The sequence below is a fragment of the Hetaerina americana genome, unplaced genomic scaffold (assembly GCF_022747635.1).
Source record: "Hetaerina americana unplaced genomic scaffold, ioHetAmer1.1.p SCAF_12, whole genome shotgun sequence".
Classification (NCBI taxonomy): domain Eukaryota; kingdom Metazoa; phylum Arthropoda; class Insecta; order Odonata; family Calopterygidae; genus Hetaerina; species Hetaerina americana.
The window spans coordinates 16,249,486-16,393,664 of record NW_027286292.1 but is presented as its reverse complement, the minus strand read 5'-3'; the positions used below and the strand labels follow the sequence as shown (position 1 = coordinate 16,393,664).

At 39.2% G+C, this 144,179-nt stretch overlaps 2 protein-coding genes across 2 annotated transcripts; both read right to left on the bottom strand.

Moving 5' to 3' along the window:
• Positions 1-28,625: 28,625 nt before the first annotated feature.
• peng (Pumilio and CPL domain-containing protein penguin) lies at positions 28,626-52,854 on the bottom strand. The gene is made up of 12 exons (XM_071583001.1): positions 52,711-52,854; positions 51,863-52,092; positions 49,533-49,738; positions 46,517-46,747; positions 41,425-41,633; positions 39,642-39,816; positions 38,112-38,234; positions 37,701-37,855; positions 35,851-35,996; positions 35,594-35,764; positions 32,181-32,271; positions 28,626-29,199 (listed from the first exon to the last, which is right to left on the bottom strand). The coding sequence occupies exons 2-12, from the start codon at positions 52,083-52,085 to the stop codon at positions 29,067-29,069; spliced, it is 1,863 nt and encodes a 620-aa protein (XP_071439102.1). The 5' UTR covers positions 52,086-52,092; positions 52,711-52,854; the 3' UTR covers positions 28,626-29,066.
• Positions 52,855-62,570: 9,716 nt separating this feature from the next.
• Positions 62,571-124,245, bottom strand: LOC139685818 (ETS domain-containing protein Elk-3-like). Its single transcript, XM_071582936.1, has 4 exons — positions 124,115-124,245; positions 78,362-78,617; positions 77,787-77,959; positions 62,571-63,199 (listed from the first exon to the last, which is right to left on the bottom strand). Exons 1-4 carry the CDS (start codon positions 124,164-124,166, stop codon positions 62,571-62,573), a joined length of 1,110 nt encoding a protein of 369 aa, XP_071439037.1. The 5' UTR covers positions 124,167-124,245.
• Positions 124,246-144,179: the final 19,934 nt, after the last annotated feature.

The following is a 144,179-nucleotide window of genomic DNA, read 5'->3' as shown; positions in this document are numbered from 1 at the left end:
TTTTGTCTAAAAACAAATCTCGATTTCTCATTTTACTTTTGTCCTTCTGCCCTTATTTTGATTGGATCATACTTAACGGAACATGAGGTCTCTTTTTTCTTTATTGGTATTGTTTTCATTTCCTGTGCAATAGCGTAATAAGTGAATCACGCCCAACAGCTACGTTCACAGCTTTCGAACATCTTTAAATTATTTTTGGTAAAATATTATAATTATGCTCCGTCTTCATTCTGCTATTTTCCTCATCCATATCTTAAATAAAATGTAAAGAAATATTTATTTTAGACCTGCGTCCAGTGGTGGTCATCCTCTAAAGTATCAAATATGTAAAATATATTTATTAATCCTCCTTATGCATCATGTCCTGATTATTATTACACAAAAATCACTGCTAAACATGTTTATTCTTTGATCTCATCACTTGGTCCCTTGGCTAAAAAAAAACTTAAGAATATGCAGTCAAAGAACAAAGAGGAAGAAATAATAACTAAGACAAGCTAGTACTTATTATCGACATACTCCCTTATTGTGGTTTAATAAATATTTTGGCTTGTATTTTTTGGATTGACCTTCGTTACAACTTTTAACATTTCGATTATTTTCCCGTTCCGGTAAAATGAAGCGATTGTGAACATCTAAGACATAATAGGTGCATATATTATATTGATTACACGGCTGAGGTTACTACCTTCGCTACCATCGCAGCCTGTTCAGTCGCCCAGAATTATTTGTAGGCACTCACTATTAGGAGGTGACGTACAAACAAACAAAGAGCGCAAACGCGCGTTCAGCAAATCACATGCAAGAGAACCGCACAAGTGTCACTGGCTCAAGTGTCAATCGCTCCGCCTTTCATGTCCAGGGAAGTAATCAATAGAGCGACTATCGTAATGCAATGGACGCGTAATGCAATATATTTGAGGTAGCGAAAGAACGGACTATTCAAGTGTCTGAGGTAGGAAGACTAATTCCCAGTACCTGTCCGAGTAACGGTAACTTTTTCCAAGAGAAGAATTTGAGAAAAGAAGTAACAAAAGAGCCAATATTCCAAACTACTACAGACCCCACCCAGATGCACTAGACAAATGTGTAAAAGGTGTGGCCGGCGCAGGTGGCAGTCACCTTAGCCTCCTCTAATATAAGAAAGAAAAGAAAATAATAAGAAAAAAATCGATAAAATTTCCAAAGTCAAATAAACTGAAACAGGAAAACCACATTTCCCCTGAAGAAAGGGCAAATGAGACCTAAACCAGTTTACTTTAGGAGAAAGGCACGATCAAAAATTTTATAAATGAAGAGAAGGAGGCTAGAGAGATAGAAAGTAATTTTTATTTTGGAGCCGAATTGAGACAGAGCAAGCAAAGTTTCACAGCAACAAAGCAGATTTTCGCGCCGTTTCATAACCGTGGATGAAACTCGGGTCCATTACTTCAGACCCGAGACAAAAGAACAATCAAAAAAATGGATTATAAAGGGAGAACCAGATCCAAAGAAGGCGAAGACCGTTTCATCTACTGGCAACTGATCATAGCGTCTGTTTTTTGGGATGCGCATGGGATGATTTTCATTGACTATTTTGAAAAAGGAAAAACTCTCAACCGTGAGTGTAATGCGGACCTATTGCAACGTTTGGGCGAAGAAATCAAGCAAAAGCGGCCGCATTTGCCTAAGAAGAAAGTGTTGTTTGATCAAGACAATGCATCAGCTCACAAATCCGTTATTGCAATGGCCAACATTCGTGAATTAAAGTTTGAAAGGTTGCCTCATGCACCCTGTTTGCCAGATTTAGTCTCCTCGGATTATTTTCTGTGCGCTAACTTGAAAAACTGACTCGGTGGTAAAAGATTTTCCAACTACGAAGAAGTGATGTCGGCGGTTAATGGCTATTTTGAGGAGCAACACAGTTATTATTATAAAAAGAGTATGGAACATCGCAGGGAAAAGTGGATAGAACTGATAGGGGTTTTTGATGAAAAATAAATAGATTTTTTCCAAACTTTAGGTGTTTTCTTAGTTGGGTTGGGTACTTCTGGGATTACCGTCGTAGGTAATAATACTAGTGGTTTTTTTAACCTTTAATATCTTTTAGAGGATATTTATTTGCTTTCCTATCTTAATTACTTATTATTTGAAGACGATATCATGGAAAGTCTCTACTAAATAACCAAGTTAGGTTTTGCTTGCTTATTATATTTATATGGTCTGCACAGTTTACCGTGTATTTTAGACCTTTTACGGAGTTATTTCATAGTAAATTAGCTTAGGTTTTGGCAAAACCTCGCACACAGATGAAAGTGAAGCGTCCATCATTTAAGGTTTTTACTTAAGACATAAAGCAACAGATAGATACTATTACTCATTCTTTCCCTGAACAATCTGAAATCATAATAAAAAGAAACCAAAGTAATTTTAGGAATATTTAAAACATATAATTTAGAAGTCGGAACAACATTAAGCATTGCAAAGATATCAGATAACCATGCTTTGTTTGTGTACTGTATACATTTGTGGCTTTTGCATGCGGGTATCGTTTTATTATATTCGGTTGGTGCTCTAACATCCCCCGCCACACGCCCTTGCGACGGTTTCAAAGGTATTTAGATGATGTAGATGTGAAATAAAATTAGTATCAATAAGGACTACTAGTAAGAGGTCTTTGGAGTGTTACACTGGGTCGTGTTTTTCATCACATTAAAGTACGTGCGGCTCAAAGCGCGCCCAGGCTTTCTTTTTACTCAAATCCTCAAAACTCTGTACAAAATAGTGTTATTTTATTGAGATGTTAGTGATTCCTGACATGTCTTCTATTAGTAAAAAACACATCAATCTGATTCAATTATTTCGGAAATATATTGCTCATATTTGTGGGTGCGATATCAGGGATGATTACAAAAACTTTTGTCGACTCAGAAAAATGGATTACTTTTGCATGAAAAACAATGAAAGGTAAACAGACATGACGATAAATAATGTTAGAAAGAGCATGGAAGTAACAATGTAACAAAGCCACGGAAATGCTTGATTTATCGAATGGAAGGGTATACACTCGAAAAAATAAGCCATTATGCCGAATTAGGTATTAAATGTTAAAGGTTTTTTTGCTTCAGAATTATAGTTGGCATGCAAAAATTATCCTTTCTAAATATAGTTCCATTTTGATCTCAACATATTAAAATATTTACATGCTCGTTTTTTAAATTAATATAAATTACAAGAGTTTAAATTATTTTTTGATTACATTCAGCTTGAATCATCATTCCCTTCTCTAGAAAGATACTAGTTTTCCACATGGTTTTCATTTCTTATCGCTCCTCTCCATCAGAAAATACCTTCAGAACTTTACAGCTCACTCTCTTTCCTATATGCCTGGCCTATTCCCTTACTACCCATTTTCAAATTAAATGAAATGGAAGCCGTTCTATCTTTCATTTTTCTCTATTCCATATATCCGAATTTTCCTGTCCAGTCTACCCAGACGGGGCGGAACCCTCACGGAGATTCACAATGGCCTCCAACCTAAAAACTCGTTAGACAATATCTAGGCTTTCTACGCTCCCCTACATCCTGGCGCAACCTTTGTACCCCTGTTTTGGCACGACGTTGGTCCTGCCCGCGTTCTTCGTAGAGTTCTACCGTGGGTGTTCCATTTGGTCCCGTTGGTTTTCCGCCCAATCCTAAGCTGCTTTGCTGGCCATTCTACCCTCCCGACTTGCTGCCATAGTCTGCCGCTCTTTCAGTTTCCAAAACGCTGCCTCCCACTCCCTTGGTGCCTCGGTTCGACTTCCCTTGCCACCAGTGGACACCGCTCTGAATCTCTGGTGACTCTGACGTCCGCTGGAATATTTTGATTCCCTCATCCTTTGTACAGGTAGCCATTCGCGCTCCATGGATGCCATTTTTCAGTTTCCATTCTTCAGTTTCATTTATTTGTTCACTTTCTTTCTTTCTACTCATGTTTCAAGCACAACCAATTCCATTATAAATTCATTTTCCCCAACTACTCTGCTTTTCTTTCCTACATTTCTATGATATTTACACCCTATTTATACACGCTTTTTCTATTGACGCCTTCACGGCTAGAGAGGAGGCTAAGGTGACTGCCACCTGCGCCGGCCACACCTTTTACACATTTGTCTAGTGCATCTGGGTGGGGTCTGTAGTAGTTTGGAATATTGGCTCTTTTGTTACTTCTTTTCTCAAATTCTTCTCTTGGAAAAAGTTACCGTTACTCGGACAGGTACTGGGAATTAGTCTTCCTACCTCAGACACTTGAATAGTCCGTTCTTTTGCTACCTCAAATATATTGCATTACGCGTCCATTGCATTACGATAGTCGCTCTATTGATTACTTCCCTGGACATGAAAGGCGGAGCGATTGACACTTGAGCCAGTGACACTTGTGCGGTTCTCTTGCATGTGATTTGCTGAACGCGCGTTTGCGCTCTTTGTTTGTTTGTACGTCACCTCCTAATAGTGAGTGCCTACAAATAATTCTGGGCGACTGAACAGGCTGCGATGGTAGCGAAGGTAGTAACCTCAGCCGTGTAATCAATATAATATATGCACCTATTATGTCTTAGATGTTCACAATCGCTTCATTTTACCGGAACGGGAAAATAATCGAAATGTTAAAAGTTGTAACGAAGGTCAATCCAAAAAATACAAGCCAAAATATTTATTAAACCACAATAAGGGAGTATGTCGATAATAAGTACTAGCTTGTCTTAGTTATTATTTCTTCCTCTTTGTTCTTTGACTGCATATTCTTAAGTTTTTTTTTAGCCAAGGGACCAAGTGATGAGATCAAAGAATAAACATGTTTAGCAGTGATTTTTGTGTAATAATAATCAGGACATGATGCATAAGGAGGATTAATAAATATATTTTACATATTTGATACTTTAGAGGATGACCACCACTGGACGCAGGTCTAAAATAAATATTTCTTTACATTTTATTTAAGATATGGATGAGGAAAATAGCAGAATGAAGACGGAGCATAATTATAATATTTTACCAAAAATAATTTAAAGATGTTCGAAAGCTGTGAACGTAGCTGTTGGGCGTGATTCACTTATTACGCTATTGCACAGGAAATGAAAACAATACCAATAAAGAAAAAAGAGACCTCATGTTCCGTTAAGTATGATCCAATCAAAATAAGGGCAGAAGGACAAAAGTAAAATGAGAAATCGAGATTTGTTTTTAGACAAAATGAACGCATGGGTTAGACGAAAAAAGAGTGGAACTGAAATTCTATTTACAAAATATGAGTTAATCATTGATATAATACTGACTGCTCGTCAGGGAAAGAGGAAGGATAAAGTCAAAGATAAATAAAAATTAAATATGAAAGATAATGCACCTCTTTCTTGAAGAAATATCTAATCATAAGAATGGTTGGACGGATCAATCCCGATTAGGAAATTGGGTGAAGTACTGTTTCTGTTTCATAGTGTCAATGGAATTAATTATCATAGGTAGAATTCGATTCCGTTCCGCAGGAGAGAGACTTTCAACACATTTACCTTTGATTTACACGCACGATGCATTTGTTTTGAAAACCACCATAACAAGTACACACCCGACTTTATATTTTTTTTAGATTTATATTTACTCATACCATATGCGTGCGTAAAATTGATTTCAGAAATATATCCGTTTAACCATTTTAGTTTCAGTAGGGGCAGAAACAGTGTAGTTTCTACTTAAAACACCATTCTTTCTCTTCAAATTTAAGAATATTTTAGATGAGTGTAGTAAACATTTATGTAATGATTTGTAAAGTTTTCATAAACAAAAGGAGCTTAAAATTCTATCCGAAAGAAAAATTTGAAAATTCAGCTCTTTTCTTTATCTCAAGCCAGTTCTAATAGTATACAACCAAGAAAAAAATGATCAAAGTGATAATTTTTATTAAAATAACCGTGTATGTTTAACATCAAAAACATTGGAGTGAAAAATATTTGTAATATTAAGGGCGCGATGTGGTGGAATTGGAACCTAATAAAAAAAGATAGTAAGAATTTGCCACTAGGTAACAAAATGAACTCAAGTGCCTTCTTTAATACATTTTGCATCCGGGGAAGGGGGGGGATTGATGTGGAAGGAAAACGTGGCATTAACAGGAAGTTTTGCCAAACAACCAATTGGATGCGAAATACAACGCTTGAAATATGTTGAAGAAAAGGCACACACCGTAATGAAACCGAGAGGACGGGAGGTTTTCAATCTTCCGCTCTTTCGATTTCCCAGCCGCTGCCTCCCACTCCATCAGTGTCTCGGTTCCAGTACCCCTATCCGCCGCTTCTCTGCCTCCACTGCACACCTCTCCGTTTCCATTGTAACCCTCGTCCGCATACCCCGCCTTTCTACAGGTAGCTGTTCCCATTCCATGGACGCACTTCTGCTCTCACGATTTCAATTTCTTGTTTTTTCCCGTCTTTCTCTTCTTTTTCTCCCTAAAGACGCGGTTCAAGTTCAATTTCACATTCGCCTTCCTCTCATACCATTTGATCCTCTTTTCTACTTGCCTCTGAATTTTTCTAACTCCCTATACACGCGTTTCCTTATTGTTTCCTTCGCGGGGAGAGAAGAGGCGGAGTGATTGCTGCCTACAGTAGCCACACGTTTCAAGTGTACTTGGATGAATGCCTTCTGGATCATTGAGGAGTCTGTATATTTGCAGAACGCTATCCCTTTTCCTATATCCTCCCTCAATTTGCTTACTGTAAAATGTGACCATTATTTAGAAAGAGTCTAAAGAATGGCATTCGTACCTCAACCTCTTGCATTTTTCGTTCTTCCGTTCCCTACAACATACTCTGCTGGCGTCCATTGCAATACCATAGGCTCTCTATCGATTTGTTCCCGGTGCATTAGAGGCGGAGCGATTGACGCCTATGATGGCTTCACGTACGCGCTTCTCCAACGTGTGATTCGTTACACTCGCGTTTGCGCATTTCGTTCGTTCGCAGTTCACCTCCTAATAATGAGTGCCTACTAGTAATTCTGGGCGTCTTAACGGGCTGTGATAATAGCGAAGGTAGAAATCTCAGCGTTTAAATTAATAATATATTCAAAGACGTCATACACTCTATCCTGTTACTTGTCATCTGATTCCCTCAGTCATTTCAGCTCCATCTAACAGAAAAACTCCGCATACCACACTTATGAATATCGCATTATTTTTAAATTTTTTCATATATGGTGTAGTAATTTGAAAATATATCTCCTATACTATTATAGTGCCTATGCGGAAAGGTTTGGAGTGTATGGCAACAATTTGAATAAATATATTGCTCAATTTTTGCGCTGATTGCAGATGATAAGCACGTGTTTCGCGGACGGCACACGTGGCGCGCTTTCCGCCGCATACAAACAACTCAATGAACGAATTGTTGCCCCGAAGATGTTCGACGCCTTTCCAAAAAAAGAAACAATCAAAATTAACGACAACGACAGTATATCTGTGAGTTCTAAGGCCGGTACCCTTCCTGGTACAATCCAGCCCGGACGCCACTTAACTGCGGTGATCGAACGAAAATTTATATTTTTAACGTGATATTTTTATCATTAATTTATTCCTAAATTGAAATATTTTTACAACAACCTTCTCTTCTTAAATAGGGATTCATAATAATTAGTTCATACTCGGCTGACTGTAAAATGCACAATTACTTAGCTATTTACCTCGTTTCATTCTATTCATAATTATATTCGGCACTCATGCAACCACACTCAAAGAAGGAAACAAAAATTCATAAGAAGGGCATCGATCACCCACCCCTTTCCCTTCAGGAGGTACACAAAGCAGGATAATATTTAGAATTTGTAAAATTTCACGACATCACGCTTTGTAATCACCAACACTGTACTCATGACATACGCCATGACCTCCTCATCAAAGCCCGCAACAACATCGCTTCAAAAACACCAGAGTGAAATTTTTTCATACAGAGTGAAAGCCTTTCATACGGGGTGGAACTGATATCGTATATACCATTAAACGGACTCTAAATTCCCTTTTCTAATGAGTACTAACTCATCAGTAACGCTCAACACATTTTTAGCTTGCCCGAGATACAAACAAATATACGAGTGTGGCTTCGGCATCGCGTTCCGTGACGTGGGTCGAGCGTGGAGGTTCGCGTTAACAGAGCTCCTCACTACACCACAGCTCAGAGCCGACTGCCTTTTTCAGCGTCGCTTGCCAACATACCCCCCTCCAATCGCAGCCCGTCAGAGCGGTGCTGGGCGCGCTTGGAGCGGCGGGAAACAATCGGTACACTTATTTTCCGGCTGTAAAACCCCCGCCACACGCCCCTGCGGTGGCCCGGATAGCTCTTTCATAAAACATTCTTTCCTCACCTTTTCCTCTTTGTACATCTTCCAAGTACCTGGCAACAAGCCAGGCCATGGCGTCCATCTCTGTACTGGGGAAGAATTTAAAAACGAGCGCCATTTGCCTATTTTCGCAATCTGTTCTGAACCAAATATATAGGGTACCTATATTTCAGATGTAAAACCCAAGTTCTCTCAACTGTGAATGCATTTAATGAACCTGTGATTTCGCAAATAGTCCTAAACGCAGTCCGTAGCTCCATTTTCAATCCTATAGCTTGTGTCTTTTGACATTTTTATGTAGATTGCGTAGAATACCCATTGCTCGCCCAGTGTACATGTCCTTTTCTACGGCGTCAACAAGCCCAATTCATTCTTCTTAGGCATGGAAGTATAGAGTTTCCAATGAATTAAAAAGGTATTGCTATGACTCTTAGACTTTGAACATAGAGTTTATATTAATTTTTTAAAGGTTAATAGGCAAATTCATTCACACATCTAGGATGTCTCGTGCGGACTTTCTTTCAGCTTACAGATATCTGTATCGTCAAAGTTTCTATTCCGTTCTGTTTTATGTAGCTTCATAATTGGAATGGGGGTTTCTTAGCTCTTTCCGATACCTTTCGAAATATCAATGTTCCACTTTTTTTATTTTCTGAGTCCCTGAACTTATTTGAAATTGTGTCAAAATATAGGCAAGGAATTTCCATTATAATATATTATACGTCCGAAACCATAACCGATTATGTTCAAGGATAGGACAAAAACCGGTGTAATTAGTATGATGAACGAAGACACAACATTGTAAATCCTAATGTAGTACCGCGGTTTTCATCGCTTCTCCTCCGTCTGCTACGGTCGCAAAGCGATCGTTAATACGTCGCATTTCTCTACACTTCTTCAACCGCTTATACGGACGTCGATATTCTATCGGGCCTCCCTCCCTTTCCGAGAGGCAAATAATAACATGTTTTCAATCGATAGAGGATCAAATTTACTTGTCGAACGTGCCAAACTCCACCGTCGCGTCTCCTTGGTCACGCGAAAAATTAAATTTCACGCGCAACTGTCATAATTTGTTCGCCTTTTTTTTCTAAGTTAAAACATTCTTTTGTTTTCGATGCGTCACCGCGAAAAAAACCCAAAGCGTTGATTTCATGGAAAAACAAACATTCCCGCATCGGATGCATTCAAAGCCGTCTAAAGAACGCCCGAGAAAGCAGAAATGCTAGTTGGTTGAATTCTCGCGCTGGTCATTAAGATATGGGCTCGACTCCATTTAACATCGGGAATCGGAGGAGGACCGGAGTGTTCAGCGTAGAATTTTTTAATTAAAATTTGTTTTTGTAACGTTGAAACCAGTTTTTGTTACCAACTTTTGTGAACAAGCCTGGTTTATTTTAAAATTCTTTTTTATATAATTTTTTTAGTACATTCAAGGTTTAAAATATTTTGCATAAGGGAAGTAATGTTTCACCAGTTTTCTACAGTTATCATCCTCAATAAATGGTGTTGCATAGAATTCGACAAAGAATTACGTTGAATGTAGTCGCCATAATATTGATTCCCTGATGGGTGAATTATTTTTTTACATAATTGTTTAGCACATTCGAGGTTTAAAATATGTTGCATAAGGAAAGTAATAAATACATTTACTTATTCATATTTCGTTATTCATATGAGGTCACATAGATATAAACTCACATGATTTTTTTTACTTGTTTATTCCGTAAATATTTATTTTCATTTTTTAGCCTTCAACTCCCATTATATTGCATATCCTCAAATGTCTCGTAGAGGAGACAGGACCACCCTAAAATTGGAATTTCCCTTCTTTCGTGTTTTTGGCTTCCTTATGGTACCAAACATATTCCACCGATGTGCAGCGGTTTAGTTAGTTCTTACGATATTATAGTGGCAATAATTTACGTTAGTTATTTTCGGTTAAAAATTACTTTGTTTCCCTTCTCCTCCTCTTCTTTCATAAAAACCTATGTCGGTCCGATGTTCTTAAACTCAATCCCTCGAAATTCTCTTGGGAATAGAATGTCTGTTTTTAGTTCCGCAAATGAAGTCATAAAGGCATTTATACTCTAAATGAGGAAACCTTTGCACGATAGTTTGCTCTCATGTGTCCTTTCTTCTTTAAAATTTTGCATTTTCTGTCTCAATTTATTTGGCAATGCAACCGTTCTTTCACTCCTCTTCCTTTTCCCCTGTTTCATATTCTAGAATTTTCCTGTTCCCGGACCGGAGCGCCATCCTCGTAGACTCTCAAGTACGTATACGCTGTCATCTGCTCCGGCGATTCCAGATGGCCTCTAACCCAGAAACGCCCATAGGCCACAACAAGGCCTTATACGCTCCCCTTCCTCATGGCGCCGCCTTTGACCCCGTGTTTTGGCGGTCGTTAGTCCAGCTCCCCCGTCCTTCGGGGAGCATCTACCCTTGATGTTGCATTCGCCACTGCCGACTATCCGTCCACTCCCAGGCTGCTTCGCTGGCCATTCAACTATCCAAACTTGCTACCACAGTTTTCCACTCTTTCGGATTCCCAGCCGCTGCCTGCCACTCTCTCGGTGACTCAGTTAAGACACCACTTGCCGCCGCTACCCTGCCTCCACTTCGCACCGCTCCGATTGCCTGGCAACTCTGAAACCCGATGGAATCCTCTGATTTCCCCCTTTTTTTACATGTAGCCACTTTTTAGTTTCCATTCTTCATTTTTTCTTTTTTACTCATTTTCTTTCCTTCTCTTATTTTTTCAGGCTCATCGAGTTTCAGTTCAAATTACTTTTCCTCCCAAACGTTCTCTTTCTCTTTTCTACTCGTCCCTGACATTTTCAAACTTTCTACATGTACCGTTTCTATCGATTCCCTCGCGGCCAAAGAGGAGGTGGAGCGACTACCGCCTGCGCCGTCCACACATTTTACGCATATGTCTAGTGTATCTGGGTGGGGTCTGCAGTTTTGTGGGATTATGTTTCTGCTGTTGCTTCTTTTCTCTAATTTTACTTTTGAAAAACCTACCTTTACTCGGACAGGGTATGGAAAATAGTCTTCCTACCTCAGACCCTTGAATTTTTCTGTCTTTCGCTCCCTGCAGCATACAAAGCTGGCGTCCATTACGATGCGATAGTCTCTCTATTGATTACTTCCCTGGGCATGAAAGGCGGAGCGATTGACACTTGAGCCAGTATCTCGTGTGCGTGTGATTCGTAGATCACGCGTTTGCGCACTTTGTTTGTTTGTACATCACCTCCTAATAGTGAGTGCCTACAAATATTTCTGGGCGACTGAACAGGCTGCGATAGTAGCGAAGGTAGTAACCTCAGCCGTGAAATCAATATAAAATATGCACTTATTATGTCTTAAAAGTTCCCAATCGCTTTTTTATCCGTGACAGGGGAGTATTGAAAGTATTAAAGGAAGTAACGAAGGTTAATCCAAAAAAACATAGCCAAAAATTTCTCTACATCACCTCTAGGAAGCATCTCGAAAGAATTACCTCACGGCCTCATAGCGGCGGGTACTTACTTGTTTTAGTAAATATTTGTTCCTCCTATATTGACTGTAACTTATTAATTCTTTTTTGAAAGCAAAGGAACTAAGTGATGAGATTCAAGATTTACAATCTTTATAGAGGGTTAAATGTAAGAAATGCCAGCACATGATGCATGGGGAGGTTTAGTAAATATTTTTAACATTGCTGATACGTGAGAGGATGAAGAACAGCTGGCGTAGATGTTTTAAAATTTATTTCTCCAAGTTTTCATACAGAGATGGTCGAAGGAAACAATTGAAAGAAAATGCGGCTGGATTAAAATATTTTTCTTTAATAGTTAGAAGGTTGTTGAAAGCAGAGAACGATGATGTGATAATGGGGCGTAACTCGTTTAATACCCTAACTTAGAAGAAACTGAAAGGAAACCATTAAAGAGAAATAAAATGGCCTCGTGTTCTAGTAAGTTTATCTTAACTAAAAGAAGAGCAAAATGCCAAAAAATTATGGAAATGAGGAATCAAGAACTTCGTTTATTTACAATATACGTAAGTATAAGGAAACGATAATCATTGATATAGTATGTGTAGGTATGTGTATGCATATAGGTATGTATGTGTGTGTATGTGTATGTATGTGTATGTGTGTGTATATATTTATATATATATATATATATATATATATATATATACTTTTTTCTTTTCGATGTGCAAATCTGTGTTAAATGAATTGATGTCTGTCTATATGTATTTATGTGTACATATGAATATGTATACGACGATGGGTTAAATGGAAGAAGGGGCCATTTGGTCTCAATTTCGCCCAAATAAAGACCACTATCTATCTATCTATCTTTGACCTTAACACTTATCCCTGCTCCCAACCAACGCCCCCCCCCCCCCGATCCCTGCCGATAAGAGATCAAAGACGGCTGCCGTCATTGCAGTGGTCTTCGGAAGCATTGTGAGAACTGTATAAAATTTCAAACATCGTATTTCGTTATCCTGAGTCAAGCTGTCTCTACTCCCATCCATCTTATTCACCATCTCCCCCCAGTAGCTTCTAAAGGTCATTACCGGTGCCTATATGTGATTGGTGATTCATCCATCTGGATCTCTAAAACTGTGTGTGCCTTTTCTTCAACATATTTCAAGCGTTGTATTTCGCATCCAATTGGTTGTTTGGCAAAACTTCTTGATCAAGGTAGTATATCACTGACTGATCTTCAAGGAAAGAGGAGGGATATATGAAAAGATGAATAAAGATTTCCTGATATAGTAGAAAGCGAATAGTTATTAAATAATAAAATAACTACACCTCTCTGTTGGAGAAATTTTTAATCATAAGGATGGATTAAAGGATCATATTACGCAGAGAAATAGATCAAATACTGTTAGAGTCTAATAGTATCAAAGGATTTAATGATCGTAGTTAGAATTCAATTCCATTCGGTAGGAGGAGGGCTTTGATCACATTTACCTTTAATGGACACACTCGATGCAATTGTTTCAAAAAACATCAAAAATGGTATCCACATGATAAATTTATTTTTATGCATTTAAATTTTCAAATACCATATGCATGCGTAAAACAGGTTTCAGATATACGAATATCCGTTAAACCATTTGAGTTTCAACAGGGGCAGGTAGTGTAGTTATTGCTGAAAATCACCATTCCTTCCTTATGCCCAAAGTTTAAGAATATTTAACAAAGGTTTTCCCGGATATTTATGAAATTATATGTATAGTTTGAATAGACAAATGGGTTTTTAAATTCTATCAGAAAAGAGTATTATGGTAAACAAATTATTTGAATTTATTAAAGTTATAATTATATAGTTCTTCTATTTACCTAAAACCAAATATTATAATCTACAACAACGTAATAATGATCTTGGTGATGATTTTTTTAAATAAACGTGTATGTGTAACATCGAAAAGATTTGAGCAAAAAAGATAGGTTATATTTTAGTTATTCTAACCTAATTATTCGATTACCCTAATTTACATTCCTATAATGTATATTAAAATGAAATTTTTGAACGAATGTGTAAGAGTTTGGATAGGGTGCGTAATAAATCGATCAACGTTTAACAGGACAACTTATTGCATTCCATTCTTTACCCTCATTTACACAAATTTCTTTAACATAGTTTAGCTAACGTCGCATAATTGGCTAATTTTTGCAGTGTATATATTCCCTCTGAAGTCATCAAGCATTTTAGTATAGCTTTGATACCTAGTTATATTTATACACCTTCTACCATTCTTTTTCATCCTCTCTGTTGATACATCATTTTATTTCATGCCAAACTTTCATTATTTTCCCATTGCCGACAAATGTTTTTGTAATGCCTGCATATCATTCTGGAAAGAACTGAATATGGTAAAGCACGAAAATATGCAAAAAATTGCCTAAATCATTGAAACAGATAGATGTGTTTCTGCAACACTAATCGACGAGATCTCACAAATACCTAATAACATTTTGCACAGAGTTTACAGTATTTCAGAAAATGAAGGCCTCTGCGCGTTTTGTGCCGCACGAAATTTAAGGCGATGGAAAACATGGCGGATTCGAACACTTATATACCTGTTAAAGGCAGCCCATAAAATACTAATTTCCCTTAATAGATGGCACTGGCAAAGAGACAGTGTTTTCTGTCTGAGTCAGTAACAAAGCGGCAGAGCAAAGCGAGGCTGAGACAAGAGATTCGGAAATTAAAGAAAGTGCGAATGCAGGATGGTCGTTAATATTTTCCTTCGATTCAAAAGGAATCATTCACAAAAGCTATGATATGCTAGAGGAGTTAACTATTAGTTGCAAATATTATATCGGCTTACCCTATCGTTTGTGGACAAGAAATCGTCAAATTTGACTTGAATAGCGAGAGGCAGGTACCTGGTTGCTCCTCCATGACAACGGTCAAACCAACAAAGCGAAGTTCTTGTGCGAATTTTTGGACAGAAACGGAATCACAGCCCTGAATCACCCGTTTTAATAAGCCTACCATTTTAATGGTAGGCTTAACCTATCTCTTTCTGGAAAAGCGCATCACCTTTGTTTTATTTATATTAATTCTCATCCCATATCGATCGCACTGTATTTCCAATTCATTCAGCAAAACTTCTTCATCTACATCTATATCAATACCCTGCGAGCCACCAAAAAGATGTGTGGCAGGGGGTGCAGTACCAAGAGGAAAGGGTAAGGGATGAGGGGGTTAGGGTTTTCCAAATGGATGGGGAAAGGTGGGGGGAACCTGCAAAAAATATATATAAATATACTCGTATAACCATGCGCAGTCCCTACCTTGTAGGTTAATACTTATTGTGTCGAGTTGACTCCAGGGGGATTTTGATTACAAGCATTCTGGTCTCTTATTGTCCAAGGAAAAAATGACCATTTAAACCTGTCACCCTTGCAGTCTATCTCTCTAATCTTATATTCGTGATCCCTCCGCCCGTAATACGTTGGGGTTCGCATTATGTTCTTGATGTCATCGGAAAAGGACCCATCTTCAAATGTTTTTAATAAGTTTAATCTATATTGTAAACGCCGCTGTTTAAGGGGATCCCAGCCTAAATTTTCTAGCAAAGTAGTTACGCTACTGCGTTGGTCATAACAATTTTTGACAATTCTAGCCCCCCTCCGCTGAACTTGATCTAATTTCGAAATCAAATTTATCTCTTGAGGATCCCATATACTGGTAGCATACTCCAGGTGGGGCCTGACTAGGACAAGAAAACATCGTTCCTTCACTTTTTCGTCGCATTTACCTAGCACTCTTTTTACAAATCCCAATTTTTTATTAGCACGACCGCATATTTCTCGTGTGTGCTTTCCCCAGGATAGATCGTGAGTAATTGTTACACCCAAGTATTTAAAGGAATCTACCCTCGCGATTTCTGTTTGTTTCACTTTGTAACTATATGAGAGGGAATTACTCTTTTCCCAAAAATGTATCGCTACGCATTTCTTCAAATTTAATTCCAATTGCCATGTATCGCACCAAGTCTGGATTGCATTTAGGTCATTAGCTACCGCGATTCAGTCTTCGCGACCTCAAATGTCCCCATAAATCACTGCATCGTCAGCAAAAAGACGGAGCCTGCTATTATCCACGGTACTGAGGTCATTTATCTAAATAAGAGAAAGGATGGGGCCTATGACACTTCCCTGTGGTACACCCGACGTGACCTTGATGTGACGTGATCACAGTATGGGATGATACACCGTCCAGGACGACTGTTTGGACGCGATTTTTTTTAAATTGTATAATCCAGCATACAATACTCCCGTGTATTCCATAAGTTTCCAACTTCGCGAGTAACTTTCAATGAGGGACTTTGTCAAAAGCTTTTTTAAAATCTAGGAATATCGCATCAACTGGAATATTACTTTCACCGGAATGCATTATATCATGAACAAAGAGTGCGAGTTGAGTTTCGCAGGATCTACCTTTACGGAACCCGTGTTGGTTATTAATCAATAAATCTTGGCCATCGAGGTACCTCATTATGGAACTAACAAAATGTGTTCAAGAATCTTGCAGGAGATGGAGTTGAGCGATATTGGCCTATAATTACTGGGGTTCTCCGTTTTTAAAAATGGGCGTCACAGAAGCTATCTTCCAGCCGCTTGGCACGCTTTCTTCTGCTAATGAGCTTTCAACCCCTTGGCTGACTGACAAAGCAGAGCTTGGTCATCAGCAAACCTAACTGATTTTACGTATTCCCCGCCGGCTTTCATTCCTACCTCCAGTTCTTTCCATGCCTCTTTAATAATTTCCTCTACAAACAGGTTGAACAGCAACAGTGATAATGGGCAACCCTGCCTTACACCTCTTCCTAACACTGCCCATCCGGATTCCCCGCCCCCCACTCACACCTGAGCAGTCTGAGACATGTACAGGTTGCGGATTAGCCTCCTGTTCCACTAATATATTCCTAGTTTCTGCAATATACTCAATAGTTTTTCCCAATTCACTCTATCAAACACCTTTTCGAAATCTAAGAAACAGGATAATACGTCCTGTTTGTATTACATATTCCTATTGATTAATGATCTCATTACTGCAATGGCATCGCGCGTGCCTCTTCTCTTCCTAAACCCAAACAGATCATTAAACCCTAAGTAATCATTTGCCCTGCTCTCCGTTGATTCAAAATATAGCCCCTGGCAGCCAAAACTTTTACAACGCTCCGAAAGGCTGTTTTGTTTTTTTCCCACATTTGTGTTCTCTTCCGTAACATGGCGTGCCTTACCTTCTCATTACCTCTATATTGTGCAGCCAATGCACTTTTTACTCTTTGGTCACATATTCATAATGAATAATCCCAATAATCCTTTCCCAATCGAAGAAAACTATCAACACTACCCTCACGTTCGATCGCGACATCCGTCCTCTTTTGGGTCGTTGGAAAGACCCATTCCACTGTAAAGACTGAGTTTTGGTTTCTCTATCATTACCATACATCCCGTTTCCTTGCCTGAAACATTTTTTTTTAAAGTTTTGGTCGTTGTTTAACGATCGAGCAGTTCCTGGCTGATATAAAGACATTTTTGCCTCTGTTCATCCGTTGTCACTAGCGGCACAATTTTGGACATAACGCACTGCATGTCCAAAATTTCTCACAAAATGGTGAAAGACGATCCAACACCAATGTCAAATTCATTGGCAATCCCCCTGATAGTTAGTCTATGGTGTGTACGCACTAAATTATTCACATTGATGCGTGGGCATTGTTTGTTGACGTCGATGGTCGTCCAGTTTTCTGTTCTACTTCGGTCGTGGTTTTTCTTAAATGGAATTGGTTTGGCCAAGGAAAACACAGTGCCCGACTCATTGATTCATTCCCGAATCTCACATGAATCATTGTATAATATTCAGTTGCACTCTTCTCAAAATTCAATGCACACGCGCTGAATATAGGGCAACGAGCAATGCGGAAGTTTTCTCTCATAGAACCCGCTAGAAGGGGAAACCTTATTGATTATCATCCATCAGGCATTTCGCGCTTTGATAGACCAATCTCATCTTAATTTTTCAGACCTTGTATATATAGATAAACGAATAAAAATAAACATAAAATCAAACGAAAATGGTGTGAACTATTGGTTGTGAATATATAAGGTTTCAATCCTTTAGCCAGAATAAAAATCCCTGCTAAACAAAGGATTAATACATTCTTTACCATGGTCACGCCCCAATAGAAGATCTAGTCATATAGATTGAAACCAACATTAGACACAACAGTGAAAAAAAAACAATTTGTAAGACACATTTGCTTAACCCAATTAAAACACAACATCATGAATATAACATGCAGACCACATTATCACGCCACACACACACACAAACGAAGTTGAACACGATCACGCACTTGCATTTTTAGACGTATTCGTCACATGAAACGGCGACACAGTCGAATGTGACTTTTTGGGAAACAAATGCACACCGAAAACAACATAAAGGCTGGCTCACAAAAACCTTATCAGCAAAAGATAGCAGCCTTCAATTGTTTAATAAGCCGCATGTTCACTCTCCCTCTCACAAAACCACGATACGAAGGAGAATTAGTTAAATTAATTAACACATAGCCGTAGTAAATGGATACGGTCCTAATTTGATAGATGAACTGATCGCCAGCCGTAAGAAAAATCTCGCAATATCAGTTTCCCAATATACGCCAATATCAGTTTCAGGAACCCAAACATCCTACGTACACTTACACAGAGACGAAATCATGAACAACGAACCAGGAATCATCGGCAATCCCTTAATTAAACCTGGTTCCTGCGTTTAAAAGTACGCAGGTTACCCAATACAATAGAAAACACATCTCCCCCACCTCCTCTTCCCTCCCCACATCTAGTCTTGTCTCCCGCCCCGCCAAAGGAAACCGGTCCCCCAGTACCTCCGTCATATCCTCCCACTTGACCAGCGGCAGTACTTCGCTGATGTTGTCTCCCCCGTTGTCAAATTTTCCACAGTATTTGACGGACTTCTAGTTGACCGAAATATCGGTATTGAGTTTTTCCGAAAAATCCAATATTGGCTGTAGGATTGGCAATTTATATAAACTGAAAATCAGTTTATAAATAGCTGGTATGAAAACCACTAGTTGCATAGCGTATTAAACAATCGCCTAGACAGAACTATTTGGGCCGCTACCCGATTGCTTCCATGATTCTATGTCTAACATGTAACCTATTTTCTATCAATCGGGCGCCAACATTAAAACATCATTCCAAACAGGCCTTCATCCAATCCATGTCCGTGTTTGCAAAACGATGTCATCAGAAATAGCTCCTTATTTGTAAATAATATTTAACTAATACAAAAATGATCGAACAGTTACCAAGGACCGGTAAGCCAATATCACGCCCCTAAATAAAAGACAAGAGAGAATATCTTAGTCTACACTGGCCATTTTCCCTATATCTAATTTTCGAGATGGGATCAAGACATTGAAATATCGCTGGGCTAAGTGAGTTAGCGTGCAGGGAGACTACATTGAATAAAGGTTTCACTGAGTTAGTCGTTTATTTCTATTCCATTCCGAGAACTTTTCAAATTACTCTCGTATTTTGTCGATAGCCTGTGAAAGGATTGAATGAAGAGTATCGGGAAAATTTGCAGAAAAATAGATTTATTTCGGACAATGTTACGCTAAATGTTCAATGCCTCAAAATTCATCAAAGTACATCCCTTGAGCGGCGACACACCTTTGCCAGCGGCTTTTCTGCAGCTCGAGGGCTCCCTGGTAGGCGGATTCCGGAAGGTCCTTGAGGATACGCGTGCAAGCCTCTTCGTCATTATCGGTAATGAGATGGAGTGGGCTTTTTTCTTAGTAATTCCTTTATTTTTACTCCAACTTTCCTAGTTCCTAATTGAATGGGAGTCTAATGGTCTATTTATACTATGTGCATATTTCTTATATCCCTCTAAGTCGCTCCTACTTATTTAAGAATAAGTTGTGTTTGGTTCTATTTGGCACTGTAGAAACTTTTTCCGATCAAAAGCAGTAATGAATGTTTTATAGATAAAATACACAAAAAATAACAAATTCTTCAGAAAAGAATCGATTTACAAAGCTAGGGTTATGTTATAGTATCACTGAAGATGATTTTGATTTTTTCTACCCTCATAATCGCACACGTTCACCGGAGTATTTGTTTCGGTGCATTTTTACTTTTTTTTAACTGATCCCAACAGTACTACACTAAGTAGAATGAAAATGAAGTGATTATATTGAATATTTTCTTCTCGCCTCTTCCGTGATAATATTTATAAAAGGAATACTGAATTTCTGACATAGCTTACCTTTCACATTTTTTCTCCTCTGTTATTATTCCTCTACTAATGCCCTCATCCAGATACCGCTATAGCGTATTACATGATGCGTGTATACACACCGCGAATCTTTGTCCATGGGATTGGTAGCCACTAGTTTTGGTTTGTTTGGCCATTGTTCCCATTGAGATAATCATGACGTCGCCACCAGCAACAAGCGCTACCGGGCGGTCACCCAATCAGGTACTATCCTGGCCTGACGACGCTTCACCTCGGTGATCGGACGGGAACCGGTGTTTTCAGAGTGGTATTTTTTAATTAAAATTTCTTTTTGCAAAGTTGTCATACAACAAATTGAGTAGCTTCAGGTGTGATGTGGTGGAAGTCGAACATAATGAATAACTGATCGAAGCACTTTTCCGCTTGATATCAAGTGGAAAAGTGCTTCGATCAGTTATTCATTCCGTTTTCATACAAGTCTTTCTTTCCTATACAATTCTTTCAGTTAAAAAAATGAAATTTTTTAGAGCACTAAATATTTAGTACTTTTTGCATGGAGAAACTAATGCACACACTCGCATATTTATATTTATTATAGTTACATAGATATAAAACCACATGAAATGTTTTTTCATTTTATTTTTGCGCTAACATCTTAATTCATTGATTTCCACATTTTTCGGGCTGCGTCCGCGTATGTCGTTTAAATGTACAACAGTTTCGCCAGCTATCCTGCTGGCGTCCTCAGGTCAAGGATGAAAAGAAGCTTGTTGTCCCGTCTTATATAGGAAAAATCCGGCGCCAAAACCGGGAAATTTCTTGGCCAATCAGGGAACGTCCTCATATTTGCGCGGAATAATTCTTTTCCACGCACTGTGGAGTGGATATCCATCCTCTCTGTTAAAATTTTCTGGCCTTTTAACGATTTCAATGGCCTCTCTGATTATTCTCTGGAAGTATTTTCCTTCTTTCGCTATTATTTTAGCGTCGTCGAACAGAATAGAGTGTCCAGGTTCACTCCAGGCGTGCTCAGCGATGGCCGATGCTCTAAACTGTTTGGCCTTGGTTGCCCTCTGGTGTTCACTCATGCGTGTTTTCAGCGCTCTGCATGTTTCACCGATGTACCATTTGCCACAGGAGCATGGCACTTGGTACACGCCTTCTGATATTAACGGTGAAATTCCATCCTTGGGTCCGGGTAGGGTGTCAGCTATCTTGGTGACGCAGTTGAATCTGGTCACCACATCATGCTTCCTTAAAGCCCTCGCGATTCTTTCCGAAGTCCCTGTGATGAAGGGGATGGTGACGTAAGCCTTCGGTCGTGGTCTGGAGTCTTCCTCCCTGTCAGGAACAGCGGTGGTTTGTCTCTTCTTTTCTTCCTTCTCGGCAGAGAAGAGACAAACCACCGCTGTTCCTGACAGGGAGGAAGACTCCAGACCACGACCGAAGGCTTACGTCACCATCCCCTTCATCACAGGGACTTCGGAAAGAATCGCGAGGGCTTTAAGGAAGCATGATGTGGTGACCAGATTCAACTGCGTCACCAAGATAGCTGACACCCTACCCGGACCCAAGGATGGAATTTCACCGTTAATATCAGAAGGCGTGTACCAAGTGCCATGCTCCTGTGGCAAATGGTACATCGGTGAAACATGCAGAGCGCTGAAAACACGCATGAGTGAACACCAGAGGGCAACCAAGGCCAAACAGTTTAGAGCATCGGCCATCGCTGAGCACGCCTGGAGTGAACCTGGACACTCTATTCTGTTCGACGACGCTAAAATAATAGCGAAAGAAGGAAAATACTTCCAGAGAATAATCAGAGAGGCCATTGAAATCGTTAAAAGGCCAGAAAATTTTAACAGAGAGGATGGATATCCACTCCACAGTGCGTGGAAAAGAATTATTCCGCGCAAATATGAGGACGTTCCCTGATTGGCCAAGAAATTTCCCGGTTTTGGCGCCGGATTTTTCCTATATAAGACGGGACAACAAGCTTCTTTTCATCCTTGACCTGAGGACGCCAGCAGGATAGCTGGCGAAACTGTTGTACATTTAAACGACATACGCGGACGCAGCCCGAAAAATGTGGAAATCACCTACTCATCGCCGCGGAAACCTTCGAACGATCTTAATTCATTTTTTAACAGTCTTCCTCTTCCATCATATCACTTGTCCTCTGATGTCATGTAACAAGGACAGGACCTCCATATCATAGCAACTTTGCTTTCTTAGCGTTTTAAGCTTCCTTCTGGGACTTAGACTGAATATATATTCCTCCAAGGCGCATTTGTATGGTTCTGCCTGATGTCATATTACTGATTTTAATTGCTGGTATCTCTTTCCGAATAAAAATGTTCTTGATTCTCTCCTCCTTCCCTTCGTTTAAGAAACTTTTCCCGCCCCCTTCTCCGAAAATCAATCCCTCGAACTTCTTCTGGGAATTGAACCCCTAAGTTTAATTCTACAGTCACGAAGTAAATTTAAACTAATTTAAAAACATTTTGCGTTCCTCATTAGTTTCTCGTCCCTACATTTAAACTCATTTTTACGCTCCCATCTGTAATTATATTCTTTGAAAATTTGGATTTCCTGTTTCATTTTATACCTAAAACTTTTCTTATCAGCTTTTTTTCTTTCCCATCTTTCATATACCCAAATGTTTCTGCTCACTCCTCCGAGCAATCTTCGCGGTCCTATCACGTTCCTACGCGCTTTCAACTGCTCCGTCGAACCAAGTTGACCCCCCAGCCAAGAAACGCCCTGGGGCCACAACTCTACCTTCTACACTCCCCTCCGTCCTGGCGCCTTTGACCCCGCGTGCTAGCTCCTCCTCATTCCCGGCCCACGTCGATTCGTCCTTTGGGGCGCTCTTCCCTCGGTGTTCCATTCGCCCCCTCTGACTATCCGTGTCCTCCCGGTCTGCTTTGCTGGTCTTTACCCTCGTTACACTGGCTTCCTCGGTAACCGTGCCTCCCGCTCTCTCGGTTTCCCAGCCGCCGCCTCCCAATCCATCGGTGGCACAGTTCAAACACCCCTTGCCGCCATTCCCCTGCATCCACTGCACACCGCTCCGTTTCCATAGCAACTCTCACCCCGCTGGCCTCCGCCGCTTCCCCCCTCCTTTCTGCAGGTAGCTGTTCCCATTCCACGGACGCAATTTTTCCTCTCGATATCAAAATAATGTCTTTTTCCGTCTTTCTATTCTACTCCTTTATCAGGCACATCCAGTTCTAAGTAAAATTAGTTTTCCTCCGATTCTTTCTCTTTTCTGCTCGCATCTGGCATTTTCTCCCTCTCCATATGCGCGTTTCTTATTTGATTCCTTCGCGGGGACAGAAGCGGCGGAGCGACTGCCGCTTGTGTAGTCCATACGTTTTACGCAATTGTCTAGCGGATCAGGGAGGGGTCTGCATGCTTATGGAATGCTGTTCCTTTAGATATTATTTCCTTCCTCAAGTTTGTCCTTCGAAAAAGTTACCTTAGTCTTCTTATCTAAGACCCTTGAATTTTCCGTTCTTCCGCTCCCTGTAACATACTCTGCTGGAGTCCATTGCATACCATAGGCTCTCTATCGATTTGTTCCCGGTGCATTAGAGGCGGAGCGATTGACGCCTATGATGGCTTCACGTACGCGCTTCTCCAACGTGTGATTCGTTACACTCGCGTTTGCGCATTTCGTTCGTTCGCAGTTCACCTCCTTATAATGAGTGCCTACTAGTAATTCTGGGCGTCTGAACGGGCTGTGATAATATCGATGGTAGTAGTCCCAGTAGTAAAATCAATATAATACAAGCCTCTATTATGACCCGAGAGTTTCACTTCTCTCCAAGTTAATTGAAAGACAGATATTAAAAATATCATAGATTGAATCGAAAGGTATCCCCAAAAATACTAGTAAAACAATTTCGCGGCATCTGGATTTGGACGTATCTCGATAGACGTTTCTTAGTTATGTCAACAGATATGTGTTCCTTCTTTTAATTAGACGGTATATCCCTGGTTACGGACCTAAGGCTAGATGAAACCTGCACCAATAACATTTATGAACAACCAAGGCAAAGCTCAGATGTCACCTTTAGAAATATACGGTAATATTATGAACCTATAAAGTCAATAATCATTTTAACAAACTTGAACCTTTATTAGGTTTGACTGATAACGAGTTGTAGGCTGGAGTTTTACGTCGACTGGGGAAATCAAATGATATGCGGGTGTCAAAAACTGCATGGAATTTTAAAGTTAAATGAAGGATGTGAAAAGTGGAGATAGTAGGGCGCGCTAATTCGGAAAGAATATAGGTGAGCGAGTCATTAAAGGAGTGTTCAGGTAGACATTCCTCAGGGATCGATTACAATTGAATTTCACCCTATGGTCTGGAATCGGAATTAGGCGGACACAAAACAAGATTTCGACTTTGTTCAATCTTTTTTAATATTCGAGGCAGCTAGTAAACACTTCTTTTTGAAAAATTAAAAGTCGTATTATTTCGTATGAAACTGTTTTTTAAAACATTTACCAAAAATAATTATTTTGTAAGAAGAGTGAACTGAAACTTAGCAAAATGACTACACAAGACAGAAGTATGGATATGGTCAGTAATATGAATACAGATGTTTTAGTTTGTATAAAATATAGTTAATATTTTTCAGCTGGTACATATGTTTCGTACACGCCACAGACATGGACACAGGAATTAACTGAAATTCCATACGTTCGTTGAAATGAAAAGAAAATTATTTGAAGTTGAGTAAACCGTATCAGGAGGATAGAAATGAAGTATCCATTAATACACAACTAACTAATGCTGTACAGAATGGTAAGTATGTCATTTCTCCACGAGTGGTGATGGGTTGGGGTGAAAGTAATCAAGGAAATCTCTTTGGTAAAGAACAATTTACATGATTTTGCATGAAAGTTTTGAAAAATTACAGAATTTACATTGGTAATTATAAAGTGAACATTTACGTAAATTAAACGCGATCTCTTTACTTCCAACGCGAAGAGAGTATCTTGCTGCGCGCACGTGATAAAACTCCGGCGAGGAAGATTCAGTGAGAAGATAGCATTGGAGGTAGTTTTCTTTACTGTCTTTAAAGATTAGCCACTAAGATGGTTTCTGCGTTGCCTATTCCTTGTTTTTATAACCACTTGCACCGACAGAGTACCATTTCCAACGGTGGCATTGTATTGTTTAACGGAATCCATGCTATTTTTCATTGAAACATTTCCGCTAAAATACAATATTACAAAAAACTGATGCAATCCGTATCGCGTGTCGGGAATAACTGAATATCTTAGCGGTTCCCCATCAAAAATATGCCCGTGACGCCCACCGCATTTTCAAAACCTTTTTTTACTGGCATCATAATTTCAGTACATAAATGTATTGCACCCATGTCCCAAATATTGTGACATATTTTAAACCAATTTTTTCCGTCACAGCTCAAAAAGAGAAATAAAATTTGGCCAATGTTTCTGCTCCTCATCAACTAATTATTTCCTCAAAACATCCATATTTTCAGGTTCATCAAATTCCACAACTTATCAGCTCGCCAATAATATTCTCTGGTATTTTTAAATCATAAAAAGTTTATCTTTGGTGCTTACTCGGTGGAAATTTAATGAAAATATGCAGGTAAGAACATGCCACCATCAGAAAAAATCTTCTGAAACAGCCTCGACGAAATTTTAAGAGAAGAGAGAAAATAAAATTCTCCGGTAGTTCTTTTCACTGCAATTTATTTCTAAAACATAAGTCCAGACCGCGTTCTTGCACACACTTAATTTTCTCAAAAAAGAGTTTAAATGGGCTTAAATAAGGTTTGAGTTACGCTGACATTGTTAACCGTCCATGCCGTAAGTCTGCAAGACAGAATGCGTTTCATTTAAGGAACTTCAGGTCCTGCGAGCTGTCAGCTTCGGACGAGGGATAAAAAGTCTCGTTAGTCAAGATGATAGTTCCTTTTAGTTCAACTTCTTAGACTTTGTAGATAACTTACATGAATGACAAGGGTTAGAAATTAATGGAAAGTCATCATATTAAATTTCTCGTCGGCAGGTCAGGTAAGTAACTTCAGGCACGGAATTTTTAATTTGTTTCCAAGAGGTATTATATGTCTAACGAATCCCCTAACAACATCCGAGAAGATGTGAACGACGAAGAGCGTGCCGGACGCCCGAGCACGTCAACATCAAGCGAAATCATTGATGAAGTGAAGGAAAGAGTATTGGCCAATCGTCGAATCACCGTTAGAGAAGTTGCCGACGACCTAAACATATTGACAGGCTCATGCCATTCGATTTTTACCAATGATTTGGACATGACACTGGTCACCGTGCCAAAATTGCTCAATTTCGACCAAAAACAGCAACGCAATTACATTGCTAATGAGGTGTCCGCGACGACCCAAATTTGCTCCAGAGGGTCATAACTGGGTTTACGGTTATGACCCTCTGGAGCAAATTTGAGGGTCATGGGTTTACGGTTATGACGTGGAAGCTAAAGCTCAATCATCCCAATGGAAGCTAGAGCACGAGTCAAGGCGGAAAAAAGCGCGAGAAGTTCGGTCGAATATGAAAGTTTCGCTTAGTTTTCTTCGATTGCAGGGGCGTGGTGCAGCAGGAGTTCTTACCACAAGGTAGAACGATAAATAACGAATATTACCTGCAAGTTATGCTCAATTCGCGCGAAGCAACCCGCCACAAACGCCCGGATTTGTGGAAGAACAAAAATTGGCTTTTGCACCATGACAACGCTCCTGCTCACACGTCGTTACTTTTTGAATTTTCGGCCAAATACAACACACAAATGATGCCGCGGCCACCGCAATCCCCAGATCTGGCCCCGCGCCTTTTTACTGTCCCCGAAACTGAAGAGGCCCATAAAAGGACGACGCTACACTACAATGACGAGGTAAGGACTGCATCGAAGGAGCTGAACAAGATCATAAAAAATGGTTTTTTGAAGTGCTTCGAGGATCGGAAAAACGTGGGCACAAGTGTATAATATCAAATGGGGATTACTTTAAGGCGGACAAAATAGATATTCATGAAAAAGTAAATAATTTGTGAAATAACACACAAGTCACGATACTCTTTGAACAGACCTCATGTATATATATATATAATATTTATATATACGTATATATTACTTACCTATGTATATAATATATATATATATATATATTTCCTCAACTTGGAAAAAAGGACCGATGATAAATCAATGGCTCAGCCATTGATTTATCATCTCATGCCTCGTCGAGGCGAGGTAAAACATTTCCAATTATCCAAAGATGATTACCTAGCCACGATTACCATTATTGCAACATATGGGATTAAATTTTATAGATGTGCGAGTAGTGATTCTTCCTTTTTCCCTCTACATACAACAGATTCACTCCCTTATTTATTTGGAGGAGTAAAGGTACAAACACCTGCTTCTAACCTTGGTGTAGCTAGAAAGAGAGAACACCCATAAAACTGCTTCATTCACCTTTTTCTTCCCGCTCACTCTTGTATTATCGATAGGAATAACCTTAATCACTCTAGTTTGCAGGTTTCTCTCCCAGTCTCCATTCCCAATAGAAACTTGAAGGGCTACAAGTGGAATACGGTGACGCCGGAGGTGGTAGGCTGGTGTAACGATCTTTTACTAAATTATTGGGAAAAGGGCTGTCCACTGCTTTCAGGAGTGGTTCTCCTATCCTTTAATTCTGACATGATTCTTAAGTCATCTCTTCAACCACATTACGTTATTTTTCTGAATTTACCCGTACATTTACGTAGTGTACATGTATTTTATGGATAATTTAAGTCTCTAAATACATCTGCAGGGACAACACCCTGCAACCTACCAGGCAGATCATGACAGAGTCATGCACAATGCACGAGCCTCACTGCAAAAACATTTAATATGCTATGTGGTAGTCAATACTTATCAAAAACAAGTAAATGTGGAACGCCATCGTGAAGTATCTATGACTGGAAGTCACCATATTTCCTTTTCTATTACTTTTATACCAATTGATGAGTAACATCAATGAAAATTGTTTTTGTCAGGTCTGTTGATGTTTGCTTGTTCAATGCTTTGATGTCTGCTAATTTAAGGGTTATATCGTCTAAAATTATGGCATTCTCTATAAATTGATTAATTTATCTATCGGGGAGGTTATGTAAAATTTAAAAATACTAAAGGCAGATTGGAGCTTACCGAAAGGCAAAATAGTAGAACTCATTCCCACAAAATTGATGACATATGAATTAAGAAGACACACTGAAACATCTTTTTTCACAGCTTATTCATAGACCCAATGCCCCTGACAAAGAATTAATTCTCCGTAACAAATTCCTCAAAAATCAGTGCTTTAATATTACAAAATATTATTTGCTTTTGGAGCTCAATTTCTAATAAATTTATCTGTATTATATTTATACCTAATATGAAATTAGTTACTGGATAGTTTTACAATTTTTATTAAAACCTAAAAAATACAAGGTAGTCGTACTTAAAAGGGAGGCAAACGACAGCTGAGGTTATTTGTGCCATTAGGGATGTGCTCTGAGGAAAGAGCCATTACGTCAGCCACCGAACCATCACGCTTCCCCATCACTTAACAGGGAGACGACCAACAGCTGAGGTTATTTGCACCATTAGAGATGTATCGAAAAGGATGAAGGGCGGAGAGAATCTTGGCATCGGCATTAGTCTACTCTTGATGAAAGGTGCCAAGGGGTCCTCAGTTTCACGTCCCATCCGACGGAGGGCATACTCCAAAGTATCCTCCACAAAGCACCTCAAGTAGAGATCTGGATACAAATAAAAAAAATATCTGCTGCCTCTGGGATTTGAACCCGGGCCCTCTGAGGAGAGAGCCATTACGTTAGCCACCGAACCATCAGGCTTCCCCTAAAAAATAGTTTTCACTCCTTCAGTTTTTTCTTCAACACTTCACTTCCAGCAGATTTCAGCTTTGCTATTTTCATTGAAATGATCTTCTCATTCAACCTTTCTTGCAGCATATTTTTAATCTTTGGAATCATTATTTCAAACAGTCTGAAAGGTAAGGTGAATAAAATTAGAAATATAATTCAAACACATAATTCAATGAGCGAGTTCACTGAACATGTCTACAGGAAAAATATAGAAATATATAAATTTTGAAATGAAATTTCACCACGGTAAGAGGGATTGCTCCAATTTATAAATGGAATATGAATATTTTAACTTGCCAAAATAATATGTAAAAACAGCTTTTTGAAATAGTCTCAGAATTGAATTTTCATTTTTTAGCTATATATGGACAATTTAAAATTGGCCCTGAGTTGCTGCCAAACCCACTCGGAGAAACAATTCCATCTGCAAGCACCTTTGTGACACAGGAAGTACTGATCTTTTGATTTAGGGTTATAGCCATAGACCCACTACTCATCTCCAATTATCACCTTTTTAGAAAATCTGGGTCACAGTTTGCAGCTTGGAGCAAGTCCCATGCATCTGCAGCACAAAATTGTTGATGTTGAGGATATAAAAGAGAATGCGACAAGGCACTGATGAACACTCCCAAAAAGGACTTCGCTGATTGCTTTGAAAAGTGGAAGAGACCCTGGGATATATGTGTCAGGTCCCAAGAGACCTACTTTGAAGGCCTAAAACTACTAAGGCCTCATTATTCCAGGTAGGCTTATTTTCTCAGAATTTTGTATGGCTGGATCCATTCTGGAAGACCTCCTACATGATATCAAGATATGAGCTACAGTATAAATGGAAATGTAAATCTTATGCCTATTTATATGGGCAATATGAATGCAAATAAATGGAAATTTTTCTACATTCCTGTAATCAGATTGAAATGTAACTTTGTTTTACCCTTTTCTTTCAGATTACATATAGTTGATTCTATTGACTTGACGAAAAGATATTTAAGATTTAACAATATATTTACAATGCAGTTGTATATTTTTAAGTGACAACTGATTGCATGTGAAGCCGGTTTCTATGAAATTAGTCATTTAAGGTTTTAATATGACCCAATAAATTTAACATTGATTACTTTTACTAACGATTGAGAAATTTATGACGAAAAGGCCAAGGACCACATTAAAATGAGAAGAGAAACATGTATACCTACTAATAATAGTATTTTTCAATATACTGATAAACATACACCAACTACCTAATATACATACATATTTATTAGTTATACAAGTTTTCACAGTGGCAGGTTCTAATTTCTGCACATTTACTTTGTACGTAGAAAACTTAGCATCAATGTAGATTTATCCATAGAAAGTATTTTAGTATGAGCACACCTAATCACAAGGTGCAAAATATCACCTTGAAAATCTGTATCACAAGGCCATTTTTACGAGGGTCATCCGGAAAGCAGTACCCGTTCGTGCCGCATGAAGTGCTGACGACGCGAGTAGCCGCTGGACGAGGTCAGATAGCTTCAGTGGCTTGTCTGCCTTCTCTGAGCCAAGTTGCGTGACGCTAGCATTGCCTGTGTTGTTTCTGTGATTGTTTACAATGTTTAAAAAAATTGAGAACGCCGCCAGTTGTGAAGTGAGGGCAGTGATTAAATTCCTCAATGCAAGAAACGTTCGCCCATGTGATATTCATCGCCAATTAAAGGAGGTGTATGGAGACAATGTAATGGACGAGTCGTCTGTTCGGCGGTGGTGTCGCAACTTCAACATGGGGAGGGGGAACACACACGACGATGAGCGTTCGGGGAGACCGTCTGTCATTACAGACCAACTGGTGAGCTCAGTTGACGAATTCGTGAGGAACGATCGGCGCGTCACAATTGATGACATCTGTGAGCATTTTCCCAATGTTTCTCGAACAATTGTTCATGAAATTGTTAAACACCATCTGCATTATGCAAAAATTTGTGCAAGATGGGTCCCTCGCGTATCTCAATGAGCTGGCGGCGAAGGACTATGCAGCAGGAATACAGAAACTTGTCACACGTTATGACAAATGCCTTAATTTGCTTGGAGATTATGTTGAGAAGTAGTTTAAAGTATCCTCTTTCAAATAAAATTTTTTATGTTTGTTAATATTTACTTTTGTGTCTTTATTTCACGAACGGGTACTACTTTCCGGATGACCCTCGTACAAATTATGTCGATGACCGAAATTTACACTTTCCTTTGGTGATTTGGCCAATTTGGTCTGGTTCCACACAGGAATCTACATGATCAGCAGGACATGTCTACCCACGAGTAAATAGGTACTGATGGGCTGTGTGTGACTACCACTCCACCCAACATAACTAATACATTTTTTTCTAACTCCTATAAATCTCATTAATATTATATCAGACAACACTATGAAGTGTTGTTTTGATCAAATGCAAGACAATTGGTATTAGCATTGAAAAGCAATACCAGATTCTACTAATTTCAAAATATGGATTTTTGTGGCATCATCTCACAGCAAAACCATATACTTCTTTTGAGTCCGGAAAAGCAACTTCACACAAATTAATTAATTTGAAAAATATCAGCATCCATAGCAAAAGATTTTATGCACTTTTCCACAGACTAATTTAAGATACACTGTGTTTCCTCAACTTACAGCTTCACAAGGCAAGAAATTGTGAACTGTTCGTCTCAATAAATACAGCTACATCTTCTCAATTAGCATTAATCTTATGTTACAAATTCTTTAATCTTGACACACTCCAGAGTTTCCCTGCACATTGTCCATACATTTTACTTTGGAAATTACTCAAGTTTCATCTTATATGAACATTAACCAGCCACAGCACTTGCACAAAATATGCAATCAGCAGCAAAATATAATATTTGTATTTTAAGGAATGAATACACTTCTATCAGTGGTCCCAAAAATATGAATATATAAATAATATCCGGAGTTCAAAAATGCTAGCATTTGTAATGAAACCAGAAATATCAATTTAAGATTAGGAAGAATAGACAATGTAAGCTATCGCACCACTTATAAAGGTGAAAAACACAGCCATAATGAATAAATAAAACACGCAAGAGTAATAATAACAAACTTACGTCACCAAAATAAAGCATCCTCGATTGCTTGATAGGATCCTTAACAATGAATTGTTATCAAGGCAAGACAAAAATATTTCACTGAAGAGCACTGAAAAAGAATACAATTGAATAATTAATAGAAATTGAAATGAGCTACATTTACTCCCACAGAACAGTAAATAAAAGGAAAACTTGAATTAACTGGCCATAATCCTAGACAATTCTGAGCAATGCTTGATTTTACACTTTTTTCATTAAGAAAAATCTACACACAAATCAACACCTCAAATTTATGCTCCTGAAGCCTTCAATTTTAGTAGAACCTTACCACTTCATGGAGATTAGCCAATTTTTGCTGTATTCATCGATAGGGTCCATAACTCTCAAAAAATTTTTATTCTAAAATTACACACATTGTGCTTAATGGAAATAATTTTAGGCTAATCAACTGGTAATTTTGGAGAACAAGGTGTGATCAAAAAAAGACAGGACTGACTTTATAACTTGTTTATTTCGACAGATACAGCTTAATCGAACTTGTCGCCCTCAAATTACATGCCTTGGCTGATGACACACCTTTGCCAATGTTTCTTCCAACTCTCAAACCCTGCCTGGTAAGCCGCCTTAGGGATCCTCTTCAGGTCCGCCGTACAATTAGTTTTAATGTCCGCAATAGAGTCCAATCGGTGCCCTTTCACGGTTGATTTTAACTTTGGAAACAAAAATAAGTCTGATGGAGCCATGTCTGAAGAGTAAGGTGGCTGCGGGATCACGGATGTTCCGGTTCCGGCAAAAACACTGTCATGATCAGTGCTGTGCGAGCCGGCATGTTATCGTGGTGGAAACGCCATGCATTATATCTCCACATGTCCAGCCTTTTTCGGCTCACTGCAACCCTCAGCCTCTTCAAAGCCTTCCAGTAGAAATCTTTGTTGACAAATTGACCTTGAGGGACTTATGCGTATAAATCAGCCCTTGCCAATCGAAGTCCAGCATGACCTTCACATTGGACCGTAACATGTGAGCTTTTTTTGGTCACGGAGAATGAGGACCTTTCCACTGAAAAGACTGGGCCTTTGTCTAACATCACAACCGTAAGCCCAGGTTTCTTCACCGTTTACAATGGTTTTAAGAAACTCTGGGTCGGCATCAGCCTAATCCAGGAGTTCCTGACCAATGTCCACACATTTTTGTCTCTGTACATCAGTCAGCACCTGCAGGACGAATTTCGATGCGACGCACGTCATGCCAAAAATGTCAGTTAAAATTGACTGACAAGATCCAAAACTAATGTTCACTTCCTTGGCTATCTCCCAAACAGTTAAACTGCGATTTGCCCGCACCAAATCGCACACATGCTGTTCCTCTAGCTCCTGCATTGCGGCCATTGCAAGCGGCGAGGAACAGGTTAAGACACGTACGGCTGCTGCCGCGTAATGACTCAATGTAAACAAATGCAACACCTCATGTTCTAGTCGTCAGAAGAGTCGCTAGATGACGTACTGTATCTCGTTTTGATCCGTTGAATGGTTTGTGCAGAATTAAATCAGTCCGGTCTTTTTTTGATCACAACTTGTAAGTTTTCTTTCTTTTCATTTTCAAAAAGGACCATTGGAATAGTTATATATTGTCTTGGCAATCGGAGATGCACAAAATATTTCTTTCTCAGGCTGTTTATTTAACTAGTTAAAATAACAACCAAGTGGATTTCAATCCAGATCTACTTTGCATTGTTACAAAGTTAATGTTACTTAAAAAGGCTTAACTAAATAAAAGCATTGAGAACTAAACCAAAGTTAGAATTTCTCCGGAAGTACAAACAAATAGAGGAAACCTTCCGAAGTGAGAGCATTCACCTCAACCTTTTCATTCTTAGGCCATCTCCATTTTTATGTATTGAACTGAATAACGGTTGTATTCTCCAATTTAATCAATTGGATATTTCATTTCTGAAACATTAAATTCATTTCCATAACCAAAAGGTTTTTCAATAACCATTTAGATACTTAAAAACCATTTTCCTTTAAGTTAGACAGGGTGGATTACAGGATTTTCTTTGGTCTTGTACCTTATCTACAAGAGCATCTAAACTAAACATGTTCTTCTCTTAAACTGTCTACGACTCAACCAATGTACCATCATGGACAGTCAATGCCATGTTCTTGAGTGCCCTGAATGCACCCGTCAATTCTCTCCTCAAGCTTGTAACAAATTCAACGTCTTATGTTTTTGATACTAATACTTGAACAGTGTTTCTAAACTACAGTTAACGTACATTTTGTAGTGTCACTAGCTGTTTATCATTAATCTATAACCATTCACTGACATAAATCAGAAAATTGTACCCAAATTGTTTTTAAATAACAATAATCCAACCCAAGCTTCTCAAAAAAAAGATAAATTCACTACCTTTAAATGAACCTACACCACTTACCTACACATACATGTACATAGAAACAGAGTAATAGAACTTTATATACAATTTACACTTCCAATTAGGAAACCTCAAAGTTTTGAGATTTGATCCGCAGATCACTTTAATTATTAAATTTGAAGTTTAAAAATGTAATTCCTATATTCCAATATCACCCACAGCCATTGCTTTTTGGCATACTTTTAATTCGGCCAACATTGACCAATGAATATTTAATTATTAAATACAAATTAATAATATTTCATTGTCAGCTGTGAAAACAAAATAAATGTCAATTTTTTAAGGGGTCATCAAAGCATGGAAAATTTAACAACCAGTTGACTTTGAGTAACTGCAATTGGCGGTAAATAGTAATTATACTTAAAATGCTATATGTAATTTCTCATTTGACTCCCTTTTCCACCATCTATTTCACTAAATGGAAGAAAAACATAAAACCAATAGTGACCGAATAAAATATAAATTAAAGTGCTTCCATATTTTTCTCTAGGATTTAAGTAGATCACAACAATGCCATTTCATCTTGATTTGTTGGCCAAAAGATAGATTAAAGTTGTAAGATAATATTCCTTTAGATATAGTTTGAGAATGAAATTATAAATACAGCCAGGTGGCTACTCCAACCGTTTACAATAAATAAATACAAATTTTATTTACATCGTTTGCACTCTCTTGATTCTTCACTAAAGGCTGATACCATTATACTGATAATACCATGAAATCATTCCAAAATGATTGTATCAATTCATATATCAGATGAAAACACAAATTGTAAATGTTCACTGTACACATCACTCCTAACTTAATGGCATGTGCTCTGTTTGCCATATTCCACAAGCTTGGATTCAAGAGAGTGGGATATCAATAAAATGCTATCACTCTCTGGCACACTTAGCCGTTTGCCTATGCTACTGCTAGATCATTGCAACTTCTGTGTTACGGTATGTAATACATCATATCCAAGGCCTTTACACTGAGGGCTTATATGACAACTTACCTTCATCACTATTTTGCTCATGTCTCACTTTATCATAGAGGATCAATTTCTTCAGAATTAAGTGCAGCCCTGGGTCTTCTAAAATAGCAACAGCCTCTTCCTTTTCTTTTATTTCTCTTTCCTTACAAACATGAAGTGCCAGGAATTTAAAGGCATCCTTCAATTTTGGCCCTTCAAAAATTGTTGAAATAAAAAGTGAATTACTTTAAAACCAACTTAATTCGAAATATATATATAAAAATCTTTATTCAATTTACCTTTTCCTGCTTTAAGTATAGCCAAAGCCACCATTCCCAATGAATTGTCACTAAACCATTGAGATATGTCTTTAGCAATAGACTCTAAAAATGGTTCCAGTACTGCATTAAGGAGTTCAGCTCTTCTAACATCAGCTGCCTTTTTGCTATTTGGAAAAAAATGAACAATATCCAATTACCACAGTTTAGAATTCCCATGGGAAAATAACAACCAAAAATATATAACTGACATTAATTCAATACTAGTACAAGAAGAACAGATTATACTACACTAACACAAACAACCCCCTTGTATACATGCATAAAAATAACATTAGTTTAAAATTTAGCATAATAACAATTAAGTAATTTCTACATAAAAATGAATGTTTAAAAATATTTCATGAACAGTTTATAAATATCTCAGCAACAGCCCCTCACAAGAAACTTTGGATGGAAGAAGTTTACTTCTACCCTAAAACATCTTGCAATAATCTTCAAATTCTCTCTGACCAGCAGAGCAGCTTGATCTGCTGAGCACACAAGTCCTCATACTGAAAACAGGAAAAGTTTCCAATTCCAAAATATATGTCCATTTCATTTGTCCCATTCTACTCTACACACACATCTCAAAACCCTCCAATTACCGCTACCATCTTGTTTCAATGACCATGTTTCTGTACCATATAAAACCAAGCCCCATTTCAAAGTTCTCACTAATCTTTCCTTAACATCCGAAATAAGTATCACATTATTTGTCAACTACATAATGGAGAAAGGATCACTGAGTACATTCAGGAATGGTGGACAAGATTTTTAAAAAACAAGACTTGTGGAATTGAACCAGCTGCCTGGAGAGTTGTTTGAGCCCTATCCATCAAATATTAGTAGTTTTAAGAACAGGTGTAAGACAGCCAGAGGGCATACGACCAGGTGATAAATTCTGCACAGGTCATATGCAAAATTGGTGGGTATGTGATGTGGACGGCGCAAGAATTTGGCTTATGATAGTGGTTAATGTTAGATGATCAGTAATTTCGGACAAGATGTGATGCTGGTTGGCATGAATCAATCCAGGATGTGAGTTGGACAGAGTGTAATTTAGGTTGGGAAATGATGTTGGGCAGTGCAGCATTTACTATGGGCTTTCATGTTGGACAGTACGTGACTTTGGACGTGGTGGGCCACATGTAATATTACTTTGTAATTTCCTTTATTACCCATGTAGTGAATAACTAATCGTAGCACTTTTCCACTTGATATTTAGAGGAAAAGTGCTACGATTAGTTATTCATTATGTTCGACTTCCCCTACATCACGCATGAAGCTACTCAATTTGACCCAAGTAGTGGTTTAGTTTTATTTTTTTTCAATTATCACTTCTGTCATTGTAATGGGCAAAATCAATCGCAATTTTAGGGATTAGTGTACCACACACACGTTGGGAGAAATTTGAAGAAGGGAGGACAGGTAGATGTAGGAGCTTCTGAGAGGCAATGGATGCTAAAAAGAGGTAATAGAGGCAAAAATGAAGGGAAAGGGAGGTAGAGGGAGGAAATCAATCGCTATTGCACTTAGAATTAAGAGAGGTAGAAGCTAAATGCAGAGCTAAAAAATAAGTAATCATGAATGTAAAAGAGAGTTTAACATTTCTTGAGTCATATTAGCTAGAGATGTAGAGTACAGTAGTGTGTTGTCCCAGGGTCCATCAAAATACACCCTAACCTGGTAAACTACTGCTAATAAAAACATTGTAGTTTTATAAATATGGAATATAGGGAATAAAAATTATTGATGCTTCATGCACAAACAAGACCATTTTTTTTTCATATACTATGTGAAATGTACACAAGCTGTTTTAAATAAATTACCTGTAGGTATTGTTATCTCCCGATTTTAGTATCTCCACGACATCAGGGTGAAAATATGATGGATCTCTTGGTGCAACCAAGTACAAAATCACACGTCTTCCATATTTATCCTTGGCAATGTTTAAAACATCATCCAGTAATTCTGATATTAATGCCTGTATGTAATATAAAGTCAGGTATAGTTTTAAAAATGAAATTATAAAATATAATATTTTAAATGTAGCAGGACATATTAACTTTTTTGGTCAAATAAGGAATTACCTTCTTTACGTGCATATCATTAAGGAAATAGAAAACAGAAAAACACCAACACCATTTAGTTCACAGAACTTGTAAGTCAGGCTTGTGAAAATATATATTGGCCTTTAGAGCATGCAGTTAGTCAATTGATCCAATAAACAAAAGTTTTACCTTTTTCACTAAGACAGTGTCATCAACAGAATCAAATATACTAAGTAGAACAAGATAACCATGTTCACAAACAGCAATTTTTGACACAAATCCTTTAAGACTTTTAATCACTGCTTTTCTATCCTGAAAACAAATGATTAACTCTGATTAAAATTCTTCAAGTCAAAATGACTAAGATCTAATAACCAGAAATTTAAGGAGAAAATATTGATCTACATTTACAAACAGAGTCATTAAATCTTACACTTTCTTTCAGTTTTGCTTAAGGGAGGTTTCATGCAAATATTTTTCAAACCATATGGAAAAATTTTATGGCTACTATTCCCTTCAAGTATTCATTAGAATCAGATGAATACTTTAATTAATTACCAAATTATGTGACTTTCAATAGTGTTAATCACATGAAAAACTTCACAAGGGCTTTAAGCCTGACATTCACAAGGCACACTAAGGCCAAATTGAAAATGTTTTTACGTGGGAAATGCTATCAAATTTTGGCTGTATGAAGGAAATCTGGTAATAACACACGAAAGTCAATCATGAAAAGTAATCAAGAACAAAAGTCCACTGCACAGATAAGATACACATTGTCAAAAGGATTCTAAACGTGTAAGCACAATTAGTGGGATTGGGTTAATGAATCACCTCTTGCCTAAGGAGGGTATTTTAGTCAGATGACGCAGTAGGAAATGACCTTTGCATTAAAAGCACCCGCAATGCATTTTTTATGCACAAACCAAACGTTTTTGCACTTTTCATAGGTTCTTCCAACTCGCCAACCTCATTTCCTATTGTGAACTGAAAAATCCTAATGTCACTTGATTTATTTTTACAGTTGAATATTTTCAATAAATTCATAAGCTATAGTAATAGCATCATAGAATTTTACTTTTATCATTTGTTTCATTTTGGCAGTCAACAAAACAATGCTAACACGATATTAACAGTCTTTGCGTTTGATGAGCATTACTCTCAGAATTCAGAAAAATTACAGTGCTTTCAAAATTACGGTCCTTGTAATTTTTACATCAATTTGATTGAATATTCTGCATTTGCAAACTGTTTTCTAATGCTACAGGATCTTATGTACTATTCTATATATTTTAAGCCATCTCCTTGAATCAATAAAATCACATTTGTGTAAGTATTAATTATGGCAATTCCTTCATATCAAAATTGGTAGTAAGGTCAAGTTTCAGACAATTTTCCAAGCAATAACAAGCAGAATTGATTATTATTCTTAACCTATAACATAATAGAGTCCAAACTCATCCCAACAGTTCTTCACTTCGATTAACTACCTTACTTAAACTGGTGCTAGAACTTGCCTCATCTAGTTCAGCATGTTCAAGCAGTTAAATGCTACTTTATTTTCAGAGAAATTAATTAACTGGTATGTTTTTTTCTGCTAGCTTCACAATATTTTATTATATTTGGATATCATTAACATCAATTAACATGGGTATCAGTACCAAGACTGACAGGTAAATGGACTCATATCATTATATGGTTGCATTAAAAGCATCTTACCTTTGGTGTGCCATGCCACAGGCACATCATACCAACTTTAGCTCCCTCCTTGGTTCGAGTCAGAAGAGGAAGAAAACTGTTTATTGCTGATATTATTTCAGACCTATCTGACTCACTACAGAGTAATATATATTCTGCCAGCACTGTATTCACTAGTTGAGACTCAACCAATTCCCTGTAATGAAGAATGCAAGATCATTAGACTAAAATAAACATTCATTTAAACTAAGAATAAGATAGTCCTGATATTAAGATAATACAGAAGCAAGTAAATATAAAAACTATTAATATAACGTTGTTCAAGGGATTCATTTAGACAAAAAAGTGAAATGTGTAACAATCCAAATAAGCTAATCATATTAGTCATTAATTTAGTCACATAAACAACAATGCGGTGGAAAGTCACAAGGATTATTATCAGTATTCTACCATTTTAAGTTGGTTTCGGAAGGAAACAGAACAATAATAAATACCTTTGCATCTGCAAAAAAATTAATACCTTAAACTGAACCATATTTCCATGCCGTACAAAACCATACCACATATTTAAGTTTTACTATGTCTTTTCTAAACCTCCTAACTCAAGATTCCTGTCATCAACTCCCTCCTCCTAGTGAAAGTTTTGTTTGCCTAATGTAATCTTTACTCCTGTGTTACTACTTCACTGATAAATCATGGTCCAAAACACTGCAACAATAGATGATGGTCATAAATGACAATAGATAAATTAAGGCACCTTCTCTAGTTTTTCTCTCTGACTTTAATAATTTAACTAACTTTCCTGTTTCTCAACAACCTCATAACCTTCATTTTGTTCGCATTGGTTCTCTTTTCGTACCTAGGGCACTGACTTTTTTGCTCTCAGCAATGCTTGCAACCCTTTGGCTGACTGGCGAACTATAGCTTGATTTCCTTACCTCCAGTTCCAGTTCTTAGTCTCTTTTACCCTTTCCCCAAATATAAATCGAAAATCACAGGTGATAATAGTGGACACCTCTGCCCTAACATTGGCCTTCCAAAGTTTATTTAAATACATGCACCATGGACTTGTTCAAGGTCAACTACCTTAGTCATTTAAAGGTTTATTGAGGTAGTTCATCATTTTACTGGAATGTGTAAAAAACAATTGATTTACAAGGTATAACAGAGTAAATTTTAGTAATGAAGTAGCAATAGAAGTATTTACTCAAGGCATTATATTTTTCATAATATTGACAAAATGAACGATTTTATCATATATTATCACCTAATATTAACCAACAGAATGAACAGCAGTCATTACATCATAAAATTATCTACCCTCAAGTTATACTACCAACATAATGATTGACATGCCAAATATGGGTGACTAATTTTACTGGTTGGTCGGTTCAATATTCTAGGCCCCTTCGAAAACATGCTAACAAGAGCCCATTCTACTTTTTCATGGTGAAATGAATGCAAGGGTAAAATCTTTTCCCCAATGCAAAGGAAATGGTCAATTAGAGATTTTCTAATCGAATTTTTAAGCTAAAATGCATATAGGACGGATGTCACTCGTTAGTGAACTTTTAGTGTCATGTTATCTGAAGAGTTCCAAGAACAAATCTTTCTTCACTGTTCTTGAATAGTTCTCAACATAGATTTAGATATCATTCAAGGATAATTCCACAAAACAAAACATTTAATTACGAAGGAAAAGAGAGCTTTCAGTTAATTTTCACCACACTTCATCCATATATTAAATGATGTTTAAAGAATTTTACTTTGGAAATATTATTAAAAAATTAAATAATGGTCTTACTTGTTGATAGCCTTTAGTAAGTTGCTCTTAGTAGTGTTCAAAATTGCATCCTTCATGTCACTAGATGATTGTAAAGCCAGCTTTAAACTTTTCACATCATCATTTTTTATTACACGATAAATATCACAGTAAAACTCCTGACGCATATGACACTTCTGAATGCTATTTGCATAAGTGGCGTATATCATAGAAATTATTGGAGAGGACACCTAAAAAAAATATAATCAAGGTAAATAACAGCAGTTGTATAGTCAAAAAAACAAAAATAATTTTAAATAATGGTGAACATGAATTCACTTCTTAAATTCATGGCCACTTAGCAATGAATGTCATGGAACCACCAATGCAGAAATTGAATTAAATAATAAAGACATCAAAGTTTCCCTTACATTTAGAGAGCAGAATTTTAGGTTTGAACCATTTTGCAATGAATGATATTATTGCTTTTGTATAGAAAGCACTAGGGAGGCAAAGCTTCTAACTTTGTCAGCTATTGACAAACTTGCAAAGCCAAAGTGACAGCAGTGGCACAGAAGACAGAAAACGACAGAATTATAATTAGAACTTGGAATGTTAGGACAATGATTAGACAACATGAAGCAAGAGATAGAGAGTGAAAATATAGATTTTTTAGGGATGTGTGAGATGAGATAGAAGTATTAGTAGTAGGGGATTTGACCGAGAGATGAGGTCATTTGCACCATCAGGGATGTATGGGAAAGGAAGAAGATTGGGTGGAAACCTGGAGTCTGCATTAGCCTACTCTTATTGAAAGGCAACAAGGGGTCCCCAATTTAACGTCCTATTCGACAGACAGCAGAATGGCTCAAAGCACTCTCTACAAAGCACCTTAGTAGGGATCCAGATACCACTGAAATAGATCTACTGCCTCCATGATTCAAACCCGGGCCCTCAGGGTGGGAAGACAGTGCTAACCACTGCACAATCCAGATCCCAGTGAGATAGAAGGAAAGCAGAGATTACTGGAGTGAATGTATGGAGTAATATACAGTGGAGGGGAAGAGTCAGCAGCGGTTAGCAATGTTATTGAATAAAAAGTTAAGAAGCATAGTAAAAATAGATCAACCAACTGAGAGAATATTCTTGGTTGAAGTAAAAGCAGACCTAACGTATTCAGTCATTGCTTAGGTATACATGTAATCAAGCAATCATTGGGAGGAAGAAGTTGATAGGGTACGTCGACAGTTGGGGGACATAATCGTGGCCTTTCCTCAGGGGAACTATTTGATAGTGATCAGGGATTTGAATACAATGATAGGTGAAAGAGGATATGATAGGAAGGTTGGGACTAGTTTAGGAACAAGGAATGACCACAGGGAGAAAGTAATAGTTTAGCAGGAGACAGGGGTTAATCATCACCAACACCTGGTTCAGACACCACAAAAGGCATAGGTATACATTGAAAATTCCAGGTGACTCAGCAAGCCATCAGACAATGTTATGGTTAGGCACAGATTTAGGAACAGCATGACCAAATTGTAGTTTCCCATGAAAGGGTGCGGACTCGGATCACAATTTAGTAATTAAAACAATCCATAGAACATCAACCATAGAATTTTCACTAAAATCTAATGGGATTAAGCACTAACCAAGAAATTGTGTGGCAAAATCGAACTACATCAGCTGCAAAATCTACAATTATTTTGGTGATAACAACCAATTATTAGAATAAATATATTTTGATGGCAGATGATAAAACTAAGTAACCATAACCATGGCAACCATACGTTGAGCCGTTACAGTTGAAAATTACAGAAAAAAATATGCACCTTTTTTCTGAAATTAAGCTCTCATTTATTTAAATTAAAATTTGATAACTTTGTTATATTAATATTGAGAGTAGATTAAATACTGAAATAATTCATTTAAGAATCTATTACCATTGTATTTTTTCGAAAATAGGTCCTCCTGTATTTCTTAACTTAATTTTGGAGCAAATCAGCGATAATTTTATTTAAATGTTTGAATAGGATCTTCTTGCACATTAGGGCTCCAATAGAGCATATAGAGTCACTAGAAGTTGTTGGCGATAAACAATTTAGAGAGGAAAAATGTTCAATGTGGTTAAATGTGTCGAAACCCTGGATAATCTGAATGTTACCTAATCCAGACAACCCAATAAAGTCCAGATTTGCCAGAGTTTACAGTATTTATTGAAAAGGAATAATATATTTTTCCTAAGACTGACTAAATAAAATATTGTTTGGCCACAGATCTCGCCAAATAGCTAAGGAATGAACAGAAACATTTTCAAGCCCAAAATTGCTTACCCTTAGGATATTCAATTGACATTATCATTGTAACTTGCCATTCATCAACCCTGGTTTGCATGTTTCACTGGTCAAAATATTTATAATTCCAGGTCCCTTCAAAAAGGTGGAAACAAAAGTAAACTGAAATAAAATCTATGAAGCCCATTCTTATCCTGTCTTTTAACACTAAATATATGTGCGTATTGCATATAATTCCTTCCAATAAGCAACTATTACCTCCTTATTTGTTATACGGCTTATGTCCCAATATTCCAAAGGAGCATATACTAGCAAGGTAGAAAATGTCTTGTCATGGCATGTACCAATTTATAGCATTTTACACACCACTTATTAATGAATGGGGAAAAAGTGAATGAAAAACTAATGGTAAGCTCCTACTGATAGTATTCAATGTATAGATGGCATGAAAAGATAACCATAATCCATCTGGTCTATCTAATATGGGTTGAATGTAATCTCTGAATGTATTTAGCATTTCAAATGGCCATTTGTAATCATTCAACAATGTTCTATTTAGAAACACAGACTTTTTCTTATATTTTCACTTTGGAAACACTAATAAAATGTTTTAACCAGTTATATTATAGAATGAAAAATACAACATAATATATACCTTATATTAAACAAAAGATCAATTACTAACAAAATTCATGATAGCAGTTTTTGATAAAACATGAAAAATAATATGAGCACTACAGCTCCTACTAGCATTGTATGTCAAAACTAATGAATAAGGATTGCATTGCGTAACATCCACATGGCCCCTGCATCATGCATGACTATTGAAAGAATCATGCATACAGGAACAAGGATTAGATGCTTCTACTGTCACCAACATCATCCCTGCACCACTGTGACAGCATCAAATTAGTCTGGCCACTTTCATTGAAAACCAATGGATCCTACTGTCATGTGGCAATTTGGAAAGTACTATTATTCTGTTGTTACCACTGAGTCACACCATTCTGTGCTCCAAATTATGCACCCATATTTTGAGGACTCTGAACACAGCACTTTCTTTATAGATGTGCTTGGAGGGCATCATCCAGAGATGAGTACTTCAAATTTGTTTGTAGTTCATCCTCGCTGCATATGCCCTCTGAAAAGTTGATTCTTTCAAGGAGGAAGTCCCTCAAGAAAGAGAATCCAAATAATGAGAAACGGGTATCACTTTGCTTAATGTTAAGTCTTTTCTCCATAATGCCAAATTTTTAATTTAAAATGTTACTCATTTTGGCAATATACTTCATCAGTCACTATTACTTTACACCGAGTTTGCTTTTCAGGGGGGATGTAGAAGTCCAGTGGGTACAGTACTGGGTTAATGTCTGGAGGGCCCACGTTGGATTCTGGGCAATACCTCTGGGCACCCTCAGTTCACCCAAGCTGTGCAATTATTCAAGGGCCAGATGCTCCAGGGAAAACACAGGGTCAAGAGCATGGTTCCCCTACTTTGATGTATGAATTTCACATGCCTATGGGTTTAGCAGTTCTACCTTAACTTCCTCAACCAACCTTTGGGTTAGTTACAGTATATTTTTTACTTCAAACCAATTTAAGGGAGAAATTTGCAGCAGACATATTACCATTACATGAATAATTCTCATTATTATATTTCAAGGTAATGCAATGAACTTCCACTACTTACTGAAGAACTTTTCAACCACATAACATTGCTTCAGAGGAAAACAATGTCACAGAGGGGTGCGTAACAAGGAAAAGCTTACTGTCTTACTAATCACAAATGCAGATGAAGTGAGTAGCTTCAGCCACTTGTCGCTGGTGTACCAACTTGTACAGGAAACTTTACACTATATCTTTATACTTTACACTTGTATATCATCGGCTTGGAAGGAAGGTAAGGATTTTACGCTACATAACTGCTTTAAGAAGCCAGGGTTTTATGTTGATTCTGATGAAGTAATTCCAGTTGATGTTATAAGCATGCAATGTTGTCATAGACAAAGACTTCAGCAGATAATGCAGAATATAAAAATGAAATTTCTCCTTTTCCCACAATTTGAACATTCTCATATTTTACACTATTTTCTTGGGTCCCCAGAAAGTGCAAATGAAGGAATTTACTGTAATCTCAATCATGACCAAATCCTTAATCATCATTTCCTCATCTAACCCTAGGAAAAGTTATGAGAATGGTTCCAATTTGAAAGAAATTAGTGATTAAGCAATAAAAATACACAATATTAGAAAATAAAACCAATCAGTGAACAGAATTTCAAGAAACGAAGTTACAAATTGGACTGAAGTGACCATCTGAAAATAGGGACTCATTTGGTAATAGCTTTAAAAATTATGGAATTGCTCTCAAATTTTTTTTAAATGCTATCATTTTTAAGGGAGTGCTATTACAATAAATCATTTCTCTTCAGGGGAGAAATCAAATTTCCCAGATTATGACAGGAAACATTAAAAATGTGTGTCATTCAGTGTTTAGCCTAAAACTGAGTAGTTAATGTTCTACGAGTCAGCAATCACTTCCTAAACCCCATTTAATGAGGCCCACATTTCACCCTCTTCCAACCTCAGTGCCTTTAAACCAAGTTTGCGTTTTCCACATTGCAGTTCCCTCTAACACACTTTTGGGTTGGCTGCGAGTCAAAGAAAGCTCATTCAGCTACAATGTGTTAAAATGATGCATGAAATGCTACATAAATGATACATGCAATGGATTTCTTGTGACCTATGACGTTAAAAGAAGCATTTTTCAGACAGCAATCACAACTGTGTTCATTACTGTATAGTATATTTACGTAAATGGAAAATCTAAATATACTCACTCTGTGACTCATTAGCTTGACAACATTTCCCATATAAGAAGTTATCACTGTATTTTTGACTTCCTTGGACCCTCTCTTCAGCAATTGTTTCACGCAGAAACACCCATATTTGGACTGTGACATTTCCACCAATTGTCCCTTCAGCTCCATTGATATATCATCGCGTACTTCTTTCTGGCCAGTCTTAAGGAGCCATTGCACCACACGGCCAACATCATGAGAAAAAACAGCCTAAAAGAAACAAATTCTCATTAAAACCAAATTTTAGTATTAACATTTTAATGCATGCACGAATCTATATCCTATAGATCCATGAATGCCTATTCAGGCCTATAAAACCAATATTTTTATTCTTCAACAGTTTCAACAAAATTTTAAAATACAGGAAATATGGAAGAATTCCACAAATCACAAATTCATCAGTTAAAGTAACATAAATATAGGGGTTTGATGGAAGAAGGGATTGCCAGAGTCTCAATCTCACCCGAATAAAGCCAAATTATTATTGCTATTATTATTATAAACTAAACATGCTCCATTTTAAAATCTTGGAAATAAGCTGTTTCTAAGGTATATTTTTGGATGGATCCAGACGGTAATTTCCAACATTTCTTAGCCTTGCATATCAAGATAAAACCTGACATCCCACATTACAATTAACTGCTTCAATTCCACATAAATTGTGTCTCCATTAATTCCATCCAACATCCCCAAATCCTGGTACGCCTACCTCACTTCCCCACTATCCTCCTCCTTTATCACATTCTTCTTCATTCCACCACCAATCAAAATGGTCTACATCCATCCTTCCTGACTTCTTCGGATTTCTTCCTACAACACTCATCTACCCCACAATTCCTTGTTTTGATTTCCTATCTTTCCATTTTATCTTCCCCATAATTATCCACACCTAAATCTCAAAAGCCTGTCATATTGCTTCTTCCAAGTTTCCGAACCATACAAAACCATTCTCCACAGCAAAGTTTTAACTGGTCTTATCTTAATTTTACTACTATCAAATCCCTCCTCCGTGGGAAACCTTATCACCTAATGGAATTATTCTTATATTCTTACTACTGTGATCATCTTGGTCTGAGATTGCCAATAAAGGTAAACTGCTCCACCTACTCTCGATGGACAGCCAAAACCATTTGGTGCCATAAGGAAATTGTGCTTATTAAAATCGCACAAAAAAGGCTTGACTGAATAGTATATTTGACTATGACAAAAGCAATCCTTAAAGCAGACAAGCAGAAAAGGGCACAGAATATAGAAGCAACCGTTGTTAAAAGGAAATTGTTGATGAAAGAAGACTTTAAGGAAATTTGGCTTGTTAGTACACTGCATATACTTTCTAGTAGTGAGATGAGGACAATGGTTTGCTGCTACCAGTGGCCCTTCACAAGGGACAGGGTTGTGGAAATTAGTGACACCAAGTCTGGCATATCATTAGGCATAGGTTTTGCCCAAAGCAAAGAGGAAAAAACTGGTGAAAATTACCTTTAGAATGACGTAACTATTGTCAGGGAATTGTACAAGTGGCACAGGTGCTTAAATGGCTAGTAACCTTGTATACCCTTATCTTGTAATAATCATAAAAGTCAAAAAGCCTCTTTTGACTTAATACATGATGGGTGGTACAAGTTGTATATGACAACCATTAAGAGAGAGAGAGACAAGGCTATGTTATACAGACTCTTGATACATGGATTATGAGAGGTGCACTTGAAAAGGAACAAGGGTTGGCCAAAGAAATAAGGGATGATGAATGGACAAAAACATAGAATGAAAGAAAGATGAATGGACGTTCTTAGGGAGTATAAAAATGCTCAAGGGTTTCAATGCTACTGAAATTGATGGTAAAGGTTTGCTATTATCAAAAATTGATGATAGTACACATGGAATACAAAGTGTCCCATTTATCCCATTATTAGGTCTTTCCTTAAACCCATTTTGACACTTTGACAAATATCTCTTCAACTGAAAATATGCACTGAGAGAAAAAAATGTACATCTCATGGGTCCCCTTTAAAGTACTCCCCTTGGATCTCACACCCTTATCCCACCATCTCTTCCACTTTTCAAAACAATTGACTTAACTCTTTTTACGAATGGTCATCAGCTGCCTCATCGCATTCTCTTTTATCTCATCAACCGATTAAGGGGATGACTGAGATTTTATTTCAGGGTCATAGTCACAGGCACAGGATTCATCTCCAGTTATGACCTTTTTTAGATAGCCTAGGTCATCGTTTGCTGCTAGGAGCCATTCCCCTGCAACTGGTGCATGAAATTCTCAATGCTGGCACAATGAAAGACAACGAGATGAGGGGGCTAACGTACTGGCTTCCCACCCTGAGGGCGCGGGTTCAAATCCCGGCGGTGTTGAATATTTTTCAGAGGTATCTCGATCCCTACTTGAGGTGCTTTGTGGAGGGCACTTTGAGTGAGTACGGCGTCCGTCGGATGGGACGTTAAGCTGCGGACCCCTTGGCGCCTTTCGTAAAGAGTAGGCTAATGCCGACGCCGGGTTTCTCTCCACCCTTCATCCTTTCCTGTCCATCCCCTATGGCGCAAATGACCTTAGCTGTCGGTCGCCTCCCCTAAAAACTACTACTACTACTACGAGATGAGGTAGCTGATGACTATTCTGAAAAAGGACTTAGCCGATTTTGTAGAAGTGAAAGAGATGCTGGGATAAGTATGTGAGGTTCCAAATGGAGCACTTCAAAGGGGACTAAGGCTTCATTTTTTTAGGTGGCTATTTTTCTCAAAATAATGCATGGCTGTATAGTTTCTGGACAGACCTCTTAGTTCCCAATTGACATTTGACTTTCTATGCACCTGAGAGAAATGATTTATATTTGAAGGTAGCATTTTGCCATCCTAACAAATCCAAAGTAAGTTCATGTTTAAGCTAGGATAAAGGCAAGTATTTGATACTCAAAACCAAAAATACATAACAGAAGTGAAAAAACACTGAATAATGTTAAGCAAGACCTGAGAAACAATTTACCTTAGCATAGTTTCCCTTCAGCAAGCTATGCAATTCCTTTATAAGTTCATTTCTCTTCTCTTTTAAGCAGGTTTTTCTTCTAAGCTCCTCCCAAAGCTCTTTTGATCTCACGCCAAGTTCAAACAAGGATTTCTTCTTTTTCCTTTCCACCTTCAAAACCTTCTTCTTTTCCTTAAACTTCATCCAATCAGGTTTCTTTCCAATACCTATAATGAACATGTCTTAAATTAACTGCACATTTAAAGAAACAAAATATGCTGCAAGTGATGGAAGACAATTTTATGCCACCCCTGTATAGGACTGGACCTATATGACACAATATTGACCACTCAGACTGTAAGTTTTAATTAACATAACACAAATCAATTCTGTCAGAGTCATGGAAAGCAATATCACCTATAATTGATGATGGAGAGTGTGTCTGAAATGCTAAAAACGCTGGGCTGGGAACCTCTACAAACTAGAAGGAAAATAAGCAGACTTTGTGGAATGTTCCGAATTCTGTAGGGGGGAGAAAGCTTGGGCAGATCTTAGGAAAGAGGCGGGGAACCCAAATTTTATAGGGAGAAATGACCACAAATTCAAAGTAAAATGCCAGGCACAAAGAACGAATTTAAAAAAATTCTCTTTTCTAAATAAAAAAATTGTTGATTGGAACACCTTACCTGCAAAAATATTCAAGCCCTTTCATAACAGAGTGCATACTTTTAACAAAAGATGTAAGGAATATATGTAATAATTTGATTGATGTGTGGTGTAAAATTGTATGCAACAGCTTAATTTTTTTTTATTTATATTTTTTTGTCTTGCTGATTGATGTTAATGAGATGGGGATTTTCTTGCTTTGTGAAAGAGATTTGCGTTTTGAAGTTCCCTTTAAGTGCACTTTTGTTTAATGACTGATTTTACCTTTGTGATTACTTGGGGCTTGCGTGCCACCTGACACTGTCTATCAGCACAAGTGGATTTTTAATAATAATAGGCAATTAATCTGATGATCATTGTTTGGATTATTATCAACACAAAATTAAGGCAAAAAATATAATTTTTCTTGAGCAAAGACACACCTGACCCTTTTCAGGCCTGACTTACAAGGGAAGGGATAGGAGAATGTTGACAATGCATGCACAGTGGTCACCCCTCACACTTTCTCTACCCTGTAACTGTAACTTTGGGGCTTTCAATGGATGCATTGACACATTTACAAAACATCATGAGATAGTTGAAAGATATTGGTGGAGGCCAGTGGGGACAAAAAAGTTTCAGAAACATGGAAAACCTCCAACTTTCCCAGCATAATTAAAGATTACACCCCGAATGATAAATTAATACACATAATGAATTCATTTTAAATCAAATTTCCTAAAAAGCACATCAAGGATGTGACGTGGGCAAGGAGAGGTTGACATATATGCTGTTTTCCAGGCAACTGCCAAGAGTGAAAGCTTATTATTATTTTTAAAATGATAAAAGTAAAGTATTTTTCTTTTCAATAAATATTGTATTTGCCAAGCCGTTATTCACATGTCTATGATGTGCATGGGACTTATAGGAAATGAGTTGATTACTGCATACATGGGCGAGGTCAATAAATTTAATATTTAGCTAGATCATAAGCTTAACTATTTTTTATGAACAATTTAGCAAAAAATAAAAGTAATACACACATGGCAAAAGCTGAAAAGTATTGATTTATAAGGTATCAGTAGCTCATGCATTAAGTATACACATTACTTTTGTTTCATAATATTGATGAAATGAAAGGTTTTGCCACATACCATGAGCATAAAGGGACTCATATAAAACATTTTTTACAGATGCAGAGCATGCTGGTGAAAATGTTGAGAATTGAATGGAAAAACATCATCTTAGACTGGGTAATCAAAACGTGTTGTTTTTTTCAGTGAATTTTACATTGAACCCCTTCTTTTGAAATGAAAAGTAAATGCAGAAAATAGTGGTGTAATACTGAACCATAAGATGACTAGATCAATTTAAATTTAATATTTACACTTTCTAAAGGAATAAATATGCCTAATATATTTTCAAGTTCCTTCGACAAAATAAAACATCAGTTTAAATGGAAGATTTGAAGGAAAATTACTTATTTTTAAGAATAACATAGGCACTTTCCTTGGTCCACAATCCAGCATATGAAAAAATAAGCAAAAATACTACTTAAGTTTCATCAAGTGACAATTGATGCCAGCGTCAAAAACTACAATATTGTACTTTGCAATTGAATACTGAACCAATGAGTGCCTAAGTTTCTAAAAATATTCCACAATAAATAAATTACACTCAAACAATAACAGGAGAAAATGTATTACTCTGCTTATTTCCAGTTTTTTCAAATGATTTCCTTCTGGTTTCATACTGCTGCGGCGCTAAATTGTCCTCGTGGTCAGCTGAAACACCCGAATCATCCGGATCTTCAAGTTTTGGCTCTTTAAAAGATGTAACAGTCGGCTTGCTAGTTTCGCTAATAATTTTCTTCTTTTTTTGAGATGCCGATACTTCTATCGATTCGCTGTCTCCTTTCCGTTTGCCCATTTCGAAACTGTAAAACACAATCAGACAATCATACTATAATAGAGGAAATAAAGCAATCACAATTTCTTCGCGGGATGTCCTTAAAAAATCCGAGAGGTTATGAAGGGTGAATGAAATTTTTTTAAACTACTCTGAAAATTAAGGTTCTTAATTCACCCAGCGATGTTTATATGACATGTCATCAAGCTTTCATCTGAAGCTTTTGGGTATGATGCTATTCACAGCCTCGATAGTGCATGGATGTGCTTACAGAGTTAACACATCGTATGCCAGAAAATCATTCCAAAATCAATTCCCAATTTACCAACGTAACGTAAAACACCCGAAGAATGTACTGACAACACCCCAATTGATCTTGACAAATCAATACCACACTTCATCAAAGCAACTTCCCATCATGGACACGAGGAGCACCAAGCAAATGAATTAGGAAAACATTAATGCACATGGGAAAAAATGGCCTGAGACTACTTGCTCGAGTATGAATCCGTCCTAACTTCAACATGACGTAGACCTGCTTTTCATAAAAATTTTGTATTCGAGGTAAATATATGAATACCTCCGAATACACGTGGTATGAAAACCTTATTACAGAACGGGATAAACGTATTTCTCATGTAATTACCTTCAAATTCTTCAGAGTAGAAAACTATGACAGTCACAGCAGTTGAAAGTGCCCTGCGTTACTAAATGATAATAGACATATTACCTAACACCAGATTAGGTTGGCACTAACAATTAGACACCGTTTAAGCCCCAGACGCCACAGTTGAACTTAAAACAAATGACGTACAATAATTCAGCACAATCGATGGAGGATGCTGGGAAGTATGGAAAGTAGTAGAAGGATGATAATAGCGCATGGGTAGCCCAAAAAAGTGGCTTTCAAAATGTCAGAAGGCCTCACAACTAACTAAATAACAAACAAAATGAAGGGTTCTTCAAATGAAATATATTTAGAATTATTAAAAAATCATCATAATTTTAAAGATATTATTATAATTAATCCTCAAAGCTCTCTCTTAACATTTGCTCGTATATACCAAATAAAATAACTATCGAATTGGTATGTTTTCTTTTCACATATGAACACATTTATTTCATTAATATCTCTGCTGGGTATATTTTCTCCTTCTCTTTTTTGAAAAGGATGATATAGCATCGTCGCCCAACAACATCAGGAGAACGTGTATGAAGCATGATCAAAATTACATAAAATATTGAATATCCAGTAATAGAAATTTTCAATTTTAATTAGTTATTTCAATAAATTACATTATTTAATTTTGAAAAATTATAATTTAAAATCACTAAATTGATACCAGTCTATAAATGTGAAATTAATTGACCAAATAGCCAAATTAAACCATGTAAGATATAATAATTGTATTTACTCAAATTATTCATTAAATTATGTAAAAATAGATTGTAATATAAATAAACTAACACAACATAAATTCTCATTTGTGATGAAGGTTATGATGAAAAATTCATCATCAAATAATGTGGGTTAGCAAGTAACCAGGCATATAACCTATTCTTGAAACTCAGGATACAATTTGATTTCAACACAGCTAAAAAGCGAATATTTGCGTTATAAAATGCGTTCTAAGTTAATGTCAGTCTATAATATTCAAGTATCCATTACTACTAATGGCATAATTATGGATAGCAGATCTTAATGGGTGCGTTTATATATTAAGTTTCACATGATTTATAGCTTTAAAGATATGTAAATTAAATACAGACATGGTTCCACGTCCTATTTAAAAAAGTTTGCAAGAATTATGTGGTGGAGTATTAGTGAGAGAATGAACAGCTCTCTTTTGTAGTTCTAAGATTTGTCTAACATGTGGGGAATGACCCCATTACTCACCAAAATAATTCAAGATGGAAAGAAGACTTTGTAAAGAGTTAAACGGTACTCATTTTCAATGAGAAGTTTAAAATTTCTTAACATGTAAACAACTTTATCCAGTTCATTACAGATCTGAGTAATGTGACTCTCCCAGGTATGTTCTGTGTCAGTATAAATCCTTAGTATTTTAGTAGTTTTAATTTCAGTTATTTTTGCTTTTAGAGTCCACACATTTATATAGTTTTTTTAGCATTAAATTCCAAATGATTATTATCAAACTATTCCTTAGTCTGCCTTCAGGCATTACCAGATAATCACATTGCCTCTTCTAGATATTTATATATTTTTACAAAAATAGTGTCACCAGCATATAAAACTGATTTAGGTTTCATATTAAATGGTAAATCATTGGTCATGATGATGAACTGTATTGGACATAACACAGAACCCTTTGGGACACCACATGTTACTTTAAGAATTGTACAGGGTTCGTCCGGAAAATAAGTGTACTGAGCTCAGGAAAAAAAATTTATTACACTTTTACATATCTTAAGCTAATATTCCTCAAAATAGGACCCTTGTGAGTCGATACACTTGTTCCAGCGGCGTTCCCATTCCTGGAATGCTCCCGCGAAGGCATCATCGGGAACCTCTCGAAGACTCGTCGTCGACCTCTTCTCTGCCCTCCACGAACATCTTGTGCCACCGAAAGATCATGTTTCTGGACATGGGTGACTCCCTGTAAGCCTGGTTAATCATACCGACACTTTCGGTAGACAATTTCCCAAGCTTTACCGCAAATTTGATGGAATAACGCTGCTCCAAAAACTTCGGCATCGCGTTCCGTGACGTGGGTCAAGCGTGGAGGTTCGCGTTAACAGAGCTCCTCACTACACCACAGCTCAGAGCCGACTGCCTTTTTCAGCGTCGCTTGCCAACATACCCCCCTCCAATTGCAGCCCGTCAGAGCGGTGCTGGGCGCGCCTGGAGCGGCGCGCCCAGCCCAGGAGTCAGTACACTTATTTTCCGGACGAACCCTGTAGATTGAAAACCATTAATTTCCACAATAGTGGTATTCTGCTAGATATGACTTTATTAGTTTCAGCTCAACTCCTTTGGCACCATAGAAGCCTATCTTTCAAAGTACCCAATATGGAATGACTAATGCAGTCAAAAGCCTTATTAAGGTTACATAATGTCACAGAAGCTGATTTCCTGTTTTCAAAAGCATTAATGTCTTAATTAACTATGGACTTTACCGCTGTAATTGTAGACTTCCCAGATTGAAAACCAAACTGTGACTTGGAAAACAGGTTATTTAGCTAAAAATCACACATTCGATTATTTATTATAGCTTCAAAAATCTCGCTGAAAACAAAGACTATGAAAATGGGGTAGTATTTATTCAAAACATCTTTATCACCTTTCTTGTAGACAGGTACTGTTTAGGAATTTTAGCAGCTGCAAAATATCCTGTCTCAAAACATAAGTTGAGTAACATAGCTAATGCTTCTACAACAAACACAATGATTTCCTTGATTAGAGAATTAGATAGGGGATAGATATCCTTACCGTTGGCTTCAAATTTTTTTACAGTTGATGTACGTGGTCTGTGCAATAATTGTGCGAACCGGTGCAATCTGGTAGCCATGATGTGGACTATAGCCCCGCTCACTAGCGGCGCTAGTTGCTTGAGACCGAACGAACCATCTGGGCTTGGCGGATTGTCGAGCTATGCGTATGGTGCCAGTTATGTTAGTTTCTGTTGTTCTTGTTTTTACTGTTTGTCAAAAATAGAAATTGACAAAATCACGAAGCAACAATGTTTAAAACAAGTGTTTGTTACAATGAATCCCTATCTCCTGCAGAACCTATTGCTTCCTTCTCGCTGCCATTCCTTGTTCCTAATTCAGCAGTACCATACTTGTACGTTACTCTTATCTCACCATTTGCCTACTACTTCATTCTAACCTCCTATAACTATTAAATATTTCTTCCCAAGGAGGTGCATTTATTTCCTCTAATTGATAGTACACACTGCAAATTTCTTCTTCAATATGGTTACTTGTTGGCATTTAGACCTGAATAATGACCTAGTTAATTGGTTCAGTATTTATTTCTACTAATAATATTCTACCACTCACATAATCAATGTTTACTACTCTTCTCGTACATCTTTGTTCAATGCTCCTGCTGAACCTGATTAGCTCTCTTCCCCTCCACTGTACTTTGTAATTATTGCTCATATAATCCCCCCTTTCCATAATTATTGCTCTGATAGTCCCTCCTGTCCTTCAATTTCACTTCTCACAGCCCTAAAATATTTAAACTCCTTCTCTCTATCCCCTTTTTTATATTTTCTAATTTACATGACCCCATCACTTTTCTAGCATTTCAAATCCCTAATCTAACTGGTTCAGACCTCTTCCATATCACTGTCTTCCCTGCTGCTGTTTGATTTGAATTGAAAAGATTTTGTATGCAGACAACCATGAAAGCCTTACCTCTCTCACTGGGAGGTACAACATACAGCCCAGTGGGTCAGGTCCCATAATTACCGGAACTAAATAAATGATTCAGTGCATCATAAGATTGTGAGATAAATAATTGGAATGGTTTCCTGTTTCCTTCCTCAATGATAATTTTCACATGACACCATACTGTGGTATAAACTGACACCATGATGTGGTCGGAGGGCACCATGGGTGCAATGTGACCTGAGTTTAAGATGAACCTTTTTCTATTCATTTTACAAGTTTCCTCAGGAGGATACAATTACAATTTAAGTGTGACAGTTGGATTTAAGTCACAAAACTAAAATGAATTCTCAAATTATATATTTGAATTCAATGCTCAAATTAATACTTAGGTTCCAAACATACTGAAATGAATATAATATAAGTTTGAAGTATACTGCTTAATACCAGAAAACTCAAATGAATATTATAATATGTAAAATGCTTAACCATGTAAAAATGCAAATGCCCGTGGTGGAAGGTGGATAGGTGGATTAATGAAAATATTAGGTAATTTTAGGGTGTGATAGAGCATATAATTTAATGCATTTTTTCAAAAATATGAACATTTAGTATAAACTTTAGTTATGGAGTGATTGAAACACAAACATATCATTGAATGATTCCTTCATAAGCCGTGGAAATTCTTAATTGTAGTAGGATACATTCATAAAGCTGAGCTGATCTTTTTTAGAAATTTATTTAATGTGTGTCTTCATAAACCCCGTGAATTTTTTGTGGATCAATCGTAAGTGACAAGATGATCCCTATATGTTCTGAAAATGTTTTGTGCGAAAAGTTATTTTTCACCCTAACCTTTTTCATTTAAGAGATAAAAAAGTGTTTAATATGCCATAACTTTCAGTAACTTTCAATGTGCATCTAATTGTTTAAAATGTTTTATCTTTCTTTGTTTTTGGGCAAGATGTGGCGCATTAGGTGATGTCTTGAATATTGAACACTGCGAAGGAATGTCCATTATTGACATGTGATCAGTAATGAGGGAATGAGATACCATAATATAAGGGAATTTCTAGGGATCAAAATTAATAAAAATGTTATTGTATGGTTTAATACACATTATAGCAGATAAAAGCCCTCGGTTAAAGTTGATTTTCCACTTCCATGCATGATTATCCACTTATATAAATAAATGTGAAGAAAAGAATGGGAAGAGCTGTAGATAAAATGAAATAATAGGTGGGGAACTGGTGAAGTATGTTTGGGGATGAACAAGCTTTATATAGCCACTCTACCTTGGAATTGTTATTCTAAGGCATGTAACTGAATCATTGTGATATCTTTTGAGTGAAATGATTTATTCAATATTGACGACAATAGGTTTCCAGGAAGGAGTATGGCCATGTTTACCTATAAATACTATAAGTTATCAATTCAAATGCAAAGATTGCACTATTTTAAATACCAATAAGTGACCTTTTATTAGCTTCCTTTTCATTATTAGTCCTCTAACTTTCATCAACACCCAGTGGAATTTAGCCTTGGAGCATTGGAGGAAGTGTTGTCAATTAAGGAGTGCAATGAGTTGCCCTCTGTCACTCTGGTAAGGCCACCCTTCCACTAAGAGTAGCCAGGAGGAGGATGGCATCACATGCACGTGGATTGGGGACTGCACCCTGATAATGGCTTATGCCTCTGCCCAAAAGAGAAGATACCTCTGGCCTTGCTATGATCAGTGTGATGCAACTGCCTCTAACATTTCTTCTAATGAAGTATGATAGATACTGGGATGCATGCAATTGGCTGATAATTAGAGGAAACCTTATATTTTTATGGGAGATATCTTATTCAATTTTACTCTTTTGGAAAGGAATAAATTTAAACAAAGCTATATATTATATACATTGTTGTGTTACTGGGAAATTTACTCATGAAATTTTAAACAAATTAGCTTTTATATCTGGAATTGCTCTCAACCACTTTTTAAATGAATTTCAGTACCTTATTATTTCTAAGAGGATATATTCTAATCCCTAACAGAATGGAATTATACCTGATATGAAATGGCTTTAGTCTTTGGCCAAACTGAAAAATGCATTGCTGTCACTATTTACAGAAAATAAAATTTATAGTAACTAGTACAGTCATGAGGATGCATATCATAATAGTTTCTATACGGGGAGTTATTCAGTGAGGCAGTCTTAGAAACTTCTAGATATTTGTTCAAGGTAATTAGCCAATTTGGTACCATCCTCAGGGCTACAGTCATCATTTCCTACTCTTTTATAACTCATATTACATCTTATGGTGCTATGGTGGGTGGCATTTTGGATTCCATTTCACTTAAGTAATCAATTAATGTGGGTCGTGGTAGTCCAGGGGGTAGAGTGTTGTTCTACTGACCGGAGGGTCCTGGGTTCAAATCCTGGGCAAGGCACTCCGGGCACCTGCAGCTCCACCCAAGCTATGTGATTTTTTGGGTACCAGGCCTTCCTGGGAGACCATAACTGGGAAAGGGACTGGCCCCCTACCCTGATGTGTGAAAATCACACGCCGTATACGGCTTAGTACTGGGTGAGTTCTACCATCACCTACCAAACCAAACCATTTAATCATTTAATGACACAGTTGCATTAGAAGTACCACATAACAAATAATGTTCCAGAATATTTTAATTATCTACCACCTTCAATTCTATATATTGTAATATATGGATGGGAAAACTATTCTTTCTGTTTTTTATTTTGTGTTATCACATTTTTATGATCATAATAACAACACTAGGTTGAAAGAGCGATCAGAGAATCAATCAACTCAATTGAACTATCAAAAGAAAAATTGATTGATCAGACAATAGCTATTGTCTGAACAATCAATAACTGACTGGTAAGATATGAATGATTTCTACGAGCACAGTCCTAATTAATCAAGGCAGTTAAGGAAGAACTATATGGACTCACACTAGTCATTGCATAATCAGTATTCAAACTCCCAAAAGTAATGTTAACCCCAATATTCCTTTTAGTCAAGCTTTCACAATTGAAGTGACTCCACTGTTCACACAGCTTTACTATTATTTCCAAAAATGCAAGAAATTTCATTTTGGATTGATTAACATAATAATATACTTATAAAAGAAAGGTACTTGAATAAACATCCTGCAAAAGTGTTTTTTCAATAAAAGATATTTCGAATGTTACTATAAAGCAATGATAGTCCTGCTTAAGAGATTTTCTGTAGCCTAATATATGATGTATCTTTGCATGAGAAATATGAAATTGACACTCAGCTGTATGGATTGTAGTCATTTTTCTATGCATGATGGGTCCCATAAGTACCCGGCCTGACCTAGAGATGGCGGTAGTTGTTTGAATAATATCACTCAGCAATCTATAAAGTACATGCTTCAAGTTTGAAGACCCCACGTTGATTAGTACTTGCTTGGCAGCCATCAATGGTGAACTTTTTCAGTGAATTTGTGAAAATGGAGAAAATTGGTCATCGTTATATGATACAACACCTTTATTTGAAAGGCCTCAGTCCAACCAATATGAAAGCTGAACTGGATTCTACTCTGGGAGAGTCGGCTTCTTTCTTTACAAGAGTAAAAAATTGGGTTGCAGAGTTTAAACCAGGCTGTACGAGCTGTCAAGATGAGCATCGCAATGGTCAACCAAATGAGGTCACAACTCCAGAAACGGTGAAGAAAATCCACAAGTGATACTGGATGATTGTCGACTGAAAGTGATCTAGCAAGCTAGCAGGCCTAGAAGGCATTTCCAAAAGTGCAGTACATCGCATATTAAGTGGAATTTGGACATGATAAAGGTGTGTGCAAGATGGGTGCCGTGTTTGCTGACACTCGAGCAAAACCAGTGTCGTGAAGATGTTTCAATTGAGTGTTCAGCAAAGTTTCACAGCAACAAAGCAGAATTTTTGCACCATTTCATAACCATAGATGAAACATGGGTCCATTACTTACACCTGAGACAAAAGAACAATCAAAAAAATGGATTATAAAGGGAGAACCAGCTCCAAAGAAGGCGAAGACCGTTTCATCTACTGGCAAATTCATAGCGTCGGTTTTTTGGGATGCATGTGGGATGATTTTCATTGACTATTTTGAAAAAGGAAAAACTATCAACGGTGAGTATAATGCGGATCTATTGTAACATTTGAGTGCAGAAATCAAGCAAAAGTGGCCGCATTTGGTTAAGAAATAAGTGTTGTTTCATCAAGACAATGCACTACGTTATATATTTGTTATTTCAATGGACAAAATTCATGAATTTAAGTTTGAATAGCTACCTCATGCACCCTGCTTGCCAGATTTAGTCCCGTTGGATTATTTTCTGTTCCGAAACTTGAAAAAATGGCTCGTTGGTCAAAGATTTTCCAACCATGAAGTAATGTAGGCATTTATTGGCTATTTTTAGGAGCAAGACAGTTCTTATTATAAAAAGGGCATCTAACTTATTGAACATCCCTGGGAAAAGGGTAGGAAGCTGAAAGGAGATAATGTTGGAAAATGAATACATATTTTACCAAAATTTTTGTGTTTTCTTTGTTGGGTCGGGTACTTTCGAGATTACCCACATATTATTCAATTATTCAGTTCCCTCTGTTATCATTATTTAAAGAAATGATAGAACGCCAACAAAGTCTAACATTAGTTCACAAGGCAGTTATCAAACTCGAAGCATAGCAGTTTCAGGCTTAACTTTATGGTACCTGATGATGATGTGCAGCATCGAAACTATAGTCGTGTGAAGTAATAAATCTTTACATGGGATTGCAAAGTTTCTTTCTCTACCCTCACCCCAAACTCAAAGCCTCAGAACCACTTGCCAAGCTTCAAGTTCATGTCTAAATGAGTCTCGTTGACCTCAATTCAAAATTTATGCAGCATGGATAATGAATTTTTACCCGCAGTATAATTATTCTAATTTAAAACATGAAAATTTACTGTGGTGAGGACAAAATGAAATTCCAAGGGTAAATAAAATTAATTTAATGAATTTCTTTTTTACACTTGTAATAATAAAAATAAATTTTAAGCAACAAGTAGACAACATTGTTTATTTCTTACTTTTATTGTTATTCTGTCTAAGCAATGGCACAAAAGAATCACATTGTTTGGTGCTATATGCTCCTGGACCCAAAAAAAATTTACAATAATTGCTTAAGTTTTCTAATTACTATTCACATTAAAATGAGTTCAAAGTATCAATTTTCAATCATATTTCCTGAATTATAAGAAGGAATTAGTCTCTCAAACTTGAGCATCTTTGTAAGCCAATTATAGTTGGCTGATTAAATGCTCTGCAATGAGAGAAAGAGAAACCCTGAAGAGTGGAAATTTGCAATAAAATGCAAGGGATGAACTAGTTCGAAAATGAAATGAGCAGAATGGTTTACAAGTTGGCAAATGGGCTTCTTTGGGGTTAAACTAAATTCCAGCCGCATTTTACATTATGAGGTCCTATTGACGTTCAAATCAACCTTTGGTGGATTAATATATTAATTCACTAATTGATATATTGATTGAAACCAAATGATAGCAAACGATTTGTAAATGTTCATTTATACACTTCCGCAGCACAATTATTGGTCCCTTTCTCAAAGATTTACATTGGAACAGTGACAGTGATTGAGAATGAACATTGTTGAAATAAGTGGAAATTAGTTTTTTCACAAACCAACTCTACAATGATAAAAAAATAACACTGTAAATAAATAAGGTCATCGGACGAGCTAGTGGAAATGACTGAAATGTTTTAGCTCAATCAGGATGGCCGGAAGAATGGAATATAAAAAATGAAACGATTTTTAAAAAATCGTCAATAAATCACATGTTTTACGATGGTTCAAAGAATGGGTTCTCACTCGTTTTCCGTCTCCTAACATAGAGAACATAAAATGAATACTGGCAATTAACTTCGTCCGCTAGGATCGACGTAAAACTCTCTTCCCGCGATGACACGACTCGAACGGTTGCCATTGACCGCGCCACTACCAAAACACTATGGTCCTCAGAACAAAGACGTGGCGTCTCCGCGTGCGGCCGTCTTTCACTCCTGCACGCACACCCTCGTCACTGAATCACAGATTGGCCGCACCCGACGGCGGGGTCGACGCCGCTCCCCACTCTCACTGCAGTACGGAGATGGCTGGGCCCTTGGCGGGCGAGGTGAGCGCTAGCGGCGAGGCGGGTTCGGGGGCGGCCTGGGCGGCGGCGGTGGCCGGGGTGGGAGCCGGGGTGGGTTGGTGGTGGTGGTGGTGGTGGTGGGGGAAGTGGAAGTGGGGTGAGGCGGCAGCAGAGGCCGGGGGACCGAAGGGGAAGTGGAAGTGGGGCGGAGAGGTGGGCGCGGGGCTATAGCACGGTCCCCCGAGGGCGGCCGTCGCGAGCGGGCTGAGCGTGCTCCAGAAATGCAGCGAGGCAAGCGGCGTCTTCGCGGCAAACGCCTGGAACTGCGGAGAGGCGGCGGCGGCCGCGGCGGCGAGGGCCACACCATGCAGGGCCGGCGCGGGGAGCGGCCGGGCGTCCGGTAGCAGCGGCGGTGGACCCCCCGCCTCTGCCGGCGATCGCAGGAGCGGCGAGCGGCAGCGCGGCGGCGATCTTCGGCCCTTAGTGTCCAGGTTGATGGGCTGGCAGGAGGGCGAGGAGCGACCCGCGTCTGGGGCGTCGCACTCTTCCGCCGACGGCCCCGGGAGCTTCTTCCAGCAGCCAGGGGGTATGGTCGGGCAAAGGCCGAAAGCTGAGCGAATATCCGCTGCACCTGCGGGAGGGAAGGGGTTTGAACTCAATTGCGAAGGATGTTGACTACTTCTCCACCGTCTCTATAAATCACTCTCTACTCGCCGTCAAAAGCAGTCCACACACTGGAGCTGTCGACCACTTGGGAATTTATATTATTCTCAATATCCATTCATTGATCAAAGGTTTGAAGGACTTTGTTTGGAAGGATTTCTATATTTTCTATTAAATACCGTTCGACCTTTCTATGCTTAGCCATACCCAACACATTCCACCATTTCATTTTTACCTACATCCCTCATATGGACCAACATATATCCTTTGTTCTTCTATTCCCTACCCTATTTCCCTAACTAGATTCTGAGGAAGATTTCAGCGGTAAATCGAAGATCATTTTCTCTTTCTGCTTCCCTTTCCTCTCTCATCTTATCTCCTCCTCTCTTCGCCACTTGCATCTTACAACTCACACGGTCACTCTCTCTCCAGAAACTGGGAAGATATGTGCGTGATATTTTGGTCGTATTTTTATTGCATTATAATAAGTATATAAAAAAACCATAAACACAGTAAGTAACCCGAAGGTCCGTTTGATAGGTGATGGTAGAGTTCACCCAACACTAAGCCCGACGGCGTGTGAAATTCACACATCAGGGTATGGGGGCTGGTTCCTTTCCCTGTGCCGGCTATGGTTTCCCAGGAAGATCTGGTACCCGAAAAATGACATAGCTTGGGTGGAGCTGCAGGTGCCCAGAGACTTGCCCGGGAATCGAACCCGGGACCCTCAGTCAGTAGTCCAAAGCTCTACCCACTGGACTACCGCGACCTTAATAAAAATGTATGTATGTATATATATATATATATATATATATCATGGACATATATATATATATATATATATATATATACACACAATATACGTTTACATAAATGTACCTGTATATATATTTATTTATATATACATATTTATGCATAACGGTAGTTCAGGAGTTGAGCGTTGGGCTACTGACCGGAGGATCTGAGTTCAATTCCCAGGTAAGCCTATCTGGGAACCCACAGCTTCGAACATGCGAGTTTATGGTCGGTTTGGCAGGTGGTGGTATGCACAGGTGTACATACACTGAGGAACTTGTTCATTGTTCAGGTATACAAGCCACCGAGCAATCAAAAGGAGGGAGAAGTCGATAGGATATACGATCAGTTAGAGGACATAATCACGTATTCCTGCAGGGAAACATATGATAGTAATGGAGGATTGGAATGCGACGGTCGGCAAAGGAAGAGATGGTGATGGGGGGATTACGGATTAGGTGCAAAGAATGACCGCGGGGATAAAGAAATTTGGTTCTGTAGAAGGAAGGGGTTATTAATCAGCAACACTTTGTTCAGACACCGCAAAAGGCGTAGGTATACATGGAAAATGCCAGGTGACTCGTAAGATATCAGCTTGATTATATTCTGGTTAGGCACAGGTTTAGGAACAGTGTGATCGATTCGCAAAGCTTCCCGGGAGCGGATGCGGACTCTCTCCACAATTTAGTTGTTATGAAGTGAAGCGTCCATTTCAAAAAACTAAGGAAGGGGCGGTGAGTTAGGAAATGGATTGTAGAACCATTAAATGGAAGTGACAAGGAAGGAGTTTCTGCGGGTTCTATAGAAAATTATGGATGAGGGTCAAGAGCTGAATACTATTGAAGAAAAATGGGAATGCGTCAAGAAAGGGATTTTGAAAGCCGCAAAACAAACTCTAGGTATCGTTAATGAGAAAAGGACAAGGAATCCATGGATCACGGATGAGATGATAGCAAAGATAGATGAGTGAAGAAAATGGAAGAATGTAAACACAGAGTTATGCAAGATGAAGTACGAAGAATTAAATAATAAATTGAGACGGGCAACAAATAAAGCAAAAGAAACAAGGTGGACAACGCAGTGCGAGGATGTGGAAAGTTTGTAGAGGAAGAGTGAAGCTGGTGCGCTATACCGCAAGGTTAAATCACTTTCGGGAAGTAAGAAGAGGATATCTATGTTAACACTTAAGGAAAAGTCGGGTAAGACACTAGTTGACACAGAAAAGATCCAAAAAGATGGGAGGAATATATAGAAGCACTGTATGGTAAGAACTTAGGCCAACAAGGTTAGACATAGAAAAGGAACATGACGTAGAGGAATATAGCTTTGGCCCTGACGTACTCGACGATGAGATAGAAAGGACATTAAAGGAGATGAAACTAAATAAGGTGGTGGGGGTCGACAATATTCATGCGGAACTACTGAAATGTTTAGGAAAATATGGGAGGAAGAGGCTATATGGGCTGATTCGTAGCATCAATAAGAAAGGAATCCAGCCAGAAGACTTTGCGAGATCAGTGTTAGGTCCTATGCGAAAAAGATAAAGGATACATCATGTGATGACTACAGAACAATAAGGATGATTTCCCATGCAGCTTAAGTGGTTCTCATAATTATCAACAAAAGGATGGAGAGAAAGGCAAATGATTACTTAGGGGATGATCAGATTGGGTTTAGGAAGGGGAGAGGCACGCGGAATGCCATTGTAGTAATGATATTATTAATCGAGAGGAATATAGAATACAATTAAGATGTATTTCCTGTTTCGTAGATTTCGAAAAGGGGTTTGACAGAGTGAATTGGGAAAAACTATTGAGTATATTGCAGAAAATAGGAATAGATTGCAGGGACAGGAGGCTCTATCCGCAACCTGTACATATCTAAGACTGGTCAGGTGCGAGAGGGGAACGGGGAGACCGGATGGGCAGTGTTTGGAAGAGGTGTAAGGCAGGTTTGTCCATTGTCACCGGTGCTGTTCAAAGTATATACGGAGGAAATGATTAAAGAGGCATGAGAAGAACTGGAAGTAGGAATGAAAGTCGGAGGAGAAGTCATAAAATCAGTTAGTTTCGCTGATGACCAAGCTCTAATTAGTCTGTCAGCCATGGAGCTCAGAGGTCAGGGTTGCAAGCATTGTTGAGTAAATTGGAAACTCGCGTTGATAGATACGGGATGAGAATCAATATAAATGAAACGAAGATAATGCCATTTTCCAGATAGAAAAAGGCTAAGCGACCATTTAAATAGGAGGGCAAATACTAGAGAAGGTAGAACAGTTAAAGTACCTTGGAAGTGTTTCGGACCATCACGGTCAAAGTAGTATGGACGTAAGGAGAAGAATTGCGCTTGGCAGAGAGGCTTTCACGAGGATGAGGGAGTTGATGAGTAAGGATGTTAAGACAAGACTCGTAAAAACTTTGATATGGAGTGTAGTTATGCATGGCGCGGAAACGTGGTCACTGTAGCAGGACGTAGATTAGAGGCTTTCGAAATGTGGGTATGGAGAAGGAAATGGACCGAAATAGAAACAAATGAGGAAGTACTAAGCATTTTGGGTGAGGAGAGGGATTTGTCTGGAGAAATCATAAGGAGGTAGGAAAAATGGATGAAGGACATATTGATCAGCAGTGGGATGTAAAAAACTGTAATCGAGGGGAGAACGCTGGGCAAACGAGGAGCGTGCAGGAACAGGATACGGATGTCGGACGGGATGAAGAGGGGAAGGAAGTACACAGGGATGAAGGAGCACTTGATGAAGAATAGGTTGCTGTACTGTGTTTTTTTAGGAGTCACAAAATATTTATTTGGTACTTGTGTCAATGCAAAACCTATCTTAACCGGCAGATTACTTACTAATAATAATGTATGATGCATTAACCAAACCTATTTATTTATTAATATATATATGTATATATATATATATATATATATATATATATATATATATATATATATATATATATCTCTTTTGGCGTTACCTCTTCCATTCCTTTTCTCTTATAGCCTTAAGGATCAGTAATGCCGTTATGCAACTTTTGGTTTACGTTTCAAATGTGTGAAAGTCTATAGACATGAACACACACAGGATGCTGTACAAGTATTTATGGGGCAGGAGTGAACATTTTAAAGCGAAATCGGCAGCTGAAATTGGTTTCAGAAATATTTGCAAATAATAGAGCATCATCTTTTGATTGGGTGCATTTATTCCAGTTCAAATTTATTTTAAAAAATAAAATACTTACTTTTAAAAATTTTAATATATCGTAAAATATAAGAAAATTCGTTTGAAATAATTTTATCTCACATTGTATTTTAAGAAATATGAACACTATTGTTACGTAAGGCGTTTTTACTGGTCACTTGACTACTTAAAAATCACTCATTGAATGAAAAATCTTTCCAAATATACTTTTACGTTTGAAGTCATGTATATTTCAGCATCCATATTATGTAGTTTGCTGCAATTCATTATTCAATATTCCTGCCTACATTTTAATTTATTTTGTCTTCTCCCAAGCAACTTAACTAACAAAAATTAATCACTCTTTTAGAACTTAATAATGCAATGGCACATACGTTCATTTTCTCTGGAGGCAAAGGTTGTAAACATGAGTATCGTAATGTGCAATAATAAATATACGTAACAGAAACAACTACTAATTTGGAAAATCAAAATAAATTTGACTATAATTGTAACAGGCAAAAAGTGTTAATAATGAAAACTTAAGACTACGATACATAATTTGCAGTTTATCTAATTGGAGTTATAATATTACTTTTTAACTTACTGAACTCACTGTGAAATGTCCGATAGCGACATATATATCAACCGAGCTGACCCACCAACCCAACTTTGCGAACACACTTGACGGCTCCAAACTCAGCTCTGAGAAAATTAGACTTTAATCGCGAGAAAAGATTACCATCATTTTATCGCGTGCTGCAAGAATTTTCAGAAATTTGAAGAGTCCAGGCAAAAAAAAGAGGCAGCCATCTCTCCAAACATTTGTCTACCGGTGAATGCGCTTCAGTTGGATGAAATGCAGTCTTACTTTGATGTCGAATAGCAATTAAATTGATTAATTTAGCAATTCTACCAGAAGTGTTATAAAGAGTATTATTATGGAAAATGTATTAAATTACATACAAATTGCATAATAGAACAACAACATAAAGAAAGTAGATGGCAAATAAAATATTTTTTGAACAATAAGTAATTAAAAAAGTGGACTGGGCCAGAGTTCTCCCCCAGGCGTTGCAAGTCATCTTCTCCCACAGAAATACCGGAGGAGATTTCTGGAAGGTCATTTGATCTCAGTCCTTAGAGCGCTTTAAATCAAACTATTCCACAAAAAGGGAGTTTCGAACGTTTTATATTCAGACGCAATTAATTCTAATGGAAGATAAATGTAACAGAACCTCAAAAATATCACAGTTCTTATTCACTTGAATGTTGAGAACAACGAATGGTTTCATACATTACATGTGGAAACAAATCACAATAAGGTCCAAGTTTTTGCTCCATTATGGCTCAAAATTGAAAACTAAGGCAATCACCTCGCAAGAACCAGAAACAGTTCGCGGACCTTTGGATGAAGATAAAACCACACCCGAGACATAGCAACAATATCTCTACACTTTCTTTGTGTGGGCACTTCTCACTAGCAGAAACAAATAATTGGCCGGGTAATTAAATAAATACATATTTAAATGAACAACTTATTTATTTCTTGACGAAATGTATTTTATGATCATTCTTTGAGTAAGTGTATCTCAATTCGGCCCTTACAAAATAATTTAAGTTGTTTTTTTTAGCTAAACGAAGAATGTCAATATATTCAAAAGAATTTCTCCGATGCTCGAAAAAAATTAATTGACATTCGAGGCGAGGGAAACTAAGGCTTTAAAAGAGCTCACTTAGGGGAGAGCTAATTGAGAGTGGCAATAAGGGATGACTGATCTCAGAGGGATTCCCCAAATGAAGAAACTCAAATGGAACCTTACTCTCACCAGCAATTGGGACGCGTTCTGCTTGGCTGCTACCTCCCGCCTACGAGTAATAATGCCAATATCATATGGAGAAAACTCAGCGCCATGCTTAGCTAAAAGTATACTTAACGGGAATTTAGATCCCCCACATTTGCCTCATCTTTTTTGCTCCTTCGTGGCTCATTTAGTGCTTGGTCATTTATGCTCATGTAAATATATTTATCCTTCTCTCGTGCTATGCGCGGATTTTACCGCATCGAGCTTATCAAAACTTAAAACAGATTATGTTACCGAGGACACCTCCTATATTTTCTAACAAGATCAATCAAATCGTAAACATTTACTTAAATATCGCTTTTTATCAGGAAGATGTCCATCTATATTTTAAAGCCTCATTTTAATGCAGATCCTGATACTAATGCTATTGACGCATTTTATTTAGATCAGCTGAGAAAATGTCATATGCACGGATTTAATCCTGTTCCAAAGAATAACTCAAATATTTAGCGTAAGTATCAGGAGGAAAAAATGCAGGAGGTAGAACCTTTTCTACTGATAGCAGAGAAAAACTTGTGCATACCATACGGTACGGTACGGCACGGTTTTTGACAAATCTTTACGTTAGGTGTACCGATTATTCCTCTCCCACGGAAAATTAATTTCAAAAATCAGTTGCTCATGATACTTCTGCATTATAATTAATTTAGTGAAGTTGTTGAACCGAGAACTAGTAAGCTATGAAGAAATTTTATTTGCCATGTACAATGTTGGTGAAAACCGTCAGTGAATAATATGTAAATTAACAAATGAGATTAATGAATCAAATGAGTGTAATTTGGCATGTATTGCTCTTTATAAATTATATTTCATTAAATATTACTGGCATCCTGGTTGTAAAAAAGGCTTTTATGCATGAATTAGACACTTATCGAATAATGGGTTAGTCTGGACAACTTGCGGTAACTGTAATTTGGGTGAATTTCGTGACAGCGCTCCAGTAGAGGAAAGCAGTGGGAAATAGACGATAGGAGCTTTCAAGAAGAGAATTTAAGAAACAGTGGAAATGTGGTAACATGGGATCAAATGAGAATAAAATCGATCGGTAGAAAATTGAAGCAGTAATTCGGAGATTTATTCTAGGGAGAGGTTGTATCATAACCAGCAGAGCCAAACCCATCGGGAGGCTCGATAGTTTACCGAGGAACATAATTAAAGAAAACACAGAAGGATAAATTACAGGATAAGTCAATGATAAACTATGCGACATACGTAATGGAAAGCTTTAGTGCCAGATACTATGAAAAACTGAATAACATAGACAAAAATGGGAGACTGAGGAGCTGAAACCAACCGTCGGATTAATAAATTTGTTGGCTAAAAATTAGTGACTGATGAAAATACCTTCCTCCATCCATCACAATCCAATGTAATTTCCACACCCTTGGTCAATTTGAGCGCTTTATTAATGTCGATCTCTCTTGATTAAATCCATCTGAGTTGATAAATATTTTTTCTTTGTTTAATAATGACTAAGTACTTGTAACATAATAAATACTTGCACTCTCTTGTCTCTCCCGGAAAAGATACGGAGTGCCCAAATTCAACTCACGGTGGTGACAGATTTTTCCTTTCCGGCTTATCCCATCATCACGGCCGAACGTATCCTATCCACCCAAAGGATGGGACGCTTAAAGCAGCAGTGCATATCTTTGACGCCTTTCCCTGTGATGAACCGAATGCATATATGGCGCCATTCTCCACTGGTGAAGCAAATATTTGAAATTATCCCCATTCCTTAAGTGACCACTCAGAGAATGCCTAGATGACAAGTATTAACTCGCATGGAATTAGCGTTCGGTCTCCCACCCAAACTAACACATTTCTTACCTTCATTTGAATTACCTGTGTAATTTACAGGCGTCGGAAAAAGATAATTAAAAATGAAAAATATTGCATTCTTCAAAATTCATGAATTCCTTCACTGGCTGCCATTGATCAGAGAATGATTTTCAAGGATTTTAAATAATGCGGAAAATTTGCTTCACATCGTAAAATGAAGTGAGTTACAATGAGAATTTAACAGCCTAAGAATTATTTTACGCTTTATTGAAGTGATTAAGATAGTAAGATTGCATACTTCCATTTTTATTCAGTTTGATTGTTTTTCAACAAAAATCAACCTTGAGATTCTGGGCGATATTTGCAACGTCTTCATTTCGGATTAGTGGACTCGTGCGTGCATGTACCAAAGGTTGGCGAGGGATTTTAGGGAGAAGTTAAATTTGGGGTCCCTAAAAATTCGATTCGTACCCCTAGAAATTCGATTCGGGCGCCTAGAAATTCAATTCGGGTGCCTAGAAATTAGAGTCAAAACAGTTTAGAAATCGCATCACTGGATACCGAAGTCGGACGACCAATCAACCTGAGATAATAGATTAATACATCACTGTGGCCATTCAGCGCAAGGCGTCGGAGTGCGACGCACGTCTCCCACGTCCGGAGTGAGATCAGAAGGGCTTTGCGACGGCCGGTGGCGGACCACCTACCCAACCGCAATTCTCTCTCTCTCTCTCTCCCTCTACCCACACCCTTTCCCCCTCATCTCACCATCCCTCCCCTACCCAGCCCACTCCCTCCCGCCCCGCCCACCCAGCGCGCCTCTTCCGCCCCCACCAGCGGCCTCTCGAATGGCGGCAACGACTTGGGCGGCTGCGTCCACGCGGTTGCCTACATTCACGGCGCGGCATAAATCACCCGATTAAGAGGAGGGGGGCGGGGATTTGGAAGGGGGAGGTGAGGAGGTGTGTGGCGGGCAAGAGGAGGAGGGAAGGTTGGTTGCGTGAGGGCGACTGAGCCTACTGCCTCGGAGGCAAGGCCGTCGAGTCGACGAGGCGGCTGATCAGGGAAGGTAATGGAGGGCTCCGACTTGTCTAAATCCTGACTATATTCCTGAAATCCGCGAGGTTCATCCGCGTCGTTCCCTTTAATTCGATGGCCACATTCTGACCTCAGTCGTCACAAGTACCTTTAATTCCGGAATCCAGTACTGTAAATGTTCACCACCGGGTTCAAACAAACAATATTTTGTGAATTAGAACTGAGTTATTAGTATTTAGGAAAGAATGTTAGTTGTCTAGAACATTTTCCTCCAAAGTAATCTTGAAAATTCATTCACAATTGCATATAATAGAGTATAAAATGCAACGCAATTGTAAATTGTTCCAGTCAAAATATTTCTTGAAACAATATGATGGACTACTAGATTTTCATGCTAAATTTTTGCTTCGAGAAAATTTGGATGAATTGTGATATTTCATCAAAAATATTATATGCATAACAATTTCGTCAAAATCACAGTAATTGCACTTATCAGTAGTAATATCGGAGTGGATTTGACATAATATTTCAACCGTATATCCCTTCCTGATGGGTTATTTTTCACCTTGTTGAAATTTATTATGTCCCATATTTGTTTTTGCCTATGCATTTGTATTTCATCCATTGACAATTCTGCTTATATTTACATAAATATTAGCTTTTTATGTGTATTTCTTCATTTTTGTCCATTTAGACGGTAAGCTGACATTTTAAATATCTTTTTTGTAGCATAATTCATGATCCATGGTAAAAATTATCGCAGATCAAATGGAAATGAAATATATTAAAGGGAATTATTACGATTATTTTCAATACAAGGTGAAGTCGTGGTATTTTAGAAAAAGTTACCCTGCCCCTTATTATGAACTTCAAGTCTCCTCGCCGTCGGGAATGATTTTTTTTCGAAACCGGAAATTTGAGCTATTTTACATCATAAATTTATATTTCAAAACGATTTTGACTGCTATTACTATATTTACTGCACACTTACTCGTAATCATACATATTTTTAAAAATAAAAACGTTACATAGATATTTACAAACCCTTAAAAACCTAATGATCAGTTTAAATACCGCCAAACTAAATATATAATATGTTGAAGAATAGGAGACATAATTGGATATCTGTCACAAAACCATTTTTTGGATACAGGAAACAAGAGTAGAAATGAAAATAACTTAGGAAGTCAAAAACTATTTCAGCGTATCACTAGCACTGATCAATGAGCATAATAAAATAGGAAAAACTAATAATTTTCTTCATTTGGTAAAGCTAAGTATATAAAGCATACCAAATTTCATTAAAATGAATGTGTTGAATTCGGAAGGTATTTCTCGCTCAACTTAAGTAGCTAACCTTTTAGCGCATTGGCACGGGCACTTTAAGGATGTAACAAAAAATTCAATAAATAGAAAACAAAGAACCAAGAATGCTGAAGAGGGCTGCTGAAGACAGTGATTGCAACTAATGCTTCAGAAGGAGTACATGAACACGAAATCCTTAGCCTCGGGAGCAGCAATATACGAACTGAAAGAGTTTTAATCACACAAAATTCAAAATAGATAAAATTTAAAGCCATTCATGATGAAAAGGCAAGTCGGTATTGGTCATTCAATCCTAAGATTGGTTGACTGCAGCCCTACATCCTACTCGACTTGATGCTAATTGGTTTGCTTTCTGGTATTTTTTGCCGTGAACCTTCTTCGTTATTTGTAACATGTATGTATCCCTTGGCCTTCCTCTTGGGACTTTTGCCTCTATTTTTCCTTTTATTATATTCTTCACAATTCCATTGTGCCTCAAGGTGTGGCCAATCCATCTCGTTCTTCTTAACTCTATAAGGCCCGTTTTTCGTCTATTCTCCTGTATACTTCTTCATTTCCTATTTTATTCCGTCCATTTAATCTTAAGCATCCTCCTCCAGCACCAGGTTTCGAAGGCTTCTAGTCTTTTCTGGTCTACTTTCCCGATGGTCCATGCTCCTGATCAATAGAGTGCCACGCTCCATACAAATGTTTTCACGTATTGTTTCCTCGTCTGTAGTTCTATTTCCTTTGGGCAGAGCAGTTATCTTCTCATTGTGAATGCTCTCTTTGCTTGAGCTATTCTTCGCTTGATGTCTTTAGTACTTCTTCCGTCCCATGTGATGGTACTTCCGAGATAGGTGAAGGAACCCACTTGCTCTAATTTTTGTCATCTCAGTGTGACTACTGTATTCCGCTTCTCTCTTCCACATACTGGGATTTTAGTCTTCGTCTTGTTTATGTTCGTGTTGCATCTTTGTAGAACTTGATCCAATATGTTTAGTGACCTTTGAAGATCCTTCAGGTTTTTTGCTATCATTTCAATATCGCCAGCAAAGCGTAGTCCATTTATCTCTTCTCCATTGATCTTAATTGCGTATAATACGATGCCTTGTGCTTCTCTTATTGCCTCCTGGAGGTACATGCTGAACAATGCAGGTGAGAGGTTGCATCCTTGTATTACTCCTTTGTTAATTTTAGCCTTTATATGGCTTCTATCTCCCATTTACATTGTGGCTACTTACTTCTTGTATAGCTGATAGATTATTTTTCTGTCGCTTTAATCAATTCCGAGTTTTTCCAGCATTCTAAACATCTTGTTTCATTCTACATTGTCGAAGGCTTTCTCCAAGTCCACGAATGCCACATACAGTTGCGTTTTCAAATGTATTGTTTTCTCTATCATGATTCTTAGGCAGAGTATGGCTTCCCTGGCTCCTCTGTTCTTCCTAAAGCCAAATTGGTTTTCCAATAGGTTATCTTCAATTTTCCTTTCCATCCCTCGACTTATTATTCACGTAAGTATTTTTGATGCATGTGACACCAGACTCATGGTTTGGTGTTTCTCACATTTCTCTGCCCTCGTTTTCTTTAGTATAGCGATCATCAGACTCCTTTCAAAGTCTTGAGGAAGTCTTCCGCCTTTGTAGCTATCTTTGATTATTCCCTACAGATTTTCCTTGGCTTTGTTTCCGAGTGCCTTGATGATGTCTTTATCGATTTTGTCTTCTCCAGGAGCTTTGTTTTTTTCTTAAGATCATTTACTGCTCTATCGAATTCGCTCCTCAGTATGCATGGGCCCTGGTTTTCGTCGTCCGTTTCATTCTCGTCCTTTATCAGGTTTTCTTTCAGCGGCCTCGGACCTTGGTAGAGTTCTTCGATGTATTGCTTCCGTCTATTGCCAATATCTTTACCTCCTATCAGCATATCCCCGTTTACATCCCTGATGGTGTTGTTTTTCATTTTACTTCCTCCGAAATGTTTCTTCACCAGTTAATATGCTGTGTCGGTATTCTGCTTCTTCATGTTTTGTTGTTTTCCTCGAAGCAGCCTTCTATCCAATTCTCCCTTGCCTTTTTGCATTCTCGGTTGACTTGTTTCTTAAACTACTTGTAGAGCCTTTCCTCATCACCATTCCTGGCGTTCTTGTATTTTCTTCTTTCTTCCATAAGTTCCCTTATCGCCGTCGTGATCCATGGTTTCTTCATGTCGGCTCTCTTTCTCACCAGTTTCTCTTCTGCAACTTCTGTGATTGCCCTCTTCAGTCCATCCCATATCTCTTCGGTGCTCCTTTCTCCTTCATCACCTAGTTTGCTGCGAATGGCCTTGGCAAATATTTTTTCCTGTTGTATTTTCCGCCAGCAATTTTGAGTCCCACCTTGGCCCTTCTTTGGTCTTATTACTTTTCTTTTAGCTAAGTTGGCTCTCCATGATTACTAGGTTGTGATCGCTATTCATGTCTGTAGCTCTTACACTGCTTCGCTTGATTCTTGTATCTCCTTCTTACTATTATGTAGTCTATTTGGTATCTTACGATATTCCCTGGCTTTGGTATCTTATGATATCCTCCTACCTTACCTTATTCATCGATGTTGTTCAAAGAGGGTGTTAGCTAATACCATATTCTTCTCATTGCAAAACTTGACTAGTCTTTCTCCTTCGGCGTTTCGTTTTTCCAGGTCGGAATTTCTGACGTCCTTCTCCGATGACGGCGTTCCTGTCTCCCATTATGATGAGATTTTCTTTCCCCTTCACCTGTCCGAGGATTCCTTCCATTTGCTCGTATACCTCTTCTATTTCTTCTTCTGCATGGCTAGACGTCGGCATGTATACTTGCACGATCGCGTGTCCGAGGGCTCTCCTGCCAGCTTCACCATCAGAATTCTCTCGTTGTACGGCAATATTGGCATTACTCTCCTGCCCCATTTTTTCTTCAGCATGATGCTAATGCCTGCGATCCTCCGGTCGTCTCTCGAGTATATAACTCGATATCCGTCGCTCTAGTAGTCGTCTGCTCCCGTCCACTTGATCTCGCAGGATGCCTATACCCAACCTCTCCATTTCTATCCAAGCGTTCCAGCTGGAGATCCGATTGGGGGACTATTTTACCTCCGGAAAATTTTACCGGGAAGGATGCCATCATGTCATAAATAGGTAGAGTGCAGGGCTGCATCTCCTCGGGAGACTAATGCGGGGGTTTCCCGTTACCTTCCGCATCGCCGTACTTCGGCCGATTTCGTGAACTTCATTGCTGTGAACACTGTGGCTGTTAATGCTGGACCAATCTCCTTGATCTGCGCCATCAACGCCTCCTACAGATAGCTGCTTCCTCTCAGTAGTGGGGTCATTTTATGTTGCGTGTAAAAGTACTGTAAGTAGGGCTTCGTCCTAATTCATAATTTTCTATCCTGCTTATCCCTTCATTTTATCACGGTTAATGCTTCTAAATTTCATTATCTCAACCGCATTCCCTATTTTATTCTCCTGAATCTGATGCTATACTTGATTAGTATTAAATTATGATATGAACCTACATGATATGAACATATCATGATATGATCATATCATGACATTATGATATGAACCTTAATGCTGGACCAATCTCCTTGATCTGCGCCATCAACGCCTCCTACAGATAGCTGCTTCCTCTCAGAAGTGGGGTCATTTTATGTTGCGTGTAAAAGTACTGTAAGTAGGGCTTCGTCCTAATTCATAATTTTCTATCCTGCTTATCCCTTCATTTTATCACGGTTAATGCTTCTAAATTTCATCATCTCAACCGTATTCCCTATTTTATTCTCTTGAATCTGATGCTATACTTGATTAGTATTAAATTATGATATGAACCTGCAATCGCTTCGGGGAAAATGGGCGAATTTTACGCTGTGCCTTAATTTTCGCCTAGCTATAATGAAATTTAACTAATACCTGTACGCACGTATATATCTGCACCCCTAGGTATTTTTCACATATATTTACATCCGCTGTGGCGTTTCACCAAGTTTTTGTTATAATTTAACACTCTCTCCCGCAAAAATCTATTGCTTTTTCCCCGCGGTCATTCCATATTTCTAAACCGAAGTCCTCTATTTCACTCTCATCACTCCCTTCGCCCACCACAGCGTTCAACTTCACCATAACTATGAAATATTGCCTTCGATTGACATCCGCAATTATTTATTTTGATTAATCGCACATTCTGTCTATTTATTCCTCCCTTAGATTTCTTGTTGGTATGCAGACCTGAATAATGACCAACATAGTTGGTTATATTTTACTTCCTTCCCCTCAAGACTTCAAGGCCTCATATTTCTCTCTTTGACCAAAAACTCTATAATCTTGGCCGTTCTACCATCTCTGGAAATGCATATATATTCTATCACCTAGTGAATATCTGCCTCCACAGATTACCATATTTGGCCCATAGTCACATCCCTCCAGTCTTTCATAAAATATACTTAGCACTTTCTAAGGAAGTTCAACTCCTTCACTAAACTCTGTCGCTAATATCTTAATAGTTACTGCTATTGATGCAAACTTCCTTTTACATCTTTAAATACATTTTAGATAAATATAAAATATTTGCTCACCAGGAATTGAAGTGGGACTAGCTGGGAAGTGGTTGAGCGTATATCCAGCGCCAGGAGGGCCGTAAAAGAATTTCCCGCTGAAAACCCTCGGGGATGTCTTCTGCAGGCTTTCCATTTTAACACGGAAAGGTATTTTGTTCTCCATTTTCACAATCTCCGGGAAAGAAACAAACCTAAGGGAAAATTAAAACAACTTATTTTCATATGCTCGTATTTCATATAACGTGAAATTATTTCCAAATGTAGAGAAAATTAATATTAAGACAATTTTTTCTCGGCATACAAACACATCGTCATATTTGTAGCAACATGAATCTGTTGAATTTAACTCTACCCAATTTTTTCCCAATGACTCATGACAGATTGCACTGGGTGAAATAAAATATTTTCGTGCAGTAAATTCGACAATTTCCATGTTTACTTATTAGACCAAAGTTTCAGTTTCAGTTCAGAATAGATCAAAGAGATTTGAGTGTTGAAATTCTTTGAGATATAAATCTCTTCACATATGTCGGTAATCGTATAAATATTATACTTAGATTGGGTGTTAATGTATATGGATAATTATTTCATACCTGTACACGAACTTCTGACCCAAGACCTTCTTGATTATATTCTTGTCATAATAATACCGTAGAGCCCGACTGAGTTTATCGTAATTCATATTTGTCTTATTTTTACGAAGGCCCCACAATCGAGCAACTTCTTCTGCGTTGACCAACTTGAACTCTCCATCGTTATTGGTCCATGTGATGATGTTTGTGTATTGATTGCTAAGGAGAAGCTCTAGAAGGAATTGCCACAGCGTGATGTTTGTCTCCATGACGCCAGCTGATGGAGAAAAGATAAAAGACATTGTTAAGATGCTGTCCGAAAAATCAATATTCTGCTGATATACGCACATTTTATTGTTGACGGATGAAAAGAATACTTAAAATTTCGTTCTTGTCTTATTTTTTTGAGTATTACATACATGATAAAACAGAAACAGATAAAATCAAATTAAATGATTAATTTGATTTTAAAAGCGTAAACTGGTAAAAAGATCTTACTCTCTTAAGTGAAACGATTGCATCAATCTTATTTCAAAAAGAATCGTGGTTTGAATCCAGTCCTGAGTATCATTATCAGATTGTCTCACCCATTAAAATCTCCACACTCTTCCGTTAACCTTTTATTTGGAGTGTACGGTGGCAATAGAAAATTTTTACATTTCCTACTGAATATTGAACGTCTTGAATACATAATTAAAATTTTTTAATGTAAAATATAATATTTTGCATTTTAAAGCAATTTGAAAACCAGGGGCCAGTTTTAAAGCTACTAGAAAATGTACGAGCCTTTGCAGCTTGGTTACTCAGAGATATTTTATGATAAAACCTCGTCCAACACTTTCTACATCTGAATTTACTTTCAATTGCCCTTTAGATCAAAGAAGATCTAATAAAGTATTCTTGGGAAATTTTCATCAAAATTTTTAGAATTAAGAAACTGACCACTAGTGATTTTGATAATATAAAGATAAATCATTAGATTCTCGTCAACTTTACTTTAATCTCACAAACAATGCTCACTTACGGTGAAAAAAATAGGAATGGAAACTATTAACGAAAGCATATTAAAGAAAAATCACATTTATTAACGGCATGACATCAACGTGCACACCCTACATTTTTGAATGAACGCCATCCATTAACACTAATTTAATTTTATGAACTTTAAATGAAGAAGTTTTCTATTTTAGAGGAAATGTGTGCTGAAGAAACTTCACATTTCGAGTGCACTTCATCTTGAATGTCTCAAAACGTTTAGGTTGACGGAAAGACTGCGGAAGCTTCCTTATATGAGGGTTCGAGACCAGAGAAAGAGAGAGAAGAGATTTAGAAGATTGTGGGTTCCATCAAATCGCCAATAAATAGATAAAAAAAGATAATTGATTATTTCAAACCAAAGCAAACGTGAAATTCATAATTAGGTTCAGGAATTGTCAGGGATTCTCATTCAGATGATAAACTCTGTCGATTCAAATAAATAATCCTTCAAACTCCTCCAATTTAAGTTCCCATCGTTTCACGGACAAAAACATGCCCCCCTAATCCAGATCTTTAAAAAACTTCTATCCTAAACCTTCATTTTTACCTTCCTATATTCCATTTAATGGAAACAAAATCTTTCAATATTTTAATAGGAGATTCTTCACGACTTAAAAGGATCATTGTTAAACCCATATTCGTCTTTATTCCAGCAGGCCAAGGCTCTACTCTTTCGGTTCTAAAACAATATTATGTATACGAAGATACCAGAAAGTTTTCCAAAACCTCATCTTGCATAGCCAATCCCACAGGTAAAAACAAATATTTTCTTTCAAATAGCCAAAGGTCCCTATGAAGGCATATTCAGAAATTTAATCTCATCTCTCTTCTCACCGCACCCTGATCCATCTCAGCTCTGCATTATTCCAAAACTTAATGTACCAAATAAATATGGCCAGATATTTTAATTTATGGGTTGGTATGTCAATAGTAATATTTTGTAAAAGTGATCAATAGCCACATCACATCAATAGAAACATAAAACCAATCGTCCATAACCATATAATTAGAATAGTAGTCATAATTTCATTTTAATTCTGAAGTAGGAGGATTAAATTTAGCATTTTTAAAAACGTCACGAGTCTTCAATTTGTTGGGGAAAGGACTTGTAGAAGAGTGGCAATCAATAAAAGTAAAAATGCGACCTATGAAATAATTGTGGATACAAAGAATAGGTCGGCCAGCATTATTTGGTCAATCCATTGCTTTTTTCGTAACTCCTCAATGAAACGCATTTCTTCTTCTGCTGACAACCACAGTCAAATGTTTTTCCAGTCCTGAACTTGACACATGAAGGACACCGTTTTTTGATAGACTCAATTAAATATTCATTTATCAGGATTAACGTATAAAATGGCCATATTGGCATTGCATCACTATAAACATCAATCCTTCATAGAGCAGATTCCTCATCTTACGGCATGTATTATCCAAAAGTCATTTGCACAGATTGATTTTCAAAGTTATTTAACGCTAACAAAAGGCCCTAAATTCAGATAAAGGTTACACCAAAGGAAGTAGGTTCCACCCCTCTTATCCTAATCATTAATTCCGTCTTTTCAAAGATAATTTTCTAACGGACCATCTCTTGAAAATTTGTAACGTCAACTAAGATGTATAAATGTAATTCTTCTTTTTTATCACGATATCAACTTCCATAGCACTCTTATTTTCCCCTTTCCTCCGTCCAAAATTATTAACACCCACAGAAAAGAAACAATATCTCCACCTCATAGTTTCCTTCCTCTGCACAATAAACGGTGTATCTGCTCTTCTCTCTCCTTTTGTGTTAACAGTATCTGAAATAAAGTCATTAATAAAAAATATTTATCGTAAGTATTCTTGCCTCTCCCAAAGTGAATATCCAGAATATCCCAAAAACAAAACAAATGTCATGCAATAAAAAAACTCCTGTCATAAGTTTGTATAACATTATTTGCGTTTGTATGAACTTAATATTTGCAAAGTCCCTCAGAATCATCCGGAAAGATTTTTTCTTGTCATTTTCTAGAGGAAAACGACTGCCAATCTAATGATCGAATGCTCTGTAACTCTGTTAATGCTCTTCTGTAAAGGTCTAGCTTATATCTCTTATATTTTTAAGACCATGCTTTCCAAATACCTGCAAAATTAAAAAAAAAAGTTTCTCAGCTGCGTGCGTTTCTGTTAGATACAAAACCTGCCCCATGCTTGCGATGCATTTCTCCCACAACGGCTCTTTTATAAATCTCCCTCTCCTACTCTTTAAACAACGCCCTCTACCACCTCAAAAGGAAAAAAAACTCTGACCATCTTTTTCGAACGGCCAATGCACCCTAAACCACTTTATCAGAATTAATAATCACCGAACTTCCTGCAATCCCTCGTCCCCGTCCATCTCCCTCTCAGTTCTCAGACACGCTGATAGCCATTAAACCAGCTCAAACAACTGATACAACATCACTCCATCCTTCCTCTCTCGTACAGTCACACCAATTCCATTCACAGCAACAGAGCAGGGGTAAACATGGGTATTTAAGTCCATCCAGCCTCCGGGCTGCACATTAGAACTCCTCCCCTCCTCATCCCTCAACAACCGTTCAACATTTAATCCCCTCCCCCTCTATTTCTCCCATTTACGTCCCCCCTATTCCCGCCTCTCCACCCCGTTCCCTTCCAACCTCTCTCCTCCCGCCTCCTCTCCTAACCTCCTAAGTGAGGGACCCCATGACAGGGGATTGATTCAATAAGTGCGCCTCCCTTGATTCCCCCTGGCAGACCCATGCGCATGCTCGGAAATACACGTGTGACGTCAGAGAGTTTTCGTGGAAGGGAGAATAGTAGTGCAAGTGGGGGAAGGAAAAATTGAACCGCAGAAATGTTTAATCCGGTTGTAATATGTCGACGATGTACCATTTTGCTCGTTCCTTCAATTGAATTGTTTGCCACGGAAGCCCTTGCCCTCGGTTTGACGGAGTTGGGGCTTGAAAGGGCGATTCCTGCCAACAAAACGATAGTTTTTGGAGTCGAAGGAGAATAGAGCAAATTTATTGTAATGTAAATCATGTTCATCTCCTAATAAATTCCTTTGGCAGTTCCCTTAGGTATTCCTGGGTATTTAACCTCTGCATGACATTTTTGGGACTTCATTATTTATGGCAAAATAATGAGTAGCAGTAGTTTTAGGGGAGGCGACCCGCTAAGGTCATTTGCGCTATAAGGGATGGATGGGAAAGGAAGGGTGGAGAGAAACCCGACGTCGGCATTAGCCAACTCTTATCGAAAGGCGCCAAGGGGTCCGCAGTTCAATGTCCCATTTGACGGACGGCGTACTCACTCAAAGTGCTCTCCACAAAGCACCTCAAGTAGGGTTCGGGATATCACTGAAAAATATGTCACCTCCAGGATTCGAACCTGGGCCATCTCGGTGGTAAGCCAGTACGTTAGGCACCGTATCATCCCGATCACTCCAAAATAATGAATACATATTTATTTTCGCAATCGTAATCCATATCATTACGTTTCGTGCTACGCCCTATGCGACGCTCATATCGACCATAAGGTCATCATCACTCTTTGTTGGATTACAAGACAATATTACTATAAGATTTTTAGCTCAATTTGACTCATGTACTCATACTATTAAGCATCGTTTACAACAAGAATATATGTAGATATACCATACCATATTAGATTTTAGAGTGTTGCTCGCAATTTATTCAGGATTCATTCAAAGACATCTTACTTCTTTTCATTCTCCAAATTACCTGACAGTCATGGAAAACTATGGAACCTTATTTAATTTTCACGACCCAGATTTCTGGTAATAAAACAAAAATATTAAAAAATAATATTATTTAGCTTATGATGCATAAATCAATGAATACTGTGATGAAATTTTTTATCAAAATTTTCGTTGACTAACAGAAATGAAATTGCTCCTTTGCTCAGTCGTGCAGGAACAAAATAATCAGGACATAAAGATAACTTCTTCCTCTCAAAAGAATTTATGTTGTGAGAAGAATGTGGCCCATAAAAGTTATAAAATTCTTATGAAAATTTAGGGGCTGTAAAAGTAGCAAGTTGAAAGTATCAGTAATTTAATAACTTTGATTGAGTCACTTGTGAAAGTTGTAATGAATATTTATTTAATATAATGGAATAGAGAAGACATGGTCCGCTGCTGTGCCACTTGGTGCCCACTCAAATAGAGTCGGGAAAGTTGAAAGTGGAAACCTTGGACCGAAAAAGATTGAAAGATTTGCTATTTCAGAAATAAAGGGAAGAAGATGAAATAAGGGAAAACTAAAGTAGCATGTCCCAGAGCAAGAATTTGCTAGGGATTCATTCGTGCCTTCGTGTGGAAGTAAATTCGCTCCTTCGAACAATATGCGTCTCGCAGCCTCTCTCGATCATGAATATTGAATTTACCAATTTGGAGCGACCAAATCAAGAATTCCACTGGTGCGCCCTGCTGCCTATGCAACTTAGAGCAGATAGGGAGCGGACATCATTCTAAGTTCTATTGGCTTTACACTTTGGGGAAGTCAACTGCTTAGGTGACATACCAAGGTAGATATTTTTCCGCCTCGTCCACTATTGGTTGGCCTAATTCACAGCTGCAAATCTTTCCTTCAAATACCTGCACTGGAAACCACGGTGTCACTATAGAGAATACCCCGTCATAAATCTTATCTTATAAAAATAGTCGCTATGGCCATTTCAAGAGTGAAATGACCTAATAACTCTTGATTTAATTGCTCATAATGATTGTAAAGCAGACATACGCGTACTCACTCAAGCTTTAGCTCTTTTCTCCAAGGATGATTAGTTAAAACTCTCCCCTCTGGACTTTATGGAATGCCATGGGAGGAAAACAAATCGCTGTGTCACGAATGGACACTATCGGGTGATCGGATACAATCCCTCACACCTGAACGGAGACATTCATAAAATCCACAAGACAAACCAAGAAAATTTTACTACCCGTGTTTGACTATTCAGTTCATGTGACCATAGAATGGATCAGAGTTTTCGCGACGTAAGTATTGTTTAAACAGCGGAATACCCTCAATTACCTCAACTTACGAGCGTCAGTTGCAAGAAAAAAGGTCCGGTTCAAGTTTATTTTACATTTACCGACGCGCACAAAACTCACGCAACTCACCCCACGGTATCTTATTCCTGAAACAACAAACATTCTCTGGCGGCATAGGGAGCCTTCGAGTGACGTTCTCCACTATGCTCTGCATCCCGACCGCCTGGAAGCAGACACAGGCATTTCGTCTGTCTGAGGATCCCGAATCTTGGTCGTGCCACAGAGAAAAAGCACTCCTTTGGGAATACGCAGGAGGGGTCCAGTTGTTGGTTTCAGCTACGGCGTCTGGATGCGCACTCACGCACAGGTGACATACTTGTATGACGCTGTACGTGATATATCACCTCTGCGAAAATTGTGGAGGAACGATCGCGCCGTACGAGCATGCACTCGAGTTTTGCTGCTTGATCAGCATGGCCAAGTGGTCCTGGGGGCCTTTGTTTTCCTTTGGAAGTGAAGGCCCTCTTGGTCAAGGTACATCGAGGTAGCCGACACCTTGGGTGTCCGCGTGATCACCTGGGGTCCGAAGGTGCAGGGAGATGTGAGGATTTTCGTCGCGAATGGGGACTTGAATCCAACCTCTGCGCTTCGCAAATGAAAACTGACAAGCACCTCGGTGTCCGTCACCCAAGGCGGAGGTCAGTTCGTCCGAGGCCAGCGGGGAGGGGGATGGGGGAAGTGCGCTAGTGGGGATGAGTTGCGGCCGTGGCCAGGAGTCGCTCGGCGGCAGGATGTTACTCATCCGCTTCCCTCTCCGCCATCCCAGTCGGTGGGAACTAATACGCTTTGAGTCATTTCCGTTCTCGGGCTCAAACAGTAAATAAATCGGAAATCCAATGTTAAAAGCTTCCAGAATAACTGCTTTTCAAAATTAAACCATTGCGAGCTTGACACTTAACCTAAAACATTCGCAATTTCGCACGACCTTAGGTGAGAGATGTTATGCCCCGGGATGAAGGCGAGGTTGGGCTGGTGGATCAATGTATAAAATTCACATTGGGCAACTCCTTTTTTAACGCTTTTAAAGGAAGGTGTTAAGTGTAAATGAATTCATTAATTGAATTAGATGCTGGAGAAAGATAAATGTTTATTGTTTGATAGAGTAACTTTGATATATTCCGATCATGTACGGATAATTTTTCCTCAAAAATATGCAGTAGTGAAAATATTTTTGGAGCGATATTGATTCATAAAGACTGGAAACCCTGGAGTTCTTAGTTGTGGTAACCCATTGTTTACTATTTGTTAAAATTACGCATAATAATTTTAGGAACTTAGGTCTACACCCGAATCGTCAGGCTTAACTCTTGTTTCCCCATGTCATATGAACGGTTTATGGTTAGATCGATTGAGTCTGGTACTTGTTATAGTTAAATAATTTAAGTATGTAATTATATTTCAGATATCTCAGGATTTTTCGGATGGATTTGCGAAGGCAGAACTCTTTACCTGAAGATGATGAATCAAGGCAGCTGCTGAGTGATGAATGCCAAATACGTGGAATTGATCGTGACATTTCCAAAACGCCTGCTTGGGGACTAAAAGAGTCGACCATTTCGCAGAGAAGTGATCCAGTAATAGGGCAGAAATACTCAGAATTCAGAATTTCCGCGACGGAATTGACCGTAGGGCAAATGACGGGCACGACGCACCACCGCCCAGCGGCCACGTCCACGGAGGGAGTAGTCGCGAGGGGTGTGGGGCACGACCCGAGTCATCATCGTGTTTATTTCTCGGCGGAATTGAGTAGTGCGATTTCGTATGCTTAACCGTTACGCGCGCGCATTGCAGATCCTAACTAGATCCTCAGGCATATTTGACTTCATGACTTTGTGAGGGAAGGTCATAAGAATAGAAAAAGAAAAAATAGCATTTAATTATTTGCGTAATCATGTGCCGAATCTTATCGTACTCGCGTTGGGAGTAAAATTGAAACTTGTTATTATGTCACAGTTCTCTCATTATTCATGAAGGCTCATATGCTCCAAAATCAACCAATCTGAAAATATTTATCAACTCTCAAGTTGTACAATAGAGAAACTAAACCTCCTGACTGATTGCCTGACAGTTCCGCTGTGCCACACTGTTGATATACGAGATACAGGTATATCGTGAAATCTATTATTATCAATCATTAATTATGAATTCGGACTGTTTATAATGATACCATAAATTTTGGTCGCTCTTGGTGTAGGATTACAAACCGTGATCATACGTGATTGGAGAACAAAATAAATCTGTCTCCGTCGTGATTGGGCAACTTAACGTCTTTTATTTAAAGAGGAACATGACCCATATTTCGAGTGACGATAAATGCTTAAGGCGTAAGGCGAACGGAACCGTTCCAACACGAGTGCTCCAGATTACGTTGTACCCTAAGTACCTCCGTTTAATATAAACAGTCCTTTAGACCATGCTCTACTTGATTATGTTATCAAAATGATCAACTAGAGCTACAAAGGATGTTATGCGTATGAAGTATTAGTATGAGTATTGGTAGGTATTTTTATTATAAGAATATTATCATTTGTTCCAATATGACACATTCATATGATAATTTCATGAAATTAATGCAACAATTTTAGAGTGTCAAAATCATTCGCCTTGACCGGGATTTGAATCCCTCGATGCCCGGTCGAGTGCTTCTGCCAGTTAAGCTATCGAGTTAATCAATCTGAAATTTTTGATCTGAATGATTTTTAGACTCACAAATTGTTGCATTGAAATGCATATTAGCGGATGACTCCGTCAAAAGTTACTGTTTGCGGCATCTCCCTCAGTTGCTTGGAATTTTTCATGAAATTAGTTCAATAATTATTATTGCGGATGCTGTTTAGTATAATCTGAGTTAATTAGGTAGCTAGTGATTGCCCACCATTACTTGGAGGTTAGTTTCAGCAATAAAATTCTTATGCCGTGATGCGTAAGCAAATACTTTTGCTTGGGGGAGTGGAAAGTGAGGGTTCCATTAAAACAGGATACAAAAACGACCCATCCTTAATACCTCACGACAAACCCTCGCACGCCGTCGGGAAGCAACTTGTGGTGTCAGAAAGGTGATCTCTCGTTTGAAAAGGAATCGCGGTGCGGAGAAAGAGGGAGTTCAGGCCACGAGAATTAAGCTCGCGGGTGGCAGTGGGCGATAGAGAGAGTTCTGGTTGTGGAGAGAAGGGAGGTGCCCGAGGGATGGAGGGAAGCGGAATATGGTAGGTGGGTGGGTGAGGTACTTGCAGGTCTCAGCTGCGACTTGGTGTGCCACAAGGGTGGGTCCCGCTGGGTGCTCTTTTGGTCGTCGTCGCACCATCCCAAGACACCGGCACTGTCTCACCATCACCAATCCCTTAGGAGAGAAGATTGGCAGGATTGCAGGAATCATCCCCCCCCCCCCGCCATCCCACTCAGTCATGTCCGAATTACTGCTTTGTTTCGAATGAACATCGTTCATTTAGGAGTTAGTGTTGAACATTCAGTCCACTTTCAATTAATGCAGTTCATAAATTGTCACCCTAATCACTTATTTTTTTCTGCTACTGCTGTAAAATCACGTAACCTACTCCGACGTATGGTTGAGCTATGATGCTCTAGGGGAAGCAGATCGTTTATAATAAATATATGAACGGAACAAGGCGAACAAATGGCCACATTATTACATTCTTTCATAACAAAAGGTAAGTTACTGTGACATTTCAGGTCCAGTAGCCTGCAGGTTGCCTTAAAAATGGTAAATACTTCCTATGTTCTCACATTTCAAGAATCATTTCAAAACAAGGGGAAATTGGAAATCAATTTATTTAAGCCTTTTTACCTGTCAAATCACATTAGAATCTGAGACAGGTTGTAAGAAACTCTCGTAGTCGGATATCATAGCCTTAAAACACCTTAAATTAGTGTTGCACAGATCTGTGGTTGTCTCAATTCGGAGTTGATAAATACGAAGCGTAATTAACAATTAGGTGATCAAAACAGCAGCTCAGTAATCGCAACATCACAGTTTAAATTACGATTAGCAGAATTTTGGACAATGTGGTGTAAACATAAGGGTTAGAAAAGAAATTGGGTGGAGGAAATACTGTAAGGGGACTAGACATTAAACTTCGTAATAAGTTTAGATGGGAAAATGTTACGCAAAGCGGCGAAGAGGAAGGAGGAGAATAGTCTTTTTAGACAGTATCAAAGGAAGATGAATAACCGACAAAGGAAATAATACCTGATACACATACTTCTACATAGTGGCAGGGTCCGTCAAAAATCTATCCTTAATAATTTATAATGACGATGACTGAAAATTAGTTAAACATACGATGCCTCGCAGTTGTATCGCTCCTTTCCGTCTCTCTCATTCTTCACTGGAAACACTCTCACTGGCCCATTCCTAATAAATTTCAAATAAGCAAATAACGAGCAAGGGCAACTCTCTCCCGTATGGTGAATATAGACTATGCAGCAATATTCTCGAAACTCTCGCGGGAATCCAAAATTCCAATTGAAAGAAATGTTTTACAAGAACGCATATGCATTGAAAGGCAGATTTAGAATAAAAGCAATAGAAAAATTTCCATTATCATATCACACAGTTTTGAAAAAATATCCCTAGCGCCGAATTGATAATTAACTAAAAACCTAATTTTCTGCCTACGAGAGAACACTTGAGCCTATAAAATTTGAGAAATAGATGACTGAGGACATCAGGTACATGAATAAAGCCATGAAATTAAAAAATCTATGGAATATTACCATGAAGTAATGCATGCAAGGTTTGTATGAAAGGTTTCGGTGACAATTCTTTCCTAGCGTGTGCTTTTAGTGCTGAACTCAGACCGTCGGTTCGGTGTGCGTATGATCACAGATCGTATTGGCATTGATGAGACGACAATGCACACCAATATTACATGAAGTTTGGCGATGCGAAAGATCTGCGCTAAAGTCATCCGGAAGGTATTGACTGACGACCAAGAGCAGAGTCGATTGTCTGCTTGCAAAGAGCTTCTGCAGCGCAACGCGACGATTCCCCAACCCCCTTACAGTCCCGACTAGGCACCAGCAGACTTTTCTATTTCCGAAAGTGAAATCCACCCTCAAAGGACACCACCATGGGGCTTAAGTGCTTGCACGCGTACCCTTTAGAACCTTCCGGAATCCGCCTACCAGGATACCTTCGAGTCGTGGAAAAGTCGCTGGAAAAAGTGTGTCGACGCTTAAGGGATGTACTTTGAAGAATTTTGAATAATTGTAGCAATATCTAAAATAAATCTATTTTACCGAAATTTTTCCGATGCTTTTTATACAAACCTTGAAGGTATCTAGAAACCCTCATTTTGATGCACTTTGAAATTACACGTAATTGGACTAAAATTGCGTTCAGGTCAGAAATTAATAAATAACGAATACTCATCACGCAAATCAGTATGTATCTATTTCTTTCCCATGAATGGTTCCGGTACGCCCAGCCCCATTCGCGAGAACTGCATCCGAAATCTCCAAATTTGCATACTATGTATGCCTGATGCACCATACCGTTGACTTAAAGGCTTTCATGCAGATAAAACTTAAAACTACTCCACTGAGATTCCCTGAATTAAAAGTCGGTATCGAAACTCCGTGAGACTTCAGAATGGTCTAGAGGGGAAGGGCGTGAATGGCATGCAAGTGGCGAGACGGTCTTCCCCCATCCGATCACTGAGAAAACGCCAATGAATGTCTATGCATTCACTCCAGGTTGCCTGCTAAGCCTCAGGCATTAGTGAACAGGCTGTTGAACGACCAATAGCGGAAACCTTATAGGAGCACCCTTTAATGCACAATATTCAGGAACGGAATACCCACATGCGATTAAGCGTAATCGTTTCCTTTCCATCTGTACATTGATAGAATTAACGGACCGTGAAATTCATGTACAGGTACAACACATCAAGCACACATTATAACGATTTTAATAATACGTAATATTTACTCTCGATTGAAACAATTATGTTGCACCCTAATCATGTGATTTTTCCCAAGAAATACAGTACCCTGTATCATGTACTACTTGAATACTCCCGAAAACAGGCGGGTGAGCTAAGATTTCTTTTAGTTACAACCTAGTGTATTCCACGAGTGAAATACTACAACATCTTTCTAGGGTGATTTCAAGTACCCTGAAGGGTCTGTGCTATCCCAGAGAACAAGGGGATCGGGATGGTCAGGCGGCGAACGTACTGGCTTCCCAACGAGAGGGCCCAGGTTCGACGGAAGATATTTTTCAGTGGTATCCCGATCCCTATTTGAGGTGCTTTGTGGAGAGCACTCTGAGTGAGTACGCCGTCCGTCGGATGGGACGTTAAACTTAAGACCCCTCGGCGCCTTTTGATAAGAGTAGGCTAATGCCAACGCTGTGTTTCTCTCCATCCTCATCCAACCCTGATGGCGGAAATGACCTTAGATGTCCGTCGCATTACCCTAAAAACTGCTAAAACCAGAGAAAACCATGGGGCTTACGACCGGGAACTCAAACAGGCGGAAGGAAGACTGGTGTATACTTCAAGAATAGTGAGGTGAATCGGCTACACATTCACAGAGAAGGGAATCGGGTGCAAGCATTACGCTCTAAAGAATGCCTCACGAGCGAGAAGAGACGGCGCCTTTGGCGTCGGCCCCCTCCGCGGCTGACTGATGACCTCCGAGGCAGCGTCACGTTTGTTTACATTGAAAATGACGGCCCCGGGCCCGGCTGCCCCCGCTGGGATTTCGGAGGGGACGGTAGGAGTTTGGCCGTTGGCCTGTCGCAGCGTGGGGCAGGGGGCGGCGAGCTGGCAAGTGGGCCGCGCGGTTGGGGCGGGGAAGAGGCCCTCCGTCGGATATTTAATCAAATCAAAGGTTCGCCGGGGTGGGGGGCCGGGTTGGGGGGCCCTGGACGGAACATCCACATCGGTGGTGGGGTGAGGGCACCTCTCACCTCTCGCCGGCCAGTCGACGCGGCCGCATCCTCCTGTCAAGTAGAAAGAATGCGCCCGGAACTATTTGATGGATTCCCGCATATAATTACCCGAGTGATATGTTAACTGCGGTGTACGGAGACGCAGGTATGATTCGTTCTTGTCCGATTTAGGAGACTTTAGATGCATTAGCTACGATTCGTTTGAGCTGCTTTCGGTCAGTAACGCAAATATCTGAACAAGGATGGTAGGAAATGTACGGAAAATACGCGGTCAAGTCTTCATGCTCTTCATATAATTTTCGCTGTTTTGCTTATAATATGCATTTAATTACAGAATATTCTTCGAACCGCTTAATTTTGATTTCTCCACCTCTTACTGGAAGAAATTTCACATCAGACAAGTTTTACTGATACATTAATAAATTATTGCAATCGTCATAAGTATTCAAATTGTATATACCGAATGCTATTTTAATCTCTGAATAACTAAGTTCATGTAGTTGAATTCTTGGAAAAGTCGCAGTGGCCAAATATAAGTTTTGTCTTGTCATTACAAAGGTTTTTAGTAATTGTACGAGAAGTTGCGAGAGAAAGAGGATTCTTTTCCTTTCACGATTAACATTAATACAAATCAGAAGCATGGTAAAAAAACGCGACCGGGTGCACTGGAGTAGTAGTATTTAGGGGAGGCGACCGACAGCTAAGGTCATTTGTGCCATTAGGGATGAACAGGAAAGGATGAAAGGTTGAGAGAAACCCGGCGTCGGCATTAGCCTACTCTTTGCGAAAGGCGCCAAGGGGTACGCAGCTTAACGTCCCATCCGACGGACGGCGTACTCACTCAAGGTGCCCTCCAAAAAGCACCTCAAGTAGGGATCGAGATACCACTGAAAAATATTCAACACCGCCGGGATTTGAACCCGGGCCCTCTAGGTGGGCAGCCAGTACGGTAGCCACCGCAATAATTTCAATCCCCCCGGGTTAATGAGAATTGTCTTGCTCCTAAAATTTGCCAATAAATGCCTACATTACTTTTTCATGGTTGGAAAATCTTTGACCAACGAGCCACTTTTTCAAGTTTGGGAACAGAAAAAAATCCGAGGGGGCTAAATCTGGCGAGCAGGGTGCATGAGGTAGCTATTCAAACTTAAATTCATGCATTTTGTCCATTGAAATAACGGATTTGTAAGCTGGAGCATTCCCTTGATGAAACAACACTTATTTCTTAGCCAAATGCGTCCACTTTTGCTTGATTTCTGCACTCAAACGTTACAATAGATCCGCATTATACTCACCGCCGATAGTTTTTCGTTTTTCAAAATAGTCAATGAAAATCATCCCACGCGCATCCCAAAAAACCGACGCTATGATCTTGCCAGTAGATGAAACGGTCTTCGCCTTCTTTGGAGCTGGTTCTCCCTTTATAATCCATTGTTTTGATTGTTCTTTTGTCTCGGGTGTGAATTAATGGACCCGAGTTTCATCCACGGTTATGAAACGGCGCAAAAATTCTGCTTTGTTGCTGTGAAACATTTCTAAACACTCAATTGAAATATCTTCACGGCACTGGTTTTGCTCGAGTGTGACCCATCTTGCACACAGCTTTCTCATATCCAAATTTTCAGTAAATATATTATGTATCGCTCTTTTTGAAATGCCTACAGTGTCTGATATCTCGCGCACTTTCAGTCGACAATCATCCAGTATCACGTTGTGGATTTTCTTCACCATTTCTGGAGTCGTCACCTCATTTGGTCGACCAATGCGATGCTCGTATTGACAGCTCGTACGGCCTCGTTTTAACTCTGCTAGCCGGTATTTTACTGTTGTTAACGAAGGAGCAAACTCACTCAGAGTAGAATCCAGTTCAGTTTTTATATTGGTTGGGCTGAGGCTTTTCAAATAAAAGTATTGAATCTCACAACGATGACCAATTTTCTCCATTTTCACAAATTTGCTGAAAACGTACACTATTGATGGCTGCCAAACAAATACTAAATAACGTGGCGTCTTCAAACTTGAAACATATGCTTTATAGATTGTGTACTTCCTAATACAGTGATTTTTCAAATAACTACCGTCATCTCCAAGTCAGGCCGGGTACTTATGGGACCTTCCTCAGTTAAATCGAATCTGGGGGTGGTGTGTACCCCTTCTAGGGTAGGGCGCGTTAACATTAACTCAAACGGGTAAGTTACTTACTAATTGCTATACCCGTAAACTGATTCAACTATTCTCCAATGAAAAAGTCTGCTAAGTGCTGAGCTTCACAAATCTCTTATATACTCAGAGCCTCGCCCAAAGGGGCTTAATTCTAAAAGGATTTAATAGAAACTCTCATTAATTAATGGTCAAAAAGTTCAAATATCACTATTTATATTTGCACATTATCAGATGTGATTAGTTATTTTAGAATTAAACTTTCAAAAAGAAGGTGCCAAAAGATGCCATCTAAGTAAATAAATCAAAAATACTGAGCTAAATATTTCGTGAATCCCAAGATTTTTCAAATATATCCTTAATATGTCATGTACCAGTAGATGCAAACTTGGTAGGTATTCATTTTTATCCGGCTGTATTTGACGCGGAAAGGCTTTAAGAAACTAGCAGACGCGATGCGAACAGCGAGTAAGTATCATAAGCCAGATGGTATTGAACTAAGACGGCGTGCAAACCAATTGACGCATTCCGTTTGCCCGACTCCCTTAAGGCATTGACGAGTGAGTGGATTGCAATGGACGCTCTTCAGCCTCGGCAACTACGAGGAGCGAGCGCATTTGCATGTGAAAGCGATCCCTCGCGCCATCGGAGGGAAGGGTCCGTCCGTGTCTCCGCCGCGTCAGACCATCGCTCTCTCCCCCCTCGCCACCAATCGTCGCCACGAATCCCCCGCGCCTCCTCGCGCGAAACTACTTACCGCGCCCAATGAACGGCCATCGCATGCATAGTAAGTCAAGGATGGGGTCTTTTGCATTGTGAATACCGAATACAACCGCACCAAGGTGTAATTGAAACGACTCAAGTGATCTCGGAGTGGTTTTGTAAGGTATACTTGCTGTCAGGACGAGGGTACATAATTTATAAGGGTGGTAAAACAATAATAGGTTAGAACGAAGGCATACACATATTTATCATTTGTGTATTTCTGATTTCATCTGGTATTCTTAACGAAAAATTCGCATCTGGTATGCAGCCTTTTAAAACGAATGTTATTTTAAGAGATTTTAATTGAAAATTATTTTATGATGGAGGTCAATGGTGTATCAGTAGATAATCAGTATACTCTGAGAATATGATCATTAATCAGTTCTGATTTGTCATATTCTCCTCTCTTGGTGGCGTAGGCGACATGAACCCGTCTACTAAGTCCAGAGGTAGAATTCTCACCTGGCTGGGTTTCCCTCTTTTTGTCTTTACTTTCAACTGAAAAATAAATAAACCTGACATTAATCTAAAAATATATCCCAAGTTTTCAGTTACAGAAGCTTATTTTTCCAGCATTAGTTGAAGTTGCTCTGCGAATGCTTAGCTTGAGCTACAACATGTTGTATGTACAATTATTTTATGACTTCGTCAAAAAACGATAGACACTACCTAAAATTGAGCCTGCAAAAATATTATAATTACTGAAATGAAATTTTAATATTAAATCTAATAGAAAACAAAATTTGATGCCCATTCTTGAGCAGCTTATGCCGACATTTGTAACTTTCGGAACTGAACAATGCACAATGATCGATAAAATCCTACTGCAGAATGGGTACATGGAATAGCGGGTTGATAATGCAACTCGGGGCTACGTACCAAGCTCAATTGAACCGCTTTATTCATCTTCATTCGAAGAAAAACTATGTATTTACTCCATGCAGAACCAATTATTTAACAGTCTATGACAGTTTATTACAGTTTAAACCGGAGATAGGAATTATTAACCACACAATTTTTACCCGAGATCGCTGAACCAGCAGTTTTCAGCCGTCTATTCATATGCAAAAACGGTCTCAATGTGCGTTAGCGCGTTCATTAATTCTCCTCACGCACTATCTCATTCATGAGAGAAGCAACCCTCCGCGGCCAGAATGATTTGTTACTCGGGATGCCAACGTATTGTTGGGTAGTGAATTAAATTGCATTATTTTATTTGACGATGTTTATCGGAATTTCCTGGTTGAGACAATTTCTAAAAATACCTCCCAACAATCGATCGGAAATCAAAGCGGCTAAGGCAAAGAAAAATCCTAGGTTTCCGTTCTCTGATGTTAGAGCTATTCGCTATGGAAGGAGTTCACAAATCTAATCATCTATTCTCACTTTCATTTCAAAAATAGGTATGAAAATCTGTCAATTGTGGATAAAATTATGAAAAAATGCATTGAATAAGAGAGGTCGATATGAATTCTCTCCATTTATTGGGACAAGATTAGTGAAAACAGGTATGGCGTGTGGTTTTATCGGACGTGGATACGTGATTGTTGAGGAGGCAGAATAAAAGGCGTAGGTTGGACGCTTTTGAGAAGTTTGGGTGGAGAAGGACTGAAAAGTTAAATGAAAGAAAAGGAAACTAATTGAATAAGTCCTTGGCAGGTTTGAGGAGGAAAGAGGAGAAATCCACAGGAGGCAGTGAAGTGGATTTAGAGCATTTTGACAGGCGATGGAATGCTGAAAACTGTGATAGAGGGGAGAAGGTTCAGCAAGCAAGGAAGAGGGAGAAAAAGGATTGGTATGCTGGATGGAATGAAAGGAGTTGGAGAGTATGCGGAAATGAAGAAGGGTTTATCATAGTGTCTTCTTGTGCCATAGTGTCCTAAGGCCTTCTTAGGCAATTCATAAAAGTGTAGCGATTTTTCGTGTGCGTCCATCCAAAATCTGCCTTGACCGGTAGAATGTCTAGACAAATTGTCCCTCGATATGAGAATATAGCGTGGAAAAAGGAGCTACAAGGGCGGTCTGAAAAGTTTCCGACCTATAAAGATACAAGACATTTTTTCTGAAATTTTCTGAGTCGGAAACTTTTTCAGACCACCCATGTTTTTTTTAATAACGAAATGTTGTACTGCATGGATCCTAATAATTTACGTCAACGTGAAAATCACAGGGAAATTGTTGCCGATTAACAACGAAATATTGTGCCACAGGGATCCACAGCAATTATACGATAGAATAAAATGCAGAAGTAGCAATATCCCTGATAAACAAATCCATTAAAAGCAATATGCATGAAACGTAAAATTTTTATCACAGACAAACGCCTTTCAAGTGGTCATCAACAAAAAGGAACGCTCAAATATTTGTGCACTCGAAACGCGAATTGAGCGACTGGGCGTCAAGGTCTAGTGATTGTCGACGCCGGGGAATAGGGTGGGGAAGAGCGGGGCGTGGGGGGGGGGGGTCACGAGGGCATTACGGGGGGGTGCGGGGGGCCTCGCGTAGTCATTCTCTGGAAATAGCTCGTGTGCACACACGCGGGTGGAAGGGGAATTGTAGGGGGAACTGGAGGGGGAGGCTTGCGAGGGGGGAGGAGGGTTGGAGGAGGCGCGGGGCAGCTGCCCTCAATTACGATGGTGGCGCGAGGCCCCCGCCCGCGGAGGAGGGCCCCGGAGCGGCCCGAAATCCCGGCTGGCGGAGGCGGCGGAGGGACTTCCTCCCCTCCAAGCCCCGCTTCCCTCAGCGGCGGCCGCGGCCACATCCCGAGTGACCAACACTCGACCCGGGTCCCCCCTTTCTCGGGTCGGCGGCGCCGGAGCCGCGGGAAGATGAGCCTATTCCGCCTCGGTGGGATGCAGCGGCTCGCGTGTAAGCAGGCATTCGTAGTGGGAGTAATGAGACAGCCAGTGGGTGAGAAGGAAATGTTGGAACATTTCATTCCTTTTGTGGCAACACGTCAATTATTTGGCAAAAACATTTATTTTCATATTTACATAGATATAAAATCGTGGAAATAATAATATTTGCATACGGAATATGTTATTGTAGAGCTGATGGTTATTCCTTAATTTTCATACTATCGGCCACCATGTAAATATATGGGTACAAGTTGTGGGGAAGTGGATTGGCGGCCACTTTACCACAGACTTTATCTTGAACCGTTATTATCATCCATGAAGTGAGGTTGGGGGGGAGTGGGGGAGTGTGGGGGGAGAGGATCGTCGTTTTGGGGAAGATGACTGGGGGCGTGGCGGAGGGGGCACCCCCGAGGTGCGGCGGCACGCTGTCCGTCGGATATGGGACGCCGACGCTTTCCGATCGCGGCCGACGACCGATGAACCCTCCCACTCACACCCGCCGCCCCCTCGTTCCCCCGTCACAACGCTCGCTCTGCCCGTCGCCTCGCCCATCCACTTTCTCCCAAGTGAAGTGAGCGACTTGAAGGAGTCAATCGCAACTTGTTGAACCGCCACTTCAACCAAATGATCCGACACGAATTAACATCTCTTCCATTAACACCCATATACAAACCAAGTGATGTTACTGAAAATGAGTATACTTCCGTTTTTTTCTTAAAATTACGGAGTGCATGAGAGATTGATAAAACTCTGGAGAAAGTTGCAAAAGAATTCGGACCGATTTAGACCTATGACCTTCCATTCTGCCTTTGATGGATATCGGAGGCATTGTTCCTGTTGCAAAAAAATACACAACTCTGGGCGTTTTGCGAAAAACTGAGTGAAAGGTTGTTTGACTATTATTTTAAATGATGTCTTTCACTTATAATGAGCCTTACATTTGCAAAACTTTAGCTGTGCACATTTCCGGCTGTGTAAAATTTAGACGAAGAGCCGTGTAAAGACTAATTTATCCGATTTTTTAATCATGTTTAAAATCCTAGATTTTAAAAATAAGTTGCCATTAAATGGTTTCAACATTTTAGGCAAAAATGTTAAGTACAGATGTCATTTGGCTTATTTTTTCAGGCCTTTTTATGAAAACTAATGAGATCCATTGTGGTGAGGGCTTTTCTTTCACTTAAAGCAAGAAAATTATTTTAGTGTTCTTGTATGTATGTTGAGTTTTATCTAAAAAAATAAAAATTATGTAATATTTTCAAATGTTCCAATTGTAATATTTTTAAAAGTCAACAAAATAAGTATTCCATCGAAATGCAGGCCCTGTAAAGACAATATTAAGAACTTGGCGACCGCAAAAACAGGGTTTTAAAACATTTAGACGAGAAAAGAAATAATTGTTCATCATGAATAAAACATATTCATAACGATATCTACATGATTCCACTAGCTTGAAAATAGAAAACTATTCTCAACTAAAGCGCAAGATAGTTTTTTTCTACTATCTAAAAAAATATATAGAATAAAAGTTTTATCGTAACCATTCGTTCTCTTCCAGATTCACTTTCGCCTGAGTTTCTCGGCAGTCAATGGCGTTTCAATTCACTTTCACAGAAGGGAGTCTTCATTATTCTTTCCATTCAAAATTCATATAATTTGATCATTAATAGTCCACAAAATGAAAGGTATCACTTAAATATGTATAGATATCAATCAGTTATAGTTAGGAACAGATTTAGGAAGAGTATGACAAACTCACAGTTTCCCAGGAGTGGATACACACTTTGATTACAATTATGTAGTTACAAGGTAAAGCGTCTGATTCAAAAAGATGTAGTAGGGGAAGCGGGATAAGAACTGGAATATAGAAGCATTGTCTGAATTGACAAAGAAGGAGTATGAGCAGGTTGTATATAAAATCATAATTGATGGAAAGGAGCTCAGTAGCAACGGGAATATATCAAAAAAGGGATATCGAAAGCCGCAAAAGAAACTATAAGAACTGTCAACAGGAAAAATACAAAAAATCATAGATTACGGGTGAAATGATTGGAAAAATAAATAAGAGAAGGAAAAGGAAGAATGCGGCTACAGAGATCGATTGAAGGAAGTACAAAAAGTTAAATAATACATTGAGTCGTTAACAAATACAGCAAAAGGGGAATGGTGGAACACGCAGTGTGAGGATATGAAAAGTTTGCAGAAGAAAGCTAAAATTGGAGTTACAATATGGTTAAAAGACTATTGGGAAGAAACAAGGGAACATCCGCATTAAAATTTGGACATAATTTTGGATGAACACTAGTTGAAATAAAAATTATCCAAGAGGAATGGAAGAAATAAATAAATAAATAAATATATATATATATACATATATATATATATATATATAGTTTACCATTACCATACAGTTTATATATATATATATATATATATATATATATATTTATATATATAAACTGTATGGTAATGAACTTAGTCCAACAAGATTAGACATTGAAAGAGAATATGACGCAGAGGAAGATGGCTCTTGGGTCCAGGTATACTCAATGATGAGATCGAAAAGGGCTCTATGGAAGATGAAATCAAATAAGGCCGAGGATGTAGACAGCATTGGAGGAAGAGTCTATATAGACTCTAGTATCTATGAGAGAGGAATCTAGCCGGAAGAGTTTGTCAGATCAGTGTTAGTTCCTATGCGAAAAAGATACGGGCTACATCATGTGAGGACTAGAGAACAATAAGTATGATTTCCCAGGCAGCTAAAGTGTTTCTCAGGATCATCACCAAAAGGATAGAGAGCAAGGTAAATGATTACTTAGGGGATGATCAGCTTGGATTTAGGCAGGGTAGAGGCACGCGGAACGCCATTGCAATAATGAGATCACTAATCGGGAGGAATATAGAATATAATCACAACGAATTTGCCTGTTTCGTATACTATATTTCGAAAAGACGTTTGATATCATGAATTGGGAAAAACTCTTTAGTATATTGCAGAATATAGGAGTGGATTGGAGGGACAGGAGGCTCTATCCGCAGCCTGTACACGTCTCGGACTGCTCAGGTAAGATCGGGAAATGGAGAGTCCGGATGGGCAGCGTTAGGAGGAGGGGTAAGGCAGAGTTGCCCATTGTCGCCGATGCTGCTCAAATTATATGTGGAGGAAATGATTAAAGAGGCATGGGAAGAACTGGAGGTAGGAATGAAAGTCGGTGGGGAATTTTGTAAAATCAGTTAGATGGTGCTGATGAACAAACTTTCTTTGTTTTTTTTTGACCAAGCTCTAGTTTGTCAGTCAGCCAAGGGACTGTAAGCATTGCTGAGCAAATTGCAAACTCAGTGCGATAGATATGGGATGGGAATCAATATTAATGAAACAAAGATTATGCGATTTTCCAGAAAGAAAAAGGCTAAGCTAAACACCAAATAAAAGGGAAAAAACTAGATCAGGTAGAACAATTTACGTACCTTAGAAGTGTTTCAAAATAGGAGGGCAAAAACTAGAGCAGGTAGAACAGTTTAGGTACCTCGGCAGTGTTTTGGGCCAACATGGTCAAAGTAGTAGGGACGTAAGGAGAAGGATTGCCCTAGGCAAAGAGGCTTTTACAAGGAGGGAGTTGATGACAGGGACTTTGAGTAAGGATATTAAGAAAAGACTCGTAAAGACTTTGATATAGAGCGTAGCTATGTACGGTGCGGAAACGTGGTCATTGAAGCAGGAGGATAGACGTAGATTGGAGGCTTTTGAAATGTGGGTGTGGAGAAGACTGGAGAAAGTGAAATGGACAGAGAAGAAAACAAATGAAGAAGTATTTGGAATGGTGGGCGAAGAGAGGAGGTTGTTGGGAGAAATCCTATGGAGGCAGGAAAAGTGGATGAAGGGGGTATTGACCGGCAGTGGGATGTTGAAGAGTGTGGTAGAGGGGAGAATATTAGGCAGGAAAAGGAAGGAACAGGATAGGGATGTTGGACGGGATGAAGGGAGGAAGAAAGTACTCAGAGATGAAGAGGGGTCTGATGTAAGAGTAGGATACTGGATTTTGTATTTTGTTAGGAATCACAAAATATTTATTTGGTAGCTGTGTCAATCCAAAAATCTACCTTAACCGGTAGATTACCTAATAATATATATATATATATATATATAATGTATAACACTTAGCACTAGTGGACACAGACAAAAACACACAGAAACACACAAAAAAGAGACTCACTATTTTTCGGATTTTCGGTGGTCGGGACCACCTTTATCAAGGAAGAGAGGGACAGAACTCTGTCCCTCTCTGAGTTCTGTCCCTCTCTTCCTTGATAAAGGTGGTCACGACCACCGAAAATTCGAAAAAAAGTGAGTCTCTTTTTTGTGTGTTTCTGTGTGTTTTTGTCTATGTCCACTAGTGCTAAGTGTTATACATTATTATCCACGTCCGTGAGACTTTCCAAAAATGTTATATATATATATATATATATATATATATATATATATGGTTTATGGTTATATGCATATGTATGGGTCGTGGGAATACAGGGGCTGAACGTAGGATGAGAAATGATTGCGTTGTTAACTACGTAATGTGGATGGCTGCGCCGATACTCGATATGTATACATATATAGCTGAGTACCGAGTAAGAGTAATTGTATTCATCTAGTTCCAAGCTACACGTTCAACTATAGCGATAGATTAGTAATTGCTTGCTTTTTTGAGATGTCAAATTTAGTCAATAATTACGTTGCCAAAATTATTTAAATTTCACTGTAATTTAGAAATAATATTTTATATAAAAACGAGGCAAGAATAGTTAAGCATGTTATATGGTATAATTCCGTACAACCTTTGTCTAATTTTGATGCTTGGTTCAGATATTTTCAGTTCCCAAGAGAAAAATTTGTGTAATTCTATTATCTGTTTGAAATGAACTACGTATATAGAAATTTTGTTTTTTTTTGTCCGAGTAACTTACTACTATATGCTACACATCAAATTTGTAGAATTCCTAATCCATGAGGAATCCCATAAAGTGAGTAACACAAACAACTTGGATTTTTTAATAGAATTTTTAAGTCAACCTAAGGGTTATTATTTTCCATTCTAAAAACTAATATAAATATATGCGTATTACCATATATTATATGCACCCATCGATACCACATCGACTCATATTTAAATTTCCATTACACGTAGTACAATATTTCCACAGTATTTTATTTGATGGATTACGAAAATATCTACCATGTTTTGAGGCTACTGCTGTGCTGGAACATCTCATAAATTTAACTAGTCACCACTGTCAGTTTTTACCATCAGGTTTTAGTCCGTGGAATTTGATTGGACCTTGACTCATCTTAATGAAGTCAGGTACATGTCAGTCCTTTTGGTGGCAACTGAATTATTAATAAGTCTGTAAAAGTTGTATACATCACAAGTATTTTATCATTATGTGATTACAAAAGTATATTCATAGGAATCATACCGCATGTCAAAATTGTTGGAAGTTACATTGAAGAAAATATCCGATGAAGATCAACTTTTATGATGAAACCTTTATTGTTGGAAAAAGAATATATTTTATAAAAAAATAAAATTTAAAAGTCAATAATCCCCCTCATCATCCAAATCTACTTCTTCATACCTTTTATTATTCCGCAACATTCAAAAGACAACCTTTCTGTGCTGTCAAGAAATGTCGAGAAATAACGGAAGTCTGAATCATTTTACGGACGATAAGAATTTACAAGAGGGAGGTCGCTTTTACTGGAAAGGCTTCAATAATATTTGAACCAAGAACTCTTTGAAATTACTCATAGTTCACATCTGTAGCCGTGTTGTTTTGGAGTGTATTTAATCTGACGTTGATTAATCCGTGGGTACTATTTACATGTATTAGTAAATAAAATTTGTTTAACCAGGGACTGCCACGTTGGACAGCATTCTGCTTGCAATACGTGTACATTTTTGTAACTATTTGCTGACAATAGTGTTTTTATTTATAAGCACGATCATTAGTTTCAATTTTATTGCTTGATTGAATAAGTACCAATAACACAATACAAGGATATCGCCTTTTCCATCCATAATAGAATTATGACTCCCTCTCTCTCTCCATTTCATTCGTTCGCAGTATTAATTTGCGTTTGACATAGCCAAGTAGCGAAATTCACGGCTTATGTAATTTGAAAGCACACTTTGTTTGAATTAATTAAAAAATAAATGTCGATAAATACTGTTTTCATGGTAGCTCTGACAGTAAGAATGTTTTAACGTTAGAGCAGGTATTTGTTATGTATTTGGCTGAAAACTTTGGGATATAATGGTAATAGATTTGGCCATTGAAAATTTGATAAACAGTAGTTGAATATAAACTTTTGCTGATTTCTACCGACAAATATTTACGATTAAAAGATCTTCATTTTCTTATATTCATCCCGGGATAAGTTATTACATAAACATTTTCGAAAAATATATTTCAACTAATCATATCTCAGGAATTCATCCATCGATTTACATGAATCTGAATTATCTATGGCGAACTAAATATCCATCGCGAGCTCTCTAGCAACAAGCTTAGACTCGAACCATTACCTTTTCGAAGGTTTCGCCGTGAAACCTCCAATAGTTTATTTAAAAAGAGTATATTACGAAAGTCTCCAGTCACACTCTTTAAGAAAAACATTAAAACTTGGTGGACGAGGTCGTATTTTCCAGAAGACTTTCACCACACATGTTTAATCTCCAAAATTCGCACACCTCTCGTTATATTAGTCTCCTATGTACGAGGATAAGTCAATTAATAGGTCGCAAGCGTCAACAAGACAAACGCAGGAGCTGTCACGAACATTTCATTGGGAACGTTTGAATCATCTACCGTACCGTCCCGACTTAGCCCCCAGTCGTTTTTATCTGTTCATACCCCTTAACAGCCATTTATGCTTCCGACGTTTTGAAAATGATGATGCTGTTAGCCGTTGAGGTTACTGGTTGGCTGCGAAAGCAAGCAAAAGACAGGCCACCGGCTATCAAGGACTTGTTAAGCAATGGGATGTGTCTGAACATAAGGATTTATTATGCAGAAAAGTGAAATACATTTTAGGAAGTTACTTTGACTAGTATTAAATCTATCCAGTTTTGCGAGTTATTTATTGACTTAACCTCGTACATTTTCTATCAGCAATATCTTCGCGAATTTGTTTGAATCGCAGTAACGAAACTTGTGGTTGTTTGAGGTTTCCTGCACGGCGGAATATACCGACGGAATATCCTTGCGTTGTACGAAACAATTTTCTTCATCTCACACGGTTCAAATGGCGGGTGTGCCTTGATCAGGGGAGTGTCCTATCCTCGCCGCCCAGTGTACTGGTTCCGCTGATTCTGGTGCACGTCAGGTAACCGTGAGCGAGGGAGTTATTTGGGAGCGTATCGGGTCGCAGCCACTCAGCGGCCCGCCCTGCAACCGGAGTGTACTGAATTTCCCCGTCGTACACGAGTAGGCCTCATGAGATTCACACGAAATCCGCTGGGCGTACACGACGGAAAGTTCGAGCACACACTCCCGGAGGGTAATAAAGTGGTTGAGCTCTTCGCCAACAGCTAATTCCGTCATTCATTTTCCACTTGTACTTCCCTCCCCCGCACATCCGCCGTTTAGTGTCGAGCCACGTAGGAAGTTGACCACGCCGTGAGTCTGAAAGTCATGAGTGTGCGGGTAACGGGAGGAAGGCCTCATATGAACTTAGATTCTGTGGTTTTTCGGTCAATAGGGAAGCCAGCGTACGCTTGCCCTACAATTTTGCTCCAGGATTATTCCAGGACAGTATATTCTTCCATATATTTGGTGTCTGCACATTAATCGTCAGTTAGTGCGTCACCTCCAGATCTCAATTTTTTTTAGCTGGGGGCTTCTACAAGTACACTTACTTTGAATTTTATTTTTGGATCTCGGAGATAGAAGCCCATACATTTCAGAAAGTCCTCTAAAATTTAAAAAAAACTAAAATTTTGTGCACAATGATGTTCAAAAAATAAATTAGTGCTTGTAATGAGACCAGTGTCGAATAACGGGCGTGCTGTGTGCGGTATTACGAAAGACAATACTTTTCAAGATATTTGAGTAGATCTGATCAAGTTATCCAATTTTTTTGGCTTCATGGAGCTACCCTTAGAAAGCAGCAGTGTATGATTACATATGAACTTAATTAAAAATGTTAATCTCAGTCGTTTGCATAGCAGTAAGCCCCTTCAGAAGCACTTGTCTCCCCTCGCCAACCGCTGCCGCGCCATGATATGAGACCAACCACACCTCGCGCAGCCCAAATCAAAAGCAACCTCAAAATTCTCGATTGCTGAACCATTCACAAACATTATACAATCTATTTTTAATAAAATTATGTTTTAAAGGGTAACTATGGGTTCGAATCTCGATCCCAAGCTATCCGTGGCAAATGTTTCCCTGGGGCTCTTAATTTCGCAAAAACCTTGAGGCCTCAGTAGTAATATTATAATACTCTGATCAGTTGACCTTCTTGAGGAATGAAAATTTAGTTGCCTGCGCCGAGTTGCTGTTTCCAACAGACGTCCCTCCTAGAAAATCATTATTTTAGCGTAGAAACAAAATGGTTGCTCTTTATGTTCATCTCTCGTCGCGAAGTGCGAAGACGAAGGTCTGAGGTGAAATACTTCTCCGGGAGTTTCCTCCGGAGAAGAACTCCCGGAGAAGTATTTCACCTCAGCAAAAATATCACTTCTTTGGCTCAGTTACCCAAAGACAGGACGTCAGATATCTCAGTTAAATGTCAGTTTCCATTCGTTGGAGTGAATTTCTTCTTTCGATTTCTTGCATTTCCCCAATGGGTGATCAGAATGACAGCGGCTTTACCACAGATCATAATACGAGGTGGTGGTTCCCGCCAAAAAAAATATAATTGATAACTTTTAAACGATAAGCGTCGGGAGCAGGGCGAGGTCCATCTAATGCACGCACAGCTGCAAATGCCGACCGAGAGTGAATATAACGCTACCGAAGCGTAACAATTATTTGTCTTAACGCTTCCAAAATGGTCAACTACTAAGGGAGCTGATTGAATTTCTTCACGTAACGTGATAAAATGAAACTTTTCGTGAAGTTGACCTCACTTTATGCTGATAATCTACCGCACCACTTTATGTTACATCGTAAGTTAAGTTCACTTGGGAAAGAAGTTTTTATGGCCACTAAGTTAGAGGCACCTGAGAATTGAGATCGAGGGAGATTGACAGTAATTGCTTCAGAGAAAGGGCATACCTGCGTGACAGATATCTTGTGAATCACTGGAAGTGACTAAATGGCTTTTCTGCGACCGGAAGACATCGTCACGTGGCCACTTGATGGATGTAGTAACACTGGGGTGGTTCGCGGCTCACATCCTACGCATTATGTCATTCCGCCGCTTCTCCTCACACGGCCTCACTCCCCCAACACTCACAATGGTCTTCTTTTGCTGCCTATCCTCGTATTCATGTAATGCATGGACACATGTTGGTGGCCTGAGACATTTTCGTCGAATTTACTAAGCAAGGAAGATAAAAAGGTAACCTGGTAAAAAAATTGCTACGTAACAAAAGACCATTCACATGGTCGTCTACAATTGATGAATGATAGCGATGATGGAAATTGTCGCTGTAAGTTCCAAGAGTAAACTGAGCAGGAGTGCTATCCCTATGCACGGAGGGTAAAAGAAGTTGATATTCATAGAGTAAGAAATGAGTAAACGGTAAAGGAAGCAAGAGATGGATAGAAAAAATTAAAAGTGAAATAACAGTAAACTTCATATAATTTCATTGACAAACCTATCGAAAGGTCAATATCATTTGAGAGTTGAAAAATATCAATTTTGATTTTGTTTTGCCCGAATGAACGTTTTGACGTCCATAAAAAGCCTAGAATTTGCAACTAAAATTCCAAAACGTTAACATTAAAATAAATCCAATAAAATTGACTAAAGAATTGATATGAAAGATTAATTTTTAACCTAAACCAAGATCATTAGAGATTGAAATAAAATCGATTAACGGGATTAATGTGCGCAATGTTTAGATAAAGCAAATTTATTTTGCTTGCGCAACTCATATAAACTGCACGAACAAGCATTTTCACACTTAGTCCCACAAGTGAAAATAATTGATTCTCTCAACCCTAGATGGATGATTGCTAGGATCTGCGACACTTCTTGGGGTGGGAGGCCCGCCGCTCGGCAGCCCGGCCCCCGGCGACGGCGGAACGGAAGGCACCAATGCGATCGTGTCGCGGGGTTCTGACTAGGCGCGGGGTGACTAGATGCCGACTGAATGGTTCTCTTTAGGGATGAGCGTCCTATTGAGGGTCGGTTATGTCACGCTAGAGCATGGGTTTGGGAGAGCGCCGTTTTCCAAGTGGCATTTGTCTCAACTCTTTTTGAAACTCCGTCCGCTTCGGGCTGAGAATTACGTCATGGAGTTCCGTGACTGCATCATGATTTTCATGAAATGAGGAAGGAAGAATGCGAAATTGAAGAGGGGCCTCGGATGTCGGGATTATGTTACGTTAGGAGAGGCGGGGAAAGGTGCCGTTGTGCTGCTGTATAGTCTTGTGTCCATCCAAAAGCTACATTAACCGGTAGAGTACCACTAATACGTAATAATCATAATTTTTTCCCATCGGAGAACGCTTGAGGGTCGAGAACCGTGACGCTGTGTGAGGGAACCAACGTAAAGGGGCTGCGGAAATTAGGCATTGGGGGAAATCTAGGGCGAGGTCAGTGTCTACTTAGGGGCTGCGAAGTGTCCTCAGGAGAGGAAGGTCCGGAGGGGGCCGGAGGGACGGCGACTGACGAGAGAGATGCGCTTGTGCCAGGGTCCATGGTGCCGGCACAATGGGGCGGCCAGGGACAGGGTGGGGGCAACAGCGGGAAGGACGTCGCCAACACGAGAATGAAACATATCATTGTCATTGGCAATTTCAATGCTTTAATATTCATACACCGTGGGTGGTCAAGTTGCAATAAGTTTATATTTTACGACTACTTTGGGTAAAATGTTCCTTCTTCATCGCTAGCAATTCTGTAACGATGAGCAGAAGCAAATTGAATTAAAAATGCAAAAGATTTTCAGCAGGCATAAAATTAAAACTATGCCGTATGAAAATATTCAGGATCATTTCATAAATTTTATTGATGAAATGACAAAATAGTTAAATTTATGCTTATTTACGGAGGAAGGCCTTTTAACGGAAATTTTCCCCACAACTTGACATGAAATGTTACGCGCTGGTTATTCACGCTCCACGCAAGGAAGAACTGACTCACTGAGCGAGACAAACCATATTATTTATTTAGTCGACGAGCATTATATGTGCTTTTGAATCAATGAGCTAGTCATAGCCTTGGATCAACTAGTCGAATTAGCAACGCAACAATTATGTACATTTTATGCATCTGAAGAAATTCTTTCGTTGTAAAAAATACCCAATCTCTCGAAATGTTGACTATTGGAGAGTTCATCGCAGTTTAAGCAACCCATTCTCCCTCTCCAAACCCCCGCACCCCTGACCCTCCTCAATCCCCCACGATCACTTCCTTCTCCTCTTCCATCCCTTGCTGTTAAGGATCTTTCCTCTGTACTCTCTCGTATTTATTTAATTATTCTTTTTATATAACACTAACATAAAATATTACCCTAAATGTCACCTTCAATGTGATGACCTTCGCCACTTGGATTGCAGTGTTGAGCTTGGTGCAAAGTTTTTTCTTTATGGCTCGCTCTTCGGAGCTTTAGTTTCCTACCAGCAGAGCGGTGGTGAATATGAGGCTATCAAGGCTGTGAAAAGAATTGGACGCGTTACCATTTCTGATGGAATGGGTTTGCTAACAACTCCTATGAATTCATAAGAATTTTTAGAAAAACTATAATCGGTGCTTGGGGACCAATAACGATTATAAGAGATTATAAGAAACAGGGCCTTAAGAGGAAAAAGAACAATACGCTATTTAAACATTACGCCAAATAAACAGCGTGAATAGTTTGCGAGAGCTGCCGCTGCCTCCAACTACACGTAACACGTCCTGGAAGGCGGGGTAATTTTGCCTTACAAGTGATAAAAACCTCCCATGTTGAACTATGAAGTTGGAAATCCAAAGAACAATGAACTATTTCTCAAATACGATATAGCCGCAGGCATTGTGCTTCACGATAAATCGTCGTTATAAGAATTATTAGTCAATTTCATGTTAATTTTTTTAACAGAAAATCAATACTCAAATATTTTTGTACGTTGAATCATCTATCGTTCGAAACCGTAACCTGTATTCAGTCCTTGCATTTCAAAATTTTGTGATTTCAGCTGTGGGCACCTTTCGGAAATATGGAACACACTTGTTCTTATCTTTCATCAAAATGGATATTATGTTTCTAACTTCAGAATTTGCCGATAATCATTACTTTATCTCAAGATGTATAGTTTTAGATAGTGGTTTATAATCCTCATATCGAAGAATATTTTCAGGAAGTCATGTTTTCTCGGGCAATAATTAAAGCAACACCCAAGTGATTTCTTCTATTGGCAGCAATTTTACCAATTTTAATCGATAACGTATCTGAATGAAGGTGGTTAACCCCAAAATAACACTAAGATACGAGCGATAAGTGATTATTAGATTGAATGAAAGCCGAGATGTGTTAATAAGACATTTTTAGAAAATTTGAATAAATTGCCTTTCCTTGACAATATGATGTAACAAATAATTTAATCTGACCGTAGAAAATTTAACAAAGAAAACTTTATTTAAAATTTAACAAAGGAAATGTTATTAAAATTCTTATAAGACATTTAGAGGATATATTTTAATAATAATTGAACCGATCAATAACTACCCTACGGATGATACGAGTACTGAAATTTATCTCCATTTCCTCCAACGGTTTTTACAAGTTAACAATTAAATTTGATGAAAAAACAATATCAGAAATCTATGGGTTAACATTCCGGAGAATAGAAAAAAATATTGGTCAGGGTGTCATTTGCTGAATGGAATATTTAAAGGCATGCCCTGCAAGTGCAAAATAACAGTAGTGACACTAGTGCCGATAGTCAGAGGTGTAAAGAGTAGAGTAATAATTAGTGTTCTCAGAGTGACAATCAAGACCCAAAAATAATACAAGCGTCACCTTTAAGACTACATTTAAATTAAAAATAGATGAGGCATATCCATTACCTAAAATATTTTGCTTGAAAGATGAGCTTAGCTTTACAAAATTTTAAAATATTGACGAAGGAGAGAGCCAAACTGATGAAATGATAAAAACATGGGAGTAGGAAGAAAAGGCAAAATTATTATTACCTAGTCAGATGGAAGTTTTGCATGTATTTTTATCCATGCCTAATATATTTTAGCCTTAGTTCATTCGAAGAAAATGTGTTGCTAAACCTAATTATATTATTTGATCACTTCTCTCCTCTGTATCTAAATCCACCAAAAAAAATGTCCATGTACTTAAATCTCATGGAGCAAGTATTTTTCGTCTTATTTCTGCCATTTATTGCTTTTAAATGAAGATTAAAATTAATAAGATTGAAGTTGACTACTAATATGATCAAATGTTTTTCAAGTAATTTATTTCCCTGGATTTGATAATTATTTTAGCAAAAATTACTGCTCTTGAAGTAGATGCGAATCACAGATATTTTGATCTTCACCTCGTAAAGTGTGATCGTACAACTTAATCTTACCATAATTAAACTCTCCTGTGAACTTAACCACGAAGAGCGATAAACCTGGATTTTTAATTTATTGCCTCGGCAGATAATGGCATATATACTGGTGATTTTTAACCAATGAATATACCAAATAGTAATCGTACCTATTTATTTTATAAATTTGATATGAGAATCGCAATCCGGGAGTCAAACACTAAATGCAAAACTCAATTAGCTGAATCAGCTGTAAGCCCGCTGAATTGAATAACGTACGGATATAACTCGTACATCACATCATGACGGGCATAAACATGAAACCACAAAAAAAATTATTTCAGCGGAAGAAATAACGTTGACTACTTCTTGGTATAAGAGGACTTCACCGTGGGGATCGGTATGGACATAAACTAATACTACTAGGAATGCACTGTTCTGTTGCGTGTCCATTTGGTTCTTTGGCAATGATATTTGTTCCGCTTGTGTACCATAATAAAGAGCAATTAGAAAAATTATTTCTAATTCGTAATGACCCGTCTCAAATTCTTTGTTTATAAATGGTTTGTGAATCCCTTTAACCACCTGATAACAATGTAGATCATTTAAGAGTAGTAGTGATGAAATCCCAGTCGATTCTCTCACTGCCAAGGATGAGGAAATTAAGCGAATTATTTTTATCGCCTTGTCTGCACTAACTTCCGGGCTTGAGAAAAAATGGAAGTCACTTATGCCTTACCCTTGGTAAAAAGAGCGAAATAGAAAGCAACATAATGGCGTGACTAACAGGTTACGTAGAACAAACATTATTGTTAATGGATGTTACAAAGGTTGAATCAGACTGCATGTAATGAACTGTCCAGCGACGGCCATAATCGTAGGAGTTGTAGGTCCATTCAGAGATTCTCATCCCATCATTTGAATCATTTGATCAAGAGGAATTAATAGCATGAAATATGTGTTGAAAAACTCACTTTGGTCATTTTTATCAGCAGAAGTAGAGGAATAAATGAAAATTGAATCCTAAAAAACGAAAAAAATATATGAAAGTAAATAAAAAAGTGAAAGAGGAAAATAATTTGGTGTCAGTTGGACCATAGGTCATTTTAAATATCTGCTCTGCAAGAACCAAGGGTACCCGGAAAAGAATGCTCATTAGTGAATGCTCTAAAATAAGAAAATAGTACTTGTTCAGAATGTGAAATAACTCATCAAGTCTAATTTTTCTGAAGACTAAAAGAACAGCCCATTAAAAAGTCAATCTCTTTCCACTGAAGCCTTGCCTAGTGCTCAGAATATCCACAATGAAATAAAAAAGCCCTTGTAAACCTAAATACATCATTAAAAATCTTTTGCGATAGGTTCTTGTCCTAACCGACTATTTTCATAAAAAATAATTAGAATAGAATCACAATCTGAATCAGACCTAGAGTTGTCTGTGGGTTTGAAAGAATCTGATGAGCTAACTTCTGATTCTGAGCCAGTATTAAAGTACCTATGGGCAGTATTAAAAGTTAATTGCCCTTTGTTACCATTTACAAGATGATAATGGAGATGGGTCTGCATGTGAGTTTCTCTTCATAACCATATTTATCTCTGTGGACTGAAAACCAGGACTAGCATGTTTAAATTAAAATTTGAAGCCGACATATTAATTTAGCTACGATTCATTTGGATTGCAATACACAAAACGCATACTCCAAACGGATAAAGGATACTAAAATGTTCACCAACACCAGGAGTATCTGATGACGGACAACCACTTCGATGCTCAGTATGACGATCCCCACGCTACAAGGCATATGCCGCAGTAACTAAAAATTTACAATTTGCAGATGAAAACCACCCGAAACGTCTCTTTTCCTTAGGAACCGATACAATATCTTATTTTAACGTTTTTATATCGTCATGCAACATCCAAAAAAAAAGCAAAACTCTAGTAAGGAATTTTTATGCCTAAAAAAAGTAGAGGTCAGAGAAAATATCAAAATTCGCCAATAAGTACGCCAAAATTTCAGGTATTTTTGCATAAGTTTGAATTCCGATTTGTCTTTCCTCTTGCTTTGGCCAAATCCGTCAAGCGACTTCTGACGTCACCAGGGTAACTTAAACTATAATCGGCACATGGCGCTGTCACTATAATGCAGAAAATCACCTTTCGAAAAACAACCCATTAACCTAGCTCAAAAAAAATAAATTCCGCATGGAAATGGAAACGACGCGCTTTAAATTACAATGGCGAGTTATTCTTGGCACAACTATTAATTTGTGAACGAACTCAGTCATCGAGGAACTGGAGAAATAAAATTTTAAAAACATTATTTTCGAGGATATGCACACTTTCGGCTTCCGTCTCCGTATTTCACTGATCCTGGGCAGCTTTCGACTGACAATGTTTTCAATTTCATTACAGAAATCGTCTTCGTGTCATTACGTTATTCGCTGTATCTGATTTGAGAAACAGAGGAGGCAGCCATGAGCTACAACCACCTTCTCCCCGGTGGTGGTTGAACTCTTGCTTGTGCAATATGAACAAAGAGACATGCATGTATAATCGTCTACAGAGAATCACAGCAAACGACTGATTTATAGATGAAACCTTCTTAGTATGACCACACTGTTAATGTCTCCAAACGACTACAACTCATCTCCCAGTTTTCCTCGATAAAATTCGCCCCCCTTCTTTAGCTACCACGAGACAATGCGACAGGGAAATAAATTGGCCACCTGTCATTTCTCATCGTCTTGGGTAATAAGAGAATGCCTAAGGGATTCGGCCTTTCGGTAAACTACTCTCACGGATGGTTATTAGGCGGCCACCATCTCATCACCGTACATTTACTAAAAGGGCATCAAACAATTGTAGCTCGACACAGGCATACCTATAACATTTAGGACAAGACCCTTCCTATCATCGAAAATAAACACCTGATATCAGCTCGGAAAAAGTACGTCTATTGTAGGGACTAGTCCTAAAAAGGACTTTGGATAAGTGCTTTGCGGAAGAACACTGGAAGAGTCAACAAATGCTACGGATGAGAAAAGAGGAAACATGCATAGCCATTCAATTGTTGATTGGAACACCTTACCTGCAAAACTATCCTAGCCCTTTCATAACAGGATGAATACTTTTAAGAAAAGACGTAAACAATTTAGGTAATAATTTGATTGATGTGTTGAGTAAAACTGTATGTAACAGCTTTTTTTCCCTTTTGATTCGGAAACTGATGTTAATGAGATGGGGATTTCTTTTTTTTGTGCAAGAGATTTGTGTTTGAATTTTTTCCTTTAAGTGTATTCTTTTACTAACTGATTTTATTTATTATCTTTTATGATATTGATTCATGTTATGATATGCCAATCTATTTTTTTCCAAGGCAAGTTTGATTTTAATACTTGAGACTTGTGTGCCACCTGAAATAGTCTATCTGCTCATGTAAGTTTTAATAATAATAATAATTCGGCACATGCTATTATTCCGTGTGTAGCATCAGTATCAGAGACTACATATAGGGTAGTAAGGGAACAGCATGACAAAGTTCAGGCTAATAACAAAAAAGTTCTAAGGGGAAGTTTGGCTGAAACCCAATATGTAAGCCTCTTTCTAGAGATGTATGAGTTTGTCCGTATGATCGACTAAAAAATTCTTAATAAAAAGAGCAAATAGGCGTCGTGACGCAGTTGTTATTTTATTACTGAGTCTCCCAGCCTCTTTTAATCGCTAAAGATAATGTTTTTAATCCATTATTTGCCCAGAATCACTCTTCTGATGAAAATTATGTCAATGGGAATACATATCTTTGTTAACTTGAAAATTTCCAGAATAAATAATACGATTTCTACTCCGCATAAGTGTCCTAGTTCCTTTTGAGAATACTAGAAATTTTCACTCACGCCGTGGACTAATTTATCTAAAATCTTGAAATTATGTTTCTTGTAATTAAGTCCAGACCCTCTTTAGAAATCAATCCCTTATTAAACAACTTTCGGACATTCAAGAATATTGCTCCACACAAACGCAACATTCTTTACAGACACATAGGTATTCGTTTGTGGTTCTTTCCTATGAAATTTATCATCTTCCTAAGGTGAAATTAAGTTCTACATGGTGTGTCCCAAAAATAAGAAAATTAATCCGGGAAAAATTATTTCCCATCATAGCACATATTACCAAAATTCTTCAAAAGAGCACGGATTCCAGCGCCTCCGCCAGTCGCGGTACGCTACCTGGAAGGCGTCGACGGTAACCTCGTTCGGCTACATTTTCTCGGCCTCTCTGACGTTATCCAACGTTCCAAAATGGTTGCCTTTCGAGCTCCTTTTTATTCTTGGGAACAATGAAAATTCCGGTGGTGTCACATCGGGGCTGTAGGGTGGCTGGGGCAGCGTTGCCACCTTATGCTTGACCGGGTACTCGGTCACGAGGAAGACGATGTGGGAAGGCGGGTTGTCGTGGTCCACTCTTTTCACAGCCTTTCGAGAACTTCCCCGTAAAACTTACTGTTAACCTTCCGTACCTAAGGTACAATCTCTTTGTGGATAATGCCTTTTGGGTCGAAAAAGACGACGAGAAAAATGCTACTTGTTTTTTGAACAGACCCTGTAGGCGTAATTTAAGCCAAGTAAAACACTTTAAAGCAATTTGCTCGTTTATTACCAGTCCAAGTGGAACATATGATATTTTAGCTGCAGTAGTAGTTATTAGGGGAAGCGACTGACACCTATTGTCAACTGCGCCATTAGGGATAGGTGGGTGATTTGGTCGGAATTAGACGTTCAGGGAATGGAGGAAGGGTGAAGAGAAACCCGACGTCGGAATCAGCCTATTTTTAAGGATAGGCTTTGAGGGGTCCACATTTTAACATCCCATTCGACGGAAGGCGTACTCCTCTGAGGTGCCTTCCACAAAGCACCTTAAATAGGGATTCCATCTCCGGGATTCAAACCTGGGATCTAGGGTAGGGACATTGTATCTACGAAGTGTTATTAAATATTACACAGTTGTAGCGCTTCATCAGCTCTCATGGCAGTCCACTTTTTGCATATTAATTCAAAATCAGTAGCAAAATCATGTCCCCAAATAAAATGATACATTCAGTAATCTGAATACATTCGTGGTGAACCATATTCTTGAGCTGAGGGATGAAACTACGGGGTTGGGCGATGAACGGGAGTGGTACGGAGTGAGGGGAACGAAGAGAGTCAGAAAAGTCAGGGAATGTGAGAGGGGTGGCGACAGTTTTTCTGACAGCAATTAGACCCTGTGAGTTGTGGAATGCTCTTCGATATATAGATCGAGTACTTTGAATTTGAGATGTAACTCTGTCGCGTGGGGAGGATGTAAGAGGCCAGTGTAAAATATTTTACCGCAGTTACGGCTGGCATAAAAATATTACGGCCGATACAACACAAAGGGCTTCGTGTTTACTTCAGAGTCGGTTTCTAGTAATCGGGGTCTAAGAGTAAAATTTTGAATACAACTGCAATATGGCTGGCTACCCTACGTCAGAATCTGTTTTTATAGTTTCCGTTTAGATTAAAGGTCGCCCGCGTTAATTAAGTGCTGGTCACCTGTGTGCTCCTCTTACGCCCTCTGCCCTCCATTTATCTTGAATATTTGAGAAATAGACATGGAGAAATGATTTTTAGGAGAAATAATTACATATATATATATATATATATATATATATATATATATATATATATATATATATATATATACGTTTCACTTATTGAACGAACCTCTGAACGATCAGAATCGAATCTGACTGACAGAATCGGCACTGGAAAATGATGCCCGCCCATACTGAATGCGTCGATTTCAGCCGCAGTCTAGGACTTAGTATAGAGTGAGTTCTGAGAAGATGATGACCGCCATCGGATAGCCAATTCAATGAGACAAGAAGACAAAAGCTTCGAATGAGAATACAAAATATTCAACAAGGTACTGAAGCTGAAATAGTATTTTCCACTCGTGAGATCTAGGTCAATATTCTGTTGCCACATTCGTAACAACAATTCTAATGCGTGTCAACACTTTGATTGCCCCGTGAGAAATTGCTAACTCGGTAGGCCTTTTTCTTGTCCTCACATATCTAGAGACCGAACCACCAGAATTCGCTAAAACAAAAGACCCTTCCCACATGGCAGTTCAAATGCACTACACTAGAGCACCAGAATCATCCGGCTTCATACTCCAATGTGTGCAATGAACAATAGAAAAAGGGAAGCGACTCTATTCTTAAAAAGTTATAATGGACTAAGAGAAATTGCCGCTAGAGAAGCAAAGATTTCAAGACTTGAACCACTGGAAAGATAGAATTCATGCGGCTTTATTATGGAACCCAAGGAAAAATCTCCTAGATTCTGGCATACTGTATTTGCTAGATGAGATCAAAATGAGAAGGGAAGCACTGCGAAATTCACGGATACCAGGAATCATGTCACATTATGTCATGATAACAGTAATTATTTTATGGCAATTTTCAAATTAATTTTTTACTAAATTTAAAAATGATAAAAAAACTTTCTATGAAGTAGCATGATCAAACATGAAACGTCTTTCAATTTAATTTACTCTAATATAGCTTACCGATGTGAGACGAGTGCTCACTCAGTTACGTAGGGCATGTATATTATGACAGTGGTGCTAGTATTGAATGGATCATAGAGGTAACAATTACTGTTTCTTGATTTTTTCATTATGGAAAGACTAAAAAACAAAATAAAATTAGAAAAGACGTACCGGCATGCACTTCCCCACTCAGATGAGTTCAACTGTACGCGAGTGACCTGTGACTAGAAAGTGGCGATATGCGGCGTCGGTGATACCACTCTGGAGAACGTAGCATTGGTGAGCATCGACAGTGCAGAGGTGAAAAAGTGGAGGAAGCAACTTTTCTCTCACTCTTTTTTTTGAACGCACATCGAATTGGTGGCGAGCCTTTGGGGAATTTCTCAGCATCCATGGACTTGAAAAGCGCACATAATCCGGAGGACACCAGCCGGGCGCGTGGAAAAGCCTCAACGGAAGAATGTCATGCAATGACCACGTGCCCTGTTCTAATGTCCCGCAAACGGATTAAACTTATCTCACAGTTAAAGGCATAATGTGTTTGATGAACCTTTAGGTCACTCCGAAGTCGAGGACTTATAAAAAGGTTCATGCATGATAAACATTTTATTCACTCAAATCCCGTTTTGTATACTGAATTTACGTACATTCCTCCTAAAAAATAGTTCGCAGGGCGCGCGGGTTCGGTATCCGCGGACTGAGCTGGTCTCTCGTCCTGCGGGGAGGGTTACGAAAGGGGAATGGATTGGAGAATGGATGAAATGAGATGAAAGGGGAATGGAAGGGGAATGGATGTGAGAGAAAGGATTTTTCATTTATACAATTATTTTCATGTCCTCCAATGAATCCAAATTCAAGGGCAGTCTCAACATTCACGCGGGGATAAATATTAAGGAAAATGCCCCAAAACTTTATTTATGGCTTCACGTCATGACCGATGTGGTGAAATGTTGTAAGGAGAGGTTCGCCCAGTTTTTTCCTCGTAAAATATATTGGTTGTGATCGGTTTAGAAGTTTCCACATTATTATTTACAGTTATCAACGCCACATTTCGGAATCACTTGCTTTATAGTTATTGAATCTAGAAATCTAAAACGGTCGAAATAAATACATAAAACCTGTAAAAAGTCCTCCTTTACAATTACAGTCAGCCAAAATCTGACTTAAATACAATTAGAAGTTTTAATGCATGAAGTCCAAATACTCTCGTTTAAAACCTCACGCTGATTTCTTTTCACTTTGGAAGAGAAAAAGTTAGCCAGATTGATCGGCAATAACACCTGTTTCAAAACATTCAATTGAATTTGTGTCAATCCTATAGCCATTATTGATTTTTAAAAACTCTATTTTAATACTTCGGTCATCTAGGTGACCATCAACGGGAGTAAGAATCGGACAACGGGGAAGACAACAGTAGTTAGGTATGGCTCGTCGTCAAGTGGACCGCGGACAGTGCTTCACTTCTGTTGTCTTCCCGTTATCCAATTCTCACTCCCGTTGAAGGTTAGCTAGCTGACCAAAACATAGGAATAGAGTTCTTAAAAATCAATATTGACTATAGGATTGGCCCCGTACAAATTCACCGCCAAAGTTTACATAATCTTCGTTGCATTGAATTAACTATTTTTCGAAGTTAACTCCCCATTTTATATTTTGTGAAACTATGGGCTTCAAAATGCCTGAAATACTATTCATTGCCTTATTGAATTACCAGCATTCCGTATTACAATTCAATGCCGTTTACCTATTTATCTAATTTAATTGGCTATGCGTTGGCGGTCATCACCTTCTCAGAGCTCACTCTATACTAAGTCCTAGACGGTGGCTCAAATCGACGTATTCAGAATGGACGGGCTTCGTCTCCCAGTGTCGCGTTTCCATCCCCGAACTTTCATGGGCCTGTGGCTTAAATGAACAAAACCTTTCAGTTTATTTACGCAGAATTCTCCGGTGAAAAGTGTTTCGACACCTATTTACTCTTTTTCACGGTATAGATGAATGGTCTTGGTTTCTGTACGTTAGTTACAATTAAGAGTTACCCTTGCCGCGAACTAGTGTCATTGGTTGGATGGTAACGTCCGTTTAAGAAGAGAAGTAGAATACTGGATGTAAGCCGATAATATTAAATGAGGTACTCGGATGGAGGTTCAGATTTTGGCTGACTGCAATTGTAAAGGAGGACTTTTTACAGGTTTTATGTATTTATTTCGACCATTTTAGATTTCTAGATTCAATAACTATAAAGCAAGTGATTCCGAGATGTGGCGTTGATAACTGTAAATAATAATGTGGAAACTTCTAAACCGATCACAACCAATATATTTTACGAGGAAAAAACTGGACGAACCCGTCCTTACACCATTAATGTGTCTCACCTCATCGGCCATAACATGAAGTCATGAATTAGGTTCGGTGGCATTCTATCTAATTTTAATCCCTACATGAATGGTGTAACTACCCTTGAAGTTGGTTCCATTTGAGGAGATAAAAATTCGTATGGATAAAAAAATATATTCCTCTCTCTCACACCACTCATTCCCATTCCGTTACCCACCCCGCAGGGTACGAGACCCGCTCCCTCCAAGGGTACTGACCCCGCGTGGCCTGCAGAAGCTGTCCGTGCTCCCGCGGACGGGGCACTCCACGGCGGGGATCGGCGCGGAGAGGTGGCCGCCTAAACGTAATTGGGAGGGTATTTGCATTCAGCAAGGGCGGCACTTCGTGCCCACGCCCCCCAATCCCCACTTCCGCCCCTCCCCCCCACGGGTCTTCGGCGAATATTCCCTCCCCAGCCTTGTAAACCTGCGTCAAATGCGAGCGCCCTCCCTCACCCCTGCGCCGACGACCGGAGCGGAAAAGTCCCCTCACCTCGGGAAATGAATGCTCGGTCAGTATGAATGGTTGGGCCGTTTGATTTGGATGGGGGAAGGACGGAGGGATGGGAGTACTCTTTCTGTACTCGGGAAAATAATCTGGTAATCTGGTTGCCACGTTGGCAAGGGGTAGGTTTTATGCGTTCACCACTCAATAATTCATAATTATTACTGACGTTATGGGCGCCATTCAATTGGGGTAGGGTGAAAATATTCAAATGCTTGTGTGTGTGAATTAAAATTATTAATAGTCATTGTCTTTTTCAATGCGGCTACGTGCGGAGGAAATTTTAATGGCGCACGACTGAAATCACAGGTCTGCATCGGCTGGGAGATAAATCAATGATGATGGTGTCCTGTTACTGCTTATGCTCGACTGATTGTCATGTGGACGTTAAAGACGACCAGAACTCAATGCACGTTGCTTAGTCCGAACAAGATACTTGCTCTGACTTTCAAATTTTAAACCATTTTTCTAAGTGAATACATACATTACTTTTCTGTGGGGAATTGTAAAAAATAAAGAAAATACAAGAAGTTCTTATATGTGTAGAAATAGTTTAGTCAAAATCTTCCACTATTTTCAAAGTATTTAGCAAGCCAGAAAGTTACATTTTCGGACGTCATTTAACTATCGCCAATGAATATTTCAAAGGAACATCTTTCATCTAATTAGTTTATTAAATGCTGAACGGATGCATCCAAAAACCTGTATATTGGCCCCATTGACCTCCATAGGTTTATTTTCTTTGGCTGTAACGTGTAGACCATGGGCGACTGTGAATAATAACAATAAAATGGAAATTTGCTGATACCCGTACATATTAGGTGTGAAAATACAACTGAGATCATGCCCCAAGTCGTCTCAGGTGGTTCTGTCGTAATGGTAAGCATGACTTTAATCGAGGGGAAACGAATACAAGTTGTATGGAAAAAATTCACGTTCAGAGCTGGTCACCATTCTGCTCAGTCCATTTTCGTTAGAAATAGTGACCTGTGTGCACGGAAATGAATTTCTGAGAAGACGCTGCTTACCTCGCATGTGGGTCCCCCCCCTTGCCCCCTTTCCCATGTGGGCCCCTTCTTCCATCCATGAGGGTCTCTATTCCACCCTGTCTTCAGATAATCACGCCATGGAAGTGATTTATATGTTTAAATAGTAGGAATTATAATGATTCCTTAAACATCGGATCTATATTATAATGCTCCCCACTCTGTATCGTTGAACAGCCATCAGTCACCCTTCATGATGAGGTTTTCATGAGGACTTCAAAGGGACTTGTATTGCGTCGTGAGGTGTCAATTTGCGGTGGGATCCTTCCGGTGCCCGGACGTCCGAGCAACTAGACGCCGAGTACTGCAAACAACTCTGCGGGCAAACGCTCGAAGTCATTTTTCTGGAATCGGTTCCTTTTTATCGCTTGCCTTTGACGTAGACGCATTTTAGTCGCCTCCGTAAGCGGAAATGAAAAGCAAATTAGTGCTAAAAATGTGCGCAAGGAAAACATGAAGCCTCTTTATGTCAGAGCTTATGCACTGTTCCTGAAGGTTACTTGAGGACTTGCAGGAGTCAATACTAGACTATTTTTCAGTGAGGCAATATCTCGTTCGTGTAAAGGAAATTACGCAAATTGATGCTCGAAGGTTTTGCATAGTTTCTATGCTTGTACTTGCATTTTATAACTTTTCTCAGAAAGAAATGTTACCTTTTTTTTTAGAAACTGCCCCCCTGTGAAATCTCTGAAATGCGTTTTTTGAGGGACGTCATGCTCATCATCAATGATTGGTCTCATGAGCTGAAACTACTGCCGAAATCCGTGGGCCTGCTTAACGTACGCAACTATTCAACTGAAAATAACAGAGCTGTGCTTTTGAAAATAGAAAATAAGAACAAATTCCATGCCCGCTGCTGGACACGGTAGACGGGAGGATTACATTTCAAATTTTAGATGCTGAAAGCAAGGTCTCTTGCTTCGTGGATTCTGTTCTCGGGTGGGTGACGGGGTTGACACTCCGCATGCACTCTTGCTCATCAGAATTTACGTGCTTTAGAACCCATTGTTCCGTGAATTTGGTTTCCGAGATTTCAGCTATCTGCGGTTCGCCTCTCGCGTTAGTGAAGACGTTTTTCTCGGAGCGCTATAATCATTATTTTCAGTGCAGCGGATTAGCCTGCCGTCTGCCATTCGGTGGCTCATCGAGTTTAAATGTAGGTATATGCCATGCATAAATAAATATTTGCCACGAGTGACTTACATTTACGTCGGCTGAAGCTCTTGTAACGTATCCCCACGAAAGGCAATTACATTATGTATATGGTGCGATGAATGCACGTTATAATCCTGGCAATGAACCTCGACCATAATTCCGGTAGCTGAAGCTAATATTACCTAAGGGGTAGAAATATGAGCAGCCACTTTCAGGTTGATAACAAAGCATTAGCGTAATCACTAGAGAAGTTGGCGGTCTCCCGACCAGTCCAACTGGGCGATGGCTCCCCATCATAGTATGTAAAACCCCGAGGGTGGCCGCCCCCCGATGGCCACCGGGGGTGTGAGCGGAGGGGTGGTTGCGGTGGGGGAGGGTTGTGGAGGGCGCACTGGCGAATTGGTAGTGTGATCGCATGATTTCGGGATTCCGTGAGAATTTCGTTGTTGGAATTCACAGAATTCTGTCGCCAAATAATTCAGTGCTATGACACTTCCCAGGAAATTTTTGACTTCCAATGGAAGGCTCCGCATTTTCATCACGAATGATGATGCCAAATATTCTTCCATTATATCCCAAAGTAGAGTGGTTTGTGAGTATTCCTTTATCGTTTTACACAAACATATTTCAAACACATTTCATCACAAACGAGGAACGCACTATACTTTCCACTTATTTCTTACAGCATGTGTACAGCGCGCGTTTCAATGACTGGGACCCATCATCAGGAACACGGTTGAATTAAATTTCATCTTGCCTGCCTAAGTCATAACCCACTTCTCACATGTTCACGAGTCATAAACAAAATGACAAAAATTCTGACAATCATCCCTGTGAATTAATTATGAAAAATGATCGCAGTAATGAAGAACTGCAATGCATGTGTATTTCGGAAGGTAGTTGAAAGTACGTACTGAAACTAGTCTTTAAATATTCGTGGGAAGAGTAAAACTTCAAAGAAAGACATGTTTCCTTGTGTCCGTTCAAATATATGTATCAACGTCGTGCGATGTGTTCACTTCAGCAGAGGCATTTTTATATTCAAATCAACAAGACGTTATCAAACTAAGACAGAATAATCGCGACTGGATAGAGAGCTGGAAGGGCACCAAAATTCGCCTTCCCGCCAATGATGACGAGCTGGGATTCTGAGCGTGCCTGTGCTTTTTGTGATATAATTTCTTAAGAGTGGAACTGAACTCTGAGCTTCCGACGGTGCACACACAATTTGACCCCAAGTACGATGACACCTCTCATGTTATCTTGCCATCCTGGACGGATTTCAAAGCTGTCATACAGTCATATGCTCCTCAAATGAAAACACACACACGGGTGGAAGGAATGACAAAACAAATCTTTTATCTGAAGCACTCATTCTGTGAATTGCTACTCTGTTTGACATGACGAGTTAGAGACGGGTCAACTTACTCGTGGGTAGGTACATACCTACTGGCTCGTATAATTTTCCTTCGCAGACACACAGCACCACGCATTAACGGGGGGAGAGCGACGACTTTCAGCCTCCCCTCGAGGCCAGGCACTCCTCGGAGGCGGTCAGAGGGCGTTTGGGGCGTTGGGGGGGAGCGGGGGGGGGGGGTGGTGGTGAATACCTTGGAATCCTTGGATGTGGTGGCGGGCCAGGAGACACGGCGCGAGGAACATGGGGCCGGCCGGCGGGTGATCGCTCGCTCGGCGGGGCCGCGTCGGGGCGGGCGCACCCTGCGCCGCCGCCGCCGTGAGGAGGCTGTCCGTCCGGCGAGAAGCAGGCGCGGTGAGCGTCGTCGACGTCGAGAACGGCCGAGGAGGGACTACGCGAGGACGCCGCCGCGGTGGACGCCACGCCCCTCTCTTACGAGTGTCCCTACCCGCTCGCAAAACCCGATAGAATCGGCACGACACGCGGTGCGACGCTGGCCCAAGACGGCGTTAAGGAGAGAAAGAGGACTCGAGACGCGCGCGCGCGTTCTCAGCGGAGAGCGGCGAGTGTGGCGGCGGCGAGGGCGAGCGAGGGAGGGCGAGAGTGATGGACGGAGGGAGGGCCGGGCATGGAAACGGGGGGGGTTGTTATTTCCCCTCTCCGCAACTACATCGGCCGGGGGGGGAAGAGCGGGGAGGGCGGGGGCGGCCGCGGCCCAATGGCAGGAGGGCGAGGTGCGCCCGGGAGCCAATGACTGGGTGAGCCCTTCCCACGATGCACCGCCGCTCACTCCCTCCATTCCGACCGCTATCCCTACACCATTTCGGAGCCCCCCTCCCGCCGTCGCGGAGAGACCAGGGATCGGGGATGGCGCCCCGGGAAGGGAGGGAGGTTGTTTTAAGCGATTTCCCAAAGCGCAAGCTGGAGTGTTTCCTCTCGGGTCGGGGGAGGGTGTCGATCGGGGCAGGGGTGTCGATCGGGGGGCGGGGTCGTCGTCTCCACCTCCCCCCTTCGTGTCGAGGGCACGTGCCAAACGGGGCACCCACTCGGGTCGTGTGGTGGGCGTGGCTGCCCCCCCTGTGACGGAGGTGCGTGCCCTAAGGTGCTCCTCCGCTTGTTTCTCTTTCACCACCGACGACATATAGTATTGCTTATAACCCGTTTCAATTCACGAATATCAAATGTATTATTTTATTTATGAAAGAATTTTTCCCCTCCTTGGAATAAATGAAACAAATTAATAAGAATTCAATGATTAACCGGTGTATATAAAATCACCATAAACAGTAACGATCCCGAAGGTCGGCTTGGTGGGTAATGTTAGAGTTCACCCAGTACTAAGTCCGACGGCGTGTAAAATTTACACATCAGGATAGGGGGGCTCGTTCCTTTCCCTGCGCCGATAATGGTTTTCCAGGAAGATCTGGTACCCGAAAAATCACATAGCTTTGGTGGAGCTGCAGGTGCCCAGAGTGCCTTGCCCGGGAATTGAACCAAGGCCTTCTGTCACTAGTCCAACGTTATACTGAGTTCCCCGATATTCTCTGATGCAACACCGCTGGATGGGCTCTTTAATACATATCCTCCAAGTTGATCCCCTACAACAACCCCCCTTAGGATGATTCCTTTTAACGACTCCTCTTGTAAGGTCATCTGTTTACAATTCCTCATGCTTTGCCCACAGATATACATACTACGATATACGTACATCTATTTGACACCTTCATATAAAATATTGTGTTGCTCTATGTTTAATTTCGCATTACATAAGGAATAATCCCATTTTATATCTTTAAGTTGATGAGAGGATAGATAGAAGGTGCTTTACTCGTACTTGTTTAATTCTCTTTACAATAAAGAATAATTGTTAATACTATTACATTGCTAATCCTCATATTTATACATGTTTCATTTACTGATTCAATTCAAGTCATAGTAATCATTTTGATGGTGATTTAATCCTCTGCAGCATTGCGGAATTTTCTCACTACCTGAAGTGTGCAAATAGTTGCTACTTTAGGTATTACGATTAGAGTGGTAATTTACAGTGGAAAATTTGCATTCCACTTGAGTATATTGAATTTAGTTCCGAAATTGGTGGTAATAATCATAATATTTACTCTATTGACTTGATAAATTTATTTATTTCGTATAAAATTTGTGCTCCCATTATACTGAGTATCATTATTAGTATTATAATCATAATTAATGACATCAGGGCCACAAAATATCAATTTATGGAGACTATGAATTGAAAATATTTTTTTAGAAAAATAAAGAACAATGAACATTGGTTTTACAAATGATTGCTCTAGATTTTAAATCATTTAAGAAATCACAAATACCAACACATATATTAAGATTAATAATTACATAGATGATAATAATATTGAGTTGAAAATACTAACATGGAAAAACAAGTTTTCTGGGCGCGTTTGAAGGCACAAACGTCACAGCCTAGTGAGCAAAAAGTTCAGAGCATGCAGGAATTAAGGGAGAAATTTAAGAGAAAAATGGAAGGGAAACTCTAATGAAAGCCTTTTTTGGAGGGTAAAATTTTCGGGGAATCGGGGTACGCAATTTTACATACCATTGTAAAAATTTAACTAAATGGCGATTTTACATTGTTTTCTCATGTAAGCTCAACAGCGATAACTGTTAAGATGTGAGAAATTCTCCCTTAAATTCACATTAATTAAAAACTTCAATGTTAGTGTCTTTGGAAGACACTACAAATTTTAATAAATAATTCAATTCTATTATTCAATTACGAACCGACGGAAAAATAATGTCGGAGATTTTTTTTTAATATTGAAGTCACTCGACCAAATAAAACTTCAGAGTATATTTTAAGAAAAATGCTATGATCATCCAAAAATTTCTGATTATAGTCATTGTTATTAGTATTTACAGGGGCAGAGACCGACAACTATTTTCATCTGAGCCATTAGGACATTCAGGCAATGGTGGAAGGGCGAAAAGGAACCCGGCGTAGGTATTAGCTTACTCTTAAAGAAAGGCGTTCAAATGTCCAGAGTTCAATGTTCATATGACGGACGACGTACTTACTTTAAGCGCTCTCCCCTTAGCACACCAAATAGGGATCGAGATACCACTGAAAATTACGCTTAAATTGCATACTAAGCTTTGGAAATACCTAGCAGCTTCTCAGCCCGAGCTCTTGGGTGGGTAGGTGCTTAACCATTGCCGGGTGGATATTTAAATAAGAAGATCCACTGGATACGTGAAAATAAGTTATGAACCTGTAGTAAAAAGGGGTTTGTATACAGTTTATGTCAAGAAAAGGGTAGGGGAAACCCTCCTTTCCTTCGCCCGTCCCAGGGAGTACATGCCAAATCGCATTCGTCTGCTCCCTCTCCTTCCGTGAATTTCGCCAGTATACCACATCCGCGTTCTGCAGGAAACTTTGTGCCTGAAAATGTCACCTTTGTAATGAAAGCCATTCTTCCGTAATAAATATTTCGTGATACATACATATTTTTTTTATTCTGAACTAACATTGGTTGACTCATGTTTGGCTTACTTATATTCAATGCTCGAGTTTCTGTGAAAATTTATCAATATAAACGTGATTAACTTACCCGTAAATCAAGTGGAAGAATTTAAAATTATTTGCGCGAAGGAAACGCCATGTCACATGCGGAAATATTCCAAGGACGACTTCCATTCGCCCATGATGGCGTTTGGATGGAATTTACTCGTTCAGAGTAGACAGTGGCACAATGAGGGATCCAGTTTTTTATGTTCAGTTTACACTTAAAGCTATAAAATCCTTCTGAAATAATGCGAGATTATTTATTACTAAATTTTGCACTATAGTGAGGAACAAAAGCAATTGTAGTCGTCCATTCGCAATAAGCACTATTGTGTTAAAGAGAAACAAAATTTTAACAGAATACCCACGGTTTCGTAACCATAGTCTCCATTCTGCCATTTTCCATTACGAACGGGTGCGCAGCCACGAAGGATATGAGGGTAAGGGGGACGGCATCAAGGTAGGTATACTATATGTCTTCCCCCAAACTCCCGGCCACCCGTACTTGAGCGTGGTCATGGCTCAGGTCCCGGTGGGATATCTCTCGAAGCGTATATACGAGAGGAGCTCGTATCTCAGGAGGGAGGACGATAATGAGATTCTCAAGAAGTGGGAGGACTAAGTTAATGCTAATTTAGAATGTTATAAAGCAGTGCAGGTGAAGCAGTATTTTCGAGGCAATTATACTTAAGTAGAAGCAGGGATATTATATAAATTGCGTTGGCCAAAACGCAATTGTATGACGAGAACTGATGACGGGTATTTTTTTAAATTTTACTATCTTTTTTTATTGCAACGCAATAAGCCAATCAGCCACAAGCACCCAAGGCACATTTTTACATGGAGAGAAGCTGAGAAATTAAGTTCCACAAGGAGAACCATCGGTGACGAAGAGTTAAATATGGCGGGAGAAGAGAAGCAGCTCCTGGGTTAACTTGGGAGAACAGAGAAAAAGTCGTATAGATGAGAGAAACAGAGGAATTCCACAGTTAATACGTAGTGTGTACCAGTTGGTGAGGACAGTCCCAAAGCTGCTTTCTCCTACGTGGTACCCCGTAAGCCTCCAATTGGGTGTATGGCATTGGGCGATTCAATACCCGGCAGCACCTTCCTTCGATTGATACGAGAACACGAGAAGACTCGTAGAATACCAATGATGACGATGGATCGCTTCGGGAGTTGGGTGGGGATGTGTTGATGAGGTAGGCACTATTGGGTGTTGTGGCACAAAACAGACGGTCGGCCTCTCGGGGAATGAGATCACGGCCAGGGGTTCGACGCCGAAGACGCTAGTCGACGGACAAGCACGATGACTAATTAAAGAGGTGATCTAATGGTGGCTGATTCCGCGAAATTAATTGTTGCCGGTCCACATTTCCGCGGTTTCCGAGATGCCCGTGGGGCCTTCGTCATCCGATGCGACCACCAGCGGAAGTGAGGCTTTGCGGCGGAAGTGGAGTGGCTGGGAGACCCAGGGAGGGTGGGGGAGTCGAGGGATGAGGGGTGGGGTAAACAATGACCTCAGGGGGCGGGGGGAGGGTGTGCAATCCACCTAATCCCTCCGCGGGGAGGATTGGCGACACGCGGTCCAAACACTCAATCGGCTACTACGGCGTCTCTCCATGATTTTCCGACAGACACGCGGTTTGATTTTCATTCTCGGCCCAATCCCCGTCACGAACTCATAACATGCGTGCACAGCTCATTAAGTACCGAGAAACCCTGGCATTTGAAAGCCATCGGCAAGGCGCTCAATTTCTCTCTAGATAGAGATAGGATAGAGATTAAGCCTGAAGATGATTTACATCGTTGAAACGTAGGCAGTCAAAGTTGATTACGACTGAAGAAATGAAGTGCGGATCACTGGAATTACTGTACGAGTATAACAAATTATTTCTCTTTTTCCTTCACCGGAGGGAATTGCCTCAAAGTAAATACGTTTGCCGTGAATTTTAACATCGTGCGGAAGGATGAAGTTTTGAAGCCAAGGATGAAAACGAAACATTCTCATAATAATCTGCTTTATTATGTTCAGTGGGGTCTACCGTTTAAATTTAACTAGTGAGATATTGAAAGCAGTGGTAAAAGTAAGAATCACAGGTATTATATGTAAAAGAAGAAATAAAATAAGCATGTTAGACTACGTGAAGGCTGAGGAAGGTGGTGAAGGGCTGAAAACTAAAATAACGCTTGGAAGACAAGAGTAAGTTTCCGCAATGAGAGGAAGATATTAGTAAGAAGTGGTCGTCCAAAACCTACTTTTTTTAGCATAATGCCACTGGAAATTAAAAATGACCTGTTAACTTACGTTATTGATGGACTAATAACTGCTACAATAATAAGACCAGCTTAACAATACAATAATCAAAGTAATACGGTACATTGCGGTAGACAATTCTCCAAATCCGCATGCGTAACACTACGCCTCGTTACCTCCACACATACCTCATCATTATCTCCAACAACCACAATCTTAATATCCCCTTTAAGTATAATCAGTCTTTTACATTTCACTGCCAGTCAATTAGCCTTGGGGGTGTAAACAGCCAGTTATTCTGGCATCTTGGAATTTCTCCCATCAACCTTCGCTATTACCCCATTATTCCCTCACTTGTTTTCATTTTCGATCATTTATATTATATTCATTAAATAAAGCAGCAATAATAAGTATATTTTGAGGATTTTTCTCTTCCAAATGAATGAGTTTTGAAGACAGCCGTTCCAAGTTGTACTTTTCCATGCTTTGACAGTCTGCCATTTCTCCATGCTTGAATAATAGAAGCCATAGATTTGACCTGGGGTTACGTTTCTCAAGCAGGTAACATAATAGTCCATGAAATGCGATCATATTGCACTTTTAATTTTGTGTATTCTGATGCAATAATAATATTTATCTATTGAAATGTAATGAAATAATTGACATGCAAAATGTCTTGTAGGTCCAAAACATGGATACATAATGGCGCATTTCTAATTTATAATAAATAGAAAAAAAAACCTTTCCCATGGGAACAAATTTTCCCATAGGATAGAATTAAACATACCCCAGACACTACGAAAAACATTCCATGGTTTTAGGTTTGGGCACTCTAAGGGAGCATTATACGGCAGTGCACACATCACAAAGTATTTCAATTTAAAGATTATTAGCAGTAGTCTACCTAATTAAGGTAAGTTTTTGATGGAGCCATGCACTACACCCTACTCCTAACCCTAAGACGAGTTATAATATCCAATAACCCAATTCAACAATTACTCATTCTCTGCATACTTTCCTTCACCCTGAAATCTATCCAAAATGCCTATATTTTATTCGCTCTCCATGGCTTTTCCAGTATTCTCCCCATTACTACCATGCTCAACATCCCATTGCCTCACCCTCGAGTATTTCCTGCAACTCCTTTGCCTATCTTCTTAGAATTCCACCCAATAGCCGTCCCTCTTCCCCTATTATGCGTACCACTTCATTTGCTTTTATTTCCACTGATTTCATTTTTTAATCTCTTCCGTAAACTCACGTTTCAGTGTACAGTGTACGCTTATTTTCCTGCCTCAATGGTCAGGTTTCTAAATCATTCAAAACTAAGCACCGAATTAAATTTTCACTAGTTATTCTCTACATCCTTACTTAAGAAGCCTATTATCAACTACCGCCACTTTTGAAACAATAAACTAAACCTAACCATTCTTTTTTCAATTTCTCCACCAATCTGCACACGCTCAATCGAAATTTTTCTCATACAGGTTAATTATTTTATCTCTTCCATGTTTTGTCCCCCAACGTTTAAGTTTTCTAGACGTCCTTTGGCATGAGAACGTTTCTTGAAAACCTTCGTTGTGCCATCTCAATGTCCATCTCAATTTCCCTCTCAATGTCAGTGCTTTTATTTTTTCCAAAATTTCATTAATTATATTCAGTTTAGACTGTCACGCGACTTCTCAAATCAGCGAATCGTACAAATACGTCCTGATTATACCCTGTATTCCTTTACAATAGTGACTTCATTATTTCTATGGCTATTTCTAAAGCCAAACTGATCTTCTCATAACTTCTCACTTAATACTCCATTATTTCATTGGTGATCCTAACGTATTCCTGTCCTGTACACGTTTTCCTTCCTACGATTGTTTGTCGGCATGTACAGTTGCATTGCTAGACCGACCAGGTTTGCCTGTATGTCTATAAATGAAACGTTGTAATCGACCTGTTACACCCTCCTCTCCAGTTTTCTATTCGTTAATACAGATTTATACCTCACGTTAAATATCCACCTTTCTGCTGCATATAATAGTACATCTCGGTCAAATGATACCCGATATATTTTAATCCCATCTTGTAAAGTCATAACATGTCTATATTTCTTCTCTCCATCTCCTGTTGGATATTCCCTAACTTTCCTACCCTGAAAATCTTTGTAATATTCAATGTCCCCATATTCACGGTCCCTGTATTATTCTGTCACTTCTTTTCTGCTGCCATTCTCACGATTGTGCAAGGATATCGCATGATGAGGGTCGCGGAGGCCTTGCTTCCTCCGACGGCGGCCACGACACTCGGCGCGTAGGACCTAGTCTCGAAGTTACCAAGACTCATTTTCATATTAGGTTCCATCATCATTTCTAGGGATAAGTAATTGAGGTTTTTTCCTGTTGCCCTCCTTAATGGTGTTTTTAACATGATACCGCCACTCAGCTGGCCGCCCCACTGGGGTCAGACGCCTTTGCAGTCACCTCATTGAGACTGCCTTTCGTCTGGCTCTTACCGTTCGACTTAAGAGACATGATTGACCCTACCTGGAGCAATCATGATTGCTCCCACCCAGAGTACAGCTCTATGGGTCATAGGAAAATGCAAGCTCTTCCACAACATCAACATTATAGTCCATGGGGGGAATCTAGAGATGGTGATCTGAATATTAGTTTACTAGGTGAGAGTAGAGGCTACCTCCAGCCAAGTAAATGCGATGATAGGCTCAATAAAATATCAATGCCAGTGGATACAGTTCATTTCCCTCTGTCGTCTGTGGAAAAAAACAATATTTCTCAGCAACAAGCCAAACTTCGATTTCCTCAATCGAGGGCATTCAGAAATGTCACCGAGTTTCGAGGCCACGACCACATGGCCAAGAGGACCCCGCCCTGGATCACGGACCCCCTTTGCCTCGGGAATGAAGACAATTCATACTATCTTTAAATAGTACGATCTTATGAACAGCTTTTATTTGCAGATTCTTAGATTTAGTGCTGACAAAACATTGATCAATGCATAACCAGAGCGGGAACTACCGACGCTCTTAGATCAATCATTGAGCAGCAAATTTCTACTGATCACAATGTAGCGTGAAACATGAAAGAGGATATCTTAAATTCTCGAGTGTGTTTCGGTCTAAGATATTATAGGAAATAAACTGAGATAAAGCACGGAAACACAGAAAGTCGGTGATCCTTAATATTTTTGCCAATTGCTGGGTCGGTGAATAGATTGCATTTACTGGATACGGCGTGGGTGTGCAAAACGGAAAACACGAGACCGGTATTTTAGCAAATCTTGGACTGCACTGCAAGCTGCAGCCACAACGAAGGTAATTAAGAGTATTTAAATAAAGATCAATTCGGGCTGAGATACGAAAGAATTTTCGTATCTCAGCCCGCAGTATCTAAAGATTTTAAGTGGTGCTCGATCCCGTTTCTGGGAGATCTTTCATATAGGATTTCCAACTGCCTACCCACCTTACTCAAAGCAGCCTTCTACCCACCCATAACCCTCTCCAAACTTCTAGCCAATGGAAAAGACACCCAGGATAGCCTTCTCAAATCAGGCATTTATAAACTGAAATGCGAGGATTGCAACAGCGTTTATGTCGGTCAGACCGGCAGGAATATCAAGTTACGAGTCAAGGAACACGCTAGGTGTCACAAAAATCAGAATAAAAACTCTCTCTTCGCCAAGCATTTACTAGAATTCAACCACAGCAGTGACTTTGTCCCAGAGATATTACACACACTCCCAAAAGGATTAAAAATGGACGCTCTCGAGCAATTAGAGATTAGAAGGCACTTGGTGAACCCCAACACGACTCTTTGTAATGAGCAATTATTCCCATACCCCTCCCCACTCCTCTCCGAGAAATTAGCCTGGAAATGGAAATTAGCCTGCAAAACAATCCATCAACGCACCTGCGAACCCCCACCCCCCTCAAATCCTTCCAACCCTCCCCGCCCCCACTCTGTCCTGAGGGTATATATGCTTGCTCTGTCTGTTTTGCAAATTTGTACCTGATGATGCCGCAAGTCGGTGAAACGCGTCGTGCCGTATAATAAAATCTGTGGAAAAGTACGAATCTTTCTTTCTATTTCAATAATGGATAAAGATCAATAGCTTAGCAGATCTAACTTAATTAGTGGCATTTGTGCTGCCGACTTCAGGAAATGTAAACATGAAATAATGTAAAAAATAATTTTACAATGAAATAAATCTGATGAGATACTATTAGATGCACTAAGTGATTTTTCTTCAAATCCCTCTCAATTTGTTGATCAAGTACTTATCGTCGTATTTCCCAGACCATCTGTGAAATGCGTGGGAGTTGAGCCTGGGGCACTCGCCTCAAAACTTCCTGGCAAAGAACGGATTAATGGGCTGCATAAATACATCGTTAAAAATTGCTTGAAATAAATGGGTTGAATAAATTGAAATTGCTGAGGTGAATTCGTCATTTTAACTATGACGACATCCAAGAATAGGTGGAATTTGAGGCCTCACCGGTGGACTTCACCAATCGACACTCCATCTAAACAAAGGCAATAGCCAAAGAATGAAGCAATTGTGCTTGCCGACGTCTTCAATATACGAGGGTCATCCGGAAAGTAGTACCCGTTCGTGAAATAAAGACACAAAAGTAAATATTAACAAACATAAAAAATTTTATTTGAAAGAGGATACTTTAAACTACTTCTCAACATAATCTCCAAGCAAATTAAGGCATTTGTCATAACGTGTGACAAGTTTCTGTATTCCTGCTGCATAGTCCTTCGCCGCCAGCTCATTGAGATACGCGAGGGACCCATCTTGCACAAATTTTTGCATAATGCAGATGGTGTTTGACAATTTCATGAACAATTGTTCGAGAAACAATGGGAAAATGCTCACAGATGTCATCAATTGTGACGCGCCGATCGTTCCTCACGAATTCGTCAACTGAGCTCACCAGTTGGTCTGTAATGACAGACGGTCTCCCCGAACGCTCATCATCGTGTGTGTTCCCCCTCCCCATGTTGAAGTTGCGACACCACCGCCGAACAGACGACTCGTCCATTACATTGTCTCCATACACCTCCTTTAATTGGCGATGAATATCACATGGGCGAACGTTTCTTGCATTGAGGAATTTAATCACTGCCCTCACTTCACAACTGGCGGCGTTCTCAATTTTTTTAAACATTGTAAACAATCACAGAAACAACACAGGCAATGCTAGCGTCACGCAACTTGGCTCAGAGAAGGCAGACAAGCCACTGAAGCTATCTGACCTCGTCCAGCGGCTACTCGCGTCGTCAGCACTTCATGCGGCACGAACGGGTACTACTTTCCGGATGACCCTCGTAATTAGAGCAATGGAAGATGGGAACTCATCCTCATAGAGGTGGTTGTGGACAACTTCAGGTGTATATAAGTAATTTACCAAATACCAAAGACATGGCAAGGTCAAATTCAATAAAGTTCAAATTCAGTCTTTGAAGAAAGTCTACCCGTGTGCGCCCTTTGACCCCATTTATAGCCCATGAAGACAAGATTCCCTCCAGGTTATGTCAAGCAGAAGAGAGAAGCACAGTTTTTTACACCACCAGCATGATTATAAATAAAATTAATTCAATTGAAACCGCGTATTATTTGTGTAATATTTCTCTCTTCTCACTGTCAATATTAAGGAGAATTTTATTTTTGCGTATTTTACTTACTCTCGTTGATACAAATTAGTAACTGGTGAGGTGATTTGAAATCATTATATGCCTTCTAGTCAAAGAAATTCGACTAAATTTTGCTAATGTTCGCGGCAGTAAAAATATGATGAACTGGATTGATTTATTCCAAATTAAATATATGTGAATTCTCTTAACTCTTAAAAAACTATACAGACTATGTGTCCATATTACGTAAACAATACATACTATTCTTTCTTTGAGTATAAAATGTATACATGGGATTTTTCATCATGAAAATGAAACAGCAAACGATTGATTAAATAAATAGATCAAATAGGACCCTCAAATTTGAAGTTATGAGTACTATTAGACTGAATTCAGTTAAAAGATTAGTTACCCTACCTCATTAAGAAAAGTTGATGCTGCAAGTTCATTAAATATTCAACCTCTACTCAGATGCAACAACGCAAACGAAATTTAGTAAAATATAAAGATACAGAAAAACTATTCAAAACTTTTTGTCACAGAGTCCCGTGTCATAGAACAAGTATTTTATATTTTATTGGGCCAAAGAAAATCAATCTGCACAAAACTTTTCGTTTTTCCATGCACGTAAGAATCTGTTAAACGGGGGTGAGGAGGAGGTTTCCTAGTGGTGAGACTAATGCTGGTTTAGCTACGAATCGCTTGTCCAGGTTCCTTTGGTTGTGGATTGACATCCTCAACTGCCAACCCAGTGGTCGTGGCTTCGATCCCCCATCGGTAGATTTTCCTCCACCTAGAGCTTGGGAATTTGCAATTTTCTTCAATTTATTATTTAGGGGTTAGGCAGAAGAAGGGACTCTATAGTCTCAACCTCGCCTTAATATAGCCAAATTAATGCAAATCACTTTTAGGGATGCCAAGTTCATCAAAAAACATGCAAATATTTAATCCATGGTGCAATAAATGGGGATTAACACTTAATATAGATAAATGCGCAGTTTTGAAATTTTGGAATAAAGGAAGCGAGGAACAGGATATAAACTACAAAATAGAGGGTTCAGTATTGACTACGGCAAATCAAGTTAAATATTTGGGGGTTGTTCTAACACCACGCCTTTCATGGGGAGCACATATCAGGACAATATGCGGATCAGCTTCAAAGAAACTTGGCTTCATAAAACGGGTGGTGGGGAAATGTAATGAAAAAGTTAAAGAGAGGTGTTATTTTGCTCTAGTTAGACCTCATTTGGAATATGCCGCAAGTATTTGGGATCCGTGGGAGAAAATTTGGCAAAAAGAATTAGATAAAGTCCAGAGAAAATCCGCTAGATTCGTTAAAAATTGTTATGATAAAAACACAAGTGTGACAGGTCTCTTAGGGGATTTAGGCTGGGAACCACTTGAAGTGCGGAGAGAACAAGCGAGGCTTAGACTTTTAGAAAGGTTCAGAACAAACGAGTTTAACTATGACACTGAAGGAATTATAATGGCCCCACACTACTTAGGTAGATCAGACCACAAAGATAAACTAAGGGAGATAGATTCCAGGACAGATAGGTACAAATACTCATTCTTTCCCCGAACAATCAGAAATCATAATAGCAAGAAACCGAAGTCACTTTAGAAATATTAAAAACGTTGAATTTACAAGTCGGAACAAAACTAAACACTATAGAGATGTTAGGTATACTTTCAGGTGCATGTGTATGTTAGTTGGTAGTTTGAGTGTTTGCATGTGTGTGGGGTGTAAGTGTTCATGCATGAATGTATGCCATGTTTTTTTTTATATATGATTTTGTCGTTATTGCATGCGGTTTCTTTTTTCTTCTTCTTTTCTAAATTACGGGTGGTGTCCTAGCACCCCCCGCCACACGCCCTTGCGGAGGCTTGCGGGGTATTAAGTAGATGTAGATGTATATGGAGAATCTGTGATCCCTGTCTAATAAAGCCTTCACTCTTGCAAGAATTTCACCACTTTTCATGGTCGAAGGGTGTCCTGAACGTTCGGTGTCTTGAACATCTTTTCTGCCCGCCCGAAATAACTTGTGCCACTTAAAAGCTACCTTGAGAATGTCATAAGTCTCTTTTCCGGTTTCGCCCTGTTTCAATTTGCAAAATTTGATGACATAGCGCTGTTCCAATAACCGGTTCATGACGGAGCGTAACGAGGTCACGTTATAGAAGTTTCACAAACGAACAATCCGCGCTCCGCAAAGGCTGGGAGCTAACTACCATTGACTTCTAGCCTTTCCTGAGACTCCCCTCCCTCGAGCCCAACCAGAGAAACCGCCACTCGTCCGTCCGTCTAGATGGGAAATAATAAGTTACAGAACTTTTGGGACTGTCCTTGTATGTTTCAGTGAGCCAGTTCGTAGCTTTACTTATTTGATATAGTAATGATTTTCCTGACCGTTGATCTGTAGATGATCTTCGCGAACATTTTTATAGTGCGGCAAAGGATAGCGAATTGGGTTAACATAATTTAACCATGGGCATCATGATGTTATTATTTAGAAATTAATTTAATTCCTTTATAACAAACTAAAAGCTCACTTTGAACAACATTAGGAGTACCTTCCAACCCTCGTTCCGTACTCTGCTCTCTCCTAGCCCCGTTGCACGCGTCTCCATCAGCATACCCAACTCTCAGACCAACCAGTCGGGAAGAACCATATTCAGGGCGCCGCGGTCAAGCGCTGGAGACCCACATTCGCACCTCTACCCCACACACCTCCCTCTCTCATCCGCAGTCAACCAAACCCCCACGAGTCCCCGCTCCGAAGCTGTAAAAAACATTTGTATGTTTGTGACTTTGCAAAGAGTGTACTACAGTTGAATGGGACACGTCGCTGTCGAATGCATTTTGGAAAATTACTAAGTTCCTTATTTTTATAGATATTTTGATGGTCATCAATTCACTACCACGCCATGAAACTGATCTAGTTATTGATTCTTTGATTTTAAATTGAGCTCTATGCAATGAGGTAATTTAATACGATGAAAAAAATCAATTATATGGTGTTACAAGCATGAAAAAGCCAGAACAAAAATAAAGAAACGCCAACAATAAATGTAGAACAAATTTGAGAACACATCAATACATGGGTTAATTATTTAAATGCACTAAGTTTTTAATTGCATCCAAGAGTCTCTTTCGTTCTAATATTATGCATATATGAACCAAGAATTTATAAGACTACGTAAAAGGCAAGTGGTGACATATGCAATCGAGGCGGGTGCACTGAGACACCAAAATATCGAATGGAGGGAAAAGGCTGAAACAAATTCATAGACAAAAGAAGGTATGAAGGCGGGAAATAGAGAATCGTTGGAAACTCATTATTTAAGGAAATAATAATGAGAGAAAATAAGAGCTCTAAAATATGGAAATGAATTCGTGAAATGAGTCAAATCACGAAACGCAAGGTCACAAAGGACATAACAAGATCGATAAGCAGAATTTTGAAATGAGCACCGCAAAGAGGTTAACCCAGGAAAAAAGAGGCACGATGTTGCCGAATATAAAAAAGAACATTCAATTAGATTGAGCTAGCAACGCGGGAAGCAGCAGTTGAAGAGGCCGAATTTAATGCAGGGCTGTCGCACCCAAGGAAGAACATGATAGTTCTAACTCCACGGCCGACTAGCGCACAAGTTGGCCATACATCAATTGGGTCTGTTTCTGCGGTAATGAGCAATAAATTGAAATTGCAAGAAAACATTTGGAAAATACGATGAAAGTGAAAACACTGGGGGAAGGAAACTACAAGAATGCCTATGAATATATGCATTTTTATATGTATATATGTATATATACATATACTACCTTGATCAAAAAATTCCCGGAATTTATTCAGAAAATTAAAAATACAAGTTTATTCATCTAAATCTATATTGTCCCCTTCAAAGTAATCCCCATCGACTGCAACACACTTATGCCAGCGCTTGATCCAATCCTCGAAATATTTTTTATATTCGGTTTTCGGTATGTCCATCAGTGCTTCCTGCGATTTTTCCATTACTTCCTCTCGGCTGCTAAAACGCGTTCCCCGTAATGGTTTTTAACTCGATTGAACAGAAAGAAGTCACAGGGAGCCAAATCAGGTGAATTCGGTGGCTGTTGGATGGTATTTGTTGCATTTTTCGTCAAAAAATTACGAATAATGATAGCACTGTGCGACGGTGCGTTATCATGGTGCAAAATCCACGAGTTTTCTGCCCACATTTCTGGTCTCTTTCGGCGAATTGCTTCACGCAAACGTCTCATAACGCCCAAATAATACTCTTTGTTTACTGTCTGGCCTTCTGGCAAAAATTCATGATGCACTAAACCGTTGTAATCCATGAAAACCGTCAGCATTGCCTTCTTTTTTGACTGAAAACGACGTGGTTTTTTTGGTCTCGGCTCATTTGGTGAACGCCATTCACTTGCCTGATGTCTGGATTGCGTGTCGTACTCATAAACCCACGTCTCGTCTCCAGTAATGATCCTTTTGATGAATGTGGGATCGGATTCAGCCTCGCAAATCATGTCTTTTGCGACGTCAACACGGTCTCTTTTTTGCATGAAATTGAGGTCTTTTGGCACCAACTTTGCTGCTACACGACGGAAACCCAAATCATTAACCACAATGTCTTGGGCGGATCCATAGGCAATGTTCATGTCTTCCGCTATTTCTCTGATGGTTAATTTGCGGTTATTGACCAACATTTCTTTTACTTTATCAATTTTTTCACCGACTTTCGATGTCGATGGTCTGCCACTGCGTTCATCATCTTCGATTGACTCACGACCACTTCTGAACCGCTCGTGCCACTGGTAAACGACCGTTTTTTTTAGAGAACCGTTGCCGAAACACTTTTCCAACATTTCCAACGTCCGTGCGCCACTAAATCCGTTTTTTACGCAAAATTTAATACAAGTTCGTTGTTGCAAATTTAAATCCATTTCTGAAATTGTAAAAAATCGCCAACACACACACAGATAGATGTACTCTTGGCTACGTAACTTTTGCAAATGTCAAGTTATGACACTAAGATTTAAAGGGAATATCAACAACAGATGTACCAATTTAACAAAAAAAACAGAACTCAAATCGGAACGATGGGAGCGCCACACGGTGGTTATTCCGGGAACTTTTTGATCAAGGTAGTATATATATATATATATATATAAACCATAAACATAGTAATCAACCCGAGGGTCGGTTTGGTAGGTGATGATAGAGTGCACCCAGTACTAAGCCCGGCGTGTGAAATTCACACATCAGGGTAGGGGGGCCAGTTCCTTTCCCTGTGCCGGTTATGGTTTCCCAGGAAGACCTGGTTCCCGAAAAATCACATAGCTTGGGTGGAGCTGCAGGTGCCCAGAGTGCGTTGCCCGGGAACCCGGACCCCTCCGGTCAGCAGTCCAACGCTCTACCCCCTGGACTACCGCGACCCGCATATACAGGCATATATGTATATGTATATGTATATATATATATATATATATATATATATATATATATATACATATATATATATACACACATATATTTTATGTATATAAAAAACAAAGAAGAAAGAAAGAGAATCATTTCGCATTTGCATGACTAATTTTTATCTGCAATAACGATCAATCTTTGCCGAAGTCATGTGGATCAAGTACAGTGATATGAAGTCCTAGACCTCGCTGCATTCGGCCTCCACGGCTTCCTTTCGGGGTGATGGGAGGCTTTCGGCTAGCATCCGTCAGCACGATGGTGCGAACTGATGTCGGCATATAAGTCGTCCAAGGACAAAGTATTTCTCCGAAACGTCGAGTCTGAATAAATCTCGCACAATCAATTCGTCGAGCCAATGGGGTAAGTCGCCTCGTCCGACGGCTCGGCGTTGATGGGTCGAGAGCAGCGGGTTGTTCGCGCGGCCGCCGTGAAGAGTCCTCGCGGTAACTGCATTTCCGCCCTCCGGGAGATGGATAACTTGCTCACCCCTCAATGTCGTTTCGCACGCCGGGGAGGTCAAGCTATACTCTCCCGTCGGGTACGGTGGCGCGGACGCCTCCACCCGGTTGATGCCACCGTAGACGCCGCGGGGAATTATCGCGAGCACCGCAGGACTTCATCGCGTCACCCCCCAAATGCATATCAAAACGGCTTCTGGACAAACAGCAGGGTATTGCTGCTCTCTGATCAACCGGCATATTCTTAAGAATCGCTTTCCGTGCCCGGAAATACAGTCGAACGCCTAATTAATGTTTTCAAGAAATAGTCCTTTCATTCGAGGGTTCGTTGACATCATGATGGTTGGTGTAAGGTAATTTCAATTTGCTTTGCTCCCATTTTCCCATACATATTTTGTCAAAAAAATCTGATGCCTCTCAAGGTTTACGCATCCCATTTGTTTCTTCAATCTTATTGGGTTTTTTACTCTCCTATGCTTCAACATACGTCCTCGTCCCTCATTCGTGCTATCGATTCTATCAATTGCTATGGTCGCCGAATTTGGACGTGGAAGGAAGGAGTTAGGGGAAGGGCAAAAGGTGGAGATAAAGCTGGAGTTGATACCATTTTTGAGGCGCGATGAAACCTATGGGACTTCTGGCCAGTCGGACGGATTAAAACCCTTGAAATGCCCAGCGCATCGTATACCACGCCATCCCCCCTCCGAATGAAAACGCCAGCCACCACGCAACCAACCATCCGCCGCGGCCGCCCTCACCCCTCGCCAAGAGTTCCCAGATGGTAAACAACCCGCCGTTTGATGATTTTTAAATCAACGCGTTTATGTATCTGCTTTCGCATGGAATTTAAATGTTAGGTAGGAAGACAAGGGGTGCCCCAAAAGTTGTAGGACTGAGTCGATTAAAAAATATTTATTGCCATGATTGATATATTCAATCACAAATCTTCGAAATCGCACTTTTTTGCGTCCACACACTGCTGCCAGCGGGTTTTCCAGGCTTCGCACGCCTTCTGGAAGGTGGCGCCCGAAATGCTGCTAAGCTCCTTTGTCACGGCCTGTTGTAACGCTTCCACCGAGCCGTGGTGACGTCCTTTCAGCACGAATTTGAGACGGGGGAAGAGGAAGAAGTCTCGTCCCGAGTAATGACACGGTCTAAAATATTTTGCTCCTCACTCACATAGTCGAGAAGTTCTTGACAGATCCACATGGGAGTTTCCCTTTGTTCGTCCGAGAGCACTCGCGCCACCAACTTCGCACGCACCTTTTCATGCCCATGTTTTCGGTCGCAAGTCAATGCACATCACTTTTAGGGATGCCAAGTTCACCAAAAAATATGCGAAAAATTCGGAAATAAATAATTCATGCTACTTTAGGGACATACCTTGTATCTACTTATTGTTCCATATGTATTTATCATCCTCGATAAAACAGCTACCATATACATTTAAAGTCAGTTTATGTAAGAGGCCTGTGTGCTTGTTTTAAGAGGAATACTTCAACAGGAATACTACCTCTCCCATCGTCTTAAGCCACACATCCCTAGCACTAAATTTCTCCTTAGCCTTTCTTATTTCCTATTCAATTGTAATTCCTTCTTCTTTAACAATAAATTCTACATGCATATCAATGGTTGAGCAATGGTAGCAGTTTCAGCCCTTCCTTTGTAAACCTCTATCTTAGTCTCTTCGTGAAAAAATTCCTTTTAAACAACTCCTGAAACCTCTATTGTGAATCAGATATTTTGATAATATTTTCCTTCTCGGGCAACGCGGTACTAAATTTCTGAACACCTTCATTTCCGACCTCAATGCTTCATCCTCTGCCGCCTTCACCTCTACCATTTCCTCCTCCCAAATCACCTTCCTAGATGTAAACATACTCTCAATAAGCAAAACATTCCACACTTCTATACATATAAAACCGACCAACAAACAACAACACCTGCACTATAGCATTTGCTACCCGTATCACACAAAAAGCTCCATTCCTTATTCCCTTTCCATACGAGGACACAGAATCTGCAATCATCCCGACTCCCTGGATACATTCCTCTCAAACCTACACTATTTCCTCAACCATCGATGTTATCCTGAATCCCCCCTAACCAAAACAATCCGAAGACATGCTAACTTTCCCAAACCTTCCTCAATCGTAGAAACCCATTCTTTTTATATTTATACCACCTACTTCCCCGACATAGAGTCTTTGAAATCTATCCTAAAAAACCTCTACCCTATCATCAAGAACCACCACTAACTTTTTCCTCAAATGTCTCTCAGTTACTTTCAAACACCCCGGTAACTTCCACCTCCAGTAATGCAGTTTACCTTCAGAAGTACGAACTATGCACTGCCTTCTCTATTGGACAGTGTACCATGCCCCTAAATATTAGGATCAAAACCACCGTGCATCATACAATAATTCTTCCCAGATTGGGATGCTCCCAATCCCAAAGCACGCCTTCGAACATGACACTCCCTTGGATAAATGGTATAGTGTTTCCATTCTAGCACCCTTCCCACTCTCCGACCCTCAACTCCAACTAGAGGCAAGAGAAAAGGCGCATATCTAACTTCTCGATTCCTAGAATGAGCCAGGGATCAATACCAGAAACTAATTACCCCAATCTACAGATATTTTTATTCTCCCTACGCTCCCAAAACCTTCTATATCAACCCCACACTTTCAAACCTTCCTCTCCCAACTATTCTCCTCCCAAACATTTCCCCGCCATCCCCTTCCATCCAGTGTTCTCATGCTCTTCTCTCGAAACCTTCACAGTTACCACTTTCCCCAGAGGAAATTTCGGAATGCGTGTGAGTTTCATTTATACTATGCTTCCCTGCGC

Bases quoted from the DNA above. Each gene is read 5' to 3' on its own strand.
- peng (XM_071583001.1), bottom strand. From the start codon at position 52,085: ATGGGCAAACGGAAAGGAGACAGCGAATCGATAGAAGTATCGGCATCT. The intron at 41,634-46,516 runs GTGAGTATATTT...TATTTTTTTTAG, and splicing joins TCAAGCTAATGAGTCACAGA to GTGTCCTCTCCAATAATTTC. The intron at 29,200-32,180 runs GTAAGTTTGTTA...CTTACCTTTCAG, and splicing joins GGATGCTTTATTTTGGTGAC to ACTGTTTGAAATAATGATTC.
- LOC139685818 (XM_071582936.1), bottom strand. From the start codon at position 124,166: ATGTTCCTCGCGCCGTGTCTCCTGGCCCGCCACCACATCCAAGGATTC. The intron at 78,618-124,114 runs GTATTCACCACC...TTTCTCCATCAG, and splicing joins CCACATCCAAGGATTCCAAG to CTGGCGTCATGGAGACAAAC. The intron at 63,200-77,786 runs GTGAGCAAATAT...TCCCTCCCGCAG, and splicing joins TAGTCCCACTTCAATTCCTG to GTGCAGCGGATATTCGCTCA.